Genomic DNA, 102458 nt, shown 5'->3' on the forward strand with positions numbered 1-102458 from the left:
CGACCACAGGTAAAAACAAATGAAACCACTTAGTTTGACCACAACTATGTACACAACTAAATACATAACTCTGGCATTCAAAACGACCACAGGTAAACATCAACCACCACTTTGACCACAGCAAAACTAGGTTTACCACGCAGTTTTCCCTGTCTCTTGTAAAACCCATTTTAAATCAAATGGGGAAGAGTTTCAGGACACAACAAAGGTCATATCTCAACATTATATCTGCTCTTCTTCCCCCTCAGATTGCCAGGATCCTGGCGTCCCCAGGTCATGCCCTGGTGACCATCTCCAAGAAGGAGACCCTCTAAGTTCTTCAAGAGGGACCCCGATCCCCCTGCTGCCTCCAAGAAGAGGGGAGAACATGGTTTAACCTCAGTTCGTCTTACTATTCCTCACATCCCATCTCCTCTTCTCAACCATATTGGAGGAGGCGAGAGGATGCGAGGAATCGAAGAAAAGATGAATTGAGAAAAGGCCCCATCACATCTGTCAGTGGAGGCCAGGAGGATTGTGTATTTGTGGCCCTCTAGTGGACATTAAGGGAAATGCCCTATCCCATTAAAACCTTCATACTTGTTTAGTCCTGTTTTGGGAATAGCTGCTAAATCTGCACAATATCCCTTTATCTCATGCCATATGTCTCACTGTTGAAGATTCAGTGTTCTAATCTGGCCTGTTTAAACTGTCAATGTTTATCTGTTCTAAAATATTTTAGGCAGAATGTTTAATGGGTCGACTTGGTTCCGTGGGGTCTGTTGTTAACAGATAGTTGATGTAGTATGCTCTATTTATACATTGTCTTTATTTAACCGGGTAAGTTATTGAGAACACATTGCTTGTGTTCGAGAGCATGAGCAAACTGACTGATCTACAAATAATTATGAGTAGTTGATTTAAAAAGGTGATTTGTTGATCAATGATTCTGCACAATACGACTGCAGTGTCGTATTTTAGCATGTACAGTTGAAGTCGGAAGTTTACATACACCTTAGCCAAATACATTTCAACTCAGTTTTTCACAATTCCTGACATTTAATCCTAGTAAATATTCCCTGTTTTAGGTCAGTTAGGATCACCACTTTATTTTAAGAATGTGAAATGTCAGAATAATAGTAGAGAGAATGATTCATTTCAGCTTTTATTTCTTTCATCACATTCCCAGTGGGTCAGAAGTCTACATACACTCTATTAGTATTTGGTAGCATTACCTTTAAATTGTTTCTTGGGTGCAACGTTTCAGGTAGCCTTCCACAAGCTTCCCACAATAAGTTGGGTGAATTTTGGCCCATTTCACCTGACCGAGCTGGTGTAACTGAGTCCGGTTTGTAGGCCTCCTTGCTCGCAAACGTTTTTTCAGTTTTGCCCACAAATGTTCTATAGGATTGAGGTCAGGGCTTTGTGATGGCCACTCCAATACCTTGACTTTACTTTTTTGCCACAACTTTGGAAGTATGCTAGTGGTCACTGTCCATTTGGAAGACCCATTTGCGACCAAGCTTTAACTTCCTGACTGATGTCTTGTGGATATATTGAAGCAAAATCTCAATCTTCCTCCTCATGATGCCATCTATTTTGTGAAGTGCTCCAGTCCCTCCTGTAGCAAAGCACCCCCACAGCATGATGCTGTCACCCCAGTGCTTCACGGTTGGGATGATGTTCTTCGGCTTGCAAGCCTCCCCCTTTTTCCTCCAAACATAACAATGGTCATTATGGCCAAACAGTTGTATGTTTGTTTCATCAGACCAGAGGACATTTCTCCAAAAAGTACTCTGTTTGTCCCCATGTGCAGTTGCAAACCGTAGTCTGGCTTTTTTAAATGGCAGTTTTGGAGCAGTGGCTTTTTCCTTGCTGAGCGGCCTTTCAGGTTGTGTCGATATAGGACTCCTTTTACTGTGGATATAGATACTTTTGTACCCTTTTCCTCCAGCATCGTCACAAGGTCCTTTGCTGTTGTTCTGGGATTGATTTGCATTTTTTGCACCAAAGTACGTTCATCTCCAGGAGACAGAACACGTCTGCTTCCTGAACGGTATGACGGCGGCGTGGTCCCATGGTGTTTATACTTGCGTACTATTGTTTGTACAGATGAACGTGGTAGCTTCAGGAGTTTGGAAATTGCTCCCAAGGATGAACCAGACTTGTGGAGGTCTACAATATTTTTCCTGAGGTCATGGCTGATTTCTTTTGATTTTCCCATGATGTCAAGCAAAGAGGCACTGAGTTTGAAGGTAGGCCTTGAAATGCATCCACAGGTACACCTCCAACTGACTCAAATGGTGTCAATTAGCCTATCAGAAGCTTCTAAAGCCATGACATCATTTTCTGGAAATTTCAAGGCTATTTAAAAGGCACAGTCAACTTGGTGTATGTAAACTTCTGACAAACTGGAATTGTGATACAGTGAATTCTAAGTGATATAATCTGTCTGTAAACAATTGTTGGAATAATTACTTGTGTCATGCACCGACTTGCCAAAACTATAGTTTGTTAACAAGAAATGTGCAGAGTGGTTGAAAAACGAGTTAATGACTCCAACCTAAGTGTATGTAAACGTCCTACTTCAACTGTAAATCTTGGTGGGGCAAACTAAAAAAATATGTTTTAGATGCATGCCAGCAAAGCCACTACACTGCGAAACACTAAACAATACATGAATTGCACTATAACGGTGACAAACTCTGCCCACAAACTGTTAGAGCCTACATAAACCTGTGCCAACAGCAGAGCTTTCTTTTCAGAACCATGGAGTGACTCCTTACCACTGCAACACCTGGCTATCAGCGGAGCCTTGTCTTGCAGCTGTGGTATCCCAGAAGGTCTACCCCGGGGGATGGTAATAGAGGGGAGGTACGTGAGGCGACGTTGGCTCCCTCTGCTGGGAATACGGGAGCTGGGCACCCAGACACAGACAGCTCCAAGTGGAGGTAATTAGGGAAAGTGCCGTGAGGGAGAACGGGGAGAGACTGACACCGAGCAGAAGTAGAGAAGGACCGAGCCAAACTTAAGTGATTTTCTTTATGTTTATTTTCTGTCATAGTAAAGTTGTTGACAAAAAATCTCCCGTCTCTATCTTTGCACGCTCAACCCAACACCCCACGGTTTACCATACAGCGTAACAATTAATTCAGCCTCATTTACTGCCTTTAAAATTTAAAGAAACAAACATAGCTGTTATGGCAGACTTGCCATATGGATGTCTTGCTCCCAGGCAGACGAAATAACTTTTTTGCCCGCTTTGAGGACAATACAGTGCCACTGACACGGCCCGCAACCAAAACATGCGGACTCTCCTTCACTGCAGCCGACTGAGGAAAACATTTAAACGTGTTAACCCTCGCAAGGCTGCAGGCCCAGACGGCATCCCCAGCCGAGCCCTCAGAGCATGCGCAGACCAGCTGGCTGGTGTGTTTACGGACATATTCAATCAATCCCTATCCCAGTCTGCTGTTCCCACATGCTTCAAGAGGGCCACCATTGTTCCTGTTCCCAAGAAAGCTAAGGTAACTGAGCTAAACGACTACCGCCCCGTAGCACTCACTTCCGTCATCATGAAGTGCTTTGAGAGACTAGTCAAGGACCATATCACCTCCATCCTACCTGACACCCTAGACCCACTCCAATTTGCTTACCGCCCAAATAGGTCCACAGACGATGCAATCTCAACCACACTGCACACTGCCCTAACCCATCTGGACAAGAGGAATACCTATGTGAGAATGCTGTTCATCGACTACAGCTCGGCATTTAACACCATAGTACCCTCCAAGCTCGTCATCAAAATTGAATCATTTTTGCCCTGTGCAACTGGGTACTGGACTTCCTGACGGGCCGCCCCCAGGTGGTGAGGGTAGGCAACAACATCTCCACCCCGCTGATCCTCAACACTGGGGCCCCACAAGGGTGCGTTCTGAGCCCTCTCCTGTACTTCCTGTTCACCCACGACTGTGTGGCCACGCACGCCTCCAACTCAATCATCAAGTTTGCGGACGACACAACAGTGGTAGGCTTGATTACCAACAACGACGAGACGGCCTACAGGGAGGAGGTGAGGGCCCTCGGAGTGTGGTGTCAGGAAAATAACCTCACACTCAACGTCAACAAAACAAAGGAGATGATTGTAGACTTCAGGAAACAGCAGAGAGAACACCCCCCTATCCACATCGATGGAACAGTAGTGGAGAGGGTAGTAAGTTTTAAGTTCCTCGGCGTACACATCACAGACAAACTGAATTGCTCCACCCACACAGACAGTATCGTGAAGAAGGCCAGCAGCGCCTCTTCAACCTCAGGAGGCTGAAGAAATTCGGCTTGTCACCAAAGGCACTCACAAACTTCTACAGATGCACAATCGAGAGCATCCTGGCGGGCTGTATCACCGCCTGGTACGGCAACTGCTCCGCCCACAACCGTAAGGCTCTCCAGAGGGTAGTGAGGTCTGCACAACGCATCACCGGGGGCAAACTACCTTCCCTCCAGGACACCTACACCACCCGATGTCACAGGAAGGCCATAAAGATCATCAAGGACAACAACCACCCGAGCCACTGCCTGTTCACCCCGCTATCATCCAGAAGGCGAGGTCAGTACAGGTGCATCAAAGCTGGGACCGAGAGACTGAAAAACAGCTTCTATCTCAAGGCCATCAGACTGTTAAACAGCCACCACTAACATTGAGTGGCTGCTGCCAACACACTGACTCAACTCCAGCCACTTTAATAATGGGAATTGATGGGAAATGATGTAAAATATATCACTAACCACTTTAAACAATGCTACCTAATATAATTTTTGCATACCCTACATCATTCATCTCATATGTATACGTATATACTGTACTCTATATCATCTACTGCATCTTTATGTAATGCATGTATCACTAGCCACTTTAACTATGCCACTTTGTTTACATACTCATCTCATATGTATATACTGTACTCGATACCATCTACTGTATCTTGCCTATGCCGCTCTGTACCATCACTCATTCGTATCTCTTTATGTACATATTCTTTATCCCCTTACACTTGTTTATAAGGTAGTAGTTTTGGAATTGTTAGCTAGATTACTTGTTGGTTATTACTGCATTGTCGGAACTAGAAGTACAAGCATTTCGCTACACTCGCATTAACATCTGCTAACCATGTGTATTTGACTTGATATGTGGTTTCTACTGACAATTGACATGTACAAACTATGGCATAAGGGACGACGAGCAGATAAGATGCAATCCATAATTTCGATTAAGACATTAATGAGTGAGCTAGGACAGACGTAGTAAATATAACTATTTGTTCAGCACTTTTGAAATGTACAGGGACAGAATTCAGAACATGGGCCATTCTTACAGTATTCTCCCTGTACACCAAAGTCAGAACCGTAGGTTAAATAAAGGGGGCATATAAGCAGACAATATAAGCTTTTACAATAGTTGATGATTACATTTCTCTAAAACAGGCTACAGGCTACATGTGCACCACCAAGTCAGAACAGTAAGCTCAGTTGAGGGGGAAAGGGACCAAATTATTAAGGTGAGGCACATGGGCTACTAACAGCTTACTAGACAACATACACTTAGTATTACTGTCTTAGCTACAATATACATATCTCCCTGGCATATTACATCATTTATGCAGCAGCATACAATATATTTTGGACTCACCTTGTTGTGCTGTGCTCACTTGAACGGTCTATGTGGGCAAATTTTGTCATCAAAGTCTGGCATTCTCTGGATTTATGGTGCTTTCAAGACACCTGGGAACCCGGATAAAAACAATGTCGAATCATGATGTCAGTGATCTTCAAGTCGGAGCTCTAGAAAGAGGACAGTTTTCCTTGCTTGGAATTCCGAGTTGGATGACCGTTCAAAACGTACTTTTCCGGTCGGAGCTCATTGTTTTTCCAGAGTTCCCAGTTTTCTTGAACTCACTGAAGTCTGAGATGTCCTAGTTCTGAGTTTCCAGTTGTTTTGAACACGTCAGCAATCGTGCTGGATTGACAGCATGACATGTATTCAAAGTTTTCTAGCTCAATGTTGAATGTTCTCTTTTAAGCTTGGAAAAGAGACCCTTACACCCAGACTTGGACCACACACCCACTCCACTGAATAGCAGGCTAGTGATTGCTTTGCAACGCTTGCAGTTAGCCACTGATTCCTTCCTTGAGCCTTCTTGTATCGGCACTTTTAATGTAACTCTATGGCAGCACCCAAGTTGCTTGAATTTTTGCGTTCTCCCCGTAGATTTTGCGGTGACGTAGTGTCCCCATGAGTGACAGAACACTGAGCCAAGATCAGCAAAACTAGAGAGCATTACCATCCCCTAAGCTCCGTATTTTCTGCTGGCTCACCGCACCATCACAGAAAGTACTGAGCTAGGCTGAAACACCTGCATTTTGGAGCTGTCTTACTCAAAGAAAGCAAAAAAAAGAGACAATATTCCAATGCAGCTTTATTATCACAATGATTTTTTAAATCAATAAAAAAAAAAAGTTTTACATTGTTTGCAAACTTATATAACATAATAAAATAACATGCAAAACAGGCGGCCTCTGAATGGCGGGGCGCAACTACATACTGGTAGCAGGTAGCTACACAAACACATACTGTAACTGTAATGTACATCTCAGGGTGCAGGCCAGTGTTTGAAGCTGTCATATTATATAGATCTTTTTTTATGCAAAGTATCATTTGTTTTCTGGGAATGAAAATGACATCACTTGGAGCTACTTGTTGACCATGGAGAAGGATGACCATGGAGAAGGATGACCAGGGAGAAGGATGACCAGGGAGAAGGATGACCAGGGAGAAGGTAAGAAAGGCCTCCATGTCTGTCAGGTTTGCACCTGTGCCACATTTACACTAGACATTTTCAGAACAGACACAATTAAAGTATGAGTGCATTGGCTGTAATGTACATCCATAATATTGTAATGACACAATGTAAACCCTGGCTAACTTAGGGTTGCTGGTGAGTTTTCCAGGTGTTAATACTGCATTCTTCCTCAGATTGGTATCTCCAACCCAGAGGACCAGCAGAAGGTTCTGAGTGTGGTGAAGGAGATGCATCTGGACCGGGTCGACCTGGACACACTCAGCCTGCTTGAGAACATAAACAGCGGGTACAGTACAAATCTTTTTTTCTTTCTATTAGAGTAATCCCTTCCAAGTTTACACATGCATTATACTTTTAAACACATACGCCTAAAGACCAGGGTTTCGCAACCCTCTCTCTCCCCCCCCCCCCCAGACACATCACATTTTTGTTTTAACCCTAAACTGCCACACCTGATTCAATTAGTCAAGGGCTTGATGATTACTTGACTAATTGAATCAGGTGTGGCCGTTTAGGGTTAAAACTAAAATGGGAAATGTCTGGGGGGGGGGGGGGAGAGGGTTATGAAACCCTGCTGTGGACATCCTCTCTCCAGGATTCAGACATTACATTCAGGACCCCCTCCCCACCGGCGAGGTCTCAGCATCATCCCCGCATACTGTACACAGTCCATTCTCGAGTGCTGGAAGTCATCCGTCAGACAGACGGATCCCACTGTTATTCTCCCACTGCCTCTTCAAGTCTCTGAGAGCAGAGTCCTAATGGTTTAAGCGGGCCATAATGATTTGTAAGGTGAGAGGAGATGGAATGAAATCCCCCCCCCCTCCCTCCCTCTTTCCAGCCTCTCTGTGACTGATGACAGGCCAGCTCTCAGGCCAAGCGACCATGTCTGCCTGCAGCCCCTCACGTCATGAATCCTGAGGCCTTACGGCCATGTTCTCCCCTCTACTCTACTTTTCATGTCAGGCATACCGGGCTACTTTTACAGAGACTGTACATCCCCTGGGGTAAATCCTCTGATGATGGCCACACTGTAAACATTACACCACTAGATACAGCATAAGGGATGTGGCTATGCTCATCCCAGGAGGTAGTGGCTACACTTGTTCAGAGAGTTCACCCAGGTTATATTGACGTGGCCCATTTCATGTTCTAGTTGGGCTGGTACATGGCCAAAAGTATGTGGAAACCTGCTCGTCGAACATCTCATTCCAAAATCATGGGCATTGACATGGAGTTGGTCCCCGCTTTGCTGCTAAAACATCCTTCACTCTTCTGGAAGGGCTTTTCACTAGATGTTGGAACATAGCTGCGGGGACTTGCTTCCATTCAGCGCAATGAGTGAGGTTGGGCTCTGATGTTGGGGTATTAGGCCTGGCTCGCAGTTGGCGTTCCAAATCACCCTAAAGGTGCTCGATGGGGTTGAGGTCAGGGCTCTGTGCAGGCCAGTCAAGTTCTTGCACACCGATCTCGACACACCATTTCTGTATGGACCTCGCTTTGCGCACAGGGTCATTGTCATGCTGAAACAGGAAAGGGTCTTCCCCAAACTGTTGCCACAAAGTTGGAAGCACAGTTTAGAATGTCATTGAATGCTGTAGAGTTAAGATTTCCCTTCGCTGGAACTAAGGGGCCTAGTCAGAACCATGAAAAACAGCCCCAGACCATTATTCCTCCTCCACCAAACTTTACAGTTGGCACTATGCATTTGGGCAGGTTGCATTCTCCTGGCATCCGCCAATCCCAGATTTGTCCGTCACACTGCCAGATGGTGAAGCGTGATTCATCACTCCAGAGAACGTGTTTCCATTGCTCCAGAGTCCAATGGCGGTGAGCTTTACACCACTCTTGGCATTGCGCATGGTGATCTTAGGCTTGGGTGCGGCTGCTCATTCATGGAAATCCATTTTATGAAGCTCCCGACAAAAAGTAATTGTGCTGACGTTGCTTCCAGAGGCAGTTTGGAACTCTGTAGTGAGTGTTGCAATGGAGGACAGATGATTTTTACACGCTATGCGCTTCAGCAGTCCCCTTCTGTGAGCTTGTGTGACCTACCACTTCCTCGCAGTGGAGCCGTTATTGATCCTAGATGTTTCCACTTCACAATAACAGCACTTACAGTTGACTGGGGCAGTTCTAGCAGGGCAGAAATTCGACAAACTGATTTGTTAGAAAGGTGATATCCTATGACGGTGTCACGTTGAAAGTCACTGAGCTCCTCCGTATGGGCCATTCTACTGCCAATGTTTTCCTATGGAGATTGCATGGCTGTCTGCTCAATTGTATACACCTGTCAGCAATGGCTGTGGCTGAAATAGCCAAATCCACTCATTTGAAAGGGTGTCCACATTCTTTTGGCCATGTAGTGTATGTTAGACGGCATTCCACCTGCAGTACATGACAAAATGTACTGACAGACAGATGGGTGGACAGGGGGACAGAGATTTTCATACCGGGGGACAACTGACACAGATATTCAAACCCAACTGACCGCTACACAACAGACAAATACAAATACATAAGACCCTGTGTGTGGCCAATGTCCAGTATTTCCCCTCATAACTCAAAAACGACAGTATAATATATACAACAACAAAAATTGAAACGAGAAAAAAAAAAGAAACGTCACATCCAAATGATTTGTACATCATGTTCATCAAGGCTCCAGTTGTTGTTGTTGTTGTTGCTGCTATCGCTCCGCTGTCCTGTGTTCGTTGACGGGTTATTTGATTTGAAATGGTACCTCTCCCTGCATGTGTAGCAGCCGTTTTGTGATGCCCACACTCTGTCAGCTTGCCGTGTAAACAGTGTCAGTCAGATTGGAGTTACTATCTCCTCCCCGGGACCTGGGACTATAGCGCTGTTAGTTTATCTATCACACCAAAGACTGATAGGCTCTCGTTGCAACACTTAGTACAGGGATAGGAGAGCAGAGGGGAAGATAGGGGGAGATGTCTGTCTGCTGCAGGCAGCCTCTCTTTCCCTCCCTCCTGGTTTAGGTGTACTGTACTGTATTGTATAGGGCAGGGTTTCCCAAACTCAGAGTTTCCCAACACCGAGTTGGCTGGAAGTGTACCACAACCATGTCCTGTTTGAGGTTTTGGCTCATTGTCGTCTACCGTAAGTGAGAAGCTGTCTAATAGTGGTGTCTGCGTCCTTCGCTGTAGGAGTGAGGCGCTGTGGAACTTCCTGATTAGCCTGCGGCAGCAGCGCTGCTGCCTGACCGAGACCGTGCAGGACGTCATCAGCCGCTTCCCCCCGTCGAGCCTCTGAGGTACGCGTGTTTGTGTGCACCAGGCTAAGGACTGATCAATAAGTGCTATAGTGTCTAACTGAAAGCTCACTATTAAAATCTAGTCATACTGCATACACTTATCCAATTACTTTCAGATCAAAAGAAGTGCCAAGGTATAGTGTAGGGGCTTGTGGTTGTTCTTTGGACTGGACTCTCTCCAGCTCCACTAACTCTCTCCCTCTCGCCACTCCCCAGCTGGTGTTGTCCCTGGATCCTAAGGAGGAAGCCCAGGCCATCTGTAATGAGCTGGTGGCCCAGACTGGAGACCTGCAGAAAGAAGTCACCTGTCTCAGGAACCTGCTTCACAAGGTAGGGATTTTTTTCCTCTGACTGCTGTGTGTCTGTGTGTCACCTCAGCCCTGCCACTCAAGAGCCACCGCTACAATATTTCCGCTCTCCTTACTGGGCCACTCTGACTGAATGAATGAGAGTCCCGTCTCAGTTTCCTCTATCCGTCCCTGCACACCTTTTCACTGCTCTCTCTTCCCATCTGGTCCAATTCCAAACTTCTCACAACCTCGGGTCAATTCCCATTTCGCACCCTCTCTATGTGTAGGGTCCTGTGTGTAAGGGTTCTGACAGGGTGAGTCCTCACAGCCCATAACTCAGACACAGTGTGACAGTGTCCTGTCAATGTGGAGATGGGGAGGTTAGGGTGGGGAAGAAAGGGGGGGTTGGGAGCCCCCGGACGCTGGCGGTGTCAGACAGGAATCTGACAACCAACTGAGGCCATTTGGAGAGACTGGCTCAGGGCCCAGGGGGGCAGGCCCTCGCACCAGTTTATCTTATCTGTTGGGGTTCGTCTTGACACCCACCCCCCTAAACACACATACACAGAGTGCCTGGCCAGATGGAAGGATTGTGCTTCTGCCCATCTCCAATCCATGGGGTTGGTAAAATCATAGATCTGTTCCATAAATCTACAGGGCATTCAGATGTGGATAAAGTACTCAGACCGCTTCCCTATTTTATTACGTTACAGCCTTATTCTAAAAGTTTTTTTTTTTTTTTTTATCTGTCGTTCTGCCCCTGAACAAGGCAGTTAACCCACTGTTCCCCAGTAGGCCGTCATTGTAAATAAGAATTTGTTCTTAACTGACTTGCCTAAAGGCTCAAAAAAAAAAATCTACAAACAATACCTCATAATGATTAAGCAAAAACAGTTTTAGAATGTTTTGCAAATGTATAAAAAACAACAACAGATACCTTATACATATACAGTGGGGCAAAAAAGTATTTAGTCAGCCACCAATTGTGCAAGTTCTCCCACTTAAAAGATGAGATGCCTGTAATTTTCATCATAGGTACATTTCAACTATGACAGACAAAATGAGAGAAAAACAAATCCAGAAAATCACATTGTAGGATTTTTAATGAATTTATTTGCAAATTATGGTGGAAAATAAGTATTCGGTCAATAACAAAAGTTTCTCAATACTTTGTTATATACCCTTTGTTGGCAATGACAGAGGTCAAACGTTTTCTGTAAGTCTTCACAAGGTTTTCACACACTGTTGCTGGTATTTTGGCCTATTCCTCCATGCAGATCTCCTCTAGAGCAGTGATGTTTTGGGGCTGTTGCTGGGCAACATGGACTTTCAACTCCCTCCAAAGATTTTCTATGGGGTTGAGATCTGGAGACTGGCTAGGCCACTCCAGGACCTTGAAATGCTTCTTACGAAGCCACTCCTTCGTTGCCCGGGCGGTGTGTTTGGGATCATTGTCATGCTGAAAGACCCAGCCACGTTTCATCTTCAATGCCCTTGCTGATGGAAGGAGGTTTTCACTCAAAATCTCAAGATACATGGCCCCATTCATTCTTTCCTTTACACGGATCAGTTGTCCTGGTCCCTTTGCAGAAAAACAGCCCCAAAGCATGGATGTTTCCACCCCCATGCTTCACAGTAGGTATGGTGTTCTTTGGATGCAACTCAGCATTCTTTGTCCTCCAAACACGACGAGTTGAGTTTTTACCAAAAAGTTATATTTTGATTTCATCTGACCATATGACATTCTCCCAATCTTCTTCTGGATCATCCAAATGCTCTCTAGCAAACTTCAGACAGGCCTGGACATGTACTGGCTTAAGCAGGGGGACACGTCTGGCACTGCAGGATTTGAGTCTCTGGCGGCGTAGTGTGTTACTGATGGTAGGCTTTGTTACTTTGGTCCCAGCTCTCTGCAGGTCATTCACTAGGTCCCCCCGTGTGGTTCTGGGATTTTTGCTCACCGTTCTTGTGATCATTTTGACCCCACGGGGTGAGATCTTGCGTGGAGCCCCAGATCGAGGGAGATTATCAGTGGTCTTGTATGTCTTCCATTTCCTAATAATTGCTCCCACAGTTGATTTCTTCAAACCAAGCTGCTTACCTATTGCAGATTCAGTCTTCCCAGCCTGGTCCAGGTCTACAATTATGTTTCTGGTGTCCTTTGACAGCTCTTTGGTCTTGGCCATAGTGGAGTTTGGAGTGTGACTGTTTGAGGTTGTGGACAGGTGTCTTTTATACTGATAACGAGTGGAGGACTTGCACAATTGGTGGCTGACTAAATACTTTTTTTGCCCCACTGTAAGTATTCAGACCCTTTGCTATGAGACTCGAAATTGAGCTCAGTGCATCCTTCCATTGATCATCCTAAAGGTTTTTCTACAACTCTAACGGAGTCCACCTGAGAAAAATTAAACTGATTGGACATGTGGAAAGAAACACAACTGTCTATATAAGGTCCCACAGTTGACAGTACATGTCAGAGCAAAAACCAAGCCATGAAATCAAAGGAATTGTCCATAGAGCTCTGAAACAGCATTGTGTCTAGGCACAGGTCTGGGGAAGGGTATGGAAGAAGTTTGGAACCACCAAGACTCTTCCTAGAGCTAGCCTCCCGGCCAAACTGAGCAATCGGGGAAGAAGGGCCTTGGTCAGGGAGGTGACCAAGAACCCGATGGTTCAGAGTGACAGAGCTCCTGAGTTCCTCTGTGGAGATGGGAGAACCTTCCAGAAGGACAACCATCTCTGCAGCATTCCACCAATCAGGCCTTAATGGTAGAGTGGCCAGACGGAATCCACTACTAAGTAAAAGGCACATGGCAGCCCACTTGGAGTTTGCCTAAAAGGCACCTAAAGGGCTCTCAAGACCATGAGAAACAAGATTCTCTGGTCTGATGAAACCAAGATCGACGAACTCTTTGGCTTGAATGCCAAGATTCACATCTGGAGGAAGCCTGGCACCATCCCTATGGGGAAGCATGGTAGTGGCAGCATCATGCTGTGGGGATGTTTGACAGGGACTGGGAGACTAGTCAGGATCGAGGGAAAGATGAATGGAGCAAAGTCCAGAGAGATCCTTAATGAAAACCTGCTCCAGAGCGCTCAGGACCTCAGACTACGAAGGTTCACCTTCCAACAGGACAACGACCCTAACCACACAGCCAAGACAATACAGGAGTGGCTTCGGGACAAGTCTCTGAATGTCATTGAGTGGCCCAGCCAGAGCCCAGACTTAAACCCGATCAAACATCTCTGGAGAGACCTGAAAATAGCTGTGCAGCGAAGCTCTCCATCCAACTGACAGAGCTTGGGTCTGAATACTTATGTAAATGTGATTTCAGTTTTTCATTTTTAATACATTGGAAAACATTTCTAAAAAATGGTTTTCACTTTGTCATTGTGTGTAGATTGATGAGGGGAAAAAACAATTATCAATTTTAGAATAAGGCCGTAAAAGTCAAGGGGTCTGAATAGTTTCCGAATGCACTGTATATAAATGGACGTATCTTAAAACATTACTAATCATTGAAAATGAAAAATGAACCAATGGATCATAATACTTTTCTGGGGAAAAGTGGGGGTGCAAAAACATACATTTGCACCACTATTTTGTAAGTGGGAGTGCAGCTGCGCCGTTTGCTCCATTGCCTATGGGAACAGTGCTATATCTGTGCTATAATACAATACAGCATTATGAATGCTCTTAGAGTCCATTTCGAAGGCATTTATAGAAAGCACAATAACATAGGCTACACCCTCAAACTACTATACATGCCACATATGTATTATTATTATTTTTTTAACATTTGAATAATTTACCCGGCACTCTTATCCAGAGCGACTAACAATTTGTGCATTCATTTTAAGATAACTAGGCGAGACAACCACATAATCAGTCGTAGTAAGTACATTTTCCTTCAAAGCAGTAGCTTCTAGGAATATTAGACATTCAACAAGTACGGCTACTACAGTGTTTTACAATATATTGTAACAACCCTGGGTTTATAAGCGCGTAAATCGACTCTGCCGCTCGAGCATGCTTTTGTGGCACAGTCGATAGCGTGCCGGACCTCGGGCTCGAAGGTCGAGGGTTCGAGAACTGCTCCCTGCTGTTTCATTACAATATGTAATATGTACAATATGTCTCAGCCTCCAGTATTTATGCTGCAGTAGTTTATGTGTTGGGGGGCTGGGGTCAGTTTGTTATATCTGGAGTACTTCTCCTGTCCTATTCGGTGTCCTGTGTGAATCTAATTGTGCGTTCTCTAATTCTCTTCTTCTCTCTTTCTTTCTCTCTCTCGGAGGACCTGAGCCCTAGGACCATGCCCCAGGATTACCTGACATGATGACTCCTTGCTGTCCCCAGTCCACCTGGCCGTGCTGCTGCTCCAGTTTCAACTGTTCTGCCTTCTTATTATTCGAACATGCTGGTCATTGACGAACATTTGAACATCTTGGCCATGTTCTGTTATAATCTCCACCCGGCACAGCCAGAAGAGGACTGGCCACCCCACATAGCCTGGTTCCTCTCTAGGTTTCTTCCTAGGTTTTGGCATTTCTAGGGAGTTTTTCCTAGCCACTGTACTTCTACACCTGCATTGCTTGCTGTTTGGGGTTTTAGGCTGGGTTTCTGTACAGCACTTTGAGATATCAGCTGATGTACGAAGGGCTATATAAATACATTTGATTTGATTTGAAATTTGATGTAGGTCGTGGTTGGCCATGAGTGAGCGAGATGGGGCAGTCTTTGGGCCTGGGTGACTCGCGTGGCTGAGCAGTGAGCGGGCAAGGCCTGTTAGCTCTTGAGCGCTGATCCCTGATACATGATACAATCAGACATGCCATCTCCACAGGTAGTAACTAGCTTTCTTTCCACTTTATTCAGCCAATCACCCAGCAGTCATTGAGCCAATGCCCACCCACTCAGGCTGAAATGTCTTAGGCCTGTGAACTGGCGGAAAACTAAGGGCTTGCGTCCTAAATGGCACCCTATTCCCTAGAAAGTGCCTTCAGAAAGTATTCACACCCCTTGACTTTTTCACATTTTGCTGTGTTACAGCCTGAATTTAAAATGGATTAAATTAAGATTTTTGTTAATTAATTCAAATTTAAAAGCTGAAATGTCTTGAGTCAATAGGTATTCAACCCCTTTGTCACATAATAATATGCATTGACTCACTCTGCGTGCAATAATAGTGTGCAGCATAATTTTTGAATGACTACCTCATCTCTGTACCCCACACATACAATTATCTGTAAGGTTCCTCAGTCAAGCAGTGAATTTCAAACACAGATTCAACCACAAAGACCAGGGAGGTTTTCCAATACCTCTCAAAGAAGGGCACCTATTGGTAGATGGGTAAAAAAAAGCATACATTAAATATCCCTTTGAGCATGTGTAATTAATTAATGTAATTAATTACACTGGATGGTGTATCACTCAGTCACTACAAAGGTACAGGCGTCCTTCCTAACTCAGTTGCCGGTGAGGAGGGAAACCACTCAGGGATTTCTAAAATAGTTAAGAGTTTAATGACTGTGATAGGAGAAAACTGAGGATGGCTCAACAACATTCTATTTACTACACAATACTAACCTAATTTACAGTGAAAAGGAAGCAAGCCTATACAGAATAAAATATTCCAAAACATGCATCCTGTTTGCAACAAAGCACTAAAGTAATACTGCAAAAAAATGTGGCAAAACAATTCATTTTTTGTCCTGAATACAAATGTTTGTTTGGGGCAAATCTAATACAACCCATTACTAAGTACGACTCTTCACATATTCAAGAATACTGTAGTGGTTGCTGCATCATGTTTTGGGTATGTTTGTAATTGTTAAGGACTGGGGAGTTTTTCAGGATAAAAAAAGGCAACAGATTAGAGCTAAGCATAGACAAAATCCTAGAGGAAAACCTGCCTCAGTCTCAGTCTGCTTTTCACCAGAGACTGGGCGATGAATTCACCTTTTAGCAGGACAATAACCTAAAACACAAAGCCAAATCTACACAGGAGTTGCTTACCAAGAAGACAGTGAATGTTCCTGAGTGGCCAAGTTACAGTTTTGAATTCAATCTAATCTATGGCAAGACTTGAAAATGGTTGTCCTAGCCATGATCACCAACACCTTGACAGAGCTTGAATAATTTTGAAAAGAATAAATGGGCAAATCTTGCACAATCCAGGTGTGGAAAGCTCTTAGTCTTGTGAATTTAAGTATGCTCTCTCTTTCTCTGAGGACCTGAGCCCTAGGACCATGCCTCAGGACTACCAGGCACGATGACTCCTTGCTGTCCCCAGTCCACCTGGCCGTGCTGCTGCTCCAGTTTCAACTGTTCTACCTGTGGCTATGGAACCTGGACGTGGACTGGACGTGCTACCTGTCCCAGACCTGCTGTTTTCAACTCCCTAGAGACAGCAGGAGCGGTAGAGACACTCAATGATCGGCTATGAAAAGCCAAATGACATTTACTCCTGAGGTGCTAACCTGTTGCACCCTTGACAACTACTGTGATTATTATTTGACCATGCTGGTCATTTATGAACATTTGAACATCTTGGCCATGTTCTGTTATGATCTCCACCCGGCACAGTCAGAAGAGGACTGGCAACCCCTTATAGCCTGGTTCCTCTCTAGGTTTCTTCCTAGGTTTTGGCCTTTCTAGGGAGTTTTTCCTAGCCACCGTGCTTCTACACCTGCATTGTTTGCTGTTTGGGGTTTTAGGCTGGGTTTCTGTACAGCACTTTGAGATATCAGCTGATCTAAGAAGGGCTAAATAAATACATTTGATTTAAAAAGACTCACAGATGTAGTGTACTCAAAGCAAAGGCCATGTCGGGAATAGGGTGCAATTTGGGATGCAGCCCTAAAAGGGTCTGGTCAGGATTAGGTCAGAGTCTCATTAGGTAATTATGTCCACTTGAAGTGGCGGTGTGTGTGTCAGAGTATGTGAGCGGAGTTGAGCTGTTGGAAATCTCACTCACCGGTCACGGAGTGGTCTTTGTGCACCGCTCTGGCGCTCAATGGCCCTTCCCCTGCTCCGCTACAAATTGCTTAGCACTCACAGGAAAATAAACTGTTGCTCCAAATGAGCTCCATTCATTGTTTAAAAAAAAAGATAATTTAACAAACACACCATCTACTTTTGTGACTATGTACCATTTGGTTTTGAAGTAGACTATCATAAGAAGCTTCAACATTTCAACAACATGTTGTAGGCTATGAACAAGGACCTACATAGGCGACAGGCTACATGGGCACTGTGTTAAAAAAACAAGCAGCTTTAACTCTACTCTATTTATGATCAGATACTTCAGTTGTAACGGGCTCTGTTGCACTCACATTTTACAGTTGATAGACAACTTTAGCACTGTTACAAACTTACTCCTCTCGTTCAACAGTAGCCTATATAGAAACCAAAACGTCTCCGGTGTTGCTGCATGGGCTCTTTGGTTGTCTTGCCATCAATTACACAGGCTGTATGACCTATTTCTTGGTCGATTCATATCAACATCCCTGCGCATTAGTGGTGGGGTATACACAAGTATAGGCCTAATTAAAAGAATACTGCTGGGCTGAGCATGGCTTTAGCTTGTGGCATAGCGATACCGGAGCGAAATTGGAGCGGTAGAGAAAGTCCACGCTCCAGCCAAATTACTCAAGCTCAACTCGACTCTAGCCCAATGCACTCCGCTCACATCCTCTGGTGTGTGTGTGTGTGTGTGTGTGTGTGTGAGTGAGTGAGAGAGAGTGAGAGAGAGTGAGAGTGAGAGTGAGAGTGAGAGTGAGAGTGAGAGTGAGAGAGAGAGAGAGAGAGAGAGAGAGAGAGAGAGAGAGAGAGAGAGAGAGAGAGAGAGAGAGAGAGAGAGAGAGAGAGAGAGAGAGAGAGAGAGAGAGAGAGAGAGAGAGAGAGAGAGAGAGAGAGAGAGAGAGAGAGAGAGACGTGTGTGTGTCTCGAGTTTGTGTCCACCCTACTCTTTCTCACATATTCCCTTGTGATCCTCTTCCTCCTCCTAAAATGGACCCGGCCGGAGGTTCCTGCCCGCTTCCTCCACCTGGTTCCCACGGCGACTGGAGGAAACGGGTTCTGAAGACGCTCGCACTGAGCATGCTCGGAGCAGGCCTGCTCTTTTACGAATAGACATCGACTCTGGCCGTAATATCCAATCACTATTCATTTGGATAATGATGTCATAGGTCAAAGGTTATCAATCAATTTGCTTAATTGTTTTATCTAATTGTCATTTCTGTTTGAGGAATTATGCCAAATGAGAATATCTCAAATGCAGACCTTTCAAGAAAAGTTGTAGTATTTTTGATTGACGGTCCTTATTATTTGTATACTTGGATCTTAACAGTTTTTTAAAAATGTATTTTGTTCTTAATCCTTTGTGGGCTTTTGAAAAGAAAAAAAACGTTCTTTATCCAGCATTTTACTGCATTAAATTGCTGCACACTTCCCACATATTGTTCAAGATTAAAATATTTTAGTTGACTATATGACTAAAACTATTTGAATATGTTCTGATATAAAGTAAATATTGTTTGTTTCATGGAAATATCGTATTTCTTCTTGGAGATACATTTAATATACATTTAAAATTTTGTTTACAATTTCTAACAGTTTTTGTTTTGTTTTTTCAAGGGTTGATACATGTAATTGAAAAAATACTATGTTCATCTTTTGTCTCTGCAAATGGAGTTTATACTAAGCATTATAACGTTTCTCTACTGGAGGCATGTTGATTTTTATGAATTGTCCTGCGTCTTGTTCGTTTCTTCCACGAAGATCATGAGAGAATCCAATTTCAGCCTTAACCTCATCCCAACAGGAGACCGAGCACCAGACCTCCCAATTACAAAGAAGAGACGGGATTGGGAACATTAAATCGCTTGCATGAAGCGGAGATCAAAGATAAAGGAAATGCAATGTGACAATCGAGCAGATCGCGAAACGAGTTCAAAAGAATTTGATAATCTAATTGTAAATTCACCCAAACTTTTGGGCGGCCTTTGATTAATCTGCATTTAACTTCTGCAAATAGTATTAGTCATCATGGCCGCATCTCGTCTAATTCTTAACCTGTGTGCATAATATGGCGTCATGGCTGTACGTTTCTGGAATTTTTGGCGACTGTGTGTTATAGGCATAAGCATAACTAAGCACGTTTGCAGCGCACCAGTTCCTTCTAAACACGTCAATTTGATTGTTTTTGTTAAAACGCTCAGGGTTTAACACATTACCTCGTACCACATTCTACACCTTGCCGCTTGGAAATCGGCCAAACTTGTGTCTGGTATCAAGCTAGCCTGAACAGATACTTTCAGACATCTAATTTCTTCACCTCATTCCTGAGACAGGACTGCGCCCACCCCTTGTGTAAGCAATTTAAACCTGATAGCAAACGATCATCTGCCTATCTTTACACTGCAAATATCTGTTAACTTTAGATCGACTCAATATCTCATGCGCTTCCAATATCTAATGAGCTTCTTTTACCATCCTCTTTGTCATATAAGCGTTATGGTTTATATGTACAAAGATCCATCCGGGCGGTAAACCTCTTCTGATCGATTTATTTTTTTAATGCAAGACAAAGTAGAACTTTGATTTGTGCAATCGAGAAGCTGTCAAGACTCCTGTCTGACGCGCGCCTGTGTTGTTTTCTACTCATGGAAATGCTCAGTACAAGTGCCTGAATGTGCACACCGACAAAACTTTAGTAATATGAATTTATTGCCAAGTGGAAAATGTTTTTATTTATCTGTAGTAATCTGCTGGCTAACGTCAAGGGTCGGCGGATCTTTATGGTGAGTAGACAAAAAAATGGAACATAGCACCAACCATTTAATGCAAGTGTAAAGTTAATTGAACATATATTAAATATTATGCAGTGATTTATAGGCTATATCAAAAATAAGTATAGCCTACACAATGAAGTCTGTACTGTATAATAGTCAAGGACACGTATACTGTAGGCTATGATCTGTCTTTAAATTGTTGTTTTAATTAAACTAGGTGAATCAGTCAAAAATTGATAATACATTTGTGTGTAAAATAATATAATGTATCCCCCAATAACGTTAGACATGCATGCATTTCTTTAATTTGGACACATTTTATAGGGCAGATAATTTTCTATTCCTTTATTTGAGTGTTATAGAAGCCTAGTTTTTCTATTCTTTTTTAAATAACCCATTGCCACAAGGACATTAATTAAAACAGATTAAATGTGCATGGTCCAAGCCAAAACCTCAACTTTCTATGCAGTCAGTGGTGTAAAGTACTTTAAGTAAAAATACTTTAAAGTACTACTTAAGTAGTTTTTTGGGGGTATCTGTACTTTACTATTTATATATTTTTTTACTTTTACTTCACTACATTCCTTAAGAACATAGTGTAATTTTTACTCCATTTTCCTTGACACCCAAAAGTACTTGTTACATTTTGAATGCTTAGCAGGACAGGAAAATAGTGAAATGCACGTACTTATCAACCGAACATCCCTGGTCATATCTACTGCCTCTGATCTGGCGGACTCGCTAAACACAAATGCTTTGTTTCTAAATGATGTCTGAGTGTTGGAGTGTGCCCATGGCTTTCCGTAAATTCAAAACATATATAAACACTGGTGCCTGGTTTGCTTAATATAAGGATTTTGAAATGATTTACACTTTTACTTTTGGTACTTAAGTATATTTTAAACCAAATACATGGACTTTTACTCAAGTAGAACTGTACTGGGTGACTTTTACTTTTATCTTATTAGAAAATGACTCAAGTATCTTTACTTTTACTCAAGTATGACAGTTGGGTACTTTTTCCACCACTGTATGCAGGTACATGGGAACCCTTGGGTCGCAAGTGATGTGCGACAACATCCCAGGGTTAGTCAACAAACAGCGGCAGCTGTGCCGCCAGCATCCCAACATTATGCAGGCGATCGGAGCCGGGATTAAAGACTGGATCGGGGAGTGCCAACATCAGTTTCAGAACCACCGCTGGAACTGCAATACCATAGAGCGAGACCACAATGTGTTCGGACGCCTACTGCTGCGTAGTAAGTATTGAGCGCGAGAGAGGGAGAGAAAACCTCACGTGTAAGCCCTACTTTAAAAATATGTATTTAAACTATTACATGTATCGAGCGCAGACGTAGGTTTATATTTTCTGACTGAAATACAGGTATGAACTGCACACAAAATCGATTAATTTTTACAATAAATTACGTCTACTTGCCGTTATCATTCACCTGATAAGACATTACTTTTTGACATGGCATATGACGGGTGTCCCTGGGTCGCCGGTTTGCCTAGGCGTGGGTCCCTTTGCAAGAAAAATGTGAAAACCCCTGAAATAGCTGATATGCTGGGTTGTTTCTATTATGTCCTGGGAAAGTGATATAGGCTACTCATCTTTGTCCTCATTTACAAGACACGCACGTCTGCACAATAGGCTTGTAAATGGTGATCTTATCATTCACATCTGCTATAGACTATAGGCTCCTAGATCAATGGCAAAATGGTATGCGCTTTTTCTCCCACCAATTCTTCACAGTGGTGAACCTATAAAGTTCTTCTAGCGTTTATCAAAGTGAAAGAATTCGTGTGAAATACATGTTCTTCCTTAACAGATGTTTTCCCCCGTGCTTGCATTGCATTCCATGCATTGTCTCACTTTACTGTCATACATTTATCAAGTTGACGCGCGTGCTTGCTGCTGCTCTGATCGGTTTCTGATCCAATGCGCGGCGTGTTTATAAAACTGCCACGCCTGACGAATGTGGGGAGTCTAGAATAAGAAAGTGTCACCTCCCATCTCGTCACCTGACCAACTATGGACTAATCAGTCCGCTCAATTTTGGAATCTCTTTTTAATTGGTATAAATCTCAGGATCCACTCGATTGTTTTGGGCATCATGTTCCAGTCCTGCTCTTATATTCGCTCTAAATTAATTTGAGGCGGAACTTTAAGGGCCAGTTTCCCGGACAAAGATTAAGACTAGTCCTGGACTAAGAAGCATGTTCAATGGAGATTCATCATTGAAAGTATTTTTTAGTCCAGGACTAGGTTTAATATGTGTCCGGGAAACTGGCCCTGAGAGTTCAGTGTAATCTGGTTATTTAATTGGGCCTGTGGAGTTCATACTTCCCAGGCACGGCTCTGGTTGTGTCACAGGACATTAGGAAGCTGCTCTGATTGGCAGCATTATCGCTGTAGTACCGTGAGAGCTACTTTTTTTTGTCAATGTCAGGACGCTAATTTAAAACAATTACTGGGATTTATTTTTAATTTGATGTTCTCACTGTTTGGTTGTTTTATTCTCCCTATTAACCGTGTTAAAGACACTCACCCACAGAAGTTGGATGTTTCCTGACTGGACACCAACTCACACACACACAGACAGACACACACACACACACACACACACCTCTTGTCATCTATAGCCTTTGATCCCACAGATCTCTCATCAGTTACAAGAGCAGTCAGGTCATACGGGTCCTTTATCAGACCACTGCTGGTAAATGTTACCCATTTATCCATCTCAGAGTTAGATGAAGCAAAACACTGCCATGCATGAAATAAGACTTGAAAGAAAGCAGCAACAGACCGTATTCATGCAGGTACACCAACAGCACCAGTTACCTCTTTCTGTTTTGTGTTGAAGCTCCAATGAAGATCCTATTTGAACTGTGACAGTCCCAAGTGAGATTATGGCAATAACATTTACGTAATGCACGATTTCTATACACTTTCTATGCATCTTTATGGGATTACTAGATGTTATACAATTTAGATCTGCATATTTGTGTAACTTCTAAGTGTGTACAATGAGCAAATGTATGCTTTTGTGCATTTGAGCCTTGGCCCGGCCGGTATGCCTAATACGCGTGTCCACGTAATTTATCCCATCTGGTGTGCATGCTGTCCCAAGCGTGTGTGTAGTGTGTGTGTTCAACCAGTGTGCTTAGCCGCCCCCTATTCCCCCAGGCAGTAAAAAAACACAACTCTTGTGTGTACGATGTTACCTGTGTTTGTATGTCCTTCTTGTCACACCACTAATGCTCATCCAGTATCCTTCTCTCCCTTTCTTCCAGGCAGTCGTGAAGCAGCCTTTGTATACGCCATCTCCTCGGCCGGGGTGGTCCACACCCTGACCCGAGCCTGCAGCCAGGGAGAGCTGCAGTCGTGCTCCTGCGACCCCACCAAGAAGGGCTCGTCCCGGGACGCCAAGGGGGCGTTCGACTGGGGTGGCTGCAGCGACCACGTGGAGCACGCCATGAGGTTCAGCCAGGCCTTTGTAGATGCCAAAGAGCGGAAGGAGCGAGATGCCAGGGCTCTGATGAACCTTCACAACAACCGCGCCGGGAGGAAGGTGGGGTTCAAAGTTCATACACACTAGAGGGGATTGACCAGAACCAACTGGATCTAGATCAGCGTTGAGAGGAATCACCAGACATTTTACATATTTTTTTATTGTTCCTGAACTATTCACACCTGAATCAAGTAGTCAAACACTGATCTAGAGGAAGTATATCGACTGTTACCAAGTCCTTAACACACACATACACACACCCTAACGTCCTACCACCACTCTACCACCAACTTGACACACACCTAGCTCCCTGACTTGCATCTTCTCCCTCCTCATCTCCCAGGCAGTGAAGCGATTAATGTCTCTGGAGTGTAAGTGTCACGGCGTGAGCGGCTCCTGCAGTGTACGGACCTGCTGGCTGGCCCTGGCCGACTTCCGCCGCACGGGCGACCATCTGCGGAGGCGCTACAACGGGGCAGTGCAGGTGGTCATGAACCAGTATGGCACGGGCTTCACCACCGCACAGCGGCATCTCAAACGGCCCAGCAAAAACGACCTGGTCTACTTCGAGGACTCGCCAGACTACTGCATACGAGACCAAGAGTCCGGTGAGTCTGGCGTTTTCAGATTTACTCCACAGCTCTCGATGTTCAAAGCAGTTATATACACGGACATTGGACAGACAGACAAGCAAGCAAAGAGACTGACTAGACTGAGTGCTGTCTGTCTATTTGACATCTGACATGACTGTTTGTCTGTAGAGTAGACCACCATACTACTTGTCCATAATATCTTCAGTATGTGGTAATATCTTCAGAGGGTAAGCGCTCAGTCTCTTGTACCCTAGGGTTATTCTTCATGCTGCACTGGATAACACCAGATGTAGAGTGTGTGAGTAAGTGCAAAAAAGAGGGAATGCGTTTGTGTACGTGCGCGAGAGAAGAAAAGTGTGTGTGTGTGTGAGAGAGATGGTAAGAAAAGAAAGTGGGTGTGACAGAGAGAGAAGGGGAGAAGTGTGTGTGTGTGTGTGTGTGTGTGTGAGTGAGATGGTAAGAAAAGAAAGTGGGTGTGACAGAGAGAGAAGGGGAGAAAAGTGTGTGTGATCCGGAGAACCTGGGTGCCTGTCAGGCAGCAGGTGATCCGAGGCGATCGGGTGTCGGCCAGTTTAAGGGCCATTACACAGTTCTTTGGGATGAAACCCGACCTGCTGCACACTGCTATAAATTACCCCCTCTGGAGCAACACACACACACACACACACACACACACACACACACACACACACACACACTTTCCCATCAAAGCCAACCACCCCTAATGTAGACCTGGGGGGCCTTTCTGAAGTTGCTTCCTCTCTTTGTCTCCTCTCCTTCATTACACTGACCTAAAGTCACAGGATTTGTGAAGGTAATCTGGAGAACAGGTCTTTCATGTCAGTGCAAGTGAAGGAAAGGATACAAGGAAACAAAGCTGGTTTAGACTATTGAGATACACTCAATCTTACACTAGGCTACCTTCGCTGTTTTGATGACTGATGTACAGTCGTGGCCAAAAGTTTTGAGAATGACACAAATATTAATTTTCAAAGTCTGCTGCCTCAGTTTGTATGATGGCAATTTGCATAAACTCCAGAACGTTATGAAGAGTGAAAGGATGAATTGCTATTAATTTCCAAGTCCCTCTTTGCAAAGCAAACGAACTGAATCCACAAAAACATTTCCACTGCATTTCAGCCCTGCCACAAAAGGACCAGCTGACATCATGTCAGTGATTCTCTCGTTAACACAGGTGTGAGTGTTGACGAGAACAAGGCTGGAGATCACTCTGTCATGCTGATTGAGTTCGAATAACAGACTGTAAGCTTCAAAAGTAGGGTGGTGCTTGGAATCATTGTTTTTCCTCTGTCAACCATGGTTACCTGCATGGAAACACATGCCGTCATCGTTGCTTTGCACAAAAAGGGCTTCACAGGCAAGGATATTGCTGGCAGTAAGATTGCACCATTTATCGGATCATCAAGACCTTCAAGGAGAGCGGTTCAATTGTTGTGAAGGCTTCAGGGTGCCCAAGAAAGTCCAGCAAGCGCCAGGACCGTCTCCTAAAGTTGATTCAGCTGCGGGATTGGGGAACCACCAGTACAGAGCTTGCTCAGGAATGGCAGCAGGCAAGTGTGAGTGCATCTGCATGCACAGTGAGGTGAAGATTTTTGGAGGATGGCCTGGTGTCAAGAAGGGCAGCAAAGAAGCCACTTCTCTCCAGGAAAAACATCAGGGACAGACTGATATTCTGCAAAAGGTACAGGGATTGGACTGCTGAGGACTGGGGTAAAGTCATTTTCTCTGATGAATCCCCTGTCCGATTGTTTGGGGCATCCGGGAAAAAAAGCTTGTCTGGAGAAGACAAGGTGAGCGCTACCATCAGTCCTGTGTCATGCCAACAGTAAAGCATCCTGAGACCATTCATGTGTGGGGTTCACTCACAATTTTGCCTAAGAACATGGCCATGAATAAAGAATGGTACCAACACATCCTCTGAGAGCAACTTCTCCTAACCATCCAGGAACAGTTTGGTGATGAACAATGCCTTTTCCAGCATGATGGAGCACCTTGCCATAAGGCTCGGGGAACAACAAAAAAACTGATATTTTGGGTCCATGGCCAGGAAACTCCCCCGAACTTAATCCCATTGAGAACTTGTGGTCAACCCTCAAGAGGCAGGTGGACAAACAAAAACCCACAAACTCCAAGCATTGATTATGCAAGAATGGGCTGCAATCAGTCAGGATGTGGCCCAGAAGTAAATGGACAGCATGCCAGGGCAGATTGCAGAGGTCTTGAAAAAGAAGGGTCAACACTGCAAATATTGACTCTTTGCATCAATTTCATGTAATTGTCAATAAAAGCCTTTGACACTTATGAAAGGCTTGTAATTATACTTCAGTATTCCATAGTAACATCTGACAAAAATATCTAAAGACACTGAAGCAGAAAACTTTGTGAAAATTAATATTTGTGTCATTCTCAAAACTTTTGGCCACGACTGTACAGTTCTGTTTTGAAGTGTGTTTTGAAGAGTGCGTGTGTTTTGGAAGAGGGTCCTGTTTTGAACACTGATTTGTACAATACAGTTCCAGTGCACAAAGGCCCTTTTATGGACTGTGTACATGTGAGCATGGGGAGTTCACTGATCAGCGCCCATCTTGTGAGAACCTCTCCACAGACATTAGCTCCAGTCATCTGGGACTACACACACACACAGTGGAGACTGCACCCCCTTGTGCCTCTCCGAAGTGTGAAATCAATTTCCCTCAGCCGCATGGAGGCTCAGGTGCTAAACTCATCTCTCGGCGCCCCCTCATCATAATTCAATAAGCAGACGCCAGGAGAGAAGAGAGGGAGCAAGAGCGAGAGAGAAAGGAGAGGGGAAGAGTGTTTGACGTCACCCCTAGCAGTACAGCATACCAGAAACTGAACGTTGTCAGGAGTGGGCGGAGTCTCGCCGTGCCCAGACATGACCTGGCTGCTCTCCCTCTTTCTATACCTACCTCGCTCCTCCTTCTCAGCAGAGGAACAGGTGGAGTCAAATGGACAGAGGGAGAAAGAGCAGCGGGGCATAGAAATAGGCTCCCAAATCGACCCCTAGCTAGCCCCTTTTAAGACAGGACATTTACCTTCACCTGTCCAGGGGTTTCACCATAATGCAAAGGAAGGAACCAAGGAAGCTACTTTAGACTATTGAGGTTTGAGTAGAGGCCTCGAGGTGAATATTCACAATTTATTGATCAGTTCGTGTAATTGTATTATGGGCTGATTTCTGGGAGTGAGTCCATTAAGCCTGTCAGACGCCCTTGCAGCGTCCTCATTCTGAGATGATAGGAGGTGCAAGAGTGTGTGACAGCCAACAGGGTGTGTGTTTGTGCCAGTGAGACTGTATGCCAGCCAGGGTATACGCAGAATGAAGGCGCCTGGAAAATTAACACCTGATGAAGACCCTGAGCCCCAGTTGATGGCTTCTATCATCAATCTCTCATCTCTCCTCCGCCATCCTGCCTCTTTTCATCCTCTTATCCTTCCCATCCCTTGCTTTCTCCCTCAGTCCGTGTCTACCCAGTTTAGATTGAGTATGCTGTGTTCTATTGGAATGATGTCAATACCTGTAGGGTAGTGGGGCTTAGACCGCTGTTTGCCAAATATCACTCTATTGCAGCTAATCTCTAGATTGCAGCTAGGCTGCAAGGATTTTTGATTAAGTATATTTGGCGAGATATAAGCACATTTGAAAAGGCTTGTATGTGGGTCACAAGGTTAAACAAGCTTTAGGAATGACTGACTCGCGTATATTCCGTCTGTACATTGTCTCTTCATTTCTCTCACCCTCTTCAGGTTCGGTGGGGACGGGCGGGCGGGTATGCAACCGGACATCTCGCGGCGTGGACAGCTGCGAGGTGATGTGCTGTGGCCGGGGCTACGACACATCGCACATCAGCCGCAACACCAAGTGTGAGTGCAAGTTCCACTGGTGCTGCGCTGTACACTGCCGGGACTGCAAGCTAGATGTGGATGTGCACACCTGCAAGGCCCAGACGTGACCATTGCGAACCACCAACCAACCGCTTGCACAACGTCTGTCTGAAATGGCAGCCTATTCCCTATTTAGTGCACTACGTTTGACCATGGGCCCCTATGCCACATGTTGGCTACTCTGACAATAATGCCTTTTTACAGTCCAAAGATACCCAATCTAATTTCGTTCTTCCCTTACATTCCATTATATTTATTTACAATTTTTTTTCCCCGAGTACAAAATAACCTTTATGTAAATACAAACTTTATGTAATTTAAAAGAAAGTTCAGTATAGATGGGTTAGCTGACCACGTCACAAACTGTGTGTGCACTTCCATGGGGCAGAAGTCAGCGTGGTGTGATTCTGCATGGCCAGATTACTAGCAAGAATGACAAGAAACTGCCATGTGGGGAATCGTAAGTGGCTCGTTTCATGTTATTCTTGATACCAGGTCTTGTTTTGAGGTGTTTTGGCTGATGTCAATGCTAAAATTAGCTAGCTAGCTAACCAGCAACTGGAAAGATGTATTTGAGAGACAAGTGCTCATTGTGCAAATGTATTTCTTTACAATAAACATTGGGGACGTTGTCAACTATCTAAGCCAATCCCCGTCTGTTTTGCCGCTAAACAACCCAATGTCTATATAGTTTATGGAATCTGTTTGAAATTGATAGCAGACCTGACCACACCCCCCTTTCCTCAACCAGCCAGTTACAAAACACGGTTTAGTCACCTAACCTGCAGCTATGATCCAATATTTATTAAAATGTTGATATGCTTCACAATCAAAATGGCAGGTTAGACATTGCTATACACAAAAAGTCCTTTATTTTATGTATTTTTCCACTTTTTTAATGATGACAATTGATCACCTTTTTTTGTACAACAAAAAAACGGTTTTACATGAGATTTGAAGACAAAATGAAAACATATCAAATAAAGTCAAAAGCAATTCAGAACTCCATGTTTCCCTTTTCTTCCAATCCATCCTCACTGTCCGTCTAATCCATGATATTGGCACAAAGAGTGTGTGAGTCAAGTCCGGGCGGGGCTGGTCACTGTCAGATGCGTGTGAGCTGATGCCACAGACTGGATGGCAGGATGCTCTCCACTTTCTCCATGATGAAGTTCAGAGGAGCAAACAGGGTGCTAAGAAACTAGAGACAGACAGCGAGAGAGAAGATGTTAGAACACATGACCTCTCACACACACACACTACGCCAATTCCTACTGGAACCAACATGAACCAGATCTTTTTCGGAACATTTCAAGGTACTGTATGTAGACGGCCTCCCAAATGCTAGTTAGAGGCCCGTGGTAGGAGCACCATAACATGCCAGTTTAGAATGTAGCCATCTCAATAGAATCTCTGCACATTTCAAGGTAGGTAGTGTGTTGTCGATGACCTCAAATGCTAGAGGAACATGATAGGAGCACCGTAGCATGCCAGTTGAGGTACTGTGCTCTATGGGGTAGAACCATAACTTTTCTCCCGGGTATGTTGACTACTGGCTGTGTTATAACACCTGAGAGTGGTGGTTGACTCTCTGTCAGCCCCCCGTTCAACTCCCCCTTCTCTCTGAGGTGTTCTTTCTCTCTCTGCTCATCCCTCGTTCCTCTGTGTTTTGGCAACATGCAGTGTGGGGGATAGGGGCTCCCTCAGAGAGATTGCGGGTCATGGAGGCTCAGCTTAGTCAGATGGCAGATAAAAAGGCCATCAGGGAGAGAGAGAGGTGAAACGAGCACCTCGTTTACACGCTAAGAGGGAAAGAGGCCCTGTTCCAACCCTTTGAAGATGCACCCTTCCTTGGGAGAAGCCACTGATCTGATAGGTGAAAGCCAAGTCGTGTTTTCATCAATTCAATCATATTAGATCAGTGATTACTTTAAAGTAACTGTCCGGTGAAAATATTGTGTTAACTCATACCCAAATATTGTTGTTGACTCATCACATACTCGTATTTGTGGCCAAAGCATAAATTGGAGGAAAAACCACCTTAAACTTGTATCTCATAACAGACCGTTTGAAAAAACGCTTGCTACCGGTATTTCCTCGGATGGATGAGCTGGCCTGAGGAGGATGAGCTGGCCAATCACCAGTCTAATCACATAGTTTTTTTATGACCTGTATCCGCCCACACAAGTCTGTTGTTGGGGTACACCGACACCATTCCAACACAGAAAAACATACTTAGACATTTTTGGAAGGAAAACTATTTCACTTATATTGTAAATAATTAAAATGTCATATTTCATAGAAATCTGGAAACACTGGATAATTACTTTAAGGAAGCGAGTAAGGAAGAAGGCACATCTGTTTGAACCCTAGTGTGTAAACCAGGTGCTGATTAGTTTGTCTTAGAAGAGTGCACTTTCAAAGTATTGGAAGTGGGTCAGTGAGCTTGTGTGTATGTGTATACACGTGTCTGACCATTCTTTCTCTCATTCCATATACCAGAATGCTGCTATTGGTGAGGACATTCTCACCTTTATCGCTAAGGCGAGACTGCAGGTTCTACCAACAAAACACAACCTAGCACTCTGGTACCCTGCAAACCATGATCCACTTATATCTCACATGAGTCAAATGTAATGGAGTCTGTCGCACAAGTGAATGGTTGCCGTACATACAAGGACCTACCTGTACATAGCTAGACATGACCACCTTGTTGATCTAGCTAGTGAGGTGAGACAGGTAGTACCACCATCAGTGCATATGCACAAACATTCTCTTGTCAGAGGAGGCTGGTTTGATGTTGACGATGATGTGCTTTCTTGTATACCAAATATGGCCGATATTGTTGTTGTGGGGGGAGGCCGGAGGGAGGTGCTCAGTTTGGAAGAGGGTTGCTCTTTTGTACTCCTACATGGAGCAGAACTTTGCTGCCAAGTTGCTGAAATACCAGCCCTTTGTGTCACGACTGAACAGCCTTGGTTATCACTTGTGGTGCTGATATTTGGGAGTTCTATTTTGGAGTTTCGTCCAAGTACATAGGCTGAAAGTACGTGGCCTTCAGGTTGCAGGCCTGCATAGGGCAAAGGAAAAGCAGCTAGCAAGGCACTGCTCTGTTGTCAGCGATCATGGGCAGCATAGCTGTATGGAGAAGGTACGTTCTATATCCATAACCTTTGAAATGTTTGAATCCTTTGACTGTAATGTGATTTGTGAATTCAAATAAAGTATTTAAAATGTGTGTGTGTGTCATCAGCTCTTCGCAGGCAGCACCCAACCAGTGTGGGGTCAGAGCAAGCCCCTGCAGAGGAGATAGTAGCTGCTGATTGTGTCACACCAGGAGCAGAGACATGAGCTCACACACATTCCAGGGGAGTGGCATCAGACAGTAGCCTACTGAGGAAGAACATTAGGTAGAGGAGAGGACAGAGCCCTCCACTGGCAGATGGGAGAGGGAGTTGTGTCGGTTCTACATGGGTGGATTCAATAGTCTGAGGCTGCGTCCTTTAATAATTTCCTTCCCCGCTTCACCACTGATCTACAAGAACTTACATTGATAGAGGATGTTGCAACTTGTATAGAGCTTGGCTAGTCTCCTGTCATCCAGACTTGACGAAGGCAGGTCTATGATTGTTAGAGTCTGTCCAGGACATGAACGCAACCAAATGAATGGCCACCTTACGAAGAATCTGAATGCAAAGAACCTTATTGGGGATTTGACTTACAAAGGCAACTGGATAGTGTGTGAGAGCGGTGTAGGAGACTCACGGCTTTAGCAAAGACTCCCATGAGCTCGGGGAACTGGTGTGTGAGGAGGGCCAGCATGGCGGTGAAGGAACAGAGACCAGCCGTGAACAAGATGAAGAATGGCAGTTCCTTCTTAGGGTACACCGACACCTCATGAAACACTGCTTCCACATGAGAGAGATACAAAGAGAGCATCAACACACTGTACATACTTTATACACAACGTACAGTACCAGTCAAAAGTTTAGACACTCATTTGTGGGTTTCTTTATTTTTTACATTGTAGAATACTGGTGAAGACATCCAACTATGAAGTAACCAAAAAAAGTGTAAAACAAAACATAATTAAATTCTTCAAAGTAGCCACCATTTGCCTTCATGACAGCTTTGCACAGTCTTGGCATTCTCTCAATCGGCTTCACATGGAATGCTTTTCCAACAGTCTTGAAGGAGTTCCCACATATGCTGAGCACGTGTTGGCTGCTTTTCCTTCACTCTGCAGTCCAACTCATCCCAAACCATCTCAATTGGGTTGAGGTCGGGTGATTGTGGAGGCCAGGTCATCTGATGCAGCACTCCATCACTGTCCTTCTTGGTGAAATACCCCTTAAACAGCCTGGAGGTGTGTTTTGGGTCATTGTCCTGTTGAAAAACAAATGATAGTGGAACTAAGTGCGAACCAGATGGGATGGTGTATCGCTGCAGAATGCTGTGGTAGCCATGCTGGTTGTGTGCCTTGAATTCTAAATAAATCACCAACAGAGTCACCAACCAAGCATCACCACACCTCCTCCTCCATGCTTCACAGTGGGAACCACATGCAGAGATCATCCGTTCACCTACTCTGCGTCTCACAAAGACACGCGGTTGGAACAAAAAATCTCAAATTTGGACTCATCAGACCAAAAGACAGATTTCCACCGGTCTAATGTCCCTGCTTGAGTTTCTTGGCAAGTCTCTTCTTCTTATTGGTGTCCTTTAGTAGTTTCTTTGCAGCAATTCGACCATGAAGGCCTGATTCATGCAGAATCCTTTAAACAGTTGATGTTGAGATGTGTGTTACTTGAACTCTGAAGCATTTATTTGGGTTGCAATTTCTGAGGCTGGTAACTCTAATGAACTTATACTATGCAGCAGGTCCTCATGAGAGCAAGTTTCATCATAGCGCTTGATGGTTCTTGCGACTGTACTTGATGAAACTTCAAGCTCTTGAAATTTTTCGCATTGACTGACCTTCATGTCTTAAAGTAATGATGGACTGTTGTTTCTCTTTGCTTATTTGAGCTGTTCTTGCCATAATATGGACTTGGTCTTTTACCAAATCTTCTGTATACCTCCCCTACCTTGTCAGAACAGATTGGCTCAAATGCATTAAAAAGGAAAGAAATTCCACAAATTAACTTTAAACAAGGCACACCTGTTAATTGAAATGCATTCCAGGTGAATACCTCATGAAGCTCGTTGAGATAATGACAAGAGTGTACAAAGCTGTCATCAAGGCAAAGGGCGGCTACTTTGAAGAACCTGTCTGTGATTTATTTGTAATTCAAGGCACACTTAACCAGCATGGCTACCACAGCATTCTGCAGCGATACACCGTCCCATCTGGTTTGCACTTAGTTCCACTATCATTTGTTTTTCAACAGGACTATGACCCAAAACACACCTCCAGGCTGTGTAAGGGCTATTTGACCAAGAAGGAGAGTGATGGAGTTCTGCATCAGATGACCTGGCCTCCACAATCACCCGACCTCAACCCAATTGAGATGGTATGGGATGAGTTGAACCGCGGAGTGAAGGAAAAGCAGCAACAAGTGCTCAGCTTATGTGGGAACTCCTTCAAGACTGTTGGAAAAGCATTCCAGGTGACTACCTCCTGAAGCTGGTTGAGAGAATGCCAAGTGTGCAAAGCTGTCATCAAGGCAAAGGGTGGAAACTTTGAAGAATCAATAATCCATTTTAATTTGTTTTAACACTTTTCTGGTTACTGCATGATTCCATACGTCTTATTTCATAGTTTTAATGTCTTCAATATTATTATACAATTTACAAAATCAGAAAAATAAAGATAAACCCTGGAATGAGTAGGTGTGTCCAAACTTTTGACTGGTACTGTATACACACACAATGTACACCAACACCTTATGACACACAGCTTCCACAGAGAGATACATAGTCAGGATCAACACTGTATACACGCAAACACACACACACACACACAGTTCAGAGGGGTTGAAGCTAAAATAAATCCCATTAACTTAAACTTAAGTCATCCTCAGATCGGTGGGAAAACTCTGACTCGAGGGCCACACAGACCTTTTTATGACCGATTTGTTTGTCTACATTTATTTGCGGACCAGAAAAAGGGCAGTTATTTGAAAACATATAGGAATTGACTGCACTGGGCCTTTAACCCAAAATAATAATCCCCCCCCACAAACCTCATGTGTCATCCATATGACTGAAATCAGTTGCAGTGACAGAGAATGTTAACCCAAGAGTACACCTCACACACAACAACTCAGTCAACACACTGTACACACACATACACTGAGTGTATAAAACATTAGGAACACCTGCTCTTTCCATGACATTGAATGACCAGGTGAAAGCTATGATCCCTTATTGATGTCCACTTCAAATCAGTGTCGATGAGGAGACAGGGAAAATAAGAATTTTTAAGCCTTGAGACAATTGAGACATGGATTGCATGTGTGTGCCATTCAGAAGGGGAATTGGAAAGAAAATATTTAAGTGCATTTGAACCGGGTATGGTAGTAAGTGCCAGGCGCACCGGTTTGTGTGTGTCAAGAACTGCAACGATGTTGAGCGTGAAAAACCCAGCAGATTCCTATGTGAATCAAGAATGGTCCACCACCTAAAGGACATCCAGCCAACCTGACAAAACAGCGGGAAGCCAACATGGGCCAGCATCCCTGTGGAACGCTTTTTACACCTTGTAGAGTCCATGCCCCAACGAATTGAGGCTGTGCTGAGGGCAAAAGGGGAAGGTTGCAACTTAATATTCATGTTTTGTACACTCAGTCCATACATACCTACATACATACACACAAACTTGAATCCAGAGCGTCTCTTACTTGGTAGCAGCTCTCTGTCTGCGGTCTCGGTGCAGATGGGGTATGGGTAGAAGAGGTGGCCTTTCTCCAGAGGGTAGGGGATCATTCTAAAAGCTGGGGAGGACAGAAGACAAAGCATTCAGAATAGGTACAGTCATGTACAAATGTTTGTGTTGAGCCAAGAAGTGGGTGGGGGTGGGGGGGGGTCTGGTTATGCATCAAAATGGAGTACCATGAGAAAAAACGTTAAAAATGTTTTATTGTAATCGCTGCCCTCGAAATGTATGTTTGTGTGTGTGTGTGTATATGTGCATATTACAGAGTAAAGGCAAAATGTGAAACACAACAAGCTGTTATGGCATATAATGTAAAGCTGATGGTGTGTGTGTGTTACTCACTGCCCTCCCAGGTACAGTGGAGCAGGTTAAGGGCCCCCTCCACCCTCTTCCAGTGCTGCAGGTGAAAGAAGGCGTAGGCTATGGCCTCACTGTCCCCTCGCTTCAGAATGTGCTCTGGGGGCAGTATTAAACTTTTCATTTCTAACAGGTACTGTGGAGAGAAGGCGAGACGGGGGGGGGGGCAGAGCGAGAGTCACGCAGGGACAATAGAAAATGAACAACAACATAAACATACATACTTTTTAATGCAAAGTTATACCAGTTATCTTACAACCTGGAGAACATCAATCAGCATTTCATTTAAGTAGCACCATCAGAAGCACAGTAGTTGTAATAGTAGTAGTACACCAAACAAAAATATAAATGCAAGGAGAAATTGAAATTAATTAATTAGGCCCTAATCTATGGATTTCAAATGGCTGGGTGGGCCTGGGAGGGCATAGGCCCACCCACTTGGGAGCTAGGTCCAGCCAATCAGAATCAGTTTCTCCCAACAAAAAGGCTTTCTCCCCCCCTTTCTTTTACAGACAGAAATACTCCTCATTTTCATCAGCTGTCCCGGTGGCTGGTCTCAGATGATCCTGCAGGTGAAGAAGCTGGATGTGGAGGTCCTGGGCTGGTGTGGTTACACGTGGTCTGCGGTTGTAAGGCCGGCTGGACGTACTACCAAATTCTCTAAAACGACTTGAGTTGGCTTATGGTAGAGAAATTAACATTACATTCTCTGGCAACAGCTCTGGTGGACATTCCTGCAGTCAGCATGCCAATTGCACGCTCCCTCAAAACTTGCGACATCTGTGGCATTGTATCTTGTGACAAAACTGCACATTTTAGAGTGGCCTTTTATTGTCCCCAGTCCGACGTGCACCTGTGTAATGATCACGCTGTTTAATCAGCTTCTTGATATGCCACACCTGTCAGGTGGATGGATTATCTTGGCAAAGGAGAAACGCTCACTAACAGGGATGTAAACACATTTATGCATAGAGTTTGAGAGAAATAAGCTGTGTGTGAGAGAATGAAAAATTTCTGGGATCTTTTATTTCAGCTCATGACACACGGGACCAACACTTTACACGTTGCGTTTATATTTTTGTGTTCCGTGTGTGGAGGTACAGTAGCAATAATGCTACTAGCAGTGTTAAGTGCGTAGCTCCATTGTTGTGCCTTACTTTGGGGACGTGTGGGTTGAACTCCACAGCTCTGTGTATGGCTTCTACAGCATTCATCTCTGCTGTACTCAACCCTCGCCTCGACGCTGCCTCTGGAGAAAACCTGCATGGGGAAGAAAGGACACCCTCAAAGATGGGTGTGTGTGTGTGTGTGGGTGGGGGATCAGTGTGTGTGTGTGTGGGTGGGGGATCAGTGTGTGTGTGTGTGGGTGGGGGATCAGTGTGTGTGTGTGTGAGAATGTGGATTATTGAGTGTATGAAAGTGTCAACGTGTGGGTGCCAGCAGGCATAAGGGCTAAGAAAAAAATGTGTTTTCACAATACACAACTATTTTAAAATAAAATGACCCCTAACCCATTTCAAAATGCAAGTCACTCAATACCATTCTCTCTGTGTCGCACAAATAGCCCCAGGCTAACTTTTAAATACTAATCCAGGTACTCCGCTTGGTGCCAATTTAACAGTAGTAAAAGGATACTCACTTGTCTGATACCGCCCTGGCTTTGAGCAAAGCTGCTGTGTAGCATATTGTTGCAGATTTGGGTAAACTAATATCTGCGAGGAGACAAAGCAGACATGAACAGTGTTAAGTGGAGGAAAAATAACAATTACACACAATGAAATGACAGTAGACAGGGGAGAATAGGACAGTTGGGATAAGACACAGAAGGGTTTACAAGGTGTCAGGATTTTACTACAATATAGTCTCACTTTACTTCAAGTCATAACGGTTAGAAGTATTCATCTATTATCGAATTATTTGCATTTTATGACTTTCGTTATCTAATGTCTGTCATACAAACTTCCCCTTGCGGCTGGTCGTCTAATCCACAGAAATACAATCACAAGTGACATTGTTAGCGCTGCATAGATGTCTGTTATAGAAGCATTCGAGCGTCACCAATAAGCAACGATTAACGTGGACTCTTTTCACTCACTGTGTGTGTGTGTGTGTGTGTGTGTGTGTGTGTGTGTGTGTGCGCGCGCGCCAGTGTGTGTGTGTCCTACCGTCGTACTTGGCTAGTACGGCCTGTACGTCTGCGTAGTTCTGTAGCTCTAGCAGCGACTCCAGCAGGTTCTCATGGATATTGAACATACTGAGGAGAGGGAACTCCTTCATTAACTGGAAAACATACAACTGTTGTTACATGTAATACCGGACAGGCAGTGAAACACAACACAGTCAGCAACATGAGTTTTAGTTCACCCCCGCCCAGTCCCACCACAGCCTCAGACCTAGCCTGGTCCCAGATCTGTTTGTGCTGCCTTGTCGTCGTCGCCTTTTTACTGTCATGGCAGAATTGGCATGACAATGACCATAGGGGATGGCATGTGACAGCACAAACAGATCTGGGATCAGGCTACCTCAAACCCCCCCATCCACAGGCCCCATCAGGCCTACATGGTCTATCTGAGATGGTAGAATTTATTCGAATTTTTCTTTTTTTTCTTCATTTACTGATACATGTCCTTATCAAATACCCCCAATTGAATGAATGTCAGAGAATATCACCATTGAAAATGTATCGTGACTGAAAAAGTGGGCATATAAAAACGGGGCAAATCCCAACTGTCACTCAAGTACAATTTTCACTTAGTCCAAGGGGGGGGGGGGGGACTAACTGAACATTCAAACTAAAGTGGAAACTAGGATTCACCTGTAACACCCTGGCAGCTTGGCGTATACTGTACTTACGTCTCTCATCATTTTGACAGCTTCTCTGGTTCGTCCCAGCTTTCTAGAGCACATGGCCAGTCTCCTCTTAATGTATACCAGAACATTGGTGTCCCTTCCTGAGAGACACAGCAAAGTTATTTTAGCTGGTGTAACAGACACACGGACACATGCTTACAGACACATGCACATTCAGACGAATCTGTCAGTGCACACCCACGAATGCATTTATTTGCGTATATGTAAGCAATTGAGTGCGGTTGCGTATGTCCGACTGCGTGTGTGTGTGTGTACTCTACTCACTGTGCTGTGCCTCATACTGCGCTCCGTGGTGTTGAAGCTGTTGGCTGCGTCTGTAGCAACCTTCTCCTGCCTTCACGGCCTGTTTGAAGAGCTTCTCTGCCTCCACGATGGTGGTAGCCTCCTCCTCTGCCAGTAGGATGTACGCTGTCGCACAGCTGAGAGGAACAGAGAGAGAATTTGGGGGGGGAAATGACACAGCAGAAGATGGCATAGTTGGAGGATACACCAGGGGGAGACCAAGTACTTGCACTAAGCAAAAATATAATAAAAGAAGAGAGTAATGTGCAAATCTGCTGTTTGCACAAGTCAGAGGTAGGCCAATAACCTACTATATTAGCTACAAACAGTATTTTGTGTGTGCATCTTTTCATTCGGGTTGTATACAGCAGAGATGTGGTTGATTCCACTTAACTTCAGTCAATTGAGGTGAAATTATATTTACGAATGATTTATTAATGAAGAGTCCTCGTGGAGAAATAATGGGATTATTTACACGCATGAGTGAACTGAGGCCAACCACGTTACACGGCATGATAGCGCTGTAGGTGAAATAAGCACTACTCACTCCTCTAGTTCAAGGGCTTCGTGTGCGGCAGAGATGCGTGCCTGTGGGTTCCTCTCTCTCCACGCTTTCTGCATTACTGAAGACACAAACACGTTAGTTTGTGTTATTGAGGTCAGAGGTCACGATGACAACACTTGTGAACATGAATCAAACCTTCCTGGAGATGGGGTGAGATTGACTGTGTGTGTGTGTGTGTGTGTATGTCTGCGCATGTGTGAATGTGTGTGTGTGTGCGCGTGTGTGTGTGTGTGAATGTGTGTGTGTGCGCGTGTGTGAATATGTGTGTGTGTGCGTGTGTGAATGTGTGTGTGTGTGAATGTGTGTGTGTGTGTGTGTGAATGTGTGTGTGTGTGTGCGTGTGTCTCTGTGTTCCTTACTGGCGTCAGCTGGCCGGAGGTGGTCCGAGTCACATGTGAAGAAGGTCTGGTGGTCTTGTGCCGAGAGATTCATGTCGTAGTACGTGAGTGGCTCTCGGCCCGTCACCCACGTATACCTGGAGGGCGCGCACATACACACAGTTAAAAGAGAAGAGAAAAGAGGTGGAAAAAGCTGATGAGGAGTCACGAGGCAGCACTGATCTAATTTATGAGTGTGGGCTCCTGGTGAGGCAGGGATTCTCTCAACCTGTTGGCATTAAAGCTGACACCATGGGACAGCATATCAGCCCCAGCCATTGCTACCAATTCTCCAGGGAGAGAGAGCGGGAACACATAGCAGGGCAGAGAAACAGAGAGAGGGAATGAGGGAAGAACAGAAAATAGGTTGGAAAAGAGTGAGGAAAACAACAGATCAGAGGTTGAGAGCTAGAGAGAGCGAGAGAGCGAGAGAGCAAGAGAGCGAGAGAGCGAGAGAGCGAGAGAGCGAGAGAGAGAGAGAGAGAGAGAAAATCAGGAGTTATTGAGGGAGTGAGGGGGATGAGAAGAAAACAAAATGGAGAGTGAGGGAGGAGAGAGCTATAAATGGTGAGGGATCATGTGACTCACCGGTTATACTCCGCCCCTCGAAATAAATTCAGTGGATTTCGCCATACTTTACATTCTGGGGGAACAAAAGGAGAAAGACATTGTTTGGCTGTGTCAGACAAAGTAGAGTCCTAAGTGTACCTCTGAGCAAGCTAGGGATCAAGTGTACATCATGATATTCCTACACTAAAGTACCTTACAGTAAGACCATCTCATAGAGTCTATAAACTTTAGGTCCGTACTACCAGACTGCGTCCCAAATCCACAAATAAAACACCACTAGCCAGTTGTCATCTTAAAATCACTCTCCTTTACCAGACAGGGGGATTACAACAGCAAATAATTATAAAGCTATTTCTCCAATCATGCCGTGTTGATTCAACACGGCCCAGATAATCCATTTAACCCAACAAAAAACACACACGCATTGGATTTCCTATTGGTGTGGGAATGAACAATAAGGCTCTCTATGGTACTGAACGCTCTATTTGGCTGTCGTAGGCCTACATGCTTCTAATCAAGTGTGTGGGCAAAACAAAGAAGACTTCTATGGTAAATGCTCTATCTGGTATCTCTACTAAGTGAGCTGGGTCTCTATACTTCTGGCTGTAGTAAACGCTCGAGCACAGTGGTTCCCAACCCTTTTGTCAGTTACTGTACCACCAACTGAATTCTGCTCTGCCCAGAGTACCCCTGAAGTACCCCCTCGTGTGCATTTTACCAGTAGGCCTATGATCTCATGAGTCTTCCAAGTACCCCCTGTGGATAGGCCAGGTACCCTTCAGGGGGTTTAGTAATCCGGGCTGGAAACCACTGCTCTAGCATAAACACTAGATGGAGCATTTACATATATATCTCTCCAGTAAATAATTGTTTATATCTAGTAAATCTCTGAGTCTTACCAGACACACTCTGTCTGTTGGAGTCTGCGTCGCCGTTACTGCTGTTGGAGTTGGTTGGGGAGCTGTTGTCCACGCCGCCCAGCAGAGGGCGCAGGTGGCTCACTGACACCTGCTCGATGAAGGAAGTACCGTACTTCCTGAAGTACCACCACTCAAATATCTGATGGGACAGACAGGAGGCAGTTCGTTCAGGGATGATTCAGCAGGGTTCGAGCCATAGAGAAACAATACGATACTTATATGTATGTGTTCTATTCAGTTTTTATCTCCATCTCTACATTCAAAGACTCAATCATGGACACACTTTCTGACACTTGTGTCTGCGTCGCCTGATCTTTTGTTGTCTCTTCCTTTTTGCCCTTCGTGCTGTTGTCTGTGCCTAACATTGTTTGTACCATGCTTGTGCTGCTACCATGTTGTGCTGCTACAATGTGTTGTCGTCGTGTTGTGTTAGGTCTCTCTTGACGTAGTGTCTCTTGTCCTACATTTTTAATCCCAGCCCCCGTCCCAACAGGATTGCCTTTTGACTCTTGGTAGGCCGCCAATGTAAATGAGAATGTGTTCTTAATTGACTTGCCTAGTTAAATGAATAAAAAAAGGTTAAAAAAAATATTTAAATCCGTCTTTAGGGCCGTGTCGATTCAGTCCAATACCATTTGGGCTACTTCATACGACTGAGACGTTGTAATAGTGTCTTATTTTGGTATGCCGCTTTAAGTACAACATAACCATAACTAACATAGCATAATGTTTGGAAGTTAGAGGTCTAAATACTGAAGTTATGAGACAAATTGCACTTCCGATACACATTTATACAGAGGTTGCACACAGGCAATCAACACATCAGATACTTCTGTTTTAGCATGGCCTAATCAAGACAAGATGCCCCCGACATGCAACTCAGACTCTGTGTCCGCAAACACGCACACACTCCTCGACCTTAATGGTTTTAATGGTCTTAATCCATACACACCAACGGTATCGCTTTCGTATCTAGGCTACGTCTAGAGCTGGCGATGGAGTAACGTACTGTCCTAAAGTGACCACTCAATTATCTAAACCTCTCCAGTCTCCACTGACTGTAATTCATATAACTGATATGCATCTGTATTGCAACACATCACAGCCGAGCCCAGTACACAGAATTTCTTCTCCGCTGTAATTATTCAGAGGACACATTAAGAGGCCTGTGAGACTCGTCGTCGTTGCCTGGCGGCTAAACAAACTGGCCAGTCTACGGAGAGAGGTAGGGGGTTCGCTAGCTTGTAGCTCTTCTCTTTTTCTTCTCCTTGTAAGGAAGACCACTGCAGCACAGTTCAATCACTGTACTAGACAAATGAGGGCTCAACTTGATGATCCTGTGTGGCTCAGGTGGCAAGAGCACGGCGATAGCAACACCAGTGTTGTGGGATCAATTCCCACTGGCTTCACATAATATTGTGTAGTGTAGGCTACGTGTAGTGTAGGCTACGCACTCCCTGTGCTGTAAGTCAGTTGCTTTGGATAAAATGGTCTGCTAAATAGCATAGATTATCATATAATAAAATGTATGTACGTCGCTTTGGATAAACGTGCAAAATGGCATAATATTATCAACTTACCAGTATGAGTCCAGATATCAAGGAGGAGGTCCCCGTCAAAGCCACGTAGAACTTGGGGGTTAGGGTGTTCAGAAACATGCTTACTATAGAGGAGACACAGAAAAATACAAACACTGTTAGCATTTCTGTAAAAAAAAGAGGCAAAAACACATTTCCGATACGAATTTAACAAAGCTGTATTGTAGCATAAATCCCTTCTATTACCATTATATTAGGCTATATTCCAGCTAGCTATGATACGGTAGGGTCGTTCCATCTGATTTCAATCATTTTCGGACTGCACACCTTTTGATTTGTAAGAAACCTTTCACACATTTGCCCATGGTGGAAGTGGTCGGAAAGCGACCTCTCGGACCTGAATGCCAAAACATTCAGGAAATATTGGTGCTCAAAGTTGACCCATCTCGCATACCCTGCCCTACAACTTAACATCCACGTCTTAATCCCTGAAAAAGAGAAACAGTCGAGTTTGATTTAATTTGAAAGCTTACAAACAGGGTTGTCTTGCTATTCAAGGATTTATTTAATTAAAAAAATATATATATATTTATTTGTTGTTTAACCGTCAATTATCTAAACGTATGTTGTAACGTGTGTTTCATTTCAATCATAGAAAGAGAATTCATAGAATGAACCTATCCCTTCAGACTCCTGCAATTTAGCTGGTATACCATTAACATTTAATGAAACTTTAACTTCCAATTACTACCAGTAAGATGTCCATCGATCCCCCCACCATCTATTCTATTATCTTTATTTCTATGATTTCATTAGATTTCCTATGGAAGATTGACAGTTTAACTTATAACAATGGATATTCTTACTCAAGTTACTATTCTCACTCATGTGTGGACCTCAAATCATCTGTGTGGTAACATTTTAAAGTTGATATTGTAGCTTTATTCACATTTTAGTACATTTATCAGTCAAAACATGACACCCACCTTGTTTTCAAGAGTTTGCTGTGTCTCAACCAATGACGAGCATAACAACACTTCAGAGGAGGTAAAATAGGGTTTAAGCCTACATACAGTACAAGTCAAAAGTTTAGACACACCTACTCATTCAAGTGTTTTTTTCATTTAGAATATTTTCCACATTGTAGAATAATAGTAAGACATCAAAACTATGATATAATGTAGTAATCATGTAGTAACCAAAATATTTGAGATTCTTCAAAGTAGCCACCCTTTGCCTTGATGACAGCTTTGCTCACTCTTGGTATTCTCTCAACCAGCTTCATGAGGTAGTCACCTGGAATGCATTTCAATTAACAGGTGTGCTTTCGTAAGTTCATTTGTGGAATTTCTTTCCTTCTTAATGCGTTTGAGCCAATCAGTTGATGTGACAAGGTATTGGTGGTATACAGAAGAAGCCTTATTTGGTAAAAGACCAAGTCCATATTATGACAAGAACAGCTCAAATAAGCAAAGAGAAAGACAGTCCATCATTACTTTAAGGTGAGTTAATCCGGAAAATGACAAGAATGTTGAAAGTTTCTTCAAGTGCAGTCGCAAAAACCATAAAGCGCAATGATGAAACTGGTTATCATGAAAGGAAGACCCAGAGTTACCTCTGCCGCAGAGGATAGATACGTTCATTAGAGTTATCAGCCTCAGAAATCGGCAAATAATTGCACCTCAGATTGCAGCCCAAATAAATGATTCAGAGTTCAAGTAACAGACACATCTCAATATCAACTGTTCAGAGGAGACTGCGTGAGTCAGGCCTTCATGGTCAAATTGCTGTAAAGAAACCACTACTGAAGGACACCAATAAGAAGACATGCTTGGGCCAAGAAACACGAGCAATGGACATTAGACTGGTGGAAATCGGTCCTTTGGTCTGATGAGTCCAAATGTGAGAATTTTGGTTCCAACCATCTTCGTGAGACGCAGGGTAGGTGAACCGATGATCTTTGCATGTGTGGTTCCCACCGTGAAGCATGGAGGAGTGATGGTGTGGGGGTGCTTTGCTGGTGACGCTGTCTGTAATCTATTTATAATTCAAGGCACACCTAACCACCATGGCTACCACAGAATTCTTCAGCGATACACTATTCCATCTGGTTTGCCCTTATTGGGACTATCATTTGTTTTTCAACAGGACTAAGACCCAAAACACACCTCCAGGCTGTGTAAAGGCTTTTTGACCAAGAAGGAGAGTGATGGAGTGCTGCATCGGATGACCTGGCCTCCACAATCACCCGACCTCAACCCAATTGAGATTGTATGGGATGAGTTGGACCGCAGAGTGAAGGAAAAGCAGCCAACAAGTGCTCAGCATATGTGGGAACTCCTTCAAGACGGTTGGAAAAGCATTCCAAGTGACTACCCCACGAAGCTGGCTGAGAGAATACCAAGAGTGTGCAAAGCAGTCATCAAGGCAAAGGGTGGCTACTTTGAAGAAGCTAAAATATATTTTGTTTGTTTCACACTTTTTTGGTTACTACATGATTCCATATGTGTTATTTCATAGTTTTGATGTCTTCACTATTATTCGACAATGTAGAAAATAGTAAAATAAAGAAAAACCCTTGAATAAGTAGATGTGTCAAACCTTTTGACTGGTACTGTAAATGAACATTAAGATTGTTTTAGGGGGGAGCATTTATGCATTTGTAGACAATGTACATTTAATCTTAAAATCATTTATTTATGAATCATAAAACAGTTTGACAACCGTGTTTTTAAGCTTTCAAATGATATCAAACTCAACCATTCATCTTTTTCAGTGATGAAGACATTAGAAGGCTCGTGGTAGGGTGGCACATTCAAAATGCACTCTCTCCTGAATGTTTTGGGACTCTAAAAAGTAACTTTCTGACCACTTGTACCCAATGTTCCCTCTAATATTTTTCTTCACTGAGCAACTTTCAGGTCTGTTGAGCGCAAACTTGAAACTTGTGAAATTTCTGGTTTGCGTTTACTGTGAACACTGAGGCTGTACCCACTTTAATTTACTGTTTTAACAGTAAGTAGGCTACTGTGGCTAAAAACAATGGAGAAAATACATCAGATAACAATTTAACATGGAAATAGATGTTCTATCATTCAGCTCACAGTAGCAGCCAATGCAGGCCTACATTCTATGAGACTTTGAAAAAAACATGCACGACTTGACATCAACCGATTTATCCATTTGTCATTCAGACAAGGAGGTGACTGAACATTTTGCTGTGTTGTTTGATGCAAGAAACCACTTGACAAAATAAAATTCATTATTAATCCCACACTATTATTACAGAGAATCAGACAAATGATGCTACCCTCTACCGATTGGCTACTTAGCTTATTCAAGCCGGTCTCAAAATACAACACCGCCCCTTTAAGACAAAAAAAAAGCTCTTCACCTGACTCGCTTTTTAAAGATGGCTAGAAATGCACACATTTTGTGCTCTTGTGGGGAGCAATCACTCCTACATTGCTGAATACAAATGAGCTATAACTGGGCTAATAACTCATTAACTAGCAAAGAATATGAACAAATGTGCACACGTGGCTACATGCAGCTCTCGCTTTGATCTCAAAACAAAAGCAGAATAATTGCGACCGCTCATGCTGTAAAACAGTCTAGTTCAAAGTGAATGGTACAAATCCATATATAGCAATAGCCTATTTGCATATAAGCCTACTGCAGCTCTGATCGGTTATTGCAAACTGGTCTGTGTAGAGTACGGGCCTGAGTTGTGCCCGTCAATGCAATAGAATCCTACTAAGATGTGCTCTGCCTACAACAAAATCTCTTGCCTAGTTCGTTGTGTTTCGGTATGTCGCATTTAAAGTGGCTAATATTGCATTGATTCGATCACAATTCCCACAGTAAAGGGAAACGTTGATCGCGTTAACTAACAGGGGAAAACTCTAGAAAGTTGAGTGAAGTTCAATCTCATGCTTCTCTGCCGGCAGTCCCTGGGGAGCTGCCCGGAGCTTAGAGGGAACATTGCTTCTACCATGGGCAAACACGTATAGAAGGTTTCGTTCAAATCAAAAGGGGTGCAGTCAGAAAGGGATTGAAATCATATTGAATGACCCCGTATTGAGGATCTCATGATAAAGGGTTTTTACACACACTCTTTCATGCAACACGACAAGGGAGATCAGCACAATTCTTGGACCGACTCTCTTCTCTGTATACATCAATGAGGTCGCTCTTGCTGCTGGTGAGTCCCTGATCCACCTCTACGCAGACGACACCATTCTGTATACTTCCGGCCCTTCTTTGGACACTGTGTTAACAACCCTCCAGGCAAGCTTCAATGCCATACAACTCTCCTTCCGTGGCCTCCAATTGCTCTTAAATACAAGTAAAACTAAATGCATGCTCTTCAACCGATCGCTACCTGCACCTACCCGCCTGTCCAACATCACTACTCTGGACGGCTCTGACTTAGAATACGTGGACAACTACAAATACTTAGGTGTCTGGTTAGACTGTAAACTCTCCTTCCAGACCCATATCAAACATCTCCAATCCAAAGTTAAATCTAGAATTGGCTTCCTATTTCGCAACAAAGCATCCTTCACTCATGCTGCCAAACATACCCTTGTAAAACTGACCATCCTACCAATCCTCGACTTTGGCGATGTCATTTACAAAATAGCCTCCAATACCCTACTCAACAAATTGGATGCAGTCTATCACAGTGCAATCCGTTTTATCACCAAAGCCCCATATACTACCCACCATTGCGACCTGTACGCTCTCGTTGGCTGGCCCTCGCTTCATACTCGTCGCCAAACCCACTGGCTCCATGTCATCTACAAGACCCTGCTAGGTAAAGTCCCCCCTTATCTCAGCTCGCTGGTCACCATAGCATCTCCCACCTGTAGCACACGCTCCAGCAGGTATATCTCTCTAGTCACCCCCAAAACCAATTCTTTCTTTGGCCGCCTCTCCTTCCAGTTCTCTGCTGCCAATGACTGGAACGAACTACAAAAATCTCTGAAACTGGAAACACTTATCTCCCTCACTAGCTTTAAGCACCAACTGTCAGAGCAGCTCACAGATTACTGCACCTGTACATAGCCCACCTATAATTTAGCCCAAACAACTACCTCTTTCCCAACTGTATTTCATTTTTATTTATTTATTTATTTTGCTCCTTTGCACCCCATTATTTTTTATTTCTACTTTGCACATTCTTCCATTGCAAAACTACCATTCCAGTATTTTACTTGCTATATTGTATTTACTTTGCCATCATGGCCTTTTTTGCCTTTACCTCCCTTCTCACCTCATTTGCTCACATTGTATATAGACTTGTTTATACTGCATTATTGACTGTATGTTTGTTTTTACTCCATGTGTAACTCTGTGTCGTTTTATCTGTCGAACTGCTTTGCTTTATCTTGGCCAGGTCGCAATTGTAAATGAGAACTTGTTCTCAACTTGCCTACCTGGTTAAATAAAGGTTAAATAAAATAAAAAATAAAAAATAAACATTGGTGTCAGTGTTACGGCAATGTCACAATGTTCACTGCTAGGTGGGCTAGCCATTATACACATGACTAACATGTGATTCACCACACATAGGATCAGCCTAGGCTAAAGCCCCGCTACGCAGACTGAAGAGGCAAATCCTTAAAACCAGATCATCCCATAATGAGGTGGCCAGTGATGCGATCTGTGGATGTTTTTGGCCTGGATGGTGGAATGTGGATACTGTAGTAGTACGCCAGAATGTACCGTACATCATGTACTGGCAAGAAAAAAGATGTGGAAACACAATGCTGGTAAGGTGAATGCTGTAAACACTGGTTTCAAATTGGTTTTAGGCAGATGGGCAACAGAACTAGGCCAGGCGTCTTTATCCACGTCATTTATGGTAGGGGAAACACTGGTGTAGTTGTCAGTGGCGGTAGATAAGAGGGTGGTTGGATGCCCGTCTAGACCAGAGGGTAGGGGTGTCCCTTCTCAAGGAGCCAGTTGTAGAGAGAGAGAGGCTGGGACAAAGACACCACTCAGACATGCCTCGCGCTCTTCTATTAACCACACACACACACAGCCAGTCCATCCTACTACTACACTGCAGCACCAGCTGTAGCTATTCCACCCTCTGGAGTGGCTTCCTTCTCCTCCTGAGAGGGTAGCATTATGGAGCAGTCAAAGCCTCACCGACCTAAAACAGGCTACACTCTATGGGAGAGGAAGTTACCGGATGGAGAGAGAGTGGCGAACAGTAGGCCTATGTACATGTGTGGGGGGGGGTTGCCTTACACCTTGTGTACCGGTGAAGATACAGCTGTCCTCCAGTGTGTACAGCCCCGTGAAAGATTGAATCTGTAGGATGATGTTGTTGCAGTAGCGGATGCAGGTTCAAGTCTGTCTGACCTCATAACACAGAAGAAATGAAACGTCCACGTGTGATGAATAGGACTAGATGCAATGATTTGTTTTGGGTCTTGGCTCAGTTGAGTTGCATTATAATTGACACTGCAACATATTACCAGCTCTTCACTCAAAGTTTCATTATTTCATCAGTAAAAGGGCAATTAAGATCTAGCTGGCCCACCACCGGTTGCACCATGTCTACAGAAAATGTCAACTGGCTTAATAATCAAGACAACAAAATGTCATTGCAGACCAGTAGATGGGACACCCGGGTGACCGCTGTTCTGATCAGAATGATCATGGAAGCAGGACACGCTCGCAGAAACGTTGTGTAAATACAAAATATATCACAGAACATGCATGCGCCAGTTCACACGCAACAGTTGGCCTTTAGGAAAAAGGCAGCAGCTGCAGATCCGACTTCTTCTGAATCTTTAATCGGCCTGACTAAAGAACCTACAGGATCCCTAAACGCATCTGCGGATGATGTTCTGCGCAGGTTTATATTCTCTACCTTCCGCGTAGAGAAAAGGCTACTCAGGCGAATGGTGATCGCGTAATGCATTTAGGTCAAAGCTGAATCAATGTCTGCAAGATCACATAATGATAGTATTCTACATTACAGAACCAAAATATAATAGCATGGTATATTGTTACCGTAAGACAAAAACACCACAGCATTCAATAGTGAATAATATAATTTGAAGTTTTACCAGTGAAAACATCCATGCAGCATCTGCATACCAACCATTTCATCACAGCATTTAGATCTTGAGTTATACATTGTTGTTTTGAAGTAGCCTACAGTGTGTCGTTTTGAATTAAATTTCTGAAGTAGACGGTGTTAGAGCATGAAACAACGAGAATCTCACTGCTGATAATCTGAGGTACTCACAGTGGGAGACCATTCCCTCTCGTTAGAACAAAAGCAGTACCTGCTGCGAGCCGAACTGATACAAACAAATTTAGCAATTCACCTTGTATAATTGCAATGCTCAATCAGTGGCCAACAACTTGACTTTGAAACAATTAGAGTGCACAAACTCCCATGCACTGGTGGACTTACCATTAGACAGAAGAGGCCATTTCCTCAGGCCTCACATCATCAAGGTGCCTCACGAGCTGGCCATTAATATTTACTTTATTTCATTAAATTACAAAAATAATATACAGTACCAACTCATTCAAGGATATACAGTATATACAGTACCTACTCATTCAATGATTTTTTATTTTTTTTATACCTTTAACTACATTGTAGAATAATACTGAAGACATCAAAACTATGAGTTTAGTTTTTTTTTTTTTTTTTTTTCCAGGGACAGTGCACATTAATCAATCATTAATCAATCATCATTAATCAATTTCAGTTGAAACTGAAACGTTCGGTTTTAGCCAGCCGGCTAATTTTCAACCGCAGTCCCTGGGCAGGTTATTAAAAACAATTACAATATAGACAATAGCAACATAGAACAAGCAAGACATAGCAACATAGGACAAGCAAGACATAGCATACAGACAGAGCAACATAGGACAAGCAAGACATAGCATACAGACATAGCAACATAGGACAAGCAAGACATAGCATACAGACAGAGCAACATAGGACAAGCAAGACGTAGCATACAGGCAGAGCAGCATAGAACAAAAAGCAGCAAGTCAAAATTCATAAAAGCAACAAAGTGTTTCCACACCTCACAAGCTACAGACAACAGACAACATGGAGAGCGGCAACACACAGCTAGGGACCATGTTCACAGATCTGATTGACCTTTAGCCATGTCTTCAAGCATTTTGTGAAAGTGTGATATGTGGTGCAGTTATGTGTGTCTGATGGCAGTGTATTCCAGACATGGGAAGCTCTCACAGAGAATGCAGATTTACTAAAGGTGCTTTTCCTTAGGGGAACTATACAGTCACCTCTCATGGCAGACCTTGTGGATCTGCTGCCATATGTCTGGGTTTTCTGTTTAACAAAAATATTGAGTGGAGGGGGAGCCAGGCCATTAAGGATCTTGAATATAAGACATGCGTCGGTGTATTGCACAAGATTTTCCCAACTCAAGAGCTCATGCTTTCTAAGGATGTGACAAAATATGAAATAACACATATGGAATCATGTAGTAACCCAAAAAGTATGAAACAAATCAAAATATATTTTATATTTGAGATTCTTCAAAGTAGCCCCCCTTTTCCTTGATGACAGCTTTGCACACTCTTGGCATTCTCTCAACCAGCTTCACCTGGAATGGTTGAAGGATTTCCCACATATGCTGACCACTTGTTGGCTGCTTTTCCTTCACTCTGTGGTCCAACCCATCCCAAACCAAATCAATTGGGTTGAGGTTTGGTGATTGTGGAGCCCAGGTTATCTGATGCAGCACTCCATCACTCTCTTTCTTGGTCAAATAGCCCTTACACAGCCTGTAGGTGTGTTGGGTCATAGTCCTGTTGAAAAATAAATGATAGTGGGACTAAGTGCAAACCAGATGGGAGGGCGTATAGCTGCAGAATGCTGTGGTAACCATACTGGTTAAGTGTGCCTTGAATTCTAAATAAATCACAGACAGTGTCACCATTAAAGCTCCTTCACACCACCTCCTCCATGCTTCACGGGGGGAACCACACATGTGTAGATGATCCGTTCACCAACTGCGTCTCACAAAGACACAGCAGTTGGAACCAAACATCTCAAATTTGGGCTCATCAGACCAAAAGGACAGATTTCCACCGGTCTAATGTCCATTGCTAATGTTTCTTGGCCCAAGCAAGTCTTCTTCTTATTGCTGTTGTTTAGTAATGGTTTCTTTGCAGCAAATCGACTATAAAAGTTGTTTTTAAGCTGGCGCCGAAGAGGATGGCTGACAATTTACATGCCCGTAACCAATTGTGCTATTTACTTCATTTTCTTGCGTTGTTTGTAACTTGTTTTTTTTAAACTTATTTGGTACATAATGTTGCTGCTACCGTCTGATATGACCAAAAATTACTTCTGGACATCAGAACTGGGATTACTCACCACGGACTGGAAGAAGATATACTGCTCTCCGGGGAACAGGCCCAGATCACCGTAATTTGCGTTAAGAAAAGACAGAGGAAAAGAGGACGCGGATCGCAATGCCTTTTGAGACTCCGTAGCCGAGCGAGTAAACTCCCATTGCCAACAATTGTACTTGCTAACATGCAAGCATTGGAAAATACTGATGACCTATGATTACAATTATCCTACCTATAGGGAGGAGGTCAGAGAACTGGCAGTGTGGTACGAGGACAACAACCTCTCCCTCAATGCGAGCAAGACAAAGGATCTGATCGTGGATTACAGGAAAAGGCGGGCCGAACAGGGCCCCATTAACATCAACAGGGCTGTAGTGGAGCAGGTCGAGAGTTCCTTGGTGTCCACATCACCAACGATCTTTCATGGTCCAAAAACACCAAGACAGTCGTGAAGCGGGCACAACAAAACCTTTTCCCCCTCAGGATACTGAAAAGATTTGGCATGGGTCCCCAGATCTTCAGAAAGTTCTACAGCTGCACCATCGAGAGCATCCTGACCGGTTGCATCACCGCCTGGTATAGCAACTACTCGGCATCTGACTGTAAGGCACTAGAGGGTAATGCGTATGGCCCAGCACATCACTGGGGCCAAGCTTGCTGCAATCCAGGACCTATATAATAGGCGGTGTCAGAGAAAAGCCCATAAAATTGTCAGAGACTCCAGTCACCCTAGTCATAGACTGTTTTCTCTGCTACCGCACGGCAAACAGTACCAGAGCGCCAAGTCTAGGACCAAAAGGCTCCTTAACAGCTTCTACCCCCAAGCCATAAGACTGCTGAACAATTAATCAAATGGCCACCGGACTATTACATTGACTTTGCTTTTACTATTATTATCTATGCATAGTCACTTCACCCCTACCTACATGTACAAATTACCTCTAACCTGTACCCTCGCACACCGACTCGGTACCCCCTGTATATAGCCTCATTATTGTTATGTTATTGTGTTACTTTTTTTTATTTGGTAAATATTTTCTTAACTCTTCCTTGAACTGCACTGTTTGTTGGTTAAGAGCTTGTAAGTAAGCATTTTACGGTAAGGTCTACACTTGTATTAAGCGAATGTGACAAGTAAAGTTTGATTTGATAAGATTTTATTTGGATTCACGCAGTCTCCCCTGAGCAGTTGATGTTGAGATGTGTCTGTTACTTGAACTCTGTGAAGCATTTATTTGGGCTGCAATTTCTGAGGCTGGTAACTCTAATGAACTTAGCCTCTGCAGCAGAGGAAACTCTTCCTTTCCTGTGGCGGTCCTCAGGAGAGCCAGTTTCATCATAGTGATTGATGGTTTTTGAGACTGCACTTGAAGAAACTTGAAGAAAGTTCTTGAGATTTTCCACATTGACTGACCTTCATGTCTTAAAGTAATGATGGACTGTCGTTTCTCTTTGCTTATTTGCTTATTTGAGCTGTTTATGCGGACTTGGCTTTTTTCTGTGTACCACTTCTACCTTTTCACAACACAACACAACTGATTGGCTCAAACGCATTAAGAAGTAAAGAAATTACACAAATAAAATAACTTTTATCAAGGCACACCTGTTAATTGAAATGCATTCCAGGTGACTACCTCATGAAGCTGGATGAGAGAATGCAAAGCTGTGTGCAAAGCTGTCATCAAGGCAAAAGGTGGCTACTTCAAAGAATCTCAAATACAAAAATACATTGATTTGTTTAACACTTTTTGGGTTACTACATGATGACATATGTGTCATTTCATAGTTTGAGGTCTTCGCTATTATTCTACAATGTAGAAAAAAGTCAAATGAAGAAAAACCCTGGACTGAGTAGGTGTGTCCAAACTTTTGACTGGTACTAATTCCATGGTAAAAAATTATTAGCTTCCTTATCTCTCTCAGATATAGGACAGTCACTTCAAAACATTCTTCCTTTTGATAAAATGTTTGACCGTTTTTCCATGTATAAATCTGTTATTTCAAATGAAATGTTTCATCCCCAAAAATGTTTTAGAAAAGGTTGATACCTACAGGAGCAAAATTATCCTTGAAAACACTTCAAAGTTTCTAAAACTGTTAAAATAATGTCTGAGTATAACAGAACTGAAATGGCAGGCAAAAACCTGAGAAAAATCCATCCAGGAGTTGGATTTTTCTGTGTTTGTAGTTTTCCATTGACTGCCTTTTCAGATTCCATTGATTTAGGACTCAAATTGCACTTCCTATGTCTTCCACTAGATGTCAACAGTCTTTAGAAATTGTTTCAGGCTTGTATTCTGAAAAATGAGGGAGTAAGACCACTCTGAATGAGTGGACCAGATGTTTTTCATGCGCACGACCGAGAGCGCGCCTTTCTCGTTTTCCTTTTATATTAATGAAGCTTTTGTCCGGTTGAAATATTATTGATTATTATAACGAAAAACAACCTGAGAATTGATTATAAACATCGTTTGACATGTTTCTACGAACTTTACTGATACTTTTCGGATTTTTCATCTGCCTGTTGTGACTGCCTTTGAGCCCGTGGATTACTGAAAAAAATGCGCAAACAAAAGAGGTTTTTGGATATAAAGAGGGACTTTATCGAACAAAACAAACATTTATTGAGTAAATGGGAGTGATTAATTTTATCGCTATTTCCGACTTGTGTAACTCCTGACACCGTGGTTGTATTAACAATAAATTTCTCTCTAAACCAATGTATAACACTTGTATGTTTTATGCATTTTTATAATGAGTATTCCTGTTTTTGAATTTGGCACTCTGCAATTTCACTGGATGTTGGCCAGGTGGGACGTTACCCACACCCCCTAGAGAGGTTAAACAGCATCATCATTACAAAGGTGCAACTTGTGCTGGGGACAATAAAAGGCACCATTAAAATGTGCCGTCTTGTTACACAACACAATGCCACCTCCAAAGTCGTTTTAGAGAATTTGTCACTACGTCCAACCGGCCTCACAATCGCAGACTACGTGTAATCACACCAGCCCAGGACCGCCACATCCGGCTTCTTCTCCTGCAGGATTGTCTGACCAGCCACTCAGACAGCTGATGAAACTGAGGAGTACTTCTGCCTGTAATAAAGCCTTTTTGTGGGGAAAAACAAATCTGGGTGGGCCTATGCTCTCCCAGGCCCAGCCACTGACTGCGCCCCTGTCCAGTCATAGATTACGGCCTAATGAATATTTAAAGTGACTAATTTCCTTATATGAACTTAATAAAATCGATGGAATTGTTGGATGTTGCGTTTATATCTTTGTTCAGTAGAATTAAATCAAATTTTTGTGCTAGCTAGCGAATATGCTAACTTTAGTTAGCTAGCTAAACATTTGGCTATGAACTGGCAGTATGGGATTGAAGAGTGAATTAAATTGTTTCTTTGTCATCTTGCTAGGTAGTTATCTGGTGGTGGCTATCTGGCTAGTATCAACAAGGGCTTTCTACACAATAGCAACACTAGCGCAGATAGATTAAAATCTAGATCATAAGCAAAATGCACAGATATGCTTGGCCAAACAATGCTACTGCCACCTTCTGGTTTGGAGTACTTTAACAAGGCTGATGACTTCCAAGATTTTTGCTGTGTGAACACAAAAGAGATTGAACAGAGTGCCGGCAGTCAGAGGTCCTGTCGTCAGGCAAACAGTTGAGTACTGTCGGCAGGCAAAGTACTGTCGGCAGGCAAACATTTGACAATCCTACCGGTGTGTCTGAGCTTTAACAAACCAGCGTAGCCTACATGTGTATTGTGTCTAGTGGCACACTCTGTTGAGTTTTGGACACATGAGAGAAAAATACGGTGGCGCTGGTGTTTTTCGTCTTACAGTAACGTTATACTATGCTATTATATTCGCTTCTGTTATGTAGAATATTGTCATTATGTGATCTTGCAGACATTGAGATTCAGCTTTGACATAACTTTATTAAACAAGCACCATTCGCCTGTTCTCTACGTGTGGAGAATATACACATGTGCAGAATGGATTAGCCTTGTGCTTCCCAACAACAATGACCAAGAACAGAATCAGGTCTGCGTCACCAATGTCACCCTACTCCCTACAGAACCCCATGGGCCTTGCTTCAAAACAGTGCACTATATGGAGAATAGGGTGCCATTTGGGACACAGACCATGTCTATCTGTCAGGAACACTGATATCCTCATCTAGCTCTATGGTCCCTATGTATACACAGCTATCAGTTAACTCCAATGTTTGAAGAAGGACACATATATACAAAACAAACACACGCATGCCCAAGAACAAACAATCACACAAGTACAAATACACTCACAGTACAAGTTCATATGAACAGGCACCTAGGCTCGCCAATATACTGAGCAAATTGTTGAGTTCATGAATAAAAAACTAACAGTACGACTCGGTGTATGTACCAACTGTACAGTACACTATCAAAAAGGCCATTAACCTAAAAGAGACATCACAGAAAAGATCACCATTTCACCCTACTCAAGCTGTGTAAAGAGAAGCTGACGCACATTATGTAGGCTACAATTCACCTTCCATTTCTCAGTGACATCTGTCTTGATGACAGTCAGAGAAACACACCACAGGCAAACCACACACAGTGAGAGTCAAGGCAATAAAACCTTGCCTAAGAGCACACAGCACACAATTTGCTTGAGGGCCCCCTAGCCCTCCCTTAGTCCAGTTTCTTTGTACGTGATAGGCATCTGTATTTGAGTGACAGCTGGTCAGGCCAATCATAACGCAGGACTGCCCTCTCTCCAGGCACCGAAGACGTGGATGTTGATTAAGGCAGCTCTGATTCAGAGAGGTTGGGTTAAATGCGGAAGACACATTTCAGTTGAATGCATTCAGTTGTACAACTGACTAGGTATCCCCCTTTCCCTTTAGTAACATTGTAGAATCAGGAGGGGGTGTCTGTAACCAGCCACTCAGCCAATCAGTAGCTCTCATTTAAATGTGGGGGTGGGCTTTTCTTTCACCTCTGCATGAAACAGGTAACCATGACAACCCCTCTCAACGAACCTACACGAGAGTGCATGACTAGAAGACGCTAGGAAGACAGTCAAGCTAGTCCATTAATGCCATGTGTCCCAACCGTCTTGGAGATAGAATGCATATGGTTTTACTCTTTTCTAATTTATTATTTTTTAAATATTCTTAAAACAATACAATCGTTTGTTGCCTTTCCCCAAAAAGAGCCCAATGAGAACCGGACAACTGCCAGACAGAGAGCCCAATGAGAACCGGACAACTGCCAGACAGAGAGCCCAATGAGAACCGGACAACTGCCAGACAGAGAGCCCAATGAGAACCGGACAACTGCCAGACAGAGAGCCCAATGAGAACCGGACAACTGCCAGACAGAGAGCCCAATGAGAACTGGACAACTGCCAGATAGAGAGCCCAATGAAATTAAATGTATGATGCGGCTACACTAAATCATACAGTGGTACAGTAGCTGCTGGGAACGAACAGAAATATGATGAATGATAATTTTCTAAACAAGATCCCCCTGAACCAATTACCTAAGGGCCCTCTGCTGTGAGCTCGCCTGGACTTCCTTTAAAGATGCCTCTATGGGAGATGCTTGAACAATGTCGATGAATTCTATGCATTTGCATTTCAAACCATAACAGGACATCTAATCCATCTGTGTCCTTAACCCAAACTCCCTCATCATCACCAACCTAGCAGTCAACATGAAGAGGGTTTAGGGTGTTAAGCCAAAAGGCTAAATATCGAGGGTAGGCTATTATTTGAAAGCTGATGTCATGATTGGTGCTTGGCTGTCAATCATCAAATAAAATGATAATCTTGCTCTTCCCCAGATCTCATAACCCCCTGTCCACTTCATCAGCGAACTCGTCTAGGGAGCATGCGCCAAAACCAGATTGGGCATGTTTGCTATTTAAATCGCAACAATGATTTTGATGGCAAAATCATTGGTAGAGTTGAAAATGCGATGGAAACCCAAACATCCACAAAGATCCACATTTTTCAGCTGAAAGATTCCCAGAGCTTACCCATGATGATGCACAACAATTTAAGTCAATAGTTTTAGTCACATTACACTATATATACACAAAAGTATGTGGACACACCTTCAAATTAACGGATTCGGCTATTCCAGCCACACACGTTGCTGACGTGTGTATAAAATGGCACACAGCCATGCAATCTCCATAGACAAACATTGGCTTTCAACATGGCACCATCACGGAATGCCACCTTTCCAACATGTCAGATCATGACATTTCTGGATTTGTCGGAGGCCAGGAGAACGCTACCTGCCCAAATGCATAGTGCCAACTGTAAAATTTGGTGGAGGAGGAATAATAATCTGGGGCTGTTATTCATTATTCAGTCTAGGCCCCTTAGTTCCAGTGAAAGGACATTTTAACACTACAGCATACGATGACATTCTAGACGATGCTGTGCTTCCAACTTTGTGGCAACAGTTTTGGGGAAGGCACTTTCCTATTTCAGCATGACAATGCCCCCGTGCACAAAGTGAGGTCCATACAGAAAAGGTATGTTGAGATCGGTGTTGAAGAACTTGACTGGCCTGCACAGAGCCCTGACCTCAACCCCATCGAGCACCTTTGGGATGAATTGGAACACCGACTGCGTGTCAGGCCTAATCACCCAACATCAGTGCCTGACCTCACTAATGCTCTTGTGGCTGAATGGAAGTAAGTCCTAGCAGAAATGTTCCAACATGTAGTGGAAAGCCTTCCCAGAAGAGTGGAGGCTGTTATAGCAGCAAGGGGGGGGACCAACTCCATATTAATGCCTATGATTTTGGAATGAGATGATCGACGAGCAGGTGTCCACATACTTTTCAGTCAAGTAGTTGTTGTGCTGTTGTTACATTTGTATCCGTGTTTTTTGTGGTATGCATCATGAGCAAAGTCATTGTAGCCTATCATTTAACTTAGCCTGTGAGAACCCTGAGCATAGGCTGAATTGGCTTTGCTGTACCGCAGCCAAAAAGCCTGCCAACAGCCTACCAAAAGGTTGCACAGTGTCCATTACAATGTAGAAATATGCGTCTCTGTCCCAAACCGTTCAATAGTTCTCTTTCAAATACTTGTGTTGATGTATCACTAGGGGGATTTGCCAGGATCACCAATACTCTCGGATGGAACTATCAAAAGCATCTGTCGGAGACAGGTAAGTAAAGTTGAGAATGAGGTGAGCCCTTCACCTCCTTATAAAAAGGAGCCACCCACCCTGCGCCTGGTCACTCGCTTTTTCCCCCTCTCGAAGAGCATTACTCTCCAACTATCCTCAGCACGACTGGATCCCTGACTTCCTGCTTAACTGCTCAAAAGCGAACCCTGAAGGATATCACTGCCAAGCCTATGTTTTCAGACCCTGTGGAAAGGTTCAGTATTGACCAAAAAGGTTTTTAACTGCGTAGAAATTCCTTTCGTACCTCAGTCTCCTTTGGTAGCTAGCTTCACGGCTATCTATTGAGACTCGGTTAGCCAACCTAGTCTCAGAGCATTTCATATTATTCTGTACATAAATCCGAGACACTCGTATGGTATGTATTAATTTGTGTATGCCCATCACCCATTTCATATATGTTACGAATGAATGTTCAGAATTTGCAAAAAATTTTCAATATGTTATGAATTTACTAAACTTATGTATTTTACGACTTCTAGGTAGGTGGCTAGCGTTATCTAGCTGGCTAAAATTAGCTAGGCTAAGTTTAGGTTAAGTTTAGGAGTTAGGTTAAAGGGTAAGCTAAAAGGATTAAGGTTAGGGTTAGCTAAGATGCTAAGTAGAGCTGTGCGATATGGCCAAATTATTATATTATGGTGTAAACATTTTTGACAGTACTTTATGTTTTTGAATGATAAAAGTTGTACATTTGCTTTATGAGTAGTGCGTGACCCTAGGGTGGCAACACATACATTCTAAGTGATTTCAATTTGTTTTTCTCCATTCTGATTGTTTTATACTGTTCAATGCAACTTCAAACCAAAATACATTTTCATCCATTTCCACACTGCCACGTAGGGCTACACAATATGTTAAAATTGCGGTTTGACTTGTGATTTAGAGCATAACACTTGGGTGAACTGTTGGAATCATGGAAGTAGAATGATTATTATAATTCTATAGTTAGAATATAATATAGGATACTTTAAATGCAGTGTTTTGACATTACAAATGAAAATGCCAGGGAGGAGTTATTGTGACAGAGTAGAAACCAAAGTGTTGACAAGTGTTCCTAGGGGACCCTATAATCTTCATATACATTGAATGTCCTCTCTTAGCTACTTCATGTAGCTAACATATTCTTGCTTTGTGTATTCCTTTGATTTAGAAGATACTGTTACACATGCAGATTTAGGTCTACACCAATCACTGGTATTATCAGGCTATATGGCTAGTTATGTTTGCTCTGACTCAGTACATGTATTAGTTAGCTAGCGATTAGCATTACCAATTAGCATTAGGAGCTAACAAGATTTAGGCCCAACTTACTAAGACAAACTAGCTGTTTGCAGATGTAAGAAACACAAACTTAGTGTAATTATAGAACACTGGTGGATTTAAAACAGCATCGTTGTTATCAATATTGTTGCAAAGTAGCTAAAAAGTAGTAAATGGTTGAAAAGTTGATAGTAAATTGTCCATGAGATTCAACATTCGTGTATACGCCCACCCATCCACCACTACAAATCACCCTGCTTTCATTTTTTACTTAATGAACTAACTATCTTTCTTATGTAACCATACCAAATGTAACAATACTAATTTGAGTGGACAAATGTACCTTTACCATGTTATGTCTAGTCTATGAGACCAGGCTGGGTTAGCCCACCTTTATTTAACTAGGCAAGTCAGTTAAGAACAAATTCTTATTTTTTAATAACCACAGGATGGTTTTTCAATATTGTCAATACTGTTGAAACTATTTATTTGAAATGTTTTAATATTTGTAACTACTTTTTAAGTAAATACATGCAGTCAACTTGTGCAATACAATAGGAGAAACAGCAGATCACATTCTCAATTTCACATTTTTCGTTATGAATCTTAATGGCAGTCTCCAGTCACATGGTGTTTCTTCACAAGCGAGTTACTAACTGTTGTGCAGCACGCGCCAGCTAATCTAGTTACAGAATGGAATTCACAACTAAATGTTTGCCAGCTATATATCTTATAACCATTATGGAAACTGTCTAAAAGTTTTAAAGGCTATAGCATTCTACTGTGCTTATAATTGCTATCTATTAGCCACAAGGCTTCTAACTAGCCAGCTTATAAAACGGTTTACACAAGCTACCATTTGCTAGCCATCACAAGACGAGCAAAGCCTAGCACACGCCTCCGAGCCAACAGCGAAGGCTGAGGCTCAGCTCCCCGCAACAGAACCCAGTTGGGGAGAGGTCATGGATAGCCTCCATTCCCTCCCCTCACGGTCTGACGACGTAGTGTCAGGCGAAGGCGAGTTATGGGATGACAAGGATGATGATCGTATATCCTCGAGATAGTTTAGGAGATGGGGGCAAACAAGCGCGTTCTCCACCCTTCAGGTCTGACGGCCCCGAGAGCAGAGAAGGCACGTTGCTTAGACCCAGTCTCTAAGCCTTTAGCTCGTTCTAGGACATGTCGTCTATTGTGCTAAAGATCCTTTCAGAGCAGCTACTAGCCGCTGAGAAGCATATTATTCCATCTTTCACTTTACTACTGGCCTTGGCATCACTAAGCGAGTGTGTAGATTGTGTTCTACCAGCCACTGTCCAAGGCCGCAGTCTGCTCATAGGCTTTTCAGGTTCAAGTACCAATCCCCATTCTTTGACCTAGGTCAACATTTTCTCATTGTCGCACCTTGGAGCCTATGGATTTTCACCTGTGTCCTTCCCCAGAAGGGCGTCACCGTCGATGTTCAGTAAGTGCATCTACACTACCGTTCAAAAGTTTGGAGAGACTTAGAAATGTTCTTGTTTTCCATGAAAAAATACATGAAATGAGTTGCAAAATTAATAGGAAATATAGTCAGGACGTTGACAAGGTTATAAATAATGATTTTTAATTGAAATAATAACTGTATCCTTCAAACGTTGCTTTTGTCAAAGAATCCTCCATTTGCAGCAATTACAGCCTTGCAGACCTTTGGCATTCTCGTTGTCAATTTGTTGAGGTAATCTGAAGAGATTTCACCCCATGCTTCCTGAAGCACCTCCCACAAGTTGGATTGGCTTGATGGGCATTTCTTTATGTACCATGTGGTCAAACTGCTCCCACAACAGCTCAATAGGGTTGAGATCCGGTGACTGTGCTGGCCACTCCATTATAGACAGAATACCAGCTGACTGCTTCTTCCCTAAATAGTTATTGCATAGTTTGGAGCTGTGCTTTGGGTCATTGTCCTGTTGTAGGAGGACATTGGCTTCAATTAAGCTTCATCCATAAGGTATGGCATTGTGTTGCAAAATGGAGTGATAGCCTTCCTTCTTCAAGATCCCTTTTACCCTGCACAAATCTCCCACGTTACCACCACCAAAGCACCCCCAGACCATCACATTGCCTCCACCATGCTTGACAGATGGCATCACTCCTCCAGCATCTTTTCATTTTCTCTGCATCTCACGAATGTTCTTCTTTGTGATCCAAACACCTCAAACTTAGATTAATCTGTCCATGACACTTTTATCCAATCTTCTTCTGTCCAGTGTGTGTTCTTTTTCCCATCTTAATCTTTTTTTTTTATTGGCCAATCTGAGATATGGCTTTTTCTTTGCAACTCTGCCTAGAAGGACAGCATCCCTGAGTCGCATCTTCACTGTTGACATTGAGACTGGTGTTTTGTGGGTACTATTTAATGAAGCTGCCAGTTGAGGACTTGTGAGGTGTCTGTTTCTCAAACTAGACACTAATATACTTGTCCTCTTACTCAGTTGTGCACGGGGGCCTCCCACTCCTCTATCTATTCTGGTTAAAGCCAGTTTGCGCCGTTCTGTGAAGGGAGTAGTACTAGCATTGTATGAAATCTTCCGTTTCTTGCCAATTTCTCGCATGGAATAGCCTTCATTTCTTAGAACAAGAAGAGACTGACGAGTTTCAGAAGAAAGTTCTTTGTATCTGGCCATTTTGAGCCTGTACTCAAACCCACAAATGCTGATGCCCCATATACTCGTCTAGTCTGAAGGCCAGTTGTATTGCTTCTTTAAAATCAAACAACAGTTTTCAGCTGTGCTAACATAATTGCAAAAGTGTTTTCTAATGATCAATTAGCCTTTTAAAATGATACACTTGGATTGGCTAACACAACGTGCCATTGGAACATAGGAGTGATGGTTGCTGATAATGGGCCTCTGTATGCCCATGTAGATATTCCATAAAAAAATCTGCAGTTTCCAGCTACAATAGTCATTTACACTGTATTTCTGATCAATATAATATTTTAAAAGGACATTCTTTAAAAAAAATTTTTAGAAACAAGGACATTTCTAAGTGACCCAAAACTTTTGAACTGTAGTGTATATTGTAATGGCCTTCACATGAGCATCATCACACTATGTGAGTATATTGTAGTGGTGTCCATCTTAACTGCTAACCATATGATATCAGCAGTCTTTCATGCCAAAGCTGCATACTGAGGCAGAGATCGATCAATCAATACCACTCGGTCTTTAACTACAGGTCACCTTCACCACAAAAAAAATGCAGTGCCTCGCACAATACATACACAAGGACGCCATTATAAGATGAGTTTTCTTGGTCTATATCTCAGCTGGGCAAGTGATTCAGTCTAATATGATGGCCAAAGGGTAAAATAGACTTATCACAGCAAAAGTAAGGTGGCTTGGACCATTTGGCCAGACTTGTGTGGCTGTAGTCAGCTCATTCTTTACCAAAACAGTGTACCTCTGAAAAATCAACACAAACAACATATTCAGCCTCCTTTTGGTGTTCTTCTGTATCCCCTCTGTACATCCACCATTTTTAGGTGCATTTCCCATAGAAACCGCTACACTCTACAGTATAGTGCTAAAGGCCATTGAAATGAAACCAGGAAAGAGGAGCAGCAGTCAATACCCAAACCTAATTACGAACCTGTGTATACTGTACGTGTGCCACAAAGGGCCTTATTACAGACAGAAATATGCCTCAGCTCCCCCTAACACGATCCTGCAGGTGAAGAAGCCAGATGTGGAGGTCCTGGGCTGGTGTGGTTACACGTGGTATGTGGTTGAGGCCAGTTGGACGTACTGCCAAATTCTCTAAAACGATGTTGGAGGCGGCATTTGGTAGAAACATGTACATTCAATTATCTGGCAACAGCTCTGGTTGACTTTCCTGCAGTCAGCATGCCAATTGCACGCTCCCTCAAAACTTGCGACATCTGTGGCATTGTGTTTTAGAGTGGCCTTTTATTGTCGCCAGCACAAGGTGCACTTGTGTAATGATCATGCTGTTTAATCAGCTTCTTGATATGCCACACCTGTCAGGTGGATGGATTATCTTGGCATAGGAGAAAACAGGGATGTAAACAAATTTGTGCTCAAAATTTGAGTGAAATAAGCTTTTTATGTTTCTGGAACATTTCAGGGAACTTATTTCAGCTCATGAAACATTTTGCTCAGTATATTTTTTCGAAAGTATCTGTATCTGATTACAATATACAGTTGAAGTCGGAAGTTTACATACACTTAGGTTGGAGTCATTAAAACTTGTTTTTCAACCACTCCACAAATTTCTTGTTAACAAACTATAGTTTTGGCAAGTCGGTTAGCACATCTACTTTGTGCATGACACAAGTAATTTTTTAGAACAATTGTTTACAGACAGATTATTTCACTTAGAATTCATTGTATCACAATTCCAGTGGGTCAGAAGTTTACATACACTAAATTGACTGTTCCTTTATACAGCTTGAAAAATCCAGAAAATGATGTCATGGCTTTAGAAGCTTCTGATAGCAAAGCCCTGACCTCAATCCTATAGAAAATTTGTGGGCAGAACTGAAAATGCGTGTGTGAGCAAGGAGGCCTACAAACCTGACTCAGTTACACTAGCTCTATCTGGAGGAATGGGCCAAAATTCACCCAACTAATTGTGGGAAGCTTGTGGAAGGCTACCCAAAACGTTTGACCCAAGTGAAACAATTTAAAGGCAATGCTACCAAATACTAATTGAGTGTATGTAAACTTCTGACCCACTGGGAATGTGATGAAAGAAATAAAAGCTGAAATAAATCACTCTCTCTACTATTATTCTGACATTTCACATTCTTAAAATAAAGTGGTGATCCTAACTGACCTAAGACAGGGAATTTTTACGAGGATTAAATGTCAGGAATTGTGAAAAACTGAGTTTAAATGTATTTGGCTAAGGTGTATGCAAACTTCCGACATCAATTGTACATTAAAACTCAGTTTTTCACAATTCCTGACATTTAATCCTAGTAAAAGTTCCCTGTCTTCCAACTTCAACTGTATTTGCCATTAACGTAATGGATTACAGTTTGTTTTTTTGTCATCTGTTACTCCCCAACCCTGCCTGTTTATAGGCCAAGCACTGTAGTTTGTTGTGACAGTGTGTGGTAAATAGTGTCCGCTATGTAGTTATTTGTGACTGTTAGAGCTAGTATTTGAAGACTGTATGCAATTTAGGTAGTCTGTAGTTCATGTGAGTCTGAGTTTGTAGTAAAAAAACATAAAAGTGTCTGATGTGTGTTGCTTATGATTCAGGTTTAGTAAGAAAATAAATGACCAACCAATTTGTCAGCCACCACAGACACTGAAAAGTCCAAGCAAAAACCTAGCCATGCGACAATGGAAGAAACCATGCTCGCCACCACAAAGCAATCGCCATAGGAACGTAAATAAGAGAACATGAACGAGTATACCAGCAACAGGTGGATAAATCTGAGCCCCGAAACAAATCAGCAGACAGTGGGCCTCTACTGGAATAATATCTTACCAGCAGTAACATAACATAACATCACCCATAACACACATTTAATCTGGACATAGTGCTGGCTATTTTAGAGTATGTTGGTTAGCTGACCAACTCACCGACTCTGCTTTGTATCACACCAGGTAGACAAAGCATTGTAGTAATTCATTAATGGAGGGCAGGTAATGACCCTCCACTGATGCACCTTTTGGCTACAGACTTACACTAAGTTCTTCAGAACAACAACAGGTCCGAATGACCTTTAGCGAGACTCCTGCGGAACAGGACTCAACTGTTTGATCAAATCAAATCTTCAGATAGATAACAGATCATCCTTATCCACTTAACCACCATACAATTTCTCAAATGAAAAGATTCAATTCAGATGATATGATAGGAGGAAGCAGCATTTTGATGCATGATAAGTCCACCCAACTCCGCTCTCTGTTTAGAAGCCAGGGAAACTGGTAACAGAAAGGGTTGCTTGCTGCTAGACTGTTGCACGCAATCTCTAATCGGACTTTCTGGAGAGAGAAAGAAGTAGTCTAACTTTGGTACTGTGTGTGACCACAACAGTTTATATTAGATCACAGCTGTGGATATGACTTGTGTCATTGTGCTGGTAGATTCAGGGGCATCATAGGACTGATCAAAGGGGGGGGGGGGGGGGGGGGGTCACAAATAGATTAGCTGGAATAGCAAACCACCTGCAGATCAGTGTGACAGCTCCTCAAAAGGACTGTGTGTGTGTGTGTGTGTGTGTGTGTGTGTGGGGGGGCTAGATTCAGGTGAGGGCTGATATTTGTACGAGTGGGTGGTCAGGGGGTCAGAACATAATTACAAGAATTTATACACTGAAAATTCACCACAACTATTCCCAGACAGAGCATATATTTGAAAATAAATAAATATATTTTATTCGTGGTAATACTTTAACGGATTTGCGAAATATTTGTTTTATTTTTTAAATCTATAAACACGCATCCAAACACTGGTGATATATCATACCTAAGACAGCATGTTTGCTAGCCAAGGCTCTAAATGCGTCCATATTGGTCGCATATACAGTGCATTCAGAAAGTATTTGCAAATTATGTTACCTTACTGCCTTATTCTAAAATTTATAAAATATTTCAATCAATCTACACACAATACCCTACAATGACAATGCAAAAACAGGTTTTTAGAATGTTTGCAAATATCTTTAAAAATTATTCCACCTCGCGCTGCAACTCTGCATGGCTGGGGGCTGTGCGCACATGAAGCGCTGAGTGAAAGGTTCATTTTTAGAAGTGCTGCGCAGAGGCAAAAAGTTGGTCTCGTTTACTTGAAAAGAAAGTTTACTGAAGTTAACCAAGAAACACAAGTTCAAAGTCTATTTACATTGTTTCGTTCACAAGCTAGGTCTTTTTTCTATGTTTGAGTTTCAACTGCTAGGGAAGAGAAGACAACACTTCTACTAGTCAGACTATATCTCACAGCCTCAAACAGGACTCGAGCCGCATTACCAAGGTAACCTCCGCCCTTAAAGAGGCAGTTGAACATTTTTGTCTCATCTGTGATATTTTGGTTAAAAGACTCAGGTCACAAAATGTTTAATTAAACAATATACCACATTACTTCTTACTAGAAATACATTTATTGTTTTAGAAACATTACAAAGCATGCTTATTGTCTGAGGCTACCCGGAACATGTCCCAGTCCACGTGATCGAAGCAATCTTGAAGCATGGAATCCGATTGGTCAGACCAGTGTTGGATAGACATGAGCACGGACGTTTCCTGTTTTACTTTTGGTCTATAGGCTGGACGCAACAAAATGGAGTCTTGGTCAGATTTGCCGAAGGGAGGGCATTGTAGGCATCGCAGAAGTTAGTAGCAATGGTCGAGTACGCTACCAGCCTGTGTTGCGCATTCGATATGCTGGTAGAATTTAGGAAGTCTTGTTCTCAGATTAGCTTTGTTAAAATCCTCAGCTACAATAAATGCAGTTTCAGGATGTATGGTTTCTAGTTTACATAGAGTCCAGTGAAGTTATTTCAGGGCCGTCGAGGTATCTGCTTGGCGGGGATATACACGGCTGTGACTATAATCGAAGAGAATTCTCTTGGTAGATAATGCGGTCAGCATTTGATGTCAGGTGAACAAATGGACTTAATTTCCTGTATGTTGTTAAGATCACACCATGAGTCGTTAATCATAAGGCATACACCCGCGCCCTCCTTCTTACCAGAGAGTTGTTTGTTACTGTCGGTGTGATGCGTGAAGAAACCGGGTGGCTGTACCGACTCCGACAACTTATCCCGAGTGAACCATGTTTCCGTGAAACAGAGAATGTTACAATCTCTAATGTCTCTCTGGAAGACCTTGTTGTCGAGACATAGGACATTGGCGAGTAATATGCTCAGAAGCGGTGCATGGTGTGCTCGCCTTCTCAGTCTGACCAGTAGGCCGCTCTGTCTGCCTCTCCTACGGCGACCACGTTATTTTGGATCGGCCTCTGGGATAAGATCCAACGTCCAGGGTGGAGGTCCGAACAAAGCATCTGCTTCGGGAAAGTCGTATTCTTGGTCGTGATGTTGGTAAGTTGACGTAGCTTTTATATCCAATTGTTCTTCCCGTCTGTATGTAATAACACTTGAGATTTTCTGGGCTAACAATGTAAGTGATAATACATAAAAAAAACGAAATTACTGCATAGTTTCCTAAGGACCCGAAGAGAGGCGACCATCTCTGTCGGGGCCATTATTGGGGACAACATTGATGTATGCGCTGACTCGGTGATCGAGTTCATTAGCAACTGCATCGGTGATGTTGTACCCACTGTGACTATTAAAACCTCCCTAACCAGAAACCGTAGATTGATGGCAGCATTCGAGCAAAACTGAAAGCGCGAACCACCGCTTTTAATCATGGCAAGGCAACTGGAAACATGACCGAATACAAACAGTGTAGCTATTCCCTCCGCATGGCAATCAAACAAGCAAAGTATCAGTAGAGAGACAAAGTAGAGTCGCAATTCAAAGGCTCAAACACGAGACGTATGTGGCAGGGTCTACAGTCAATCACGTATTACAAAAAGAAAACAAGCCTCGTTGCGGACATTGACATCTTGCTACCAGACAAATTATGCAACTTATTTGCTCGCTTTGAGGACAATACAGTGCCACAGCCCACTACCAAAGCATGTGGGCTCTCCTTCACCATGGCTAACGTGAGCAAAACATTTAAACGTGTTAACCCTTGCAGGGCTGCCGGCCCAGACGCCATCCCTAGCCGCGTCCTTAGAGCATGCGCAGACCAGCTGGCTGGTGTGTTAACTTCTTGGTGACAGGGGGCAGTATTTTCACATCCGGATTAAATGCATGCCCAAATTCAACTGCCTGCCACTCATCCCCAGAAGATAAGATATGCATATTATTAGTAGGTTTGGATAGAAAACACTGATGTTTCTAAAACTGTTTGAATCATGTCTGAGTATAACAGGACTTATTTAGCAAAACCCAGAGGACAAACCATTCAGATTTTTTTTTTTTGCGGTCACTCTCTTTTCATTGGGTTTTCATTGAGAATCCAGATTTCTAAGAGACCTGCAGTTCATCACTTCCACTGATGTCAACAGTCTTTAGAAATTGGTTGAGGTTATTCTTTTGTGTAATGAAGAAGTATGGCCATCTTGAACGAGGGTCACTTGAAGTGTACTGTTAGATAGAGGCGCGTGACCAGAAAGCATGCTACAGTTTGTTTTCTTACTGTATTGAACACAGATCATCCCGTCTTCAATTTGATCAATTATTTACGTAAAAAAATACCTAAAGTTGTATTACAAAAGTAGTTTGAAATGTTTTGGCAAAGTTTACAGGTACTGATATTTTGTAGTCACGTTGCGCAAGTTGGAACCGGTTTTGCCGAAAAGCCTTTCTGAAATCTGACATGTTGGCTGGATTCACAACAAGTGTAGCTTTAATTTGCTATCTTGCATGTGTGATTTCATGAACGTCTGATTTTTATAGCTCTGCATTTTCCCTGGCTTTTGGCCAGGTCCCACATATCCCAGAGAGGTTAACGGACATATTTTAATCAATCCCTATCCCAGTCTGCTGTGCCCACATGCTTCAAGATGGCTACAATTGTTCCAATTCCCAAGAAAGCGAAGGTAACGACTAAATGACTATCCCCGTAGCACTTACTTCTGTCATGAAGTGCTTTGAGAGACTAGTTAGGGATCATATCACCTCCACCCTACCGGGTACCCTAGACCGACTTCAATTTGCTTACCGCCCCAATAAGTCCACAGATGACGCAATCGCCATTGCACTGCACACTGCCCTATCCCACCTGGACAAGAGGAATACCTATGTAAGAATGCTGTTCATTGACTACAGCTCAGCATTTAACACCATAGTACTCTCCAAACTCGTCATTAAGCTTGAGACCCTGGGTCTCGACCTCGCCCTGTGCAACTGGGTCCTGGATTTTCTGACGGGCCACCCCGCTGATCTTCAACACCGGGGCCCCACAAAGGTGCGTTCTCAGCCCTCTCCTGTACTCCCTGTTCACCCATATGACATGCACATCTCCAACTCAAATCATCAAGTTTGCAGACGACACTACAGTGGTAGGCTTGATTACCAATAACGACGAGATGGCCTACAGGGAGGAGGTGAGGGCCCTTGGAGTGTGGTGTCAGGAAAATAACCTCTCACTCAACGTCAACAAAACAAAGGAGATGATCGTGGACTTCAGGAAACAGCAGAGGGAGCATCCCCCCATCAACGGGACAGTAGTGGAGAAGGTGGAAAGTTAAGTTCCTTGGCGTACACATTACAGACAAATTGAAAATGATCCACCCACACAGATAGTGTGATGAAGAAGGCGCAACAGCACCTCTTCAACCTCAGGAGGCTGAAGAAATTTGGCTTGACACCCAAAACTCTGAAACTTTTACAGATGCACAATCGAGAGCATCTTGTCGGGCTGTATCACTGCCTGGTACAGCAACTGCTCCGCCCATAACCGCAAGGCTCTCCAGAGGATAGTGCGGTCTGCACAATGCATCACCAGGGGCAAACTACCTGCCCTCCAGGACACCTACAGCACCCAATGTCACAGAAAGGATAAAAAGATAATCAAAGACAACAACCACCCGAGCCACTGCCTATTCACCCCACTATCATCCAGAAGGCGAGGTCAGTACAGGTGCATCAAAACTGGGACCGAGAGACTGAAAAACAGCTTCTATCTCAAGGCCATCAAACAGCCATCACTAACAGAGTGGCTGCTGCCAACACACAGACTCATCTCAAATGGATATACTGGATTCTATACCATCTACTGCATCTTGCCTATGCCGCACGGCCATCGCTCATCCCTATATTTACATGTACATATTCATCCCTTCACATTTGTGTGTACAAGGTAGTCTTTGTGAATCTGTTAGATTACTTGTTAGATATTACTCGGAACTAGAAGCACAAGCATTTCGCTACACTCGCATTAACATTTGCTAACCATGTGTATATGAAAAATACAATTTGATTTGTCCGTTTGTGTTTTGTTGGTGTCATTTTTGCAGAAAAAAATCTGGGTGGCTGGTAGATTTTTAAATCTACCTCCCACAGTAGCTGATGGACCAAAAAGTAAATTTTAGGCCCTGTGACTATCACTCTGATATTAGCTACTAGGTAGCTACTTTCCACGCCGTTGCGGGAAGCGGGAACTAAGGACACCATGTCCCTGTGTTGACGCCGTTCAGCCCCTTGATACATACTTAAACTGTATGTATGTATCAAGGTGACATCTAGATGGTTATTAATATGAGTTATTTGTTGTGTGGCTATCCTACTTTAATTAAAATCATGGGAAGGAAAAAAAATTGCTACGTTAGCTACCGCCGGCGACACCCTGATACAGCTGCCCCGACCTCAGGTCGGCAGGCACCTTGATACTGGTGCACTGGTCATCCGCCACGCAAAACATGCACCCCAAATCAGCCACGCAAAATGGTCTTGAGTGACAACAAATCTTCCCAAATTAGCCGATTTGCTTTCCACACACCCACTCCTTTTGACATACCTACTCGCCCATACTCAGTCGCCATATTGGGCTGCAGTTACCCCATACTTACTGTGACCTGGATTTTTTAAATTTGGGAGCATCTTGTAATTATTGAATAATAAAGTGAACACATGTTCATTGGCATCATGGCTGTACCATTACTACAGGGAAAATGGCTTGTTTTTAGCCCTAACAGATAAAAAGATATTACCAGCCCAATGTTTATTTCTTCTTATTGCAGGGGGATTGGTGAGCTGCATTGTACATACATAAACCATGTTGCAGGCCGTTCTAAAACTGCTTCGGGGACATTTGTTTACACCTTGTGCTGTCATGTTACCTCCTTAGCTAGCCACCTGGTAACTTTACTAGTAAGCTATATCCGAACATTTGAGGCCACAGAAAGACGGATAATATTCCACAAATGACTTGGTATTTGTGTCAACATTTTGGCTTTTTATAATAAACAAATGTATTTCCATTGTTACATAGTCTCTAGGGCACAACATGTGCTTCAGAAGTAGCTCGAATACATAAAAGGCCCAATACAGGGTATATCTCAAAATATTTTCTGGTGCTCCTAACTTTTAAAAGTTGGGAGCACCAGAGCTACAAATGAAAGATGTTAAATTAGAGCCCCCGATGCTAGCATCTCCGTTCCTTAGCGTGTGGAAATGCTACATTCACCCCGCTCAATGTCACCTGACCGAGCAGGAGAGAGATGGAGACGGAGACTGAGAGAACTACCTGCAATGGCAGGAGGGTTCTTAATGCTCACTGTAGAAAAACATGATCTATCAATCTATAAAACATGTCACGTGGAATGCACGCACACATAACATGCACACAGAGAGTCAGTAATTGTGTCTATTTCAGGATAGCTAGCCAAGCCATTACATTTAGAGAGGTGAGAAGAGAATAAAATGCATAACAGAATAAATCCGATAAATCTGGGATAAATATGGAGGCGTGCAGGAAGACTATTGTGGATTAAAAAAACTGGAAAAAAGGAGGGGAGGGAAGGAAGGTGTTGGAAGGGATTAAGAGGGAGAAAGATGGATTTTTTTTTCTCATCACAACCAGCTATCATAGACCCTTTATGCAAAATGGTAGATCCCAGCTTTCTTGCCGAGCAATCTGTCAACAGGAAACAAGGAAAACAACACGAACGACAGAGAAAGGGGAAAAAGAGAGGGATGGAAAGAGAATGAAGCGAGCAGCCCAGAATGAAGCGAGCAGACACCGTAACACCAGACAACACACAACACACAGAGAGAAAGACAGATGAGGCTGGAGGATGGCGATACGGTACTTACATGAGGACTCTGTGCCAAACATGGCTGGGCCGGGCGCTGCGATGGAGATAGAGGGAGAGAGGGAAGAGGGAGGGAGAGAGAGAGAGAGAGAGGGAGGGGGGGTTGATGAGCAGGCAGCTACACAGCGGGGGTCATCAAAGCACACAATGCAGCCAGCCGGCCTGCCCTGGCTTTCAGATGCTCGGCTCGCTCACAAGCTTCGCACTCCGCTCCTGTAGCCGTTAAACGGCCTTCCTCCACACACACAGCTCCCAAAACACACACGGTCCAGCCGCTGAACAGGGGCCTCAAGAGAGGAAAAAAACCATCCAACAATAGATTTCCTTCTCCACAGAAAACATGCGTGTTTAAATCCAGACAGAGAAGGAGCTGCCTGCCTGCTGCAGCTAGCTCTCCTCTCCTCCTCTTGCCGTCTCCTACTATCCTCCGTTTCTCTATCTCTCGTTGTATATGTCCATGCAGCCGAGAACGAGAGGCGGGCCGTCCCGGGTAAAAAAGCTGAAAGCAAATACTGCAATCCTGTAGGCAGCCTGGTGGTTAATTCTATATCGATGCAAACAGTGAGTGATGTCAGGAACCCTGACCGACACTGGTCGCGTTCCCCTGCTCAGACGTTGCATGCATCAACCAATAGTGGCGTGCCACGTCATCAACTGCGTTGTCAGGTACCAGATTGCTATAACCTAACGTAGAAGGCGAAAAAAGACGCCTGAGCAGAGGAATCGGAAGTTAAAAATACGGTATTCCTGAAAACCGGCAACATCTGCTTTCTTCCAACGCTGCCAAGGGTGAGATTGTTATGACATATGTTGTTAGATGACACTTAAAAATACCTATCCAGGCATTATAAGACCTGGCATGGGTAAGCAATGCCTGGGCAGAGAAATGCGCCCACTGACTGACTGCTGCTGGAGAGAGGGCAAAGGGGGGAGGGAGGGGGGCACGCAAGTGGTACTGGGAAAAGACCAATCATATGGGGTTGTCTAGTATGGTCCCCCCCCCCAGAAAAAACTGCTGTCAAACACACACACATCCCCCACCGGAGGAGAGGTAGGCAAAGGGTAATAGAGGAAGGTCCATTGTGGCAGCTGAATGAATAAAAACCACTACTCTGGAGACAGCTGTGTGTATACCTGCCTGTGCAGCGGCTACACTAATGAACACGTACACCAGGTGAATTCACCTACCTACAGTACAGGGAATTATCTAACCACATTCAACCATATAAGCTACCAAAAATATTAGGTCTATATATGCGTGGGTGGGTTGTAATTATATTAACATTCAGCAAAATGCAACGGTCAGCAAACAAAATCAGTCACGCGCCGAACTGCAACATTTTTTAAAATTTGAATGATGACACTGATTGAGCATGATACCCACAGTCTGGTAAGAGCACGTGATTATTCACTCAGTATTATCTCTAACCTATTGCATGAATCTGCATGTTGTACACATGAATGCATAGTAGTAGATTAGAAGCTAGGAATATCATTATCAGAGTGCATACGTAGGTGATTATGTGAATAGGAGACTACGAGTATGTGTGTATTCTGGGCGATTATGCTGAGTGTTTATGTAATAACCAAGGGTGTTCATGATGAGTGCGTGTGTCAGGGTTTCCGTTAGCCATCAATTGCCGGCTTTGGGCGATTAAAAAAAACAACCTAAAAGCCGATAAATAAAACAGTTGCCAAAATGACCTGGAAAAAAAAAATCCCATTGCAAAATAATGCTTTTTGTTCATTGATTGAAATACCAGTGGATGTAAATTCATTTGACCATCATGGTTATCGGTCTATAGGTTAATGTGCATAATTTAATGGAATTAAATTGGCCTGTGTGTATTTTCGTTAGTCATCATGCATTTTCATTGCGCAACAATTCTAAATGCCATTGCATGTTAAAAACTGTACACTATTAAAAAGAGCTAATATTTTGTGTGTGTGTGTGTGTGTTAGCACTGGGCCTATATGTAAGACTTAAAGGACTGGAGTGTGATAGCAGCATTAGGATTAAGCCTAGTTCTGTGACTAAGAAAGAAAGGGAGAAGGAGAGAGAGAGAGAGAGAGAGAGAGAGGGAGTCTTGACTAAGGCCTCTTCTCCTTTGTCCCTCACACATAGTGGCTCCCTCTCTTCCTTCGCCAAAACCCAACGTCTTTGTCCTTCAAGCGGAGACAGGACCGGCCCACCTTCACCCATCCCTCCCTCATCCTTCTTCCTCTTCTATCCCGCCATCCCTCATCCTCTACTAAAGACATCTCCATGTTAATTACACAAGGGTCTCTGAAACACCGCGCCGGAGGAGAGGAGGAGGGGAAGATAAGAGGGGGAATACAGGAGGAGGGATGTTCTGTACAAGGATTAGCTTTAATAAAAACAATCCCCATCTGTAATCATGGACATCCTAATCTGCTCAAATGTCAGCTTTCCCTAATATTTCATCTGACTGGAGCTCCCATAATCTGATCTAGAATCAGTATTTATGAGTGTGTTCATAATTAGGGCTAGGGTAAGCAAGGCATGAACACCACATTACTATCTATAACGTCAGATGTAAAATCATCCTCTAAAACACTCAACTGATGTAAGACTACGGCTGTGACGATACTATAGCAATATTTGTTCCATGCCAAAAATGAAAACACGAAGCAGATTAAACTCTTTGGTCTTTTAAAAAACCCGCTGTATGTCAACTATTGCGCTATAACTTGTCAAATAAATATATGTGACTATGATGACAACACTATGATGTTTGTTTCTAACAATAGGACTGTTTAAAAAAAATGTAAAAAAATTTTTTCGCTTTGTTTCCTTGCCACGATACTAAGGGGTATCGGGATACTGGTATCGTCCCAGCCCTATTTAGGACATGTGCTTAGAGACAACGCTGTCAATTTTCAACAAGGTGAACCAAGAGGAAGAAAAAAAAAGGCCTTGGGCACTGCTGGCCTAGAACGAGTCCAGGACCTGATTCAATATGAAATCATTAGTTTATACACAAAAGCATTCAACAGAATGGAAACAAGTGCTAAGGGGCATTGTCCTTTTCTATGGCGAGCGTAAGAGCTGTGAGAGAATAATTGCCGCCTTCAGTAAAGCAGAGAGCCCATAAAGTCCTCAATCATCATCGGTTCAGATTCCGAACAGGATAGTTATTTGAGTTGAGCATTGCCAATTGGCACACTCTCTGGCCTCTCGTTGCCTTGACGACCTTCAGGACACAGGGCCATTGTCATGGCGACCACAAGGGCCAGGTGAGGTGGATGGGGGATGAGGGACTAGTTATAATCGCAGCAAGACAGCCATCAATAAGTGGCCAATAAGTCTGGCTGCACATCTGACTGGCTGACTTACTGTTATTGATGGCTGGCTTACTTACCAAATACTTACTTACTAAATTGAGAAGTGATGTGACTAAACTGAACAAAAATAAAAACTATATTATGAAGATCAATGATATAAAAAAACCTTGAGTACTTTAAATGAAATGGGCAGAAAGACAAATTCAACTCCATCATTCATTGAATCAGATGGTTTATTTATCACAAAACAATTTGATGTTCATTATTTTAATGATTACTTCATTGGCAAAGTGGGCAAACAGACAGGAAATGCCAACAATGAACAGTGAGCCATCGTATTCATGCATTAAAAAACAAAATGAAAGAAAAGCAAGTTTGAATTTTGTAAAGTTAGTGTGGGAGAGGTGGGAAAACTAGTGTTATCGATCAATAAATTACAAAACTCCTGGCATGGACAACAGACGGAAAGTTACTGAGGATGGTAGCACACTCCTATCTGTCATATCTTTAATATGAGCCTAGAGGAAAGGCTTTGTCCTCAGGCCTGGAGGGAAGCCAAAGTCATTCCGCTACCCAAGAGTGGCAAAGCGACCTTTACTGGTTCTAACAGCAGACCTATCAGCTTGTTGCCAGCTCTGAGCAAACTATTCTGTTTGCCCAAATACAACACTATTTCTCTTTAAACAAATTCACAGACTTTCAGCATGCTTATAGTGAAGGGCACTCAACATGTACTGCACTGACACAAATGACTGATGATTGGTTGAAATAAATTGATAATAAGGTGATTGTGGGAGCTGTAGTGTTAGATTTCAGTGCAGGCTTTGATATTGACCATAACCTGTTTTTGAGAAAACCTGTTTTGTGGATTTTCAACCTCTGCTCTGAATCCAAGATATGGCAATCTTATTGAACTCCAAATTTCCTTTAATGGAAGCCTCTAATGTTAAACATCTAGGGTGTGCTGTACCGCATGGCAACTCTCTCGGCCCTCTACTCTTTCCTATTTTTACCAATGACCTGCCACTGGCATGAAACAAAGCCTGTGTGTCCATGTATGCTGATGATTCAACCATATATATGTGTCAGCAACCACAGCTAATGAAGTCACTGAAACCCTTAACAAAGAGTTGCAGTCAGTTTTGGAATGGGTGGCCAGTAATAAACTGGTTCTGAACATCTCTAAAACTAAGAACATTGTATTTGGTACAAATCATTCCCTAAGCTCTAGCCCTCAGCTGAATCTGGTAATGAATGGTGTGGCTGTTGAACAAGTTGAGGAAACTCAATTACTTGGCGTTACCTTAGATTGTAAACTGTCATGGTCAAAACATCTAGATTCAATGGTTGTCAAGATGGGTAGAAGTCTGTCCATAATAAAGAAAAGCTCAGCTTTTTTGACACCACACTCCAAAAAGCAAGTCCCGAAGGCTCTAGTTTTGTCTTATCTTGATTATTGTAGTCATGTGGTCAAGTGCTGCAAAGAAATACCTAGTTAACCCATAACAATCTAAGCCGGGATATAGGAAACATCAGGAAATATATATTTTGACATGTATTTAACCTTTATTTTTGTTACTAAACAGTCTAAGCCGGGGAAGGGGTTTCTACCTAGCTGTATGGAATTGTTTTAAGAAGGTCAAACCAACGACCACTTTGCTATTTGAAGTATATCTTTTGTTGTTGATGAAAATATTTATTTGGCCTTACTCCTATTAGCCCATACAAACGCATAGAATAACAGATTCTCTACATGGAACAACAGTTAGTGTGTGTGTGTGTGTCCCCCCCCCCAAAATTTTTTTGCACGAAATTTAGTTTGGAAGTATACAACGGGTGGTTCTAATCCTGAATGCTGATTGGTTAAAACCGCATTTCAGCCAGTGTCTATTCCACATGTTACCACTGGCTAAATCTGACGTTAAAATGCCTGTTTAACTCTGTACCATCTGACTGCGCAATCCACTGTCTCATCTGCCCAGCCTGGCACTCTATAAACTTGATCTCCACTATAAAAAGCATCTAGATTCTAGACATTATCTCACATTTCTTTTAGACTAACATTTCAATTTCAACAACTGAGATTTGTATCAACCTTGCGGTCTCTGCAACATTGTTTCAATATTCAATTCGATCTCCAGCTGTCCCATAGTAATGAACGTGTCATGATTCGGGATGAGACAGGCAGGTTGCGTTTCTCAGCCAATCGAAATCTTAAATCAGCTGGCATCGTTTTTCTGGACAAAGAAATTGAAAGTGCAGCTAGTTTGCAGTCTTTCCATCTTCAGTGAACAACAGTGTCCTGACGAGTGAGCACATTTTCTATGCCAGGCGAAATTGCACCTCATTAGCTCATTGTTATGGATGTATCCAAATAAATGTCACTAGAAAACAGCTTAAACAAATGCAAATATGGCTACTTTTTTTCTGTTATTCTGGCTGCACTTTTTGACATGACTAAGTTAGCCGTAGTTGGCTAGCAAGCAAGTTGCCAGCCAGTATGGCCATGGAACATTTAGGACGAAAGACTGGGTCGCTTCTCTAGCAACCGAACCGATAGAACGGACCAGCCGGCTTGAGTAGCAACCCTAGATTTGTATTGGGACTATATCTTATGAAAGGATGAAATAGTATGAACAAATTCATCACAATGTTTTTAATGAAAATATGTCAAATCATTATTTGAATATATTTGTAAACCGTTGTATATAAGTGATAATGCCTTCAAAGCCAGTGTTTGGAGGAAATATTGAAACGGGTATATTAACAACACCTGCGCCAATATATCCTCCAAACACCGGCTTCGAGGGCATTCTCACTTAAGTGTCTGCCCTATATCTGACAGATAAGAAATATCTGGAAATATTAGTTATTTATTTTGACATGTATTTAACCCCTTTGTTTAGTGACAAAAATGTCTCCATATATACTTCCATAAATGTTTTCAACAGGTACTGGGGGACTTCAGACATGTCTTGTGAGGCCTGTGGGCATCCTAGAGCAAAACAAATGACAAAACAACCAACATTTACACAGAGGGGTCATATTAGCGTGTAGCCCAAACTGTTCGGACGCGATAGACAAACGTTGGCAGATCGGCTGTCCCGACTTCAGACGAGTCGCAAGACGCTTGTGTTGGTCGTAGTGCAAAACATGAACACCATCGTGTTAGTGAGAGTCTTATCTTTCTATAATAGTTTGTAGGCAAAACCATTTGGACGCTAGATATGATTTTGTGAGAAAACTGTTTGTCTCATGGTCTGACAATTACCGCTCTAGCTCGGTCATCTTTCTGCGCAGATGCAGAAGTGTTACATATGCGGATGTGGTGGATTGAGAAGCATCCAAAACAACATATCTCTAGTTTAAAATGATGGATTTTGATGGGGATTTGTGTATTATGCTAATTGGATTTGTGGGGGCGCAGACATCGACCTTAGAGGATTAAGCTGCGGCTGGCCCAGAACAGAGTAGCACATCTTGCTCTTCATTGTAATCAGAGGGCTAATATAAATACTATGCATGCCAGTCTCTCTTGGCTAAGAGTTAAGGAGAGTGTGACTGCATCACGTATTTTTATAAGAAACATAATTTTTTATAAGAAACAAAATTCTAAATGATTTGCATAGTCATCTCACACACAGCTTTGACAGACACACTAAACCCAACCAGACATGCCACCAGGGATCTTTTCACAGTCCCCCGGTCCAGAACAAATTCAAGAAAGAGTACAGCATTATTTAGATCCATTATTGCATGGAACTCCCTTCGGTTTATTTGAGCAATATGAGATTGAAAACCTGGTTTCAGGAAACAGACAAAGCAAATCCTCACGGCACAATGCCTCTCCCCTATTTTACTTAGATATTTTGTGTAAGTATTGATATATAGGCTGTGTGTGCAGTTTTTTTTATGTATGTTGTTCTGTCCTTGAGCTGTTCTTCTCTATTAAAGTTCTGTATTATGTCATGTTTTATGTGGAACCCAGGAAAAGTAGCTGCTGCTTTCGCAACACCTAAAATGGGGATCCTAATAAAAACAATTTTTTTTTTAATTTTACCTTTATTTAACCAGGCAAGTCAGTTAAGAACACATTCTTATTTTCAATGACGGCCTGGGAACAGTGGGTTAACTGCCTGTTCAGGGGCAGAACGACAGATTTGTACCTTGTCAGCTCGGGGGTTTGAACTCACAACCTTCCGGTTACTAGTCCAACGCTCTAACCACTAGGCTACGCTATGGTATTTGTAATACCATATACCAACTTCGGAAATAGCCACCCCTCTCCGTCTGAATCTCTCTACCGACCAATCATATTCATGATCAGAACAATGCTGCTATTTTCAGGTCTCTCCAGAGCTGTTCATTCAGGTTCAAGTCCGGGCTTTGGCTGGTCCACGGAAGTTGAACCTTCGCCCCAGTCTGAGGTCCTGAGCAGGTTTTCATCAAGGATCTTTGGCCACAGTTTTAGTTGTGTAGGCTTGTAATTGTTTGTCCAAACAGCGGTTGGGAATGGGAGCCATCTTGTTGCCCTCCGGTCCTGGGTAAGACCAACACTGACTCTTGACAATTGTAACTTAGCGTCCTTGTTTGGCAGCTTGCGTTTCAACAGTTTGAGTCTGAGGCCACTCTTGCACTACCAGTTGTATAATAGTTCTTAATTCTGTGAATACTTGCATAAAAAGGTTATTTTGAAGTTTGAGCAATGCAAAAACTGACAGCAGCTCCTTTCGGAATCTTAAATGGACTCTAGCACAGTATGACTTTTTGGGATAACCAAGGGGTTGTAGACGGGAAGAAAACAGTGCTTTTAATACCTGTACCGACTCGTGAGCGTGTAAAGCAGCACAAGCCTCATTGCCCTGTTGACTGAATCTAGTCTACCCTGCACTGTCTGGTGTCGAGCACACAATGCCCCATCAAAAGATGCAAAGACTGTGTCCCAACTTTCTCTTGTGTAACACGAAATCCCTAACAGACAAGGTAGATGAGCTTTACCCTGACTCAGGCTAACGAGACTGAATTTGTAGCTGTGACCGAGTCCTGGTTAAAGGCAGATGTTCCAGACTCGATAGTCAGGCTTCAAGGCTATAGTTTGCATAGAAAGGACAGAGTAACCACATGTGGTGGGGGTGTAGCCATGTACATAATGCACAGCATCCATCACAAGCGTTTACTGGACCTTGAGGATGACAGCTTTGCGTGTTTGTGGACTTGTCTAAGACCATCGCTCCTACCACACGGCTTTAACGGCATTGTGTCTGCTGTCCTCTATTACGTCCTCAAATCTTCTAAAAAAGACCCCATCTGACTCTCAGGCCTTGGAATATCACAGTCCTATTCAAAACAGATATTGTCTTCCAGGTATTGTGATGCCAGCACACTGAAACATGGTCCATTGATTTGATTGGAGAACGGCGCCAGAGGGGATGGCCGACGTTTTACGGGCTCCTAACCAATTGTGCTATTTTGGGTGTTTTTCAAATTGTTTAACAAATTTTGTACATAATGTTGATGCTACCGTCTCTTATGACAGAAAAGAGCTTCCGGATATTAGAAGAGCGATTACTCACCTCGAACTGGGTGAAGAATTTTTCTTTAAATGAGTCTGACACGAAGGATATAATGTTGCTCACAGACAAGGCCCAAATCTCCGTCATTCACATGAAGAAAATCAGAAAATACAGGGGGCGGAGATCAGGGTGCTTTGTGAGAATTCGTCAGCAAACCTGCCTCTGCCATCTGTTCTATTAGCCAACGTGTAATCACTAGAGAATAAACTGGATGAGGTCCGTTCGAGACCATCCTACCAAAGGGACATTAAAAACGGTAATATCTTATGTTTCACCGAGTCGTGGCTGAATAACGACATGTATAATATACAGCTGTCTGGGTTCTCTGTGCATCGGCAGGGCAGAACAGCTACATCCGGTAAGATGAGGGGTGTGTGTCTATTTGTCAATAAGAGCTGGTGCGCAATGTCTAATATTAGTCACGAGGTATTGCTCACCTGAGGTAGAGTAACTCATAATAAGCTGTAGACCACACAATCTATATTTTTCGTAGCCATCTATTTACCACCACAAACTGATGCTGGCACTAAGACCACACTCAACGAGCTGTATAAGGCCAAGAAAGACAAACAAGAAAATACTCATCCAGAAGTGGCGCTCCTAGTGGCCGAGGTCTTTAATGCAGGCAAACTTAAATCCATTTGACCTAATTCTACCAGCATGTCACATGTGCAACCAGAGAGGAAACTCCACCCCCCCCCCCCAAAGAAATAAACCTAGACTACTTTACTCCACACACAGAGAAGCGTACAAAGCTCTCCCTCTCCCCCCATTTGGCAAATCAGACCATAATTATATGCTCCTGATTCCTGCTTACAAGCTTACAAAAACTAAAGCAGGAAGTATCAGTGTCTCGCTCAAAACGGAAGTGGTCAGATGATGTGGGTGCTACACTAGAGGAGGGTTTTGCTAGAACAGACTGGAACATGTTCTGGGATTGATCCAGTGGCATTGAGGAGCATACCACTTCAGTCACCGGCCACATCAATAAGTGCTTCGACAACGTCGTTGCCACAGTGACATTACGTACATATCCTAACCCGAAGCCATGGATTACAGGCAACATCCGCACCGAGCTGAAGGCTAGAGCTGCCGCTTTCAAGGAGCGGGACACTAATCTGGACACTTGCACGAAATCCCGCTATGCCCTCAGACGAACCATCAAACATACAAAACATAAATACGGGACTAAGATTGAATCCTACTACACTAGCTCTGACACTCGTCAGATGTGGCAGGGCTTGCAAACTATTACGGACTACAAAGGGAAACTCAGCCGTGAGCTACCTAGTGACGCGAGCCTACCAGAAAGGCTTTTAAGACTTTTATGCTCGCTTCGAGGCAAGCAACACTGAAGCATGCATGAGAGCACCAGCAACTCCAGATGACTGTGTGATCACGCTCTCCGTAGCCGATGTGAGCAACACCTTTAAACAGGTCAACTTTCACAAGGCCGCAGGGCCAGACGGATTACCAGGACGAGTACTCAGAGCATGCGCGGACCAACTGGAAAGTGTCTTCGCTGACAATTTCAACCTCTCCCTGACTGAGTCTGTAATACCTACATGTTTCAAGCACACCACCATAGTCCCTGTGCCCAAGAAAGCAAAAGGTAAACTGCCTAAATGACTACCATTCTGTAGCACTCACATCGGTAGCCATGAAGTGCATTGAAAGGCTGGTCATGGCTCACATCAACACAATCATCCCGGAAATCCTAGCCCTACGCCAATTTGCATACCACCCCAACAGATCCACAGATGACACAATCTCAAATCGCACTCCACTCTGCCCTTTCCCACCTGGACAAAAGGAAAACCTGTGAGAATGCTGTTCATTGATTACAGCTTTGTGTTCAACACCATAGCTTAGTGATGAACTTTGCGGTACTAAGGACCCAGGGACTAAACACCTCCCTCTGCAACTGGATCCTGGACTTCCTGACGGGCTGCCCCCAGGTGGTAAGGGTAGGCAACAACACATCTGCCACTCTGATCCTCAACACGGGGTCCCCTCAGGGGTGCGTGCTTAGTACCCTCCTGTATTCCGTTCACCCACGACTGCATAGCCAAGCGCAACTACAACACCATCATTAAGTTTGCTGACAACAACGGTGGTAGGCCTGAACACAGTCAACAATGAAAAAGCCTATAGGGAGGAAGTTAGAGACCTGGCCGTGTGGTGCCAGGACAACAACCTCTCCCTCAATGTGAGAAATAAAAAAAGAGATGGACTCCAGGAAAAGGAGGGCCAAACACACCTCCATTCACATTGGCGGGGCTGTAGTGGAGCGGGTCGATAGATTCAAGTTCTTTGGTGTCAACATCACTAAACTATCATGGTCCAAACACACCAAGAAAGTCGTAAAGAGGGCACGACAACACCTATTCCCCTTCAGGAGACTGAAAAGATTTGGCATGGGTCCTCAGATCCTCAAAAAGTTATCCAGTTGCACCGAGAGCACCCTGACCGGTTGCATCACCGCCTGGCATGGCAACTGCTTGGCATCCGACGGTAAGGGCACTACAGAGGGTAGTGCATATAGTCCAGTACATCACTGGGGCCAAGCTTCCTGCCATCCAGGACCTATATACTAGGCGGTGTCAGAGGAAGGCCCACACCAGCCACCCAAGTCATAGACTGTTCTCTCAGGTAAAACGCACAGCAAGAGGTACCGGAGCACCAAGTCTAGGTCCAAAAGGCTCCTTAACAGCTTCTACTCCAAAGCCATAAGACGGCTGAACAATTAATCAAATCATAGGCCATCCGGACTATATGCATGAACCCCTTCCCCACCCTTTGGTTTTACACTGCTGCTACTTGCAGTTTATTATCTATGCATAGTCACTTTACCCATACCTACAAGTACAAATTACCTCAACTAACTTGTACCCTCGCACATTGACTCAGTATCGGTACCCCCTGTATATGGCATCATTGTTATGTTATTGTGTTACTTATTTTTTTGTTTCAAAGTGTTGTTTTTTTTATTAAGATTTAAAAAAAACTTTATTTAGTAAATATTTTTGTAACTATTTTATTAACTGCATTGTTGGTTAAGGGCTTGTAGGTAAGCATTTCACGGTAAGGTCTACACCTGTTGTATTCGGCATGTGACAAATAATACTCCCTTAATATTACTCTCGTGCTCACATACTCCCTTAAAAAGACCTAAGCATGCAAAATGAGAAAATGCTGCAATTGTAATGTTTGTCAATCTTGAGATCCCATAGCCAGTATACACTTCCTCAAAAGTCAGAATTAATATAACTCAATAAATCTGTCATTACATTTACTTTTTTGAAGAGATCTTAGTTTCCCTGAAAACAAGTCGTCTATCATTGAACGACAACACTTAATTAAAGAATCCCTACTGTTGACCATTGGAGAAATGCTGTGTGTTTCAATCTAAGAGGCAATGCCATGCTATGTTGTTGTCTTGGGGCTCTCTTTATGTAGTGTTGTCTCTCTTGTCGTGATGTGTTTTTTGTCCTATATTTTTATTTGATTTATTTTTAATCCCAGCCCCCGTCCCTACAGGAGGCCTTTTGGGAGGCCATCGTTGTAAATAAGAATTTGTTCTTAACTAGAGGTCGACCGATTATGATTTTCAACGCCGATACCGATTATTGGAGGACCAAAAAAGCCGATACCGATTAAAATCGGCCGATTTATATATAAATTTGTAATAATGACAATTACAACAATACTGAATGAACACTTATTTTAACTTAATATAATACATCAATAAAATCTATTTAGTCCCAAATAAATAATGAAACATGTTCAATTTGGTTAAAATAAGGCAAAAAAAAACTGTTGCAGAAGAAAGTAAAAGTGCAATATGTGCCATGTAAAAAGGCTAACCTTTCAAGTTCCTTGCTCAGAACATGAGAACATATGAAAGCTGGTGGTTCCTTTTAACATGAGTCTTCAATATTCCCAGGTAAGAAGTTTTAAGTTGTAGTTATTATAGGACTATTTCTCTCTATACCTTTTGTATTTCATATACCATTGACTATTGGATGTTATAATAGGCACTTTAGTATTGCCAGCCTAATCTCGGGAGTTGATAGGCTTGAATTCATAAACAGCGCAATGCTTGAAGCACAGCAAAGAGCTGCTGGCAAATGCAGTAAAGTGCTGTTTGAATGAATGCTTACGAGCCTGCTGCTGCCTACCACCGCTCAGTCAGACTGCTCTATAAAATCATAGACTTAATTATAATAACACACAGAAATACGAGCCTTAGTTCATTAATATGGTCAAATCCGGAAACTACCGTTCCATATTTTATCTAACGGGTGGCATCCAGAAGTCTAAATATTGCTGTTACATTGCACAACCTTCAATGTTATGTCATAATTACGTAAAATTCTGGCAAATTAGTTCGCAACGAGCCAGACGGCCTGAACTGTTGCATATACCCTGACTGTGTGCAGTGAAAGTCTATGAAAGAATGATGAAGGACCTAATACTATAGGAAACGGAGTCTGCAGCATTGTTTCATGAAGAGCAGATCCACTGACAGTCTTGCTGCACATAGTACAAAGCTGACAAAAACGCTGTCGACGCTCACTCCAAATTTAATGTCAACGCCACCTTCATTACCTCCCAGGTAATCAGGGTGCAGCTCTCTTCGGACCTCTCATGGGATGCCCACTTCTGATACATGCTGAAGAGAGCCCAACCAACAATCCATTACCTGAGCGTAGCCAAGAGCGCGTGTTTTTCTTCAGATGTTCTAAGCCAAATACACTTACTGGACAGTTTACTAGATACATCACCCAGTTCACAAAAACGGATTGCTCCTACAGTCAGCGAGTCAGGCATTGGGGCATTCACTTACTGTTCGATTGACTGTTAGAGTGGGCAAAATAAGTGACCTAAGCGACTGAGCGTCATATGATCGTCGGTGCCAGGCGCGCAGATCCAGAATCTCAGAAACAGCCACCTTCCTGGGCTTTTCACACACGACAGTGTCTATAGTTTACCAAGAATGGAGTGAAACAAAAAACGTCAAGAATCCCACAAGCCGGGCAACAAACAGACAAATAACACCGCAATACAACACTGGTGTGCAGACCGGCATCTTGGAACGCACATCTTGTCAATCCGTGTCAGATATGTGCTATTGCAGCAGAGGACCACACCGGGTTCCACTCCTATGAGCTAAAAACAAGAAGTGGCTCCAGTAGGCATGAGCTCACCAGCACTGGACAATTGAGGTCTGGAAAAACATTGCCTGGTCCATTTAATCCCGGTTTCTGTTGAGTCATACTAATGGCAGAGTCAGGATTTGTAGTTCACAGCATGAGTCCATGGACCCATCCTGCCTGGTACAGGCTGGTGGTGTATGTTTCCCTGGCACACATTAGCTCCCTTGATACCAATTGAGCAGGCTGTTCTGGAGGCAAAGGGGGGTCCGACCGGTACTAGATGGGTGTACCTAATAAACTGAGTGTATATGTGACATTCATCAGGCCTGTCCTGGAATATGCTTCACCTGTTTCCCAGTGGCCGGTCCGACTGATACAATCTGACTACTACATTTGTCGTCACACATGATCACATGCTGACAGACCAATCACGGGCTGGCAGGCTATGAGGCAGCTCCGGTTGACTCTCAGGCAGGATGAAAACGACTACATCAACCATGATCCTTTGCTAGTCACAGCCACTTTCCCCATGATCCTTAGCAAATTTGGTGCTATTCAGCATTATGGCAATCTTCAAATTCAAAATACTTGTGGATGACGTCATCACTATCACCATCTACTGGTTTTATTGGCTATGGTTTGGGCAGTTGTCCCAAAAAACCTGATCAAAGACATGGTAGGACTTCAGAGAAGAGATGGAGATGAGATAAGATGAGGCGACAACTAAGAAGTGACTTCACTCGGCTACTAAAGGAATGGACCCACCCACTTTTCCAGGCTCTGATCACAAAACCAAACCACCATAACCTGTGAAATTGGAGACAATACACACAGCCAATGAGTCACACATAAATAACAAACTGTCCTTTCTACCTAGAGCGTACAGACTGACCCTGTAGTGTACCTGTGGTCATTTCTTAAATTCTTAACTAATGTGCCCAGTGGTCAAATCTGAACATTTATTCATATTTTTTTCTTAAATTTTCCATTCAGGCATGAGCAGAAGAATGAGGCGCCCACAAAGGAAGTTCAGCGACGCTTTCATTACCTACATTGGGTCACCATTCAAATGCAGCAAGAGCATTCACATAACTGGGTCAGTACTGCTTAGGCTCTGACGCTATAGTGACACCTACTGGCCACAGAGCGAATGGCAGCTTAATTTCCTCTGAAGGGAGTCTTATCTGACTTGTTGCAGGTATTTAGTGGAGCTTTTCCACTCTGAGGCTGTGTCTCAACCTTGGTTGTCTCCTCTCCTTCAAGAACCTTGGTAGGTAAGAGGACTTGATAGTTTCCACTAGATTGCATTGTTTTGTTCATCAAGTCCTCGGAGGTTGTGGTCATGAGGGAGAAGTTGATGAGGAAAGGAAGCATAACTATTGAGATAAGGCTTACAAGTTAGAACATCTGAAATGTTTGAGGAACTAGCCTCTGAATAAGAAGCCTACATGAAAGCTGGAGACTGGGGCATAAAGTAAGTTAATTAATGAGTGAGTAATTTTGAAAGCTGTGCCTTACTAGCTTTATGAGGGAATGAACTTGGGCTCCCGAGTGGCGCAGCGCTCTAAAGCACTGCATCTCAGTGCAAGAGGCATCACTGCAGTCCCCGGTTTGAATCCAGGTTGCATCACATCCGGCTGTGATTGGGAGTGCCGTGCACAACTGGCCAGGGTTTGGCCAGGGTAGGCCGTCATTGTAAAGAAGAATTTGTTCTTAACCGACTTGCCTAGTTAAATAAAAGGTTACAATGAAGTGTGGGACTCAATTCTAGTACAAACAAAATGTTGAGTGACTCGATTTCACCTGTCTGTCAGAACCATTAGTAAGGTAGATACAGACACTCTGCCTGGCACCAAACACTGATTCCATTCCAGAGACAGCGAGTGCAAGGGAGACTGCATATAGCCCTGAGGAATGCCAAGCACTCCAACCAGATGGGGGATATAATTATATAAACATGGCTGCATGGAATGCCAAATAGACTCAATGGAACATTGCCTATCACATGTAGGCTATTTATTTTTATTTTTTTGCCTATACAAGGAGAATGAATGCTCAAATATCTCCTGAACAAAACCTATGGATGGGAAAAAAAATGGGAAATGGGAAAAAAAAATAGCCTACATGTGATAGGCAATGTTCCCTCAAATACATGTTTTGGGGGCACTGGGCAAATATCAGGTCTGCTGGGCCCAGCATAAACATTGTGACATTTCTGTGCAAATTCCAGCGAGAGTTAACTGTGAACACTGAGGCTGTGCATGCTTCAAGTAACAGTGGCCAAATAGGTTATTGTGGCTATTTCATCATAATGTAGGCCTGCGAGGCCTACCATAACAAACCTTCTGCCTATTGGCTACTTAGCTTATTCAAGCCAGTCTCAAAATACAACACCACCCCTTTAAACACAAAGAAAAGCTCTTCACCCGACTCACTTTTCAAAGATGGCTAGAAATGCACACATTTTGTGCTCTTGTAGGAAGCAACCACTCCCCCATTGAAGACTAGAAATCAGATATAAATGGGCTAATAAACTCATTAACTAGCTAATAATATAAACAAATGTGCAGAGGTGGCTACATGCAGCTCTCGCTTTGATTTTATAACAAGCGCATCTACTTGTGACGGTTCATGCTGTAAACACAGTCTAGTTCAAAGTGAATGGCACGTCCATATACAGTGCATTCAGAAAGTATTCAGACCCCTAGACTTTTTCCATAATTTGTTACATTACAGCCTTATTCTAAAATGGATTAAATAAATAAAAAAAACGTTAAATATTTTCATCAATCTACACACAATACCCCATAATGACAAAGTGAAGATATATTTTTAGAAACGTTTGCAAAACTGAAATACCTTATTTACATAAGTATTTAGATACTTTGATATGAGACTTGAGGTTGAAGGAATTGTTTGTAGAGCTCCGAGACACGATTGTGTTGAGGCACAGATCTGGGGAAAGGCACCAAAAAAGGTGTGCAGCACTGAAGTTCACCAAGAACACAGTGGCCTGCAATCATTATTAAATGGAAGACATTTGGAACCACCAAGACTCTTCTTAGAGCCGGCCACCCAGACAAACTGAGAAATCAAAGGAGAAGGGCCTTGGTCAGGGAGGTGACCAAGAGCCCAACGGTCACTCTTAAGGAGGTCCAGAGTTCCTCTGTGGAGATGGGAGAAACATTCCAGAAGGACAGCCATATCAGCAGCACTCCACCAATCAGGGCTTAATGGTAGAGTGGCCAGACGGAAGCCACTCCTCAGTAAAACGCACACCAGCCCGCTTGGAGCTTGCAAAAATGCACCTTAAAGACTCTCAGACCATGAGAAATAAGATTCTCTGGTCTGATGAAACCAAGATTGAACTATTTGGCCTGAATGACAAGCTTCACATCTGGAGGAAACCTGGCACCATCCCTACACTGAAGCATGGTGGTGGCAGCATCATGCTGTTGGGATGTTTTCAGCGGCAGGGACTGGGAGAATAGTCAGGATCGAGGAAAGATGAACAGAGCAAAGTACAGAGATCCTTGATGAAAACCTGCTCCAGAGCGATCAGGACGTCAGACTGGGACAAAGGTTCACCTTCCAACAAGACAATGACCCTAAGCACGCAGCCAAGACATTTGCAAAAATGTCTGAAAACCTGTGTTTGCTTTGTCATTATGGGGTATTTTGTGCAGAATTTAGGTAACCAAATGTGGAAAAAGTCAAGGGGTCTGAATACTTTCCGACTGCACTGAATGGCAATGTCTATTTGCATATAGGCCTAGTAGCTCTGATTGGTTATGGCACGGGCCTGAGTCTTGCCTGTCAATGCAATAGAACCTACTCCAATGCACTCTGCCTACAAGAAAATATGTTGATCAATTAGTTGTGCATACTAAGTCCTTGCATAGTTTGTTTTGGTATGTTACATTGAAAGAGGCTCATAGAGTTGATTCGAGCACAGTTCCGACAGTAGAGCGAAACATTGATGATAGTGGTAACTAAAAAGGGGAAAACTCTAGAAAGTTGAGTGAAGTTCAATCTTGTGCTTCTCTGAGCGGGCTGATATAGAGGGAACAATGGTGATAGGCCTACTTACATAATCAATAGAGGAAGCTTGGTAGCTAGGCTAGGCCTTGTTCACCAGCTGTGAATCTACAGGCCTGAAACCCAATGTTTTTCACTCCAGCTTCAGTATGGTTGTAGTATCATATGCGCCGACATCGTTCATAACTCCCTTTATACCATTTGCATGAATTCAAACTTCAAATACTGAAAATCTAAACACTATTCAAATCTCCGGCCTGGCCATTAACCAAACTGTCCTGCTATGGAAAGTGGGAAACCCTATAATTGAGTGCACCTGGAGTGACAGGGATGTTTAGCAGGCTAGGATCAGATTGCTCATTGAATGAGCAGAGTGGTCATTCCTCCCAAAAGGCTTCTTCTAATCTAACACACTTGATCATGTTATAGTCCTACACTAACCTAATTGTCTTAGTCTTACTTCCTTGGGATTCAATGCCCTCCCCTAGTACCCTCGGGGATATTTCTGCCATTGAAATCCTTGGGTGGGTCAAACAGTGTAAAAAAATAAAAATAAAAGATTAACGCTTTCAGTGTAAACTTAAACGACTAAAACCAGATTAAGTACGTAGAAAAGATAAATGGGCATATATATTTTTAAATAATATAATCTTTGAGAACTAACAATGACCAAAATAAAAGCTAAACCGTCAGGGAGAATAGAAAATTCCAAAAACAATGAAATTAGCAGTATTGATTTTGTTATTATGTTTGAGCAAAAGAACACAGTTTTAGCCATGGCAAAATGCTTAGAATTGCAGGGAATTAGGTTTAAAATGACAAAATAATTTCTCAGCTTCATGGCAAAATATGTACAAATTGTAGGAAATAAGCTTTAAAATGGTCAAAATAAATATTAGCTCCATGGATAAATGTGCAGAATTGCAGGAAATTGGCTTTAAAAATGCACAAGTTTCTCTACATCGCCATGATGGGGTGCAGCTGAACTCTCCACCACCTAAGCCCCTTTTGGATCAGGAAAAAACACTGACCCTGACATATATTGGCTCCTGCACCTGTAGAGTGCACTTCTGCTGATTTCTAGCCCGCTCTTGACACTTAGCTTACTTGGCCAGACCCCTCCTTTCCAGGCAGCTCTGGTGACTAGAGGACAGCTCAGTGTTAGGAGCATTGAGGGACAGTTGCCTGGTGAGGTTCTGTAGTGTTTCCCTGGCTTAGACTTTCTCCCAAGACAGTGTGGGGGGGGGGGGGGGGCAAGAGTCCCCAAAACAATCCAAGGTTGACATTTTCAGATTGGTGGCTATTGAACGCAGAAATGTTGAAGCGAACTAGAGCGATTGGTAGGGTAGGGCAGCCTGGCCTGTCAAAGGAATGGCAAACATTGTTTTCTGTGCTCATGTTACTGACTGCACACAAGTTCTAAATTAAGGCCCCCATTCCAGTTGGATCTTGCTACGCTGTGTGTGTGTGTGTGTGTGTGTATATATATATATAGAGAGAGACATCTGAAGGTCAGTTTAGCACAGGTCCCTCTCACAAACACAAGGACATTGGTATTTCCACCAAGCTGACACTGCAACTGAAGTCGCCAGGCTAGGCGAGCTCATGGAATCTTAGGGTAGGCCTACATAGAGCCAATGCTCTGGGCTATAAGATGCTCGAAAAAAAACATGTGTAGGCCTATGAGCAGATTTGAGCATGGACTCTACACCAGTTGTTAAGCAAAAACTGGTTTGAAGACATGTTTTCTAATTCATTAAAAATAAGAAACTGAAATATCACATTTACATAAGTATTCAGACCCTTTACTCAGTACTTTGTTGAAGCACCTTTGGCCGCGATTACAGCCTTGAGTGTTCTTGGGTATGACGCTTCAAGCTTGGCACACCTGTATTTGGGGAGTTTCACCCATTCTTCTCTGCAAATCCTCTCAAGCTCTGTCAGGTTGGATGGGGAGCATTGCTGCACAGCTAATTTCAGGTCTCTCCAGAGATGTTCGAACAGGTTCAAGTCCAGGCACTGGTTGGGCCACTCAAGGACATTCAGAGACTTGTCCCGAAGCCACTCCTGCATTGTCTTGGCTGTGTGCTTAGGGTCGTTGTCCTGTTGGAAGGTGAACCTTTGCCCCAGTCAGGTCCTGAGTGATCTGCAGCAGGTTTTCATTAAGGAGCTCTCTGTACGGGCCTCCCGAGTGGCGCAGTGTTCTGAGGCACTGCAATGCAGTGCTAGCTGTGCCACTAGAGATTCTGGGTTCGAGTCTCGGCTCCCGAGTGACGCAGACAGCCGCGACCGTGAGACACATGGGGGAGCGCACAATTGGCCCAGCATCATCCGGGTTAGGGGAGGAGTTGGCCGCCAGGGATGTCCTTGCCACATCGAGCACTAGCGTCTCATGCAGTGGAACGGGCGCAGTGCACGCTGACACAGTCGCGAGGTGTACAGTGTTTCCTCCGACACAGTGGTGAGGCTGGCTTCCGGGTTAAGTGGGCATTGTGTCAAGAAGCAGTGTGGCTTCGTTGGGTTGTGTTTCGGGGGACGCACGGCTCTCGAACTTCGCCCCTCCCGTGTTTGTACGGTAGTTGCAGTGATGAGACAATTGGATACCACAAAATTGGGGAGAAAACGGGGTAAAAATCACAAAAAAAATAATCTCTGTACTTTGCTCCATTCATCTTTTCCTTGATCCTGACTAGTCTCCCAGTCCGTGCCACGGTTATGTGTCTTTTACTGAGGAGTGGATTCTGTCTGCTTGGCCCTCCTATGTAAAACATTATAAATGGCTCCCCATCCTCCGGATGTGTACCAAACTCACTAAAGGTGGGAGTAATAAAGGCCTATATCGAATTTCCCATTCCTCTCAAAAACATTTTTAAAAGTTGTTGCGCAGCAACTCACTGCCTTCCTGAAGACAAACAATGTATACGAAATGCTTCAGTCTGGTTTTAGACCCCATCATAGCACTGAGACTGCACTCGTGAAGGTGATAAATTACCTTTTCATGTCATCAGACCACGGCTCTGCATCTGTCCTAGTGCTCCTAGACCTTAGTGCTGCTTTTGACACCATCAATCACCACATTCTTTTGGAGAGATTAGAAACCCTACTTGGTCTACACTGACAAGTTCTTGCCTGGTTTAGATCTTTTCTGTCAGAAAGAAGTCAGTTCGTCTCTGTGGAAGGTTTGTCCTCTGACAAATCAATTGTAAGTTTGTATTCCTCAAGATTCTGTTTTAGGACCACTATTGTTTTCACGATATATTCTACATCTTGGTGATGTCATTTGGAAACACAATATACACTTTCACTGCTATGCGGACAACACATTTCCATATAACATTGTGAAGCCCCAAAATTGCCTACCCTGGAAGCCTGTGTTTCAGAAATAAGAAAGTGGATGGTGGCAAATGTTCTTCTTTTAAACTCAGACAAAACAGAGATGCTAGTTCTAGATCCCAAGAAACAAAGATCTGCTGTTGGATCTAACAATTAATCTTGATGGTTGTACAGTCGTCTGAAATAAAACTGAAGGACCTCGGTGTTACTCTGGACCCTGATCTCTCTTTTGACGAACAGCTTTTTTCCCCATCTTTGTAACATCGCAAAAATCTGAAAAGTTTTGTCCAAAAACACAGAGAAGCTAATCTATGCTTTCGACACTTCTAGAGTAGACAACTGCAATACCCTACTCCCCGGCTACCCGGATAAAGAACTAAATAAACTTTAGTTAGTGCTAAACACGGCTGCCAGAATCCTCATTAAAACCAAATATTTGTATCATATTACTCCAGTGCTAGCCTCTCTACATTGGCTTCCTGTTAAGGCTAGGGCTGATTTCAAGGTTTTACTGCTAACCTACAAAGAATTACATGGGCTTGCTCCTAACCATCTTTCTGATTTGGTCCTGCCATACATAACAACACGTACTACAGTCTACGGTCATAAGATGCAGGCCACCTTATTGTCCCTAGAACAGCTAGAGGCAGGGCTTTCTCCTTTTTTATGGAATGATCTGCCTAGCCATGTGAGAGATGCGGACTCGGTCTCGACCTTGAGTAGGTCCTATGACTGAGTGTAGTCTGGCCCAGGGGTGCAAAGGTGAACGGCGACGAACTGGAGCGACGAACTGCCCTTGCTGTCTCTGCCTGGCCAGCTCCCCTCTCTCCACTGGGATTCTCTGCCTCTAACCCTATTACGGGGGCTGAGTCACTGGCATTCTAGTGCTCTTCCATGCGGTCCCTAGAAGGGGTGCGTCACTTGAGTGGGTTGAGTCACAGACGTCATCTTCCTGTCCGGTTTTGCACCCCCTCGGGTGGAGGAGATCTTTATGGGCTATAACTCAGCCTTGACTCAGGGTAGTAGGTTGGTGGTCTGTAGATATCCCTCTAGTGTGTGGGGGCTGTGCTTTGGCAAAGTGGGTGGGGTCATATCCTGTCTGTTTGGCCATGTCCGTAGGTATCGTCGGACGGTGCCACAGTGTCCCCAGACCCCACCCGTCTCAGCCTCCAGTATCTATGCTGCAATAGTCTATGTGCCGGGGGGCTAGGGTCAGTCTGTTATATATGGTGTAATTCTCCGATCTTATTTGGTGTCCTGTGTGAATTTAAGTATGCTCACTAATTCTCCCTCTCTCTCTCCCCTACCGGAGGACCGGAGCCCTAGGATCATGCCACAGGACTACCTGGCCTGATGACTTCTGGCTGTCCCCAGTCCATCTGGTCGTGCTGCTGCTCCAGTTTCAACTGTACTGCCTGCGGCTAGGTAACCCTGACCTTGTTACCAGACGTGCTACCTTGTCCCGGACCTGCTGTTTAACTCGCTCTCTCTCTCTTTCTACCGCACCTGCTGTCTCGACGTTTGAATGATCAGCTATGAAAAGCCAACTAACATTTACTCCTGAGGTACTGACCTGTTGCACCCTCTACAACCAGTGTGATTATTATTTGGCCCTGCTGGTCATCTATGAAAGTTTGAACATCTTGAAGAACAATCTCGCCTTAATGGCCATGTACTCTACGTAGGCGTACAGAGGCCCATTATCAGCAACCATCATTCCTGTGTTTCAATGGCGCGTTGTGTTAGCTAATCCAAGTTTATCATTTTAAAAGGCTAATTGATCATTAGAAACCCGTTTGCAATTATGTTAGCACAGCTGAAAACTGCAATAAAAAAACAGGCCTTCTTCAGACTAGTTGAGTATTTGGGGCATCTGCATTTGTGAGTTTGATTACAGGCTCAAAATGGCCAGAAACAAAGAACTTTCTTCTGAAACTCGTCATTCTATTCTGAGAAATGAAGGCTATTCCAGGTGAGAATTTGGCAAGAAACTGAAGATCTCGTACAACGATGTGTACTACTCCTGTCACAGAACAGCGCAAACCCCAGAGCACAAATGAGAAAGAGGACAAGTACATTAGATTGTCTAGTTTGAGAAACAGATGCCTCACAAGTCCTCAACTGGCAGCTTCATTAAATAGTACACGCAAAAGACCAGTCTCATCGTCAACAGTCAAGAGGCAACTGACTCCAGGAGTTGCAAAGAAAAAGCCATATTTCAGACTGGCCAATAATAAAAAAAATATTAAGATGGGCAAAAGAACACAGACACTGGACAAAGGAAGATTGAAAAAAGTGTTAAAGACAGCAAATCTAAGTTTGAGGTGTTCGGATCACAAAGAAGAACAATCGTGAAACGCAGAAAAAAATTCAAAGCTGCTGGAGGTGTGCTTGACACCATCTGTCAATCATGGTGGAGGCAATGTGATGGTCTGGGGGTGCTTTGGTGGTGGTAACGTGGGAGATTTGTGCAGGGTAAAAGGGATCTTGAAGAAGGAAGGCTTTCACTCCATTTTGCAACACCATGCCATACCCTGTGGACAGTGCTTAATTGGAGCCAATTTCCTCCTACATCAGGACAATGACCCAAAGCACAGCTCCACACAAGAACTATGCAAGAACTATTTAGGGAAGAAGCGGTCAGCTGGTATTCTGTCTATAATGGAGTGGCCAGCACAGTCACCGGATCTAAACACTATTAAGCTGTTGTGGGAGCAGCTTGACCACATGGTACGTAAGAAGTGCCAATCAAGCCAATCCAACTTGTAGGAGTGCTTCAGGAAGCATGGGGTGAAATCTCTTCAGATTACCTCAACAAATTGACAACTAGAATGGGAAGGTCTGCAAGGCTATAATTGCTGCAAATGGAGGAAATTCAAATGTATAACCTTGTCAACATCTTGACTATATTTCCTATTCATTTTGCAACTCATTTCATTTGAGTTTATTAGTATAGTTTTCATGGAAAACAAGGGCATTTCTAAGTGATCCCAAAACTTTTGAACACACAATACCACATAATGATCAAGTGCAAACATGTTTTTTGACATTTTTTTTTTTTTACTGAAAATGAAATATAATTTACAAAGTATTCACACCTAAGTCGATACTTTGTAGAATCACCTTTGAGAAAGGATTGCGTGACGACTAACTTAGCAACCGAAAGACGCAGCGTGACAACGTGAACGCAATGTCGACAGTCTGCTGGGTGGGGCATTTTACGTTCCTTTATTCATCGGATTCCTATCTCCTTTCTATAATATCTCTGGCAACAGCACCATGTAATGCACCCTGGTCGAAATAGGCAGAAAAATATGAAAAGAAATTGCTAGAACCTCTGTTAAATTGCACATTTCTAGAGATAGGAATATCGCAAAAATATACTCAATGGCTCATTCAAGAGAAGACATCTTCCCGAGTTATGACATTGGCCAGTATTGAAATCTGACTTGTATGATCAAATCTAATTTTATTAGTCAGATGCGCCGAATACAACAGGTATTCAGGTAGACCTTGAATGCTTACTTACGTGAAATGCTTACTTACGAGCCTCTAACCAACAATGCAGTTTAAAAAATAAAACAATAATAATGAATTAATAGGAATACAAAGTAGATTGCAAAAAATATCTATTAACTACCAGTGTAGTATGAGTGACTTTATCACAGTGCTACATCATACCGGACAGATTTCTGCCTGCTTGAATGCCAACAACTCAGAAACACGTGAAAACATGAAATGCATAAAAAACAATATAACATTCAAAATGGGTGAACCTTTCCTTTAACAGAGTATGAACTTTTAAAAGTAAGGTTTTCACTGTGCAGTTACTTTAAAGGTGCAATACTTTATGCAGAAATTGCATTTCCTGGTTGCTAAATTTAAAATATATCGCCTAATTTCAAGTTTATGGGACAAAACAAGAAGTCATTGTGTAGAGAATCATTGTACCATCTAAACCTCTGTGAAATATTTTCCATAACCATAAATATAGTTTAAGCGGTTTGAAGCTGGTGTACAAAACCGAAAGTAAAAGTAACGGAATGCATAGAAATAGCACACACAGAACAGATCTACTTCTTCTTGGACTTGCTTTCAATGAAAGATCTATAACTCATATTTCTATGTTAATTTGGTCAGGTCGCCCAAAAAGTTACATATTGCAGCATTAAGACATTGTGATGTCATAAGCAAAAATGGGGTTGTGGGTGAGGCTGAGCATTCATGCCACAGTGAACCCAGCACCTAAGTCAAGTACAGTGACTTTGCATTTCAACATGCATGCCTGGTCTGCTTCCCCAGGCCCATTCCAGTTCTTACCACCCTGCCCCTACCTCAACCCCCCACGACACACACGTTTGCTCGCCGGCAAACATACACAAACACCAATGACAGTAAAAAATAAAAAACAGCGAGACAAGAAAACACACTATAGTGCACACTGAACTGGTGATTTTATACCAAATATGTCCCTCAGCTAGTCTGTGTATCTAAACGTTGCCTGGCCCTCCACTCCTCAGCCAGCCAGCTGGCCCACTGAAAGAGCACATTCTTCCATCTGCTCCTCACCACTACTCTGTCACAGAGGACAGAGACTAGATGCTGTTCACAAGGAACCACCTAATCAAATGCCAACTTTGACATAACATTTTTTATGAAAATCATATATGACTGACTGACAAGCCAACAATGACTTATTCTGACCCCCCAAGTGCTTGTTGAGCCTCTCCTGAAATCATAAATGGCAACCAGAAAACACATGCCATGTGTTTGATAAAATGGTTACAGAAGTAAACACTAAGTATTTCATAATCATATAGCTATTTTACATACTGAACAAAAATATAAAAACCCAACATGTAAAGTGTTGGTCCCATTTTTCATGAGCTGAAATGAAAGATCCCAGAAATTTTCCATACACACAAAAAGCTTATTTCTCTCAAATGTTGTGCACAAATTTGCTTACATCCCTATTAGTGAGAATTTCTCCTTTGCCACAATAATCCATCCACCTGACAGGTGTGGCATATCAAGAAGCTGATAAAACAGCATGATGATTACACACGTGCACCTTGTACTGGGGACAATAAAAGGCCACTCTAAAATGTGCAGTTGTGTCACACAACACAATGCCACAGACTTCTTAAGTTGAGGGAGCACGTAATTGGCATGATGACTGCAGGAATGTTCAACAGAGGTGTTGCCAGATAATTTAATGTAATTTTTTTGACCATAAGCCATCTCCAACATAATTTTTGAGAATTTGGCAGTACATCCAATCGGACTTACAACCACAGACCACATGTAACCACGCCAGCACATACAGGACCTCCACATACAGGACCTCCACATACAGGACCTCCACATACAGGACCTCCACATACAGGACCTCCACATACAGGACCTCCACATACAGCATCTTCAACTGCAGGATTGTATGGCGGGAGGTGGGTGCCGAGGAGTATTTCTGTCTGTAATAAAGCCTTGTTGTGGGGAAAAACAAATTCTGATTGGCTGGGCATAGATCCCCAGTGGGTGGATCGGACTCAAGTGGGTGGGCCTATGCCCTTCCAGGCCCACCCATGGCTGCGCCTCTGCCCAGTCGTGAAATCCATAAATATGGGCCTAATTTAATTCAATTGACTGATTTCCTTTATTGAACTAACTCAGTAAAATCGTTTATATTTTTGTTCGGTATAGTTAGCTACCCACATCAGACGTCTCACATATCTATTGTATACCCCTATCCGAGACCGACTTAAAAAATATAAATATATATATTAAAATGGATTATTACTACAAACACAGTCACGGTTTCATAGATGAGACATTCCTTACTGTCTAGTCATGTACGTTAGCTAACTAGTAGATTTGCTAGCTGGGTAAAGAAAGATAAAGCAAAAGTGAATTGTACTGCGACGTTAGCGCACAATCTGGCGACATGCTTGTAATCGGTACGGTTAGCTAAAGTAATCTAAGTGCACTTGGAACATGACTTGGCTAGATAGCTAAGGGGTTGCGGACCAGCTACTGCAGCTAGCAAAGTTAGCAAATATAGAAACTTTGAAAAAGTGTGGTTACAGTGTCCACAAACACTATACACAAAATGCGAAGGTGTTGAATTGTCTTACCGAGAAATGAGTTAGGTGAAAGCCAGCAATAACAGGCATCGGTTGCATTTTCGTACTAGCTAAAACTAGCTAGGCTATGCTAGCAAAACAAGCGAGGGAAGAACAAGATTTATGTCTGGCTAGAGCGCTAGACTGTATACGTGTCTGTTAGCAAACACGCATTAGCTCGAGCTAGTCCCGATGAACTTTCTTAGCAAGCAAGTTGCCCACCTACAACTTTGAAGTCGTTAAAAAAGGATGTTGACATAAGAGACTCTCACCTGTGGTCAGGTTGTCGCTGTATCTGAATGGCACTCGTAAAATGTAAACCAAAAATAACCATAACAGAGAACCAGGTTGTCAGAAGTATGTCCAAGACCAGGCAATGGAGGACTTGAGTTGCTCTATTAATATGCCTGTCCCATTTTCAGCCATGATACTCTGGGCTCTCAGTGTATTCTGGGACGATGTATGATACTTCAATGACTTTCAAGGATGGAAACATATGGCTTCTTTGATGAAACCTGTCATTTGAGAGTTTATTAGTATAGTGCAACAAAACATACACAAAAACATATTCAAATTATTTATGAAAGATGACTATCTTTCACCTTTTTAAAAATGAGAACAAGGCAACAGTTGTCCCCCAGAGAGCCAATTAGTGACAACAATTCAAACTCAAACAGGACAGGGGCATACTGTACTTGTTCAATTTTTGGAATTTTAGTTGATCACTATAGACTCCCCTTGGACCTATCGGTGTAATTTTGTAAATGCCAGATCTTTATGGCATCATTCACACAAAATCAGGCCAGTGTTGGCTGAGATATATTGTGTGTGATTATCATACTAATGGACTGAGACAGATCCATAGTCCCCCTCCGATTTCATTGTGGGGGACAATAACAATGTTTTAGCCCTCCACTGTGAAAATAGAAACAAGAAATAAGCTAAAGATAAAGGACAGAGCCCTCCACACAACCTCTCCAATCAGTCTTGTGAGAAAGAGTGACAGCTTAGTAAATTCTGTCTCGTATGACTGCTCAGTGTATCATTGACCATGATACAAAAAAAGCCAACAGTAAACATGTAGTCCCCCACGAATGATGCAGCGCCCCCCTTGGGCCAATCAGTGTAATTTATTAAATGACATCTCTATGGCAAGTCGCATCATTCACCCAAGTTTCATCAACATTGTGCGATTTGTGTCTGAGATATCACGTGTGACTAACGTACATACAGTTAATTACTATAGCGCCCCCCTTGGGCCAATCAGTGTCATTTTGTAAATGCTGGATCTCTATGGCAAGATGTTTCATTCATCCAAGTTTAATCAAAATTGGGCCAGTGGTGTCTGAGAAATCACATGGGTTATCCCTGACCATGTGTGCCAAAATGCAGCATTCTTAGTCAGATCAAAAGATATAAACGTGTGCCCATTATAGCACCACTGTGTGGTTGATATGAATGTTCTTGCATATGTCGATTCTTGACAGTGTTTGCAACGTGTACCAAATTGTGCTACGAATATCCTTGACTGATTTCTATGCATTTAGGCCACTAAATAGGTACTATTCTGGAAAATATTGCCCATATTGTCCATAGATACCACATATCAAGTTTCGTTCTAATCGGTCATTCGGTGCCAGAAGAGCAGCGTTTTAT

The 102458-nt window shown here is 43.2% G+C and overlaps 2 protein-coding genes and 1 pseudogene across 11 annotated transcripts; 2 read left to right on the top strand and 1 right to left on the bottom strand.

The window, feature by feature from the left end:
* The first annotated feature begins 6556 nt into the window (after window positions 1-6556).
* LOC116373000 (ankyrin repeat, SAM and basic leucine zipper domain-containing protein 1-like) lies at window positions 6557-10618 on the top strand (annotated as a pseudogene).
* An 8511-nt stretch (window positions 10619-19129) lies between these two features.
* LOC109889624 (protein Wnt-2) lies at window positions 19130-29239 on the top strand. 3 transcript variants are annotated; one of them, XM_031823129.1, is made up of 6 exons: window positions 19131-19779; window positions 20171-20210; window positions 21240-21460; window positions 23499-23776; window positions 24060-24324; window positions 28099-29239. In XM_031823129.1, the coding sequence occupies exons 3-6, from the start codon at window positions 21244-21246 to the stop codon at window positions 28302-28304; spliced, it is 966 nt and encodes a 321-aa protein (XP_031678989.1). In that variant the 5' UTR covers window positions 19131-19779; window positions 20171-20210; window positions 21240-21243; the 3' UTR covers window positions 28305-29239. The 3 variants fall into 3 exon arrangements, with proteins under 3 accessions (XP_020336782.1, XP_031678989.1, XP_031678990.1); XM_020481193.2 differs by having other exon boundaries at window positions 19130-20210; XM_031823130.1 differs by lacking the exon at window positions 20171-20210.
* LOC109889622 (suppressor of tumorigenicity 7 protein homolog) lies at window positions 29090-101256 on the bottom strand. 8 transcript variants are annotated; one of them, XM_031823124.1, is made up of 16 exons: window positions 101075-101256; window positions 73276-73311; window positions 42636-42718; window positions 41035-41194; window positions 40154-40208; window positions 39548-39663; window positions 39171-39246; window positions 38606-38760; window positions 38324-38421; window positions 37636-37750; window positions 37110-37182; window positions 36628-36730; window positions 35456-35606; window positions 35079-35171; window positions 32002-32141; window positions 29090-29437 (listed from the first exon to the last, which is right to left on the bottom strand). In XM_031823124.1, the coding sequence occupies exons 2-16, from the start codon at window positions 73295-73297 to the stop codon at window positions 29342-29344; spliced, it is 1536 nt and encodes a 511-aa protein (XP_031678984.1). In that variant the 5' UTR covers window positions 73298-73311; window positions 101075-101256; the 3' UTR covers window positions 29090-29341. The 8 variants fall into 8 exon arrangements, with proteins under 8 accessions (XP_031678984.1, XP_020336779.1, XP_020336780.1 ...); XM_020481190.2 differs by having other exon boundaries at window positions 32002-32144; window positions 101075-101255; XM_020481191.2 differs by lacking the exon at window positions 101075-101256 and adding an exon at window positions 100815-100973 and having other exon boundaries at window positions 32002-32144.
* Between the last annotated feature and the right edge of the window lie 1202 nt (window positions 101257-102458).

This window comes from Oncorhynchus kisutch, linkage group LG4 (genome assembly GCF_002021735.2).
Source record: "Oncorhynchus kisutch isolate 150728-3 linkage group LG4, Okis_V2, whole genome shotgun sequence".
Lineage (NCBI taxonomy): Eukaryota > Metazoa > Chordata > Actinopteri > Salmoniformes > Salmonidae > Oncorhynchus > Oncorhynchus kisutch.

What these genes read in the sequence shown, in the direction of transcription:
- LOC109889624 (XM_020481193.2), top strand. Translation starts at nt 20,128, where the DNA reads ATGAATTTATTGCCAAGTGGAAAATGTTTTTATTTATCTGTAGTAATC. An exon ending in CGGACGCCTACTGCTGCGTA is followed by an intron (nt 21,461 to 23,498) that starts GTAAGTATTGAG and finishes CCTTTCTTCCAG; the next exon opens with GCAGTCGTGAAGCAGCCTTT. An exon ending in CATACGAGACCAAGAGTCCG is followed by an intron (nt 24,325 to 28,098) that starts GTGAGTCTGGCG and finishes CACCCTCTTCAG; the next exon opens with GTTCGGTGGGGACGGGCGGG.
- LOC109889622 (XM_020481190.2), bottom strand. Translation starts at nt 73,297, where the DNA reads ATGTTTGGCACAGAGTCCTCAT. An exon ending in CGTACTAGCCAAGTACGACG is followed by an intron (nt 37,183 to 37,635) that starts GTAGGACACACA and finishes GTCTCCTCGCAG; the next exon opens with ATATTAGTTTACCCAAATCT. An exon ending in GCCAGGGCGGTATCAGACAA is followed by an intron (nt 36,731 to 37,109) that starts GTGAGTATCCTT and finishes TTCCCCATGCAG; the next exon opens with GTTTTCTCCAGAGGCAGCGT.